This window comes from Diabrotica virgifera, chromosome 10 (genome assembly GCF_917563875.1).
Source record: "Diabrotica virgifera virgifera chromosome 10, PGI_DIABVI_V3a".
In the NCBI taxonomy this organism is placed as follows: Eukaryota; Metazoa; Arthropoda; class Insecta; order Coleoptera; family Chrysomelidae; genus Diabrotica; species Diabrotica virgifera.
Window position 1 is genome coordinate 18,489,080 of NC_065452.1, and position 144,179 is coordinate 18,633,258.

Genomic DNA, 144,179 nt, shown 5'->3' on the forward strand with positions numbered 1-144,179 from the left:
TCTGTAAGTTGTCCATCTGTTCTGACTTCAATTTTGTTGTTTTGGTAGATGTTTTCAATAGTTTTTATGATATATATGCCCTAGGGGGACGTCTCTATTATACAGAAGATCCTTTCTTTAAGTCAATCAGACATAGAAATGCTGGTCTATTATACTCTAGTGCTCAGTAATTTGCTTTATGATAAATTGTTAGTAATAAATAATGTAAGTAATGTTTTGTATAAATATTTAAATCCGCAAACATTTTACTGAATTTTTTTTATGTATTTATGTATGTAATAATTGTCACTATTTTCAAATTGTAATTTTGATTTGTCAAAGAAAACTAATTTTGTATACTCACCAAATAAATTCTATTCTCTTCTATTTAATATAATGGTTGTTATATTTCATTTTTTCTATTTTTAGCTATTATGAATTTTTACTATTTTAAAGCTTTATTAGTACAATATTGTTTGTCTAAGAATAAGACACCGAAAACTTTTGTTTTCAATACTTACACAAAATTTATTATAACTATGTCACTACAGATGTTTCGACAGAGTGCCTTTCTCAAGTGATTTATTTTACTATATTGTGGCGGCATTATAAATATGGCGGCATTGTCTCTAGCTGAATAGGTTGAGGAATGGGGAGCTGTCTTGTTCAATTTGTCTCAAATTGGTCATTCAGGATTATATCGGTATTTATCAATTTATTAATTTCCACAGATGCTAATCAAGATAGCTTAAGGCCTTTATTTCGATTATGAAGAATTTGATTTTTTTCAATAAAAGAATAATTATGATCTAGAATCATAATCTGTGGTAATCAGTATATGGAAGTTTGCTATAGATCTTTTCTTTGATTTCTTCTACTTTGCTGTTTGGTTGGAATTTGTTATTGAAAAAACGTCTGATGTATCTTTCTAAGAAGTTTAACGAAAAACCATTTTTACTTAAGATCGCCTTTATGTTTTCTAACTCTTCATGTAGGACCAACGAGAGACAAACAGCTCCCCACTCCTCAACCTATTCAGTTAGAGACTTTATAATGCAGACACATAGTAGATCACTTGAGAAAGGCACTCTGCCGAAACAGCCGTAGTGACATTATGTAATTTGTAATAAATTTCGTATTGAAAAAGTATTGAAAACAAAAGTTTTCGGTGTTTTATTGTTAGATAAAATGAACTTCCATCAAGTAAGGGCGCGTCCATAGTGCACGTTGGTTTCTGAAGTCAGCACCGAGTCCGTATAAAACTAATCCTTCGTATTTAACCCTTATCCGGGCAAGGTGGGTCCAACGGGCCCGAGACGCCATTTATTTTATCATAAACTAATAAAAAAAATTTATTAAATTTTATGTACCAATGAATTTGTTTAGAGGTATGTTTCCATTAACATAGTCATGAGCTATTCAAAATATTCATTATCATTTTTGAAATTAATGCGTCGAAAGAATTTTGTCACGTAAAGGGAATGTGTTTCAAAGTTTGTGTTGAATTTGTTTAGAAGTATGTTTCCGTTAACATAGTCATGAGCTATTCAAAATATTCATTATCATTTTTGAAATTAATGCGTCGAAAGAATTTTGTCACGTAAAGGGACAATACGGGTCGATCGGACCCTATTTGTATTTATACCTAAAGTCTAAATCTTTGTTACAAAATTTAATCTGTCAGTCAGGTGATGATTTCAGAAAATGTTTTTGTGGGTTATCTAAACTACTTTTATGATTCCGGAAATCCAATAATACAGTCCAAACGTGTAAAAAACAATGTAAACATCTCTTTGCTTACAATTAATAGGTGTCATATCTATTCTAAATGAATTTTAAAAACTGATGATCGTTGTTGGAATGCAATAATATCTTTAGGTAGGTACCTATTCATATTTTAAAATAAATAATACATCTGCTGTCAGTCGTTTGATATCGATGTTAGTGTCGACAACTAAGCTCCTAAGATTAGGATTATATTGAATTACAGTGAACGTAGATATATCGCGCGAATAAAATGTTGCGAAAATCATTACCAGCTGCAGAACTGCAAGATAATGCTAATAATTTATGGGACTTAAATGATGAAAAATCTCGTGAAGTAGGTGGCATTGAAAGTGACTCTGAAATTGAAGATCATCTTTCGGAAGCAAGTGAAGGGGATGATCAGCAAGTAGTATTGAGTAAAATTAATAAAGAATGTGTAGCTACAAGTTCTCAGATTTCAGAGTGTGTAATTTTTTAAACTAAGGATGGAATTAACTGGAAGAGTCAACCACAACAGAAAGGACGTATGCTATCCTGCGTCATAATAAAAAGCAAAGTTCACAAAGTAATGTTAGCCCCTGGTCAAAGCGTAGATGATCCTGTTGATTCCTATTGTTTGTTTGTGGACGAAAAAATTGTGAACGAAATAGTGAAGTGTACAAATAAAGTACGCCGAAAAAGTCCAGGGGATGGAGAACTGGAAATACTGCGACTCTACTACAGAACTATATGCATTTATTGGACTACAGTCGAACCCGCTTATTGGAATAGCCTTCGTGCCAATCCAAAGTATTCCTATAACCGGGATATTCTAATAACCGATCATTGGTCGCTAGTAGAAACGTTTCGGGACCTCAAATTTCTATTCCTTAAACCGGGATATTCCTTTAAGAGGTATTCTAATAAGCGGGTTTGACTGTACTACTAACTGCAGGGCACCTAAATGTCAACAACCATAGTGTAGATATATTTTCTTGTAAGTTTTATGGACCTACAATATTTAAAGCTACTATGGGGTTAAAACGATACAAACGTTTGCTAAGATTTTATTCCGGTGCGTGAGTTGCCGGAATTTAATTAAAAATGAATATAATAAAACGAACGGTAATTTTATTGTTGTAACGAAAATGTGTTTCGTTTAGGTCTCTCGGAGAGGGTCGAGCCGGTGTGTGTGTGAATCGATCACGTGCTGTGTAGTGGCTGAAGAAAAAACCACAAACGATAATAATGTTTGTGTTCCTTTTCCCCTGACCAGATGAGCAAATAAATCACTAGGTCTGGCGTCTACTTTTGCAGTTTTAAGAAAAACAATTTCGACTGCATTAAGTGAGTTGTTGACACAATAATTGTCTGATAAAGTACTTAATTAATGAGGGTGCAGCTTGTTGCACCGCACAGACGAAAAACAGATGTGACAGGGTAAAGCCATGTCTCTTAACATTTGTATTTAAATGTGCATTTCGAATGACTAACGTTGTTTCGTTTTTGAGAAAAAATATTAAAATGAAAATTAGCAAAAATAGTAATTAAAGCGTATCGCTATACACCCCCTCTAAGACACTAAGACGATAGATAATACATAATATACAAATTACATATAATGAAAATTGAAAATAGGAAGAAAAGAAAAAAAATAATAATGCAAAGTTTATACGAGGAGAAAGAAAAAAAAATTACTTGATTCACTGTGAACTAACACTTTCTTGGTAATTTCCAGTAAATCTTGCTTTCATCTTCGGTCTGTTGTTTGTTTTGCTGGATATTGTCATTTTTTCTGTTTCGTGATCGGTACTTTCGTGAAGCTCGTAAGCTGGTTTCAATCTGTCCATGGAAATTGTTGATTTTTTTCCATTTACCCGGACGACAAAAGTCTTGTCACCTCGCCTAACAACTAGAAAAGGACCGTGATATGGGTTTTCTAAGCTGCTTTTGATTGTATCACGGCGGATGAAAACGTGAGAAGTGGTTTTCATGTCTTTGAAAATGAAGGTACTTTTGGATACATGATGCGACGGTTGCGTAGGACGGAGGTTTTCGAAATGGTTTCGAAGCGTTTTTAAATAAATGTGAGCATTGCCGTCGGTGTTTCTTTGTGACGAAAACAATAGTTCACCTGGCAAACACAATGGTTCTCCATACACGAGTTCTTCGGCTGAAGTACCTAAATCTTCTCTCAACGCTGCTCGTATGCCCAGTAACACTGAAGGTAAGCTTTCGGTCCATCGGATGTTTTCATGACATCGAATTGCTGCTTTTAACTGTCGATGAAACCTTTCTACCATACCATTTGCTTGCGGATGATAGGCGGTTGTCCTTAAATGGGTAGTTCCAGTTAATTTGCATATTGATTTGAAGAGATGCGATTCGAATTATCGGCCTTGATCTGTTGTGATGCACTTGGGAGTGCCGAAACGAGCTATCCAACCAGAAAAAAATGTTCTGGCTACTGTGTCTGCTTCTTGATTAGGCATCGGGAAAGCTTCTGGCCAACGTGTGAAACGATCGACGCATGTTAAACAGTATCTGTTTCCTTCTGAAACCGGCATCACCATAATGTCTATGTGGACATGTTCGAATCGGCTGGAAGGTGGTAGAAAACTTCCAGTAGGTGAAACAATGTGGCGCAATATTTTCGATTTTTGGCACTTTAGACACGCTCGAGTCCATTTCCTCACATCTGATTTAATGGATGGCCAAACATATCGCTGTGTGATCATCTTCACAGAACTGTTGATTCCGGGATGTGCTAGGTTATGCATGGTGCGAAAAATTGCAATTCGAAGTGGTTTCGGTACAAATGGTCTGGCTGTAGATGTTGATATGTCACAGTACAAACTCACATTTTGTTCGGAAAAGCGTATTTTCTTTATTTGGAGTGATGTTTTCTCACGTAAAAAAGTTTGCAGTTCTGGATCAGTTTCTTGTGCGAGAGCTAAGTCAGTGATGTCGATATTTTTCTTGATGCTATCGACTCGAGATATAAACTCGACAAAAATAGTAATTAAAGCGTATCGCTATAATTTGTTCGATTTTACGATAAGGACACGAGGTCTGAACGAAGAAGGAACGATAAATTAGCAGCAATACTGTCCAAAACCAAAACTTTCAGAAGTACTATTTACCAGGAAAACATGACGGTAGATGAGTAGCTTGTTCCGTATCGAGGAAGGCGTCCTTTCAAGCAGTATATACTTTCAAAGCCAGATAAGTATGGAATGAAATATGGTGGGCCTGTGACTCGGAAACATACACTTCAGGTAGATCGCACCCTCGAGGTAGACCGCATACTATGGTAGTACCACTTTGTTTTAATATAGACGATTTAAATTTGACTTTAACAAAAAATTAAAGAAGGATATTAGAAATATATAGGTAAGTATGAATAGTGCATTCAAGAACAGTGGAGGGTCCAATTGACCCGAGTTGCCCGGTTACGTAAGTAAAATGTGTTGCCCGGATAAGGGTTAAACGTGCCTGTTCAAAGTGCACCTGCGCACTGTTATTAGGATTATTCGCACACGGACTCGGCTTTCTGACTCGGAAACCAGCATGCACTATGGACGAGTCCTAACGGTCGAATCAATCAATTAATATTGTTTGACGATTAAAACTTAATATTTATGGCCCTCGCAGTCACAGCCACTTGTAGTCGCCACCAGTGGCCGTTACACGCTCCTGACTGAGGTTTGTATGTAATTTAAATGGACTCGGCGCCCACACTCATAGACATATTAACCATAGACCAGGCTAGGTTTACGCTGCTCAATGCATCGTGGTGTAACGCCAATAGAGAGATATCGCAAAGGTTAACGTTAATAACGTGGCAAGACGTAAATAACGGATAACGGTCTATTTTAGCACAGGCATCAAGAGAGTTATCGCAAATATTTTGGGGCGGGGCTTAACGCTATTATGACAACCGACGTTTTGAATTAAATGTAACCTAGAAATTAATGTTGAGGAATACTGTAAATGTTTTTGAAAGAAAACTGAATTTGGATATTGAGCAGGTTGACATGGATTTTAATTTTCATGATATAACCAACAATAAATATAAATAATCAGTATAAAAATAATATAAAATATCTGAATAACTAATATTCTACGCACAAAAAGTAGTCTATTGTAAACCAAATAAGAACACATGTGTTTCTCAACACAGAAAACAAGATGATTCATAATTTTTAGTTTATAAAATTTGTATTCTACAAATTATTTTTAGGTTTCATCCCAAATATCAAATTAGCGTTAACGTTATTACCGTCCCTTATTTCTACCTAAATAGAGAGTTTTTAAGCCCCTTATTTCAGCAACGTTAAACGTTATACGTTATTCTGCTCATGCGCATTAACTGAAAAATAACTTATTATTTTATTAGCGGATAACGTATCACCTTATTTAGGTAGAAATAAGGTTCACGTTATTAAGGGATTGCGTATTTGTAAGATTGCCAAATGTCAATATATCTAAATCATAAAAACCGAAAAAAAAGTCGTATGAGCTGAACCAAAGACAACTAGAATAAAAAGTATAGTAACATAGTGTATATAATATATAATAATGTATAAAAAATATAGTATATAATTGAATATAATCTGCTTGGCACCCCTGGTAGAATAATTCTAAATTACATCATTTCTTGAGAAATCTGACAATTGACTGAATTGTCTTGTTTAAATTAGGATGGATGTTTTGTGTTACTAAAGTAGTAAATTGTCTTTGGTGAACGTCTTAATATATTTTCTTCCATCATGGCAAATAATTCAATAAAATAAATTATAGCACACAACTGCCATTTTATAGGTTACGTTTGCCAAATGGCAATTAACGTTAATCTGTGTGCGTGTTTTCGAACGGATTCAAAAACTGTTTTAAGTAAACACGTTATCCCTTATTTATTACTCAATGCGCATGACAAGTATAACGTTTTACGTTTAACGTACGTCAAAAAGAAGACGATCTAAAAACTCGGTAATAGCGGGACAAGTTATCCGGTAATAGCGTAACATTCACTATGCGCTTGCGTACATGTCAAAATAGCGTATTCCGCTATTAGCGTGCGGTAAAAATGCCTTTGCGATATCTCTCTAATATCAAGTACAGTGGTCTAGCTATCTTTGTCTATCGTACGAGTGTGAGCGTATCTACCAAAAGGTAGGAGTAATGGAACGTTGGAGGTGATTTTATCATCACAGAGTACAGCGGCCATCATATGCCAGAGAGAGAAAGCTAAGCGCCAGTAGAGAGAGATGGATATACCACCGATGAACTGCTACGCGTTACGCTATTCTTTGTACCTTCCCTAATGTATGTATTATTATATCTATGCACACACTGCGTTCCCGCTAATCTTCGAGCGACAAGCTATGGCGGTGGCCGGTTCTCGCGACTTGAAGTCGGAGGCAACCACAAGTGGCTGTATTTGCGAGCGCCCTTAAAGTTTTATTGACTATAAGAATTTCCTTTATATTTTTTTTTGTTGCAGAAAGTTGGAAGATGGTTTAACTATCTTCAGTTGGATCCTAGTTACCTTGTATTTGAGAACAACAACACAGCAACTCCTACATCTGCATGTTCATTACCGTGCGAGGTGGGGATGATTAAAAAGCAACAGGTAAGTTTTATTGGCAAACAGAGATCTTTAAATATTTTTGAAACAATGAAATCGATTATAATAAATTGTAACGAGCAACCCGCAATTATTTCATCAAAGCTATCCAAACAAAAAATTGCGTATTCCTTGTTTTAATCTGAAATGTTACCATTGTTTTATATATTAATTTTGATTAACATTGTAAAACGTAAAAAAATCTGCCAAAACATTTATCACAGAACTTTAATCAAAAATCAAAAAAATTAACAAAATTATACGTAACAAAAATAAATAAGATCAAAGAACATGTTCTATATTATGTCCACCACCAATATCTCTACATAAAGTACCTCTTCTTCTCATTTAGTCTATGACATTGATTAGGACCCACGGAGTATTATTTAGTTCTTCAAAATATCATTATCTATTCCTTGTCTTCCAAAGATCCAAGATCTTCCAAATCCGATACAGTAGTTTTAAAAACTGAATTTTTTAAATGTGACCACAGAAAGAAATCCCTGGGAGTCAAATTACAGGATATAGGGGGAAATATAATGGGCGTATTTAAACTTAATTGTATAACCCTATTGTCGAAAAAGGACATAATAATATTCAAATTTGCAGCGCTGTATGAATGCGAACTCCGTCTTGCTGAAATATCATTCTATTAATTCATCGTCCATCAATTGATTTAAAAATGGAGTTAAAATTCCTTAACGGTATCTTTCATCATTTAGAATCCCTTCGAAAATATGGGGCCTACAATACGTCGATTGCTTATAGCAGCCCAAACTCCAAGTTTCTTTAAATATAAAGGAGTATCAATAAAAATAATGGGGGTTATCTGCACTCCACAACCTCATATTCTGAGAATTTGTGTACACAGGAAGATGAAACATTCGTCAGTAAGGTTTTGCCTGATACATCATGAGTATTATTGAGATTGTTCAGAAACCATTTACAGAAGGCTAGAGCTTTTGAGGATAGTCGTATATGGTGATTTCATGGAAGGCTTATAAACTATTCGAATGAAAATGTAAATCTTGCTTAAGAATACTCTGGCAAGTTAAATATGAAAGATCTACCTGTTGATATACATGCTTAATTGATTTATGTGGTTGATCTACAATAACTATTCTGACCAGTTGGATGTTTTCTTCGCACTTTAGGCTGCTTTGCTTGCTCCTGGCTTGTGAGTTACTATTTCTCTATAAACACCTACAACGCGAATAATAGTTGTATAGGAGCGATGTATAAATAGAAGCGATGTATAAATAGAAGCGATGTATACGGCATCTACGAGAAAAGTCAAATAATATAGAACTACAATACCTATAAATATCAATATGACAAATGGTGATATATAGAAAAATATATTAACCATTCACATTCTTTTGAATCTCGTCGATAGCTTCTTCAAATGCATCTTCAATTCCTTGCTGGTTTAGGAATCATTTGAAAACCATAGCCACTGACTGAAACTTGTTGATACAACAGTTCAAACTAACTTGCTTTTCAAGTTGAAATACTATCATCTAATTTATTCATCTAAAATCTAAGATATTCTAAGATATTTATTCATCTAAGGACCAGTTTTTCAGTGACTGGTTAAACTTTTGGTTAGCTAACCTAGTTTAAATTTTAACCAATATTTTAACCCTAATAGCGTTTTTCAATGCTTTAAACCAAGTTAAGAAAATCTCGGTTAGCTAACCACTTTTTTTCTTCTGTTGGCAGCAGTGACTGTACTTGCGCATGCGCAATTCGAGAAATAATGATCAATTTGACAGAAAAAATAAATAAAAAACAATTTCATAACAAAATTAAAAAAAAATTTAAAGCACTCATGGGAGTGCCAGCAGAAGTGAAAACTTCTTATAGTATATAAATTACGAGCTGAATGCTTTTTCCCCATCCAAAAAGAAGTGCTGTACCTATATTATATACGCGTTTCATACGTTCTATGCTACTTTGTATACATACACATGATACTATAAATAAGAAGATAATATATTGCGCATCCTGAAGGGAGGGAGCATCGTGACGCAACTGGAGACCGACACGTTCATAATGGTTCGTAACATTCGATTAGTTTGAATCGTTCGCGGTTGTAAGATAAGTGTATTTTATATTTTATCTTTATAAAAGTGAGATGTCTTTTATAAACAAATAACACAAAAAAGCCGTTTAATATTATTTTGCTAATTGAATAAGTTATGACAGAATGCATGCAAATCCCATTCAACTTTAAAAAGAACTAAAATTCAAATTGGTCTCCAGTTACTTCATCATGCGCGAACTCGGACGTATTTGGGCTACGGGAAAATAATATCTGGATATTTTTTGTATCATGTACATACACATTATAATATATACCTATACGTACGAAATTTAGTTCGGCAAAGTGATAAAGGTCGCAAACTCAATACTTTTTCCCATATAAAAAGTGCACAACGTCCCTAAAGAAGTTTGCACTTCAAAAATGTATTTCGTCAAAGCAATGACGGTCGCTAATTTAATACTTTTTCCCCATCTAAAAAGTGCACAACGTCCCTAAAGAAGTTTTCACTTTAAAAATTTATTTCGCCAAACCGATGACGGTCGCTAATTCAATACTTCTTCCCCATCCAAAAAGTGCACAACGTTCCTCAAGAAATCTTCATTTCAAAAATTGATTTTGCCGAAGCGATGAAGGTCGCTAATTCAACACTTTTTCCCCATCTAAAAAGTGTATAACGTCCCTAAAAAAGTTTCGCTTCAAAAATTTATTTCGTAGAAGCAATGACGGTTGCGATGACGGTCGCTAATTTAATATTTTTCTCCATCTAAAAAGGGCACAACGTCCTTAAATAGGTTTTTACTTCAAAAATTTATTTCGTTGAAGCAATGGCGGTGGCTAATTTAATACTTTTTCCTCATCTAAAAAGTGCAAAACGTTTCTAAAGAAGTTTTCACTTCAAAAATTTAGTTTGCCGAAGCGATGACGATCGCTAAATTTAATACTTTTTCACCATCTAAAAAGAGCATCACGTCCCTAAAGAAGTTTTCATTTCAAAAATTATTTCGTCGAAGTAATGACGGTCGCTAATTCAATACATTTTCCCCATCTATAAAGGGCACAACGTCAATAAAGAAGTTTTCACTTCAAAAATTTATTTTCGTCGAAGCAATGACGGCCGCTATTTCAATAATTTTCCCCATCTAAAAAGGGCACAACGTCCCTAAAGAAGTATTCACTTCAAAAATCTATTTTTGTCGAAACAATGACGGTCGCGATGACGGTCGCTAATTCAATACTTTTTCTCCATCTAACAAGGGAAAAACGTCCCTAAAGAAGTTTTCACTTCAAAAATTTATTTCGCCAAAGCGATGACGGTCGCTAATTCAATACTTCTTCCCCATCCAAAAAGTGCACAACGTTGCTCAAGAAATCTTCATTTCAAAAATTGATTTCGCCTAAGCGATGACGGTCGATAATTCAACACTTTTTCCCCATCTAAAAAGTGTATAACGTCCCTAAAAAAGTTTCGCTTCAAAAATTTATTTCGTAGAAGCAATGACGGTTGCGATGACGGTCGCTAATTCAATACTTTTTCTCCATCTAAAAAGTCCACAACGTCCTTCAATAGGTTTTCACTTCAAAAATTTATTTCGTTGAAGCAATGGCGGTCGCTAATTTAATACTTTTTCCTCATCTAAAAAGTGCAAAACGTTTCTAAAGAAGTTTTCACTTCAAAAATTTAGTTTGCCGAAGCGATGACGATCGCTAATTTAATACTTTTTCACCATCTAAAAAGAGCATCACGTCCCTAAAGAAGTTTTAATTTCAAAAATTATTTCGTCGAAACAATGACAGTCGCTAATTAAATACTTTTTCCCCATCTAAAAAGGGCAAAACCTCCCTAAAGAAATTTTCACTTCAAAACATTATTTCGTCAAAGCAATGACGGTCCCGATGACGGTCGCTCATTCAATACTTTTTCCCCATCTAAAAAGGGCACAACGTCCCTAAAGAAGTATTCACTTCAAAAATTTATTTTTGTCGAAGCAATGACGGTCGCGATGACGGTCGCTATTTCAATACTTTTTCCCATCTAAAAAGTGCTCAACGTCCCTAAAGAAGTTTTAACTTCAAAAATTTATTTTTGTCGAAGCAATGACGGTCGGGATGACGGTCGCTAATTTAATAATTTTTCGTCATTTAAAAAGGGCACAACGTTTCTACAGAAGTTTTCACTTCTAAAATTTATTTCGTCGAAGCAATGACGGTCGTTAATTTAGTTTAATACGGTTAATATTTACGGTCAATACTTTTTCCCCATCTAAAAAGGGCAAAACGTCCCTAAAGAAGTTTTCACTTCAAAACATTATTTCGTCAAAGCAATGACGGTCGCGATGACGGTCGCTCATTCAATACTTTTTCCCCATCTAAATAGTGCACAACGTCCCTAAAGAACTTTTCATTTCAAAAATTTATTTCGCCGAAGCAATGACGGTCGCGATGACGGTCGCTAATCCAATACTTTTTCCCCATCTAAAAAGTGCACAACGTCCCTAAAGAAGTTTTAACTTCAATAATATTACTATTATGATACGTACATTATAATTATATACTTACAAAAGTTATTTCGTCGAAGCGATGACGGTCGCGAAATCAACACTTTTTTCCCATTCCAAAATAGATTTTACATTTATTTTTAAAATTTAAATACTCCTGCACAATTTATATATACATACACATAATAAATATACGTAAAAAATTTATTTCGCCGAAGAGATGACGGTCGCGAAATAAATCCTTTTTCCCCATCCAAAAATAGGTTTTACATTTATTTTAAATTTAAATACTTCTATACAAGTCTATACTTACACAATTACAATAATTATTTAATTCTATACGTACACAATTTATTTCGCCGAAGAGATGACGGTCGCGAAATAAATGATTTTTGCCCATTCTAAAATAGGATTTACATTTATTTTAAATTTAAATACTTCTATACAATTTATATATAATAATAATAGTCTCCCGTTTTATACCGCTCACGTGGCTTTGGGAGTATAGCAGGGTAGTCTGCTATATCTAGGGCCTACGGTATACAAGGAAGGTAACAGGGCCAGTGCTACGCTTCAACCGCCTATTATTACCCCTGGTTTTACCCAAGCTACTCATTTTATTCAGGCTGAGTCGACCTGGGGCCTATAAACATTTAAAAATGTCTAGTTGTTGTTGCCGGCGGTAGGATTTGAACTCCGGACCACCGGTACGCTAGCCTAGCACACTACCACTCGGCTACGCCGGCCCTATCCATTTATATATACATACACATAATATACCTATATATTATGTACAAAATTTATTTCGCCGAAGCGATGACGGTCGCGATGATGGTCGCGAAATCAATCCTTTTTCCCCATCCTAAAATAGGTTTTACATTTATTTTAAATTTAAATACCTCTACACAATTTATAATATACATACACATAATATTATAGCATAAGCGATGACGGTCGCAATGACGGTCGCGATGACGGTCGCGATTACGGTCGCGAATTCAATGCTTTTGCCCTATCCAACAATCGCACAACGTCCCTAAAGAAGTTTTCACTTGAAAAATTATTAATGCAATATCAAGTTCGGAATTTTTATTTATTTCATAACGTCTACCTCGGTTTCATAACAGAAGAGCATTACAATTCTGGGACGATTTAGACTTTTTTTGCTGATTTCGTTTGTCAAAGACCACGGTGTTATCACGATTTGATCAGATTGACCAGGAAATAAGGAGTCAAACTGTTTGGTAAATAATTATTTTGCTGTATAGATAAATATAAAATTATCTTTTTAAAATATTAGTATGAATCATGCGTTAAATCCTGCTACAGATGTGTAAACATAGGTACTTGTTACAGTTTTAATAAATTCCCTTATAATTAATTCCTATACAGAGTGTTTGGTAAAGAATGGCCATAGCTTAACCTTAGATTCCTGAGGTTAAAATAAGTCGATTCAAGCTAACTGACCTTAGTACAAAAGTTGATAATAAACTAAATACAGGGTGTCAAAGTTAAACTTTTATTTTATTTATTTTTGAATATTTCCTGACAGGCTTGGGACAACACCACGAAATTTGGTAAGTGGTGCTTGTATTGTACAATCTACTAAATTATGTTAAACAAACATTTCTGGCTTCTACCAGAGGCGTACGACTGGGGAACGTGAATGGTTGACCCTTCACAAATTCTACATCACTGGCGAAATTGCTATTTTAGTGCAATTTTTTGATTCTCCAATACTTTCTATGTCAAAAACATACTCTTTATTCGTAACGATAAAGCCATTAGTTTTCGAGATATTTGAAGCTAAAAACGAAGGAGCAAAATAACATTAATCAAAATAAGTGTACCTTTTAATTTTTAACTTCAAATATCTCGAAAATTAATGATTTTATCGTTACGAATAAAGAGTATATTACTTGCATAGAAAGTATTGGAGAATCTAAAAATTATGCTAAAATAGCAGTTTCATCAGTGGCGTAGAATTTCGGAAGGGTCAACCAGTCACTTTCCCATGTCGTACGCCTCTGGTATTAACCACAAACAATTATTTAACATAATTTAGTAGGGTGTACAGTACCTACACTTTCTGCCAAGTACTATAAGGATATGTCAAATAGTTTTATAGTACCGCGCACACGTAATTCTTAAAGTTTTAAATAAAGAATAAATTATTAAAAAAAAAGAATACTTTAAAATAATTTGACATATCCGTGTGATACTTGGCGGAAAGTGTAGGTACTGTACACCCTACTTAATTATGTTAAATAATCGAAGGGGTGAGTGGATGAAGGGAGTAAGTAACAAAAGTAAGTTTTTGAGAAATTTAACTTCAAAGTTTTATTGCTGGAACTTTTTTATTAATCGATTTTTTAAACCGAATTTTTTTATTCTCATAGGTAGGATATGTTTAAATTTTATTGTAAAAACAAAAATCCCCCCGATTTTTAAAAACTTATTTGAAAAATATTTATTTGTACTTACCTCTTTTATCCAAAAACTTTTTTTTGTTAGAAATTATGTCTATGCCAAAATGAATGGGTTATGTGGACTTACCTCCTTTATCTAGGATAAATATTTGCATTTTCTTTTGAATAAGCGCTATAATCAGGAAAAAAATAACATGGATGTCAAGTAATCACTTATATTTTTGGTTTTACAAAGGAATGACAAACACTGAATTTCTAAGCAGTTTTTGAATCAGTCTAAGGATATTGTACCACCTTCTTAAAAATTTTGTTGCTCTATGATGGCTTCATAATACCACTTATCCCTTTCTGGAATGAAGCAAAGCTGTTCTTTTAGATTGTCTACCTTTTCTTTGCTTAAGGATCCAGTATTTTGGATATGTCTTGGAATGTTGAATTCTTCAGGTAGAAGGGATGGGAAATTTTTCTGCTTGAGGATACATACCATTTTGAAAGGTGTGTAGTAATCGTAAGACTCCTTGAAAAGGTATGATCCAAAGACATCTACGCGAATCCACTTGATTCCAGTTTTGAAATTAACCTTTTCATTAAGAAGATCTTTTTTTCTATTCATTAGTTTCATGGTTTTCATAATATTTTCCGTGTCTCTAAAGTGATGTTGCATGTCTATCACCATATTTTTCTTGGTTGAAGAAACAATCACATCACGATATTCATCAGGGATGTAAATGTTATGATGTTTCTTTAGTCGTTTCTCAATACGTCCAAATGCTCTATCCGAGTCTAAGTACGAGTGTCCTACCTCTGGAAACTTGTGCTCAATCGTTTTGAAGATGCCTTTGCCCACAAGATACTGAAACAAACATACCATCAAAAAATTTTTATTTTGCCCGGCGCACGAGTCTGTCCATAAAATTAGATGATCTTTTCCTTTAAAGGCTGGATCCACTTCGATTGTTCGTAGAAAACAACTAAAAATTTCCGAGCTACCTCTGGAAGCTTGATTTTCCGTCCATGTGCAGAAAACAGTTTTTTCCACATTTTTGGTTATTATGCGGATTCCTAAGTTGTAAAACCACATTTGTCTAAGATAAAAGGCTTTCGAGGTACTAAGCCTAGGTAGGGGCATAGTTTGCTGTAGATCCAATGTTCCATACACAGTGTTCTCTGATTTGATAGCAAATTCTCTATCTGCTTTTTGAGATTCAAACGCTGATTTGTAATTTTCAGCGTGTTTTTCATTACTTTTGCCAGAATCGCATGTGCTACATGTATCGCTTTTGGTATAACCAAAAGACAGATTAAATTCATTATTAAAAATGAATCGGTATGTAGCCTCTTTTATTTGAAATTTTTCATTTCTTCCGTCAGTTCGGCATTTGTCTAGGTAAAGTTTATGCATTCTAGGGATCGAAAGTTGCGGTGAAAGATATTTTTTGTGAATATTACAATGCCTGGAGTAGTGCGACTCTTCTGCTGGGAAACTGGAAATATGCTCAATGACGTAAGCAGCAACTTCAGCAGGGGTCTTGTTAGCATTTTTCCCTGATTTTATTGAAGTTTGGATCAGGTCAACCTTTTTCAAGCTGATTGCAAACAAGGAAATGAAAGCCCGTTTGCATACGGTAGTTTGCCGGCCACTACAAGTTACATTGTATTGGTAGGTGGCAGTTTTATGCTTTAATGCTCCAGTTTTCTTTCTCATTGGTTCCCTTTTTTTAATGATCTTAAAAGAAGGCAGTTTTTTGCATTTACATCTAGTTTGTAGTAGGAAGAAAATATTGATTCCCTTTCTTCTACAGTTATTGACTCAGAACACTTGTAGCGGCAATTTTCATTGCACAAAATCCCAGAGTTAACGGTTTTAGCGAGGGTTGCACTTGCTCATAACCTAAAAACTTTAATTTGTTTTCATCTGATGTCAGCTGACGAATACATGAAGGAGGTATGTCACAATTTTTATTCTCTGTGGTATGGATGAAGGAGGTAAGTACTTTATCTTGTTACTTACCTCCTTCATTCACTAGATATTTAAAGTAGTATGGTCAATTACCTCCTTCATACGCTGGCTATCTCAGTTATTTTAAATCATAGAAGGCTGGGGATAAGTGGAAAATTTAATTTAGCACTTACCACCTTCATCCATGCGGATAACTCATTTTCTTAAAAAATGTCACTTACTCCCTTCATCCACTCACCCCTTCAATCGTTTCTGGCTATTACCAGAGGCGTACGACAAGGGAAATTAAATGGTTGACCCTTCCCAAATTCTACGCCATTGATGAAACTGCTATTTTAGCATAATTTTTAGATTTTCCAATACTTTTTTTTCCAAAAAATATGTTTGGCTTTAAAAGGTGATAGTTCGATAGTATTTTTAATCTGAAACAATTTCTCTGTAGACGTGTTTGTACCAAAAGTGCATAAATCTCACCCTAATGCACCCTGTACCTAGGGACTAATTCACCCATTTCTCAAAAGTGCACCCCTTTATATAGTAGCACACCGAGGTTTTTTCATATTTAGAGGTCCTTGACCATATGAAATAATAAAACTCCGTTAACGTTGTAGTTCCTTTCTAAAGTACGTAATCAATGACATATATAATGCTTTAAATTAAAAAACGTTAACTGCAATTAAGCTACAATTGTTCCATTGTCAGAAAAATATAACAAGAAACCAAAAATTTAATCCAAATATGATATTTAGAAATATTGTTTAGAAAAAATTGCAAAATAAGTGGTTCAAAAACGCACCGCTGGAAAGAAATTGGCTAATCAATACGCTTTCATTTAAAATTATCAATATCAGGGTAATCAATGTTTTTGTCCAGAACGACGAATTTATAAAAAAAGCTAATTAATATATGCGGCGACGAAAGGGAAGAACTAAATATTCTGGCCTTAAACATTTTCCCCAAGCGAAACAGGAAAACGTCAACACAACATTTGTTTTTTAGGATTAACCTAAAATTCCCAAGAGAGTGTGCCTGCTTAGTTGATATTCTGTTTTAAACGACTGTGTTCCTTTTATCATAATTAAGAAGCGACTGCAAATCTCGACTTGTCCTTTTATTCGAAAAAGTAATCATCTTTTTATACTACGAGTCAGAATGCATTTACAAAATTGTACAAAAGCTGTAATATTCTCCTTAGAATGTATTTTTAAACAGAAGTGTGTAACTATTAGGTTCAAACTTTATTTATTCTATTAAAACCTAATTACACTAATTTATTATAGGGTCATTATTTTTTTATACTAGGATATTACTCAATAGTCCAAGCTGTATCGACCGCCCCTGTTAGGTAAATTATTTCGATTCAATTTTGTTGCACAAAATTACTCAAAAAGAGGTCCTTATAACAAATCCACAGGGTGTAGGCGGTACCGTGGTCGAAAATTTTTTTCAGCAAATTCACAAAAACAATTTTTACTTTATCGTACTATACAGGGTGTAACAAAAATACAGGTCATAAATTAAATCACATATTCTGGGACCAAAAATAGTTCTAATGAACCTAACTTACCTTAATACAAATATGCACACAAAAAAAGTTATAGCCCTTTGAAGTTACAAAATGAAAATCGATTTTTTCGAATATATCAAAAACTATTAGAGATTTTTTATTTAAAATGGATATGTGGCATTCTTATAGCAGGAGCATCTTAAAGAAAAATTATAGTGAAATTTGTGCTCCCCATAAAAATTTTATGGGGGTTTTGTTCCCTTAAACCCCCCCAAACTTTTCTGTACGTTCCAATTAAATTATTATTGTGGTACCATTAGTTAAATTCAATATTTTTAAAACTTTTTTGGCTCTTAGTATTTTTTCGATAAAGCAGTTTTTATCGAGTTGCGGCTTCTTTTTTAATATGTTTACATAAAAATTTTATGGGGGTTTTGTTCCTTTAAACCCCCCAAATGTTTGTGTACGCTCCAATTAAACTATTACTGCGATATCATTAGTTAAACAAAATGTTTTTAAAACTTTTTTGCCTCTTTGTATTTTTTCGAGAAGGCAACTTTTATCGAGATATGACTTCTTTTTTAATACGGTTCAAAATATACCTAAAAATGTAAATCATACATAAATTTTTATATTATTACCAAGTCTCCATAATCGTACTTAACCATATACAAATATGTGGTGGATTTGACAAATATTCAGAATATCTCGATAAAAACTGACTTTTCGAAAAAGTACTAAGAGCCAAAAAAGTTTTAAAAATATTTTGTTTAAGTAATGGTACTACAATAATAATTTAATTGGAACGTACACAAAACTTTGGGGGGGCTTAAAGGAACTAAACCCTCATAAAATTTTTATATTGTGTCCAAATTTCACTATAATTTTTTCTTAAGATGCTACTGTCATAAGAATGCCATATGTCCATTTTCAATAAAAAATCTTTAATAGTTTTCGGATATATTGGAAAAAATCGATTTTCATTTTGTAACTCAAAGGGTTGTAACTTTTTTTATATACACATTTGTACTAAGGTAAGTTAGGTTCAATCAAACTATTTTTGGTCCCAGAATATGTGACTAAATTTATGACCTGTATTTTCGTTACACCCGGTATACGTAGTATAGTATAATAGATAAAGTTATAGGATCGTGCAAAAATTTTTTTTCAGATTTCACTTTTTTTGACGTTTTGAGTCCCCCTGAGTCTAAAAAGCAAATAAAAAAAAACATGTCGGAAGTATGTATGTACGTACGTACGTATGTACGTACGTATGTCGCCACCGCCCAGCAAAAACTACCGGACCGATTTCAATGAAATTCGGTATGAGTAAGTTTAAGAGAATTTTGTCGAGAAACTAAGCTTTTAAAAAAAATCTCTCACAGGGGGCCCGAAATAGGGGGGTTATTTAGGGCCCATTTTTGCAAATTTTGACCGAAACGAATGAAATTTAACTCAAAGTTAGCTCATTGATAGGTTAATCGAAATGCGAAATTTGGCATTTTCAAATTCAAAATGGCGGCCAAAATGGCCGACTGCCCACCCGACACATTTCTCTACCTATCTAAAAACTTGTTTAAGATAAGTTTAATTTGAAAAAGTCGTTATATAGCCTAAAGATGGGGCTCTAAGAAGAAGATTATTGTTTTTCAGAAAAGTTATGGGTTGCCTATATTTAAGGGGTCAAAATTTGACATAATTTTGAACTAGATTTTCTCAAAAATGGCTCCAAGGAATTTGTTAATTTTTTGATATTGTTTTGATACCCTATGGGTAAATTGAATGATATCAGCCAGATTTCTTAATTCCCCATAGGAGGGGAGTTACGAATTTTTTATAAAAAAATATTCGGCTGTCCGTAACTTACTTTGTAATAGAAACTAAAATCTGAAATTTTGCAGATACACATGATACTTTATTATCTATTATAAAAATAAATTTTACCAAAAATATGGTTTCCGGTTGAATCGGAAATGAAAAAAATCTTAATTTTTTTAGATACGCCCTGTATATTTTTACAAATTTTGAAAGAATCCAAAATTATATTTCCAATGACATAAAACTTGTTGCTGTAGCTCAAAAACTTGAAAAGTTACAGTAAATAGAAATTTTGCTATAATCTTGTGTGTGTCCTCTCTCACGCGATGATAGCAGAGTATTATTATAGGGCAGTCAAGGAGGGTATTTGGCCCAGAATTCCATCCTACTACATCGATGTACTTGATATTTTCACAGAAAGTAGGGAATTGCTCAAGAAACAAAATCTACCCTATATACTATGGCGCTTTTTATCTTGGGGCGGTTCCCACCCCTTCAAGGGGGTGGAAAATTTGTTGGTCAAAATAAGCACGAATGTGGCTAGAGAACCTATTTCTAAGCAAAAACTGGTGTATACTCTTTTTTGAGAACTCAATACTTTTTGAGTTATGCGTAGTTGAAAATTGGCCATTTTCATTGAAAAATTACACCTTTTTGGACGGTTTTTTGTGAATACCTTAAAAATATGCATCGAACTAAAAACACGATATAAAACATTTTTTAGATTATAAATAACAAAGATATTCGTTCCTTCGTAAATTTTCTATTTATAATACAAAAAGAGATATGGTAGGTAAAAAGAGTTTGTTTTTTGGCGCATGATCAAAGTGCTCATGCTTTTGTAGTGTTTGAAAAGGCCTTTAAAACGAGCACCATTAAATGTCGGTTACATTCAAACTAAGCGAGATATGGTGCAAAAAAATATATGACTAATGTACTTTAAGGAAAAATGAGAAGTACATATATTTAACCCCTCATTCACCAGAATTTAAATGCATTGTTTTTCTTTTGCAATACCTCTTAATATAGTGTTATTTCTACTTTCAAAAAGTTGGACGGGTGAAAAAAATAAGATCAAATTATACAGCGCATTTTTAAATTTTCTTAAAATTCTTCCTTTTGCTCCATGCAATTCGAAAATAAAAATGTTCTATCCCCGAGAAGTGGTGAGAACCGCCCCCATGATAAAAGCGCCATAGTATATAGGACAGACTTTGAATTAGGAGATTGGGCTTTGGGCTACTCCCAAAATTTCATTACAATCCATGCAGTAAAATGCAAATATTGTAAACTATTAATTTCTCAGAAAAATTGACAAATTTGAAATGAAAGTATGACTAATATTCTATTGATTTATGCAATAATCTATAGTGTGTCCCCGAACATTTTCTCAAATGCGGGAATTAATGATGCGTAGAACCATAAAATATTTTCAAGTATACAAAGTGTTTCTAAAATATCAAAATAACGAGTAACTTTTTTATTTTTATAGAATGCCAGTATCTAGTACGATAACCAGGGCCCCCGCAAGGCTGATTTGCGCCCGCGTGCGGGACATATTTTAGCGCCCTTTAAATCTACTATACATAAAAATATACTGTATAAAACTAATAAATATTTTTGAAAAATTTAAATCCAGAATGAAAGACTACATTATTACTGAGGACGAAAGTCCCTGAAAACTTCTATAATGTTTATTTTAATAAGTTACAGGGGTGCAAATAAAAGAGAAAATTTAGTGTGATTTTTAATAATTGCAAATATTTAATTAAAAAAAAACTTTTTATTTATTTTAGGGGACTGTCAGCCCTCGGCAATAACGTTATATTTCATTCTGCGTTAAAATTTTTTAAAAATACTTATTAGTTTTCTCAGGATTCGAAAAAAATGAATACATTTAAAGCACATTGAAAATTTTGACAGGCGACATTTTGCGCCTTTCACCTTAAATTTTTTCAACATTAATGAAGCACCCTGCATTAAATTAAAAATAAACATTTAAGTAAATAAACAATAATATTTTGTCATTTCAAAGTTTTCAAACCAATTTTATACAGGGTGTCTACATAACTAGGAACCATATGGGAAACTGTTTTATTATTAACTTTATCAGAAAAAGTTAATCTTCATAAAAAGTTCTGCATTGTCTAGAACTCAGAATGCAACCATCAAATACCAAATTTTATGAATCTTATACGAAGTATGTCAAAAAATATGAATTTTGGTCAAGAGTACGTTTAGTTTTCACAATATTGAAAAGTTTTTATGAAAATTTGTTCAGCATTAAAAAATTTCTATATGCAATTACATCCTTCTAATTGAAACATATTGTGATCTAGAAAGGCACTTTACTTTTGACCGAAACTCATATTTTTTTACATATATCTCATATTAAATTGAAAAAATTTGATAGGATTTGATGGTTGCATCTTAGATTTTAGACCATTCAAAGCTTTTTAGAAAGAACTTTTTATCGTACAATAATTGTAATTTTCAACAACGCCCTTTTCATTTATTAGAAATAATGTGATAAGTCTTTTATTATTATTAATTAATTAACCAATAACAATAAAAGAGTTATCGCATTATTCGTAATAAATGAAAAGGGCGTTGCATATTAAAACATAGTTTTTAATTAATTCCAAACAACTTTTCATAATAATAATTTTCGATATTGTGAAATATAAGGTACTCTTGATCGAAATTCATATTTTTGATACTCATAAGATTGACTTAATTTTATATTTGGTTGCATTTTAGTTTTCAGACTATGCAAAGCATTTGATGAAAAATAAATATTTTCCGTAAAATTAATAATAAAAAAGTTTCCCATATGGTTCCAAGTTACGCAGACACAATGTCTGTTTTATTTTCTTTTTTTTTTTCAAAATAAATTCTAAATTGTGGATTTTATTAGAGGAAACCCGATTATAACCATTTAAAATGAATTATTATTATTCTATACAATGATTATAATACTTACCATTTTCACAATTAATTGAATTTCCACACCACTTAAAATAACAACAAATAACAAAGATTGTCCAATATTTTAGACGAAAACAAAAGTTTAAAATCAGGGCAAAACAAACCCAACGGATATTGCAATAATATGATAGTCGTGTAGGTAGTTATTAACACCAATATAAAATAAAATTTTCACTGCAGGGAAGCTAGGACAAATAATCCCCGGACAAATAATCCCGGACAAAAAATCCCCACAAATTATCCCCGGACAAAAATTTCCGGACAAAAAATCCCCACAAAAAATCTCCACAAATAATCCCCACAAATAATCCCCGGACAAATAATCCCCGGACAAAAAATCCCTACAAAAAATCCCGGACAGATAACCACCAGCAGGAAACCACCCGTTCACCAGTAAGAGTAAATAATGTTTGTGCCTAATAAACGCATAGGCAACAAGGAAAAAGATACTCAAGTCAAATACATAATCATAATTCATAGAGTATTTGTTTACTAAGGGTAATTATCATAAATTCGAGTAAAAGGTTCACTTTATACGAGTAAAACTACTTGATCCAGCAAGTTGTGTTTTTGTTGGAGTAATACTGCTAAGTTGCGGTTTATGGGTGTTAATTTATGTTTCTACTCGTCAAGAAGTGTGATTTGATGTTTTTTTGACTATTTTGAGTGTCGTTTTACAACATAAAATAGATTGGATGGTATACCAAGCGTAATTCAATCTACTACAAAGAAAAACATTAGGAAGGAACAGAGAGTGTGGAGCCCGCTATAAGCGGGCTCCAAACTCTCGGCGAAGTTACTTCGCCAAAGTTGACCGAAGTCCGAAGTACCTCTCTACACACTCGTTCTACTTCGCGAGGAAGTTCGATACCGACAAAGAGCGGTGCGATACCGACAAAGATGCCTTTGACTCGGACGCGCCAGACCGACAGAGAATGGAAGTAGATCGAAGTGAGGCAAAGTTGCACAAGGTGACCGTCTACACTCTCGTACTTGTTGAACCTCGATCGACTTCGGCGAGAGTGTGGAGCTTACATTTTTTTGACAGAGTAAGTTCAACATTTCAGGACGGGAATAATTATTTTTTCAGTAATAACACAATATTTGATTTTTGAGATTTCTCTAACTGTTCATGAAATAATTAAAATTGTATATAAAGAGATTATCTCATTTAAAATAAATATTTCTTATTTACCAAACCTTCGGTTTGGCGCCCCTTTGGGGTAACGCCCGCGTGCGCCGCACGCGTTGCACGCCCGGTTACGGGGGCCCTGACGATAACGATAATAGATCGGTACGATAAAGTTCTCGGGCGGCCCTTCCGTCCAGCGTTTTTCACTTCGGACACATTTTTGAAGTTATACTTCTTTAGGCGCGATTGGGAGTGAATTTTTATTATTCTGCGCGCATGCGCACACAGACAGTATGGCATTAAGTTGCTAAATCCTTCAAGTTATGTATAAATATATCAGTGCAAAAAAAGGCGTAAAAAGGATATATTAGTGTTAATATTTTTGTGTCTTTGGATTTGTCTTCCTCGGGAGTAAGATAAGTGGTATTATTAAAACATTTTTATTTATACTTCACTTCGTCTGTTTGTTACCGTGAATTGTCATTATGTCCGAGAAACTGTGTAAACAGAGAGCTCGTAGCGTTATTGGTAGAGCATTCGGCTAGAGATTGATAGGTATTGGTTTAAAATCCGGACCATTCACCATTCCTATTTTTTTTTATTTTTGGAAACTGGTAAGCATTAAAATTAGTTTAATATTTAACACTTTAACTCCTGGGCCCATTTATCTTCATAAGTTGTCACAGCCTGGCCACTTTTTGTCGCTTGAATAAGTTCTACTCTTGTGTATCAAATTCATACACATAGGCTCAGGGAGAAGGTAGCTGTTGCGTATTGAGCGGCCGTCAATCATCTCTTTCACACTCACCATTAGTGTTGCCCAAATGCAAGACCAAGACGAGACTTAGAGAGTCTTGGTCTTGGTCTTGCACCAATACACCTGGTCTTGGTCTTGGTCTTGGTATTGCACTCCCGGTCTTGGTTTTGGTCTTGATCTTGCAGCAAGAGTCTTGCAAGTCTCGTAGTTACCCACTATCATATTGCTATTTACTAAACGTTACTTTAGGTTTTAGAACAACGTAACAGTATATGTTCATTTTCAGCTTGACTTAACATACAGGGCGAGGCAGATAAACTTCCTATTAGAAATAACTCGAGAACTAAAGACAACAGAATTATGAAAATTGGAATGAAGGGGTTTTGAAGAGTGATATATTTAATGAAAATATTTTTATCTATTTCCTTCTTTCAGTTATACCGGAAGTTGCTTACAACTTCGTTTTTTTTTAATGGGATACCCTGTATATTTTTACATTTCTGAATTCACTTCCATGTCTTCTTTCTAAAAATATGAGGTTTTGTAATGTTATATAAGGTAGTTTAAAAGATAATTACGTTTTCTTATTAATTTCGTAGCAAATTTCACACCCTGTAAAATTGTAGTTATTTAACATCAAAAACTTGATTTATGTTTAAATGATTTTTAATATAGTCTACTATTGTTAAAAGTTATTAGTATAGATAAATGTTGAATTTGGTATACAGGATTGGTCGAAACTCGGAATGAGTATTTTCTGAGTTTTCCTAAATAGAACACCCTGTGTTTTAGTCTTGTAATGAAAAGATATTATTTTATGGTAGTTTTTTATTTTTTTAGCATTCCCTATACCTAACAGCCTTAATTTGTGCTTATTTGATAATCGCACCAACAGTCTTAACTACGTAGTTATTTTGATAGCTCAACCATTATTGGTAATTTTTGGGATCAGTCTAGATTAATAATATTAATCCTAATCCTAACTTATCTATTTCCTAAAAAGTATTTGCGATTGAATATATGTTCACGGCCAACCTAATAAAATTTCACGTATTTTTTGTTGCAATTAATATTTGGTTTGAATCCCCAATAACTCACAAACTAAAGCAGTTAGGTATAGGGAATGCTTAAGAAATTAAAAAGTACCATAACATATCATTTCATTACAATACTAAAATACAGGGTGTTTCATTTAAGAAAACTTAGAAAATACTAATTCCGAGTTTCGACCAACCCTGTATTCCAAAATTAAAAATTTAGATATACCTACTAACAATTCTTAACAATAGTAAACTATATTACAAATCATTTGAACATAAATAGAGTTTTTAATGTCAAACTACTACAATTCTACAGGATGTGAATATTGCTACGAAATTAAGAAAAAAATGTAGGTAATTAATTCTCTTTTAAACTACCCTATATAACATTACAAAACCTTATATTTTAACAACGAAGACATCGAGGAGAATTTAAAAATGTAAAAATATACAGGGTGTCCCATTCAAAAAAACGAAGTTATAAGCAACTTCTAGTATAACCGAAAATAGAAAATAGGTGAAAATATTTTCATTAAATAGATCACTTTTTAAAACCCCTTCGTTCCAATTTTCATGATTCTGTTGCCTTTAGTTCTCGAGATATTTCTAATATAATAGGCCATTTATCAGTCTCACCCTGTAGACATAATAAAAACCAACCAAATTAATAAATGTCTAAACAACTCACATCGGGTGGGGTTTGAATCCACGATCTAAACTATCCCTGCCTATACTCTCACTAACTGAGCTATCTACCATGTTCCGCGCGAGTCAGTCTGTTTCTTAATAAACATTTGCATTTAATAACCTTACATGTGCTAAAACATTGTTAAAACAAAAAAATCAAATAAATGACATATTAAAGAACATTCTCTGCCTAAATAGAAAGGAATTTTGTTTGACAAATTGACATAATGATTGCACACTCTGCAGAAAGTTTGTAAGAACGTTGTTTAGTCTTTACGATATGGTATTTAGAATTCTACTAACTGATAAGAAAAACAATTGAGTGGGTGTCGTATTATATTTTTTATCAGCTTTATGTGACATGTCTTTAAAAAGTTTCAATAGTCAATAGGATATTAGTGTCGGCGTAACAACACAAGATTATTTTATGAAAGGACAGCTATTCTCAAAATCTAGACAATTACAATTAATTTCAGAGCGAAGGCGTCTGCTAGGAAATATTGTATTACAAAATATTTTATTTTTACATTGTAATTATTTATTATGACCTCTAAGTATGTGTCAAATAAATATGTCAAAGTATGTTTATTGTATTGTTCATCTTCTTCTTCTTCTTTCTACTTTATAAATAGGCTCAATGCCTGTTTTACTTCGGTTGTTAGCCTCAATTGACATTGTCTGACCATATTTTCCTCGGTCGTCCCAATGACCTTCTTCCATTTGGAGATTTGTCTCTGCTATTCGTACTATTATATTTTCTGTCATTCTTTGCATGTGTCGATTCCATTCTGTTTTGCTTTTTTTGGTACACATGTTTATTTCTTCTGTACCACATCTCGCTCCTATTTGATTTTTTCTTACTCTGTCCCTTAGAGTTTGGTTTGTTATTTTCCGTAAGATCTTCATTTCTGCTGTTTCCAGCAGTCTTTGTGTTTTCGCCGTATCTGATCTTGTTTCCACTATGTACGTCATTATCGGTCTGATTGTTGATTTATATATCTTGGTTTTCGTTGCCATTGTGAGATATTTGTTTCTCCAGATTGTGTTGTTGAGACATCCTGCTGCTCTGTTCGCTATGTTCACTTCTTTTTGTACTTCTTCTTCCACTTTTCCGTAGCTTGACAGTTTTATTCCCAAGTATTCCTTTTCCATCACTTGTTCTATTATTTTGTTATTTACGACCAATTTACATCGTTTCGGTTCCGCTGATATTGCTTGTATTGTTCATAATACGCATAAGTCCAATTTTACTAATTTTTGTTACATATTTGTTGCTTCTCATAGTCTCTAAGCATATACCCGAACTACTATATTCCCTAAAACGACACTCAATCCTAACTGCAACACGCAAGAGTCTCGCAGGCTTAGTCTTGTTCTTGCTCAAGTCTTGCACGGTGAGTCTTGGTCTTGGTCTTGCTAAAATAGAGCGGTCTTTGTCAAGACCAAGACCGCAAGACCAAGATCGATTTTGGGCAACACTACTCAGCATTGACGGCCGCCTAATATGCCATTGTTAATAACTAAAAATAACCGCGTAGTAATACTATAATGACACACATTTCTTCAAGATCTTATAGGGAGGACTTTAAACTTTGATTTGATACTTTCTGGCTTTCATAATAATAATTTTGAACCGAGTTATTATGCCCTAATAATGGCATTTTTGCGTTTTTCAAATTTTAAAACGCGTATAACTCGATAGCAATCAATTCTAGAGAAAAATCACAAGACGAAGTTTTTTCTCAGGATGACCCAAATGATCTAAAAAGAGTTTGTTTGAAGTAAAAAAATATTTTTGTGAATTTGTTAAAAAAAATTGTTTAAACAATGTTTCGGCCACGGTACCGCCTGGCATTATGTGGATTTGTTATAAGGAGCTCTTTTTGAGGAAGTTTGTGTAAAAAATTTGAATCGGAATAATTTACCTAACGCAACGATACAGCCTGGACTAAAAGTATTTGTTTGCAACTGTCAGCTCATTACCATGCACATCATGGATAGCAGTTTTTGAGAAAACACCGATTTTCGGTTATACCGGTTTTTTACTTATGGTTTAACTTGGCAGTTATTCCAAAAACCGGTTTTCGTTTTTTTTTAATGAATAGTCAATGTCCAATAGGCTAAAATGTTACATTTATATTGCACGCAAAAGTGCAAAAATCGCGATTTTCTCGATTTTTTGTACCCTATTCAAAATAGGGATGGGAAAAACCTACCGGTTTAAACCTAAAACCGGTTTTTTTACTTCGCAATAACCGGTTTTACCGGTTGTTTTTTGTCCCGGTTATAACCGGTTTTTTCTTTTTAAAGTAAAAACCGGTTCTTAGGTTTTTACGGTGATTAGGATTAGGTTAGGTATTATTTTGGATCCCAATCATAATTATTATTCTCAAGTAATTATTCCAAACAAAAACATAATTCAAATTTTATTTTATTTTATAAAATACAGAAGCAAACTGAAAGTGCAATCTCACATCAGCCAGAAACAATTATTAAGTTTTATTATAATATTTCCTTAAAAAGGTATTTGTAATCATAATATTTACATAAGAAGTGATCTGGTTAAATTAGACGCAAACATCATCTATTTTTCACACTTAACTCTTGACATTTAAAGTGGGTGAATGACTTTTTCTGATTACCAAAAATAATGCTCTGAGTATGAATATCGAATTACTGATTACGAATACGAATTTTCAAGAATTTCGTTACGTTTTCAAAACGATACACTCATACAGGAAGTATTAAATGAGTTAAAATGTACCTATTCTACAAATATACAAACGTGTTAAAACTAATACATTATGTTCTTTCGATAGTACTAATTTTGGATCATATTGATATCGAGTCGAATGGAGTATCGCAAACTAAAATGTATTGTAAATGTAACTTTGTAACCTATTGAATTAAATAAACCGAAAACCGGTTTTTCCAAAAACCGGTTTTTTTGGCCGGTTATAACCGCCAGGTTAAACCGTAAGCAAAAAAACCGGTATAACCGAAAACCGGTGTTTTCTCAAAAACCGCCATCCCTAATTCAATTAATCCAATTAAAAAGTTAATTTGTTGCTACGCAAACTGCAAAATAAGTGAACATCGTTATTTGTTAATACCTTTTAATAAAACTTCCTTAGAACTTTAGTGATTTAACCAAAGTTGGGTATTGGGGTAATTAATAAACCCTCAAAATTTGAGACCGATCCATTTAATAGTAATCCATTTAATAGTCCATTTAATAGTAGTTTATATTACTGAATAGAGAATTGAGTCACCTTTCAAATGAGGTACCACAGGACCCCTATTCCCATTTAAAAAATCATCGATGACGTCATCACGCCCAAATCGATGGCGTCACTATTATGGGAAATACGTACAAAAATCATAATTTAAAAATAAAAGTCGACCTGTCAGAGTTTTAACTCTGAAAATAATTAAGTCATTAGATAATAGACCGTTTCCACACTTTTTGAATGCACTATATTGAAAATATCCTTTCTTTCACCTAAACTTTGATAAAAAAGTTTTTTGCAATCTGTGCGGCATTACATTTTGATTTGCGTGCATTTTAATTTTATTCGATTACACTATAAGGACCATATTTTCAGAATCATTTTAACAGTGACTATTACAGAGTTAAAAAAAATAAATACGCTCACGGGCATCTCTGATATACCTAAATGCCACAATGGCCCAAAAGTAAAATACACACGACCAACTAAACTGTAAAACATAGTCGCTGTCGACGATCAGCATGATTTAGTAGTCAACATTTCAAATCCTCCATTGCTTTTTGGCCGTTTCTAAATAGGTGCACCGCAGTTGGTCAGTTAAATGCACCACTGTATTGGCTAACACAACCGTGCAATGATTATAAATTCCCAGTGTTTACCAAAGAGCGCTCTGGTTTGAATATTAGCGGAACTGAAATGCCTACTTTCCATTAAATGTTAATTTTTCAGTTAATAAGATAGGGAATTGAAGGTTGTCGAACCAAAATATAACCTTAACACCTTGACTGCGACACGTATCCCGAGGGGCATGTGTGTAACTTTTTAACTGTGCTATAGCAAAATTGAAGTTGCAAAAGGTGAAGTTGCAAACGAGCAAACAATCAGTGGTCATCAGAGCCAGCCCGTGGGTAATATTTCACCCGTGCGAAATTCTATTGTGGCGCCCCTATTGTGCCCCCTATGTTTAAAAAATTTTTGACCCACTTTTGGTCCTCGCAACATGCAAATTTGTTAAAAGGGGTCTTTTTGAGTAAGATTGTGCAAAAAATCCGAATCAGAATATTTTTCCTAGCGGATGCGCAGTGGCTTTCTGGACTATATGGTTATTTATCAAACGTAAAAATGAAAAAATAGTTTTAAAATAATAGAAATTGAACTTGAAAATGAATTAAACTTGAAATTGGCAATGTTGAGCTTTGGACATAAAGTGGTAGGCCTTGTAAGGCAATGAGACATGACATTGTGTTTTTATGGTTTAAGTTTAACAAAGTTAACTTTCCTAGATTTTCTTTTGGGCAAACTCATTTATAATTGCATTAACATCAATATTCTCGAGCACTGCAAACTCAATTGACATCAAAGCTAGTCACACCAATCTGTCTTACGACATAGAAGACCTCAGATAATTTTTTACTATTTTCAACTTGGAGAAACTCCTTTCTCCACTCGCGACAGACACTGGGAGAGTAAGAAGGATTCGCAGTCCTACACACAGGTTAGGAAAGTTCTCCATAAATCCTTTGTCTGCTAAGTAGCTCAACATGTAAACTGGTCCTTTGATTTTGCCTTTGTCTTCTTTTTCTACATTCTGAATCATGCTGTTGACAAGTTTCAATTCAGAATATAGTTGAAGACCATCAATGTCACTGTGTTGGCCATCAGTGAGAGCAATGTGTAGGTCCTTGCAGCATTTTAATGTTTTGTCATTACTTGTGGTCTTTGAATGTAGAAACCCAAACAGTTGGTGATAGTTTTGAAGCTGCTCAAATCTGTCTCCTAGAGAGGAGATACACTGATCCAAGACCGCGTAGAAGAATTTAGTTTTGAACACGATCTCAGCATCAAGAACTGTTTCATCACTTGATTCATAAAAAATCATTTTCTTCTTTTTTCTCGGCCGCAGTTCACTTACTTCAGGGAATACTGGGCAAACTTCAATCATTTCGGCCACTTCCCTGCAATCGACTAATATTCTGTTGAATCTTGCATAAATCCTTGTTTCTTAAAAAAATTGCTACGTTGAAGAAATCAAAGCAAGCGAGTTTGCTATGTCCATGTCAACCTCTTGAAGTTTCTTGCTTATGAGGTTTATCTTAAACAAAATCATATGCCACGTTACTAAGCAGCAGATGAATCGGAAATATTTCAACTTTTTGGCTAAACTTGTAGCTGTATTTCTTGCATATGCGTCTAGCCTTTTTTGGTCTTGACTACATTCAAAAAGCGCGTCATAGACTTCCCCAAGCTGATATTTCAGTGGCACAACCGCATTAATTCGAGTCTCCCACCTAGTCTCACCCAAAGGTTTCAGGATAAAGTTTGTTACGTGTTGTTTCAGAACATCCCAACGATGTGGTGATCCTGAGAAGAAATTGTAGACCTCTTGGATGATTCTGAACATGGAAATTATTTGTCTACAATAAAATTAAAACTTATTAAGGCTTTCTGAAATATTACTAATTCATCATAAATGAATGAATAATTGGCTTAAAAAATTGACATAAGTTAAATAATTTATCGCATGTTAATTTTTTTGGGGAGGGCGCACATTCGCCCCAAACCCTTAGCGCCCTGTGCGGGCGCACGGCTCGCACGGCCCTCAGGCCGGCTCTGGTGGTCATAAAAACTTTGGAGAGAGTTCTGAAACGAATACTATGTGAAATAAATTACGTGGTAATACAGGGTTCATTGAAACTTACGAAAATTCTAATAATGAAAATAAACAAGAGTTAATACAGACAGAATCCAACAACGTACAACGTTTGGTGCGAACACAAGTTATTTTGTTCTCGGGTGCAAAAAAGTTGTTTTCGGCGGAAATAAACATCGTTTTGTGTTAAAACTTTCACAAAGTGTGTATCAAGCTCGACATTACAACTGTAAGTTATCTCTTTATTAATTTAATGCACGCAAAAGAGGAGATTTGTAATAGTTATATAGAAATATGTTGTCAAGATACAAAGACAGCAAACATATTAGATATAACAAAAACTGATATAATTAAGCTATAATGATTGTCTGATTACTATAAGCGATAGACAAATTAGCAGACAGGAGTACGGCCAAATATTCTGCGACGTTGCCGGCGTGTGCAAAATATCTGGGAACTTACCAAAAAGTAACTAAAAATTCAAAATAAGAAGAAAACTGTGTATTGATAGGTATCAACTCTCCGGCGAGTTGATTGGGGGTGGGTGCCTTCCGCAGTGCAACAGTACTTCTTGTTATAGGTCCAGCAATGCTGTCAGATGCCAAGAGCTAAATTAGTTGAGCAAAAAGTATAGTTATTATTGGAAACAGGTTATATTTTTCCATTTTTGTGTACATTTTAAGTTTTAAGTGAAATAAAAATATATTTTTCTCACTTTAGGTTGATAAATAAGATTACGCGGTTAGAAAAATGGCCGAAGTTAAGGAAATGTGCGCAGATATATGATCAAAATCCATCAACAAGCTCTGGAGATATTAATCGCAGCATATGTTTGAAGAATCAGTTTCATTTTGTGAGTGCACGGATTTTAATAATTCATTTCCACCGACCACAAATCGATTTCGTTAGAACGTTATTTTTAAAGCTTTATTAACAACTCTGTTGAAGTTTACAGTTTACTCAAACTTTTACACATAAACTATATACCTTCAACTCCGAAATGGCGCTAGTTGGGTTGCTTAATTGTTATAAACTCAGTAGCTGTCAATTAAATAAAAAAAGTGGCTAACTTTGACTGTAATTAACCTAGGCAGAAAGTGTTTTTTAAAAATTCGTATAAAAATACCAGCTTTTCAAATCCTAAAGTAGTTTTAATCTACAGTCAATATTAACAAAGTTATTCAAATTGTTTATGAACTAAAAATGACCCTACTTTAGTAAAAAGTTTTCGGAATGATAAAAATGACTTATTAATGATTTTTTTTAAATACTTTGAAATCATGATTTTTTTCTTTCATGTGGTTTTCACAGAATTGCTATTACATTATTATTTTCTGAACAATATTATTGCGAAAAAAAGCTCATTGGGAAAAACAAATTGAATAAAATTTAAACTAATTGATGATTCGTCTTAAAATCTTTTGTGCATTATATGAACTGTTTGTCTCAACTTTTCGTGTAATATGAAAGTCTTAAGGTCATTTTCACAAAAGTTATAGCATTTTTTTTTTATTTTCGAAATTTTAGTCTTATTTTGCAATTTCTGAAGCAACAAATGATCGAACCGAAATTAAAAAACTGCCATTTTAAACCTTGGCCCATCTACTACGAAAATAACAGTATAAATAAGATATTTAATTACCCTATTTTTACCCGTAGCGATTTAAACGAAAAAACTGCCATCTTTGACACTTATTTGTTAATAACTAAGTTTCTCGTCCGAACTGTGACGGGCATTTTTGTATGTATAATGTATTAGGTATATAGTTTCCAAAAAACTCATTTGCAACCTGGCTGCTCAAGTGTCCCGAACATGGTATATTTTTGCCTTATTTCCCTGGAATATAGCTTACTTATTCGATACATGGAGCCTCAGTACTAAATTAGAAAGACGAGACGTTTGTTGACTTGGAGTTACAGCGTAAAGGTCATAAATTCCGCGCGCGTCTGGTCAGAAAAAAAACTTTTTATAGTTTTTATAACTCGTGTTATTTTGTTTATTTATCTTGATTTCCACTGTAAAGTATGTATAAATGCTAGTTTTTTAAATATACTATTATACTTTTGTCCTATTCTTTAGTAACCTTTTGAGTATATTAAAACTGCCTCGTTTTCTTTTACTGCGGTCTGGAATTTCGCATGTGACTAGTCATCAAATTTTAAATTACTGTGCTTACTTTGCAGCAAATTACCAGAGAACGGCAGTTCTCGCCAGTGGCGCTGGCGCCCACACACACCCCTCTGCAGGCGACAGTAATATATACACGAAATTTTCGATTTTCTAAATCTGACTGAATTTAAAATTGGGCCAACTCCCATCTTAAACTTCAGGAAAATACTCACCCATTCATATGTCAACCATCCATTTTGGTCCAAGGGTGTGGATTTTACGGCCGTTCCTATATAGAGTCTGTTTTTCGTTCTCGTCCCGAAAACTCCCAAAAGCTTCGAAAATTTAAGTCCTACCTTTACGCCTTCTAATAGTACTGATCATTACCTTTCCAATGCATGTCTAATTTTGAAAATCGGTTATACCATTCAAAAGTTACCGAGCTCAGAAATATGACTCAATTTCTATTTAAAAAAGGGAAAATGTTTGTGGAAAATATGTATGTACAGTGGAACCTCGATAACTCGGATTAATCGGGACCATGGCCGATCCGGGTTATCGAAAATCCGGGTTAGCCGGAGAATATGGTAAAAATTAATAAAATACGGTATACTTACAGATAAACTCCGTTATAATTGAAATAACATGAAATATATATTATGCAAAGTACACATGTTATTATTTTGAAACAAAATTCTTCAATGTTAGTTCTATTTTTCTTCCAATCCGATACTGTAGATGGTGCCGACACCATTTGGTGCTGCAATTGTTTTTAAAGATTCGCCTTTATCAATCCTACCTAATGCTTCTAGTTTCTTTTCCATTGTCACTACAACATTTTTACGTTTTGTTACCATTACGTACACAAAAAAAAACTCAAACACAAACCTATCTGAAACACGATTACAGAACGGAAGCGAACAATACGACTGTACTACAGACAATACGGTCACAATCGGAACGATGTTATGTTATTGAAGAACAGTGGAGACTCAGACCATTGTTTAAAAAAGAGTGTTTTTAAATAGTCTTTTAGACTTTTTTAAACAATGCTAAGACAGTTTAAAATAAATAAAGGAATACAGGTGCCTGTTGTTTTCGATAATCCGAGACAATGGACGTCGCTCTGCCGCCGTGTGTCATGAGTCATTTTTATTATCGTATAGTTCAAATTACACAAATACCCATTATCTCTCAAATATTATATTACATACATTTTTATTTTTGAAATGTTTATCTGATGAAAATCGGTCCGGGTTAGCCGGACTTCTGCGTTATCGGGGGCCGACTTATCGGGGTTCCACTGTATGTGGAAATGTTCAACCGATCTTATTTTTTTTCTGTGTTTGAAGAGGGGGTCAGGGCCGATTCAGAACCGGTGTAGTTTTTAAATTTTGACCAACCATAAGCCAGCTATAGGACTTGGTAGGTACAAAATAGCATATTTTTTGGGGGTATATATCTTCGGTTCAAGAAGAGACGGGATTTGGGAGATAATGCGACAAATGCAACCATTTATAAAGCTAACGTGTAATCGAGAAACTTTGCATTCAACTTCATACATTTAATTTATAAATAACTTTGAAAAACTCCTGATACAAGAATAAAAAACCGCTACACACCGTAAAAATGAGTGGTGCATACAATATTCCAGCTGCAAAAGATCTGATAGGAATATTACGTGGCGCGAAAATGTATTTTCATTTTGATGCAAAACAAAATTCTAGTTTTATTTTAAAAGATTTTTCCATAATCTTTGCTAAATTTTAAGTAAACGCGCCACAAAAGAGTTTCAAAATTCAAACTGTATCAAAATTACTCTTTTGAGGCGCGTTTTACTTCAAATTGAGCAAATATTATGAAAAATTTTTTTAAAATAAAACTAGAATTTTGTTTTGCATCAAAATTAAGATATATTTTCGCGCCACGTAATATTCATATCAGTTACGGCCATGTCATTGCTGGTATACTTAGTTAACCATTTAACCCATTGGCAGCAGATAGAATGCGTTTTACACGAGTAAAGCCCGAAATTTGAACTAGGTTTGAAGAGGTAAATTTATGTAATTATTTTTGACGTTACTTTGAAATTTTTAAAAAATTGCAATATATATTGTTATGATCTGCTTCTTATTAATTTTATATTAATTATTATTTATTTGATTAATTATTTAATTGTCGCAAATCATACATAAAATTGAATAAAAAATCTCAGGGTGCCTTTTTTATACTATTAAAAAAAATCCAAATTATCTCACGTTATACTTATCTTCTCTCGTGGGTTCAGTATCTCTGAGTTGATCCTAATCGGGATAAAATAGGGAAAAGAAAACAAAGCAAAATATTAAAAAATAAAAAATACAGAATTGTCTTTTATTTATCAAAATCAATACTCTGAAATCTATCGACTCTAAAAAACCTGTGGACACAGATGTCCGAATGAAATTTTTACCACTTAAATTTATTATAGTTAAAAAAAACAGTTTATCGGTTTGTTCCCGATGACTTTGGTAAAACAAACAAAACAAAACAAATTTATGTATTTGTAAGATTACCTATATTTACTATTTACATTTTGAAATATTGGAATTTTAATTCATATGCCTTTTACTCAAAAATTTAGTTTCCGAACATAAAAATCTCTTTCACATAAATTGACTGACCTTTTGCTTCACTCACTCTGATGTCTTCTCGTGACCCAAAAACAGCTCTCCCTCATTGACTATGTTAAAAGCTACTCATCAAAGCCCTCTCCGTTCTCCAGCTTCAAAACTATCAGCATACCAGCACCAATTCTCCAACAAGCCGGGCCTCTTTTGGCACGTACTCGATTCAAACAAAACTCCAAAAATTCTCTGCTCTCCTTCTCACAATAATACAGAATCAAAGAGGTATTTCGTCTCAATTTGATCTATCTCTCGTTCCACTTTTCTACACTATTTCCACTATCAAACAACCACTGGTATTTGCTAACTACTTATCCACCAACACTTCGAACTGCTCCTCAGTGATGCCAAAAACATAATGATTTCTTTTTCAAACTTTCTCAATCACTTTTCCCCTTCCACATTGCCAAGAATCAGAAACATCGACTTTTTCATTCGACAAACAAAACAGTCATTTTCAAAATTATTCCTACCATCCTAATTACTTTCGTGGAAACTCTACCACATTCACTCGGGTTGACACAAAGATATTAAATTTCCAACTTTCTTTTAATTATCAATTTCTAGAAATTGATAATTACCTCTACCCTAAACAATATTTTTCCATTTTAAATCTAAATACATCCTTATTTTCACTTTAATTATTCACAAAAGTCTTTAATGGTTCATCGGAAAGCTCATTAAAAGAGAAATCCACTTACATCCAAACTACATTCTAAGAAATATTTACAGCTCAATATACAGGGTGTATCAAATTTATGTGCCCGCATTATTTAAAAAAAATTTAATTTAATTTTCATTTTGCTTTTGATTGATAAAATTTAAAACACAATAATATATATACTAAGGTTACTTGTGTCAGTTCTATAGTTAATAGAATTTTTATTTTGATTAATATAAAAAATATAAAATATAAATTTTCTCTTTATAAAATTTAATCAATAACATCTAAGAAAATAGTTAATAGTTTTCAAAATTAATCCTATAATGTGTTGGCATGTAACTTAACGATTCCGCTCTGTATGTTTTGATTTGTTTGTAAGTATTTTTTAATTATTATTTGTTTTTAATTAAAATTTTAGTGTACCTACTCCTGAAGAAGTCAATAACCATTGGCGAAATATAGAGTTTTCGAGAAAATAGAATCGTTTTATTTTTTGACCGCAAAACCTGATATTTAACACCTTTTATATATACATATATATACAATAAACATAAATACATATATAGCTAGTATACAAATCAGTCATCTGAAATTATATTATTGTGTTTACATAGAACTCAAATCTACCGTCCTTAAAATTTGACTGAAATTTGGAATCCGCACGTATTTCCTTCTATGGCTATATTTTATATTCGGTTATCCCTTTATATATGCAAATGTTCATTTCAAATCACGTGAGTAGGATAGAGTACAAAGTGTCACCTTATTGGAAATATGTTCCATCTAAGCAAAACGCAACTTATTGCGATTCTCGGGATCTCCCTTTCTACTTGAGTAATCATGAGATGTAGGTGCAGGACCGGTCCCAGATACATTGCTGTTGTCATGGGTCAATAAAATGCTTGCTTCATCTCCTTGGTATTTTGTAGAACGAATTGGGCTAACGAAAATTAGAAACGAAGAGAAGATTAAATCTTAATAATAGGTGAAGCAATAAAGCACTAAAATCGGCTTTACCTTCGAAAAAAAACGACAGATCTTAATAATTCTTTTTGCATTCGATTTGTAAATATCAGTTGGTACCCTGCAAACTTTGTGACACAGACATAGCCATGAGATAATATTGAAAAACTGCATTTGTGCATACAGAAAATGCATTCTCAAACAGAATGCAAAAAGTGCATCTCAAACAGACAATAAAAAAATTCAGAACTCGTCAATTATCGGCGGAAATGAGTTCAGTTTTGTTAGTCTAGGCGCCAGAGGGGTCACCGTGTCCTTTTCAATTCTGATGGACAAACTCAACGGTTTCTTATGGATTTTTATCTACTGATTACGAATTTCGAGGGTGAATTTCGATCCGAGTGGTCAAAAAATTGTTATAAACAATTTAGTTGCTTATAAATTGTTTATAAGGCTCTGGCTCATAAACTAAAAGAGATAAAAAAAAATGTTTCAAATAAAATTTGAAAAGTGAAAGTTTGTTAATAAAAAAGGAAGAAAAAAACCTTTACGCTTATAAAGCAAACGGTCATTAGTTTTTCATGCAGAATTACTCCTTAAAGTTTGTCACACCTATTTAGACATACCTTGTACTGATGAAGAACGTTGCTAGTTGTTAAAGTATCTAACTTTTTTATTATCCAACATAAGCGAATAAATCAAAAAGCATAATATTAAGAAAGCCTAAGGCTACAGTTGAGTTTTAATTTCAATATTTTATATGCGCCAGAATATTCCATAGGGTGTTCCAAACTTTGAGGAAAAAAGACACTATCATTGTTACACCCGGTATTCAATGACATTAATCTGTTTAGCAACAAAATTATTACATCGATATTTTTTAAGAATAAGGCTATAACGTGTTAAAAATCACTATAATCGGACAACAGGTTTAGGAAATACAAGACATAAAAAATGTCCCATTTTTAAGGTGCTGCGTTAATTTTGATGCTTAGTGTAAAATTAAGGTAGTCAATTTTGTCCAAAAAAATAAAAAAAAATGTCAGGGGGCAACCCCCCTTATAATTTATGGGTATGAAAAACAGATTAAAACCTATTCTCAGTCCTACAAGATATACGTGTAAAATTTCATAAAAATCGGTGTAGCCGTTTCGGAGGAGTATGGTAACTAACACTGTTACAGGAGAATTTTATGTATATGGAAGTAACTGTGAATTAAATAATTTTAATAATAAATTTGACCCCATTTAACCTAGAGAAAAAGTTTTTTTTTAAATTCGTGTAGAAATAACAGCTTTTAAAATTGATTTATTCTACAGCCAATATTAACAAATCTATTGAAATTGTTTTTAAGCCAAAAATTACTCTACTTTAGTAAAATGTTTTCGGAATTATAAAAATGACTTCTGATTGAATTTTTTAAATTCTTTGAAAACATAAGTGTTCTTCTTTCATGTAGTTTCCATAAAATTGCTGTATCATGATTATTTTCTGAACAATAACATTGCAAAAAAAGCTCTTTGCGATAAACAAAATTAATAAAATTTAACTAATTGTCGAATCGTCTTGAAATATTTTGGGCATGATATATACTGGTTCTCTCAACTTTTCATGCAATATAAAAGCGTTATATTCATTTTCTCAAAAGTTATACCAACTTTTTTAATTAGCGAAGCAACAAATAATCGAAAAAAAATTCAAAAACTGTCATTTTGAACATTTGCTCATCTACTAATAGATGAATGCTCTAAATAAGATATTTAATTACCCTATTTTTACCTGTAGCGATTTAAACGAAAATACTGCCATTTTTGACACTTATTTGTTAATAACTAAATTTCTCGTCCGAACTGTGACGGGCATTTTTATTTTTAAATGCAGGTAAATAGGAAGAAGTGTATTTTTGAAGTGTGTAAATTTAATAATTCCTAGCTGAGCGCTTTCGGCTTACAAAGCCATCTTCAGAGCTATGCTACAATAAAAAGTTCTCTAATGAATAATTGATTTTATAATTCAAAGTTTAACTTACGTCAAAAGGTTCAAAATACCACTATTTTTTTTACCACGAAAAAATTTTTCGTGTGAAAGTCATTTGTGCTTGTAATAGATGTTTTAACTTTTCCGACCTCAAAAACAACAGCAAAGTTGAGCATTTTTTCAACAGTCAGACAATATTTTTTTCCATCAATTAAAAAAACTGCATAAGAAATAGAAGTATTTTTATATCATACATGGGATCCATCTCTCTTCATAGTGGTATTTTGAACCTTTTGACGTAAATTAAACTTTGAATTCTAAAATCAATTATTCATTAGAAACCTTTTTATTGTAGCATAGCTCTGAAGATGGCTTTGTAAGCGGAAAGCGCTCAGCTAGGAATTATTTAATTTGCACTCTTTAAAAATACACTTCTCCCTATTTACCTGTATTCATAAGTGTGTACAAAACTATTTCAGTCTTTACATTTTTATAATGTATTAGGTATATAGTACCCAAAAATTCCAATTTGAACCTGGCTGCTCAAGTGTCCCGACAAAAGCCTTATTTCTCTGGACTATTACATATTCCAATAGTGCTTAAAATAATGATGGTCGATAATAACGGTCATTCCAGTTTTTTAGTGTATATTTTGGCCGCTACATTACGTTTTATTTTAGCGTCGGGACGCAGAATTTTGTACAAGTATATTTGCACTACAAACAGTAACTGAATCCTTTATGACACAACATTGCATTTTGTGCATTTATTTTCGGGACATAGATAGGTAATTAAAATGGGATGAACTCACACAATGATGTTGTTTCTGTTTAAACCACTAATCAACTTTTTCAATAAACATTAGTTGTTTACTAGACATGAAGTTTACACTTTGTTGATTATCTAAAAGAGGCACAAAGGAAATTAAATAATTGGTAAAAATGAAGGCTACTAGACCGCTTTGTAGAATTCTGTGTAGAGAACAATAATTTATGTGTGACAAAATACATATTTCAAACTACCCAAGTAGGCGAATAAATAACAATAAAGCAATAAAAAAAGTAGCAATAAAGCACTAAAATCGGCCTTATCTCCGAAAAAAAGGACAAGACGGATCTCAATAATTATTTTTGCATTCGATTCGTGAATGCGCCAGGAAACTTTGTGATCCCGAGCCATGATATAGTATTGAAAAAAGGCATACAAAAAATGCTTTCCTAAAGTGCATCTCAAACAGAAAATAAAAAAAATTCAGAACTCGTCAATTATCGGCGGAAATGAGTTAAATTTTGTTACTGGGGGGGTTTTTCGTGTCGCTGAAAACGAATATGACGTCGAAAGTGATCTACGGAGTACCTGGTGCCCAGGGTACCTACTGTGTACATCGTCTTGTGAAGTTTTCGGCAAATTCATTAAAAATTAATCAAAAATCATTACTCGGGGGGTTTTTGGGGCCGCTAACGACGAATATGACATTGGAAGTAACTTCAGGAGTACCTAATGCACAGGGTACCTACTGTTTGCCGAAAACTCCAGAAAACGAATATCTGGTACAAAGGTTACCTACTTACCTCGTTTTCTGGAATTTTCGGCAAAGTCATTAAAAAATTAGTCAAAATTAATTACTCGGGGGGGTTTTGGGGTCTCTGACGAAGAATATGACATCGAAAGTGATCTCCGGAGTACCTGATGCCCAGGGTACCTACTGTTTACTTCGTCTTTTGAAGTTTTCATCAAATTCATAAAAAAATTAGTCAATAATCATTAGTCACGAGATAAACAGTAGGTAGCCTGGGCACCAGGTACTCTGGAAATCACTTCCAATGTCATATTCGTCGTCAGTGACCCCAAAATCCTCCTGAGTAATGACTTTTGACTAATTTTTTAATGAATTTGCCGAAAACTCCCGAAGACAAGGTAAACAGTAGGTACTCTAGGCACCAGGTATTCCTGAGATCACTTCCGATGTCATATTCGTCGTAAGCGACCCCAAAAACCCCCCGAGTAAATTTTTTGAGAATTTTTTTAATAAATTTTTTTGCTGCAAACTCGACAAGACGAGGTAAGCAGTAGGTACCCTGGGCACCTGGTACTACGTAGATCAGTTCCGATGTCATATTCGTCGTTAGTGACTCTAAAAGCCACCCGAGTAATGATTTTAACTAATTTCTTAATGACTTTTAATGACGAGGTAAACAGTAGATACCCTTGGCACCGGGTACTCCAAAGATTACTTACGACATCATATTCGTTTTCAGCGACCCCAAAAACCCCAGAATAACAACATTGAACTCATTTCCGCCGATAATTGACGAGTTCTGAATTTTTTTTATTGTCTTTTTGAGATGCACTTTAAAAATGAATTTTGTGCATGCAGTTTTTCAATATTATATTATAGCTCGGGGTCACAAAGTTTCCTGGTGCATTCACGAATCGAATGCAAAAAGAATTATTAAGATCCGTCTTGTCGTTTTTTTTTCGGAGGTTCAGTGCTTTATTGCTTCGACTAAAGAGTCGTTTAAATACTTTGAAGTCACCACAGACAGTGGCGGCTCGTGGCTTTAGGGACAGGGTCGGCAAGGTTTTGTCTCCTCAGATAGATATGTAATCTAATTAAAAAGCTTCAATTTCATAGAACATTTTTGGTTTTTGTTTTTTTTATATTTTTTGTTTTTTTTTTGTTATTTCCTATAAATTTTGAACCTAAACCTGTTTATAAATTAACTCTATTTGATTGAAGAATGAAGGATAATTTTTAATGAACTTGTCTTATATATATTTTGAAAATTCTTTGGAAATAATAATTGAAGGTCTTCCACTCAAAAAGGTCCGGAACATTGTTTAAATAATCAAAATGTCAAAAAATATAGAAAAAATTCGATTTTTTTCTTCGTTTTTTTGATTTTAACTTTCAAAGTATTCACTTCTGAGAAAAGTTACACTGACATAAAAGTTGCGTAATTAAATTTCCTACAATATAGGATTGGTTAAAAATTAAAAAAAGTGTCATCCTTGTTGCAAAAGAGCAATAATTGTGAAAAAAACATAAAAAACAAGTATTCGCATTTTACGTTTTTCAACCATTGTTGGCCTATCGGCTACTATTCCATAGCTTCTTAATAGTTCTTATTACAAGCAAATGGTCAATCTGGGGACGGCTTGCCAAAGCGGGCCTTATAAGAATTCACACAATCGCAATCCGGGTGCATGGCTAGGATCATTAATTTGAAAAGTCTCTTACGCACAGCGCACAGGGATCACTTAACGTATCGGATCGTTCGAATTACACAATCGACAGTTTTCGTTATCTTCATTTTTTTGCAACATTTTTATGTTGTAATTTTGAACTGAATTTAGATAAATAGAGGTTTTTTAATACAAAGACTTTTATTTACTTTTCAAACTAGAGGCAATTGGCTGATAACGGGTAGTTTCAATCAATGCCCCAACAATAATATTTAGGAACATTTTCTATATTTCATTTTAATTTTTGTAACTTTTGTTATGAAAATATCTCCAAACCAATATTTCATTGTAAAAATCTGCATAGTTACAAAAACAAGGGACGGTTGAGAACAACAAAAAGCATATTGATAGAATAGAATAGGAAGGCGCCCTTCCTCGTCTTATCTATTACTCGATTACGTATCAAAGAAACAGGGGAAAGCGTTCCAATAAATTAGATCAAGATTTGATTGTTTTCGTATCAGGTGTTTTTTATTGTTTGTTGTGTGCTGATATTCTAATTTTGTTGACAATTTTGCGGAATTTAATACATAAATAGATTTTCTGCTCAAATCAATAATACATAAAACGGCATAATACCATTTGTTTTTGTTTAGATTGTATAAAAGATCTTGATTTGTATTCAGTGTATTAGTAACTTATACTTATTGATTTTTTGGATTAAAATTAGATATTGCTCATATATTATTGTATGAGCAATATTTTTACATTTCGACCACTTTTGGATAAAACCTGGAAATAACCAGGATCCAAATATCACGTAAGGCTTTTATGACCTTGAAACCAGTTTTATGCAACAGAAACCTGTTCATGAATATTCGCAAGAAGGTCCTGAAATGTTATGTGTGGTCTATCCTATTGTATGGTTGTGAGACATGGACGTTAAAAACCACAATGCTAAACACAATAGAAGCATTCGAATTGTTGTTCTATCGACGAATCCTAAAGATATCGTGGGTTTCGCACACTTCCAATGAAGATGTTCTTCAAATGATAAATTCCGAACGTCTGCTCATAAGCATCATAAATAGAAGAAAAACAGAATGCTTCGGCCATATAGTTCGAGTACGTAAATACCATCTGCTTCGCCTTATAATACAAGGAAAAGTGGAGGGCCATAGATGGATTGGTCGAAAAAAACTTTCATGGTTGCGTAATATTAGACAATGGTGTGGCTCCACAGTAGTGTTGCCCAAAATCGGTCTTGGTCTTGTTCTTGCGTTTTTCCAAGACCATGACCAAGACCAAGACCGCCTAATTTGAGCAAGACCAAGACCAAGACTTACCGTACAAGATTTGAGCCAGAACAAGACTAAACCTGCAAGACTCTCGCGTTTTGCAGTTAGAACTGAGGGTCGTTTTAGAGAGTATATTAGTTCGGGTATATTCTTAGATACCCTATGAGAGGCAAAAAAATGTTTAACAGAAATTTGGAAAATTTGATTTATGCGCATTACGAACAATACCACAAACATACATACATAGCGTACTCAGAGATCATTATTACAATGCAAAAATAAAATATTGTTACAATCTTTCCCAGCAGACGACATCTTCGCTCTGAAATTAGTTGTCCAGGTTTTGAGAATAGCCGGCCTTTATTCATAAATTAATATTCTTGCGTTGCGACTTTGCGATGCCGACAATAATGTCGTTAAACATCTGTAGTCGATAAAAAATACACCTATTATATCTTATCGGTATATAGAATAGTAAGACTATTATGTATATTTTTTCTGTTGAATGTGCAATGACCTTATTCAGTTAGACAAAATTTGCTAAAAGAATGCGGCTAATACTTAAAAGTATTAAAAACGAGACACATTAATGCAGATAATACCGGCTATACATACCGTGTAAACAAAATAACGAAATATTTAATAACGATATACTGTCTACCGAGGCATTGAACAAAGAAATATTACAGTGAAATGTATGCAAGACAAAAGCACATTTATAGCAATTTTTTCTGTAGTTAAATTAAGCTGGTCATTTATTAATCAATTGACTGTTCTTTTGTTACTCTTTCTGTTTGGTGATATACACTATTCCAAGAAATTAACGCACCGCCTTAAAAACGGGTAATATTTTATGCCTTGAATTTCCTAAACCTGTTGTCCGATTGAAGTGATTCTTTTAATATGTTATAGCCTTATTCTTTAACAATATCGCTGTAATAATACTATTGCTAGGCAGGTAAATTGTCATTGTATACCGGGTGTACAAATCAAACTGTATTTTTTTCTCAAAGTTCGCATCACCCTATGGAATATTCTAGCTTATAAAATTTTAAAATTAAAACTCAACTATAGCCTCATATTTTCTTAACATTTTGGTTTTTGATTCATTGGCTTATGTTGGAGAATAAAAAGTTACGTACTTTTTTAGCTAGCCATATTTTTCATCAATACAGGGTGTTTTTAAATAAGTATGGCAAACTTTAAGGGGTAATTACTCTGCACGAAAAAGTAATGACAGTTTGCTTTTAAACGTATGTTTGCAAATGCTTCGTTTCCGAAATAGGGAATGTTAAAATTGTTCTTACACACTAACGATTTATTTATTGCTCTAGAACCGGTTGAGATATGCGAATGAAATTTGGTAGGTTTTAAGAGGTAGTTATTACGCATTTTTGACATAAAATTAAGACTTTAATATTCACCAATGGAGCGCATACCTACGTGTAACCGGTTTTTTAGAATTACCCCTTAAAATTTGCCAAACTTATTTCAAAACAGCCTATATTGATGAAAAACATGGCTAGTTATTAAAATGCCTAACTTTGTTATTATCCAAGCGAATGAATTAAAAAACACAATGTTAAGAAAATATCAGACTCTAGTAGGGTTTTAATTTCAGTATTTTATAAAGGCTAGAATATTCCACAGGATGAAGCGAACTTTGAGAAAAAAACACAGTTTGATCGGTACACTCATTGGTACCGGTACGGTATCCGGTACCAATAGGTGCAACGACAATTTACCTTCTAGCAACAATATTATTACAGCGATATTGTTAACGAATAAATAATCCAAGCTTAAAATTTACGTACTCTGTTACGTTGTTCTAAGATATGTAATAGGCTAATGTGCAACTGGGAGACTTGCAAGACTCTTGCTGCAAGACCAAGACCAAGACCAAGACCTGGAGCGCAATACCAAGACCAAGGCCACGACCAGGTGTACTGTTGCAAGGCCAAGACCAAGACTGTCTAAGTCTCTCTTGGTCTTGAATTTGGGCAACACTACTCCACAGTAGAAGAATTATTTCGTGCAGCAACCGATAGAGAAAGTTTTCAGGAAATTTTAAACATGATGACGGCCAACGTCTGTGTACAGACACGGCACCTAAAGAAGAAAAAGTATCAGGTGTTTTTTATTGTTTGTTGTATGATGCTGATATTCCACTTTTGTTAACAATTTTGTGGAATTTAATACATGAAGAGGATTTTCTACTCAAATCAATAATACATAAAACGGCATAAAACCATTTGTTTCTGTTTAGATTGTATTAAAGATCTTGATTTGTATTCAGTATATTAGTTAATTATACTTATAGATTTTTTGTTTTAAAATTAGATATGCCTTCAATTTTACCCTCGATTATAAGTTATAAGCTGATGGAAGCGGTACTTTTCGTTTCACATGATGTGACCCAGATAAGCAGTAAAAAATATTGCTCATATATTATAAGTAAGTATTACTAATATTTTTACTTGTCGACTACTATTGTAGGGGGGGGGGGGGTATCCGCTGATTTTTACCAAATTTTAGTATATTATTGTACCTTAAAAAAGTAGACTACAGGTATTTTTTAGCCCTCTAGGTTACACTGGGCCTGAGTTATGCCCTCGAAAGGGTAAAATTAACCCCTTTTGTCTTATATGAAGAGTTATATCTCTGAGCCCAGTAGACCGATTTTAGCGCAAAATGCCTTATTTTTCTTGTTATATTGTCAACTTATTCTCTGTCTGCGATCTTATTAAAAATATGTATTCAATCATCGCTAGAGCAGTGAAGGAAACAAGGGTCCGGAATGGGAAAAGACATAGGCGATGATAAATGTATAACAACTTTGTTTTCCGCAGATGATCAGATAGTCGTAGCGAATGATGAGGAAGACATGGACTATATGTTTAGAAAACTAAAGAAAGAATATTAAAAATGGGCCTCGATATGAATATGTCAAAGACAGAGTATCTTAAAATAGGGGATGATAAAGAAGATCCAGAGTTAGAAATTAGAACCACAAAAGCATATAAAGAATATAAATATCTCGGATCTATAATATCTAAAGAAGGCACTACCAAAAGAAACATCGAAAAGAGAACGCAACAGGGAAAAGAAGCGGTAAACATTCTAAGTTCTCTACTATGGTCTGTCTAAAGATATAAGGCAAAAAACGAAATTGACAATCTATCGAATCTTGGATAGAGCTTATTATGACTTATGGGGCTTATTATTTTTCATGTAATCTTCCCTAGACCTAAATGCCGTAATTTCGGAATCATTGCTACATTTATTTTCAAAAAAATTAAACATAAAAATAAATTTTTTCGGTCCGAGCAAACATTATTTTAGGTTTTTTGATCATTGGGCACAAATAAGGCCTTCTGTAAGTTTTTTCTAAAATTAATCATTTTCGTGGTATAAACAATTTAAAACTGAAAAAACGAAAAATGACGATTTTAAAGACTCAAAAACATCAGTAATAATCTTATTCTTGAAATTACGAGGTGCCTATCTTCAAGCTCAAACCTTTTTATCAGCTCCCGGTAAGTAATTTCGGCTTATTTTATTTTAAAACATTGATATATTAGTTGTTAATGCAGCCCAATCGCCCGTTCTCTCATAATCGCTTCAGCAACAATTAATATGTTTTATAATAAAATATGCCAAAAATTCTTATGGGAAGCTGGTAGGAGCAGGTTTGATCTTGGATTTAGACATTCGATAATTTCAAAAATTATATTTTTTACTTGTGTTTTGAGCCTTGAAAAGCGTCATTTTTCGTTTTTTCAGTTTTAAATTGTTTATAACTCGAAAACGATCAACAAGAAAAAAATTAAAAAAAAACGTTTTTTGTTTCCAATGATCCAAAAACCTAAAATAATATCAAAAATATCTTGTCCCAAAAAAATTTATTTTTAAAATTTTTTTTTTAATAAATGTAGCGATGACTCCCAAATTACGCATAAGGAATATGTCATCAAACAAAATCAGTATTTCTTAAGATCTTCAAAACGTAAGAAATATACAGGGTGTTCCATTTGAAATAAGAAAGTTCATTAGATTTCCAGAAAAATTTAAGATCTGACAAAAATGCAAATACCACTATAATATCGACCGCATCACAAGACCCCTGCTCACTAAGTGAGCACCTACATTGGATCCGTATTTCTCCGATCCGACGTCGGATTAAAAAACAAACTTAAGGATCCCCCAAACCAACGCGAAACTTTCGCAGCCGCAACCTACGCGGAATCGCGGCGAATCGATAGGCACGGCGGCTTATGAGCGTGTTCACACTAGTTGGGGCGGTATCCGCAACGGTCGCGGTAGATCAGCGTTGTTTTCATGAAACGCTGCATGCACGGTTTTTCCGCTGCCGTTGTAGTTTCGCGTGAATTAAAATGTCTGTTACAGAAAAACTCATTGAATTTTGAAACAATATCCTATTATAGGTAATATATGATTTAAGTAAAGATTAGAAAAATATAAGAAAAAAGGATGAAATCTAGGACAGTATAGGGTTAGAATTAGGAGAAAATGATTGAATTAAAATGAATATTTTCAATTAGTAAAAATGCATGAATTTTCATGAACTAGTCATTCATTCTCAGAAATAATATTTGATTAATGATTATGAAATAAAGATACTAACACCAATAAAGGTAACATCAGTTAAAAAACCAACTGTCAAGCGTAGGCTTTTCCTGGTCATTCTCAAGTACTTTTCTGATGCTGACCTCTCAAGGTTCTTTAGTGTTCCCTTACAAGTCTACATCCAGGCCCTTGTTCCCATCTTTTCACGGTTTGCGTGGGGAGTGACATTTTGGCAATTTCCTAGATTGTTGTAATTGACCAGCCAAAAAGATCAGCAGGCCTAAAACTCTTACGCCTACTGCCTTCCTAGGTAGCTGGTCAGCAATGCGGTTGCCGTTATTTCCATTGTGCTCCGGGTAACTATGTAGTTATCGGGAAGTTTATCTGACAGTTTTATTAAATATCTGTCAGATAAACTTCTCGTTAATTTGTTATCCGGAGATGTAAAGACCGCCCTAAAATTATAATTTGTTCATATTTGTATGGCGAAGAGTCGCGTCAGGTTCCGCGCCAATGTGGGAAAGCCTCGTCCGCTACCGTTTCGCCTGCGAATGTTCCGCAACGAAAAATTCGCGTCGCAAAAGTTTCGCGTCGGTTTGGGGGATCCTTTATGGTATTAAAATGCTGCACCCACATTGGATCTGTATTTCTCCGATCCGATATCGGCCGACGTCCAACTGCAACTGAGTAGCTTCTCCTATCAATCGCCCGATATCGGATCGGGCTTCCCACTGCAGGGGTCGTATTTTCGAATTCAATCGAATTTTTTCGCATACGAGGTAACTCGAATGAAAAATTTCGTCTACGAATCTGATGTGTATTTTTGAACGTCCTTCGAAATGTAATACGTATACGAGAAGAATTTGCACCGGCAACACTGCAAATTCGAACAACATTGGACTTAACCTTCATCTGAAGAGTCATAGTGTTGTCATACTTTTTTGTTAATTTCATGTATAATTTCAATCAATGGCATAATCACAGTCTTAAAAACAAATAGATAAGATATTAGCTGTAATCGATTCTTAAGCTTGCATAATAATCGATTCTTAAGCTTTGCGGTTACGTGGAAGAGCGCTTCTTAGCTGGTGTTTCTAGGAACATCATCTAAGAGCGAACGTCGCCTTTTGCTTTATTATAATTATTACTGTTTGTCTAGTTTGTATTTTTTTTGAAAAAAAGCAATAAAGTCATTATTATTATTATTATTATAATATTAGTAATATCGGTTTTCAAAGTCCACTATTTTTTGTTTATTATTATATTTGTATCCAGTGTTTACACTGAAATTTTATTACTTTTTGGTGTTTCAAAACGATTTTTTAAATGCACGTTTGTGTAATGTGATAGTATGAAAAAATTGAGGATATGGCAAGATGTCATATGTCAAGCTTAGAGCTTAGTTAGACCCAATCTTAGACAAGGAAAGCCAATGCTAAAATACGTACATAAAGTTAGGTTAGGTTATATTCAATGCATTATCGTACAGTATGTCCTTTCTTTCTATTAAATAATTATTTTAAACCAGCCATTGAAAAGAAAGTTCAAGGTAAAAATATTGTACACAACAACGATTAAGACTATCAATGACAACTGAAATGACTTTGAAATGACAATTCGTATACGAGCATCCAAATTCGAATGGTTCATACCCATTCGAGTCATCGTATACGAAAACATTCGTACACGAAGTATTCGAAATACAAGAAACTGAATTTCGAGTGAAATTCTTCTAATTTCGTATATGAAATATGCTCGAATGAATTCGACAATAGGACCCCAGTATAGGCACTGCACTTTAACCTTCGGATGACCAAGGGGGGTAAATTTTGACCACAATGTATGTTTTTATTTAATAAATTCAGAAATATTTTCAATTTTAATTTCAATTTTCTGAATTTGGGGTCAAAGACGAACTCCCTTGGCCTTCCATTTTCCAATTTTATAATATATATAAATACCGTCTATTCTGTGAAATTGTTTATAAGAAACATTCCAATATTGAAAAAAAATATTTGTTAAACCTGTGGCGACGTTTTAAAATTTCTTTAGTTCTATGTTCAGAATGATGATTCCTGTTTTTGTTCAGTTGTAATTCAAATGTTTTACTAATGTTTATTTATCATTTATTGATACAATACTAACATTAAAATTACGAATACATTATTCTATTTCTTAAAACAACTAATTTTTTCTGTCAATTGTCATTTTTGACTAGGGGTCATTTTTTACCCCCGTTGGTTATCCGAGTAAAAAAAAAAAGGTTGGTTATCGAAAGGTTAATAGCTTGAGTTTGTTTTCAATCCGACGTCGGATCGGATTGGATCTGGTCGGATCGGAGAACTACGGATCCAATGTAAGGCTGAACCTATATTGGATCCGTGTTTCTCCGATCCGATCCGACGTCGGATTGAAAAAAAACTCATGGTTTGATCGTAATTAACCTAGGCCAATTTTTTTTTTCCAAAAATTTAGTCAATATTAACAAAGTTATTCAAATTATTTATAAACAATAAATGACTGTACTTTAATAGAATGTTTGTAACAAAAATACTACTTTGCAGTAGTATTTGTTGAACGAAAATGATAAGATGAAATGAATGAAGGAAGGGTGATGAACTGATAATGGAAGTATGGAGAGACAGGGGCAAACTAAATAGAATTGGCTAGCAAGAGATGCAAGAGAACAACTTGACACTCAAGGATGGGTATGGCTCGTTTGCATGCCTGTCGAAGAACAGTAGCTCAACTTAAAGAGGGATGATGACTAGAAAAGGGAAATCTTAAGATAAAAATATATGTTCAGAAAATAGATTAAATAAATATAATAATATAATAAAAATAGAAGAATATAGAAGATAAATACAATAGACTGAATTATGGGCGCCAGAAGTTGGGATGGACCAAACTCCCAGGTATCTTACCTTACACTGCTGTTAAATATTAAATATATTAAATTATTAAATTCAAAAATGGGAAAAAATTGATATACAAAACAAATAAATATTTATTAAATATAACTACCTAGATTATTCACAACCTCTGAGTTATGACAAGTGAAACTATGTAACTCTAAAATGACAATTTGACTCAATTACATATCTGAATATAAATATATAAGAAAATAAGTATAAAACTATAGTTACATTAGTGCTGGAGTAGCTCTTATATGGAGCGTAACCCCAACTTACATATACTAGGTTAAATAACAATCTTCACCAAATAATTGTACGATTGCAATACGTACAGCAACGTTAAATCCTATAGAAATATGAATAATAAAAATAGCTCAATAATATAAATAATAAATATATATAACTCTCAATGAGTTGACAGGCAACAAGCTCCTAAGTGAACCAACGAAATCCTGGATGCAAGAGATCCTTTTGCTGACTCGTGGTTCTGAATAATGAACAAGTGAAACTAAAAGCTATCCTGAGGGGATAGGGATTACGGAGTGAATTTAATTTAATTACAAATAAATTTAAGTTAAGCAAACAAAATTTTGAATTTAAATTACATAAAAAAACAAGCGAATAATATTAAAATATATATAGTTATATGAAAAATATGGGAAACAAGTCTAATAATGGTAATAAAAAAAAATAAATGCAAGGAACTACCGTATGGGAAAAGGTTATTTGGGCCCAAATTATCCTCTTTTACAAAGAGACATACAGGTGTGGGGGCGCTATTGAATTATGTGTATGTTAATTAATTAAATGTTCTGGATATTATAAAAAAATAAGTGTATAAATATTCTGGTATATGTAGGTAACTATTGCACTGTTAAATATATAAAAAGTTCCCGAAACAAACCCGATTGACCTGATATTCTCCCCACAAGTGTTCCTTGCTACTTCTCAGTAACGTCTTCGATCCCTAGTTAAGCACAGAATGGTGCTACACAGCTAACAGTAACACAGCAATCCTCCAAGATGCAGGATAATGAAGTAAAAAAATTACATGGGTTGTTAGTACTTGTCCCCTAGGTGACTTGGTCGTAAAGCCGTCCCTCTCAGGTGGTAGGAGTAGTTAAAGATTTTCCCCAAGTGGCTAAAAAAAATAGAATCCCGGTTTTACTTCATTGTAATCATATGGGGAAAAGTTAGAGAAGAAAAACAAAAATCAGGAAGTTTTTATTTAAAATAAAGAAAAATCAGAAAAAGCTATCTCATTAGAAAGAAAAAACAATCTTCCACTAGACTGTTTGGTGACCTTGTCATACGATTGGCATGTAAAATGGCCTTGACTCGATAATATGTAGACAAGTAAGTCTAAAATTTAAATGCTGAATATATTTATTTTGGAAATAGCTTTTCATAAAAGATAGTATAGTTATTAAATTATATGGAATAATGCCAAAGTAGTGTAAAAATTTATGAAAATATCAAATATCGGAACAGAATCGCTGGATATGATGTACGGAATTTACTATGTTTCAGAACTTCATGATTATAATATACAAAATTGGAATTGGGTAATATGTGATGTAACATAACCCCACAAATTACGAGAGATTATAATTTTATAAGATATTTATGACAAAATACTTTCCCTCTGAGTGAATATTACAGACAATGAAATAGTTAAGAGATATTAGCCTTAATTAATAGGCTCACTGCAAGATTTAATCGTAAATTTTTTTGAAGACTTTAAATTAGACAAAAAATATGGCATTATAATACCGTGTAAAAAAAGTTATTTACCGGACAACCACCAGTCCCTGCTGGAAATCTTCAATCTAGTTTCTTCAGCCCACTAAACACATATAATACTCGAATACTTTAACTTTTCAAAATAATAATATGACTTGAAACATAAGATAGAAATATTCGCCGGTTTACTTGAATAGGTTATCTGCCACTCGAGGTAGACTTATCGTCTTGAATGCTCTGACCAAAGTGGCATATTTTCCGTGCTACGCCGACGATGTCACAATACAGTTAATTTGTTTACCGCCAGGAGTACACCAGGTACACAAACGTACAGGTCTGCTAATCTATAGGTTTGTTATGACGTCAGAGAAAGACGAAATATTCATTAGTTTTTGGTTTAAGTATAATTTAATAACAGAACATTATTAAAATTTAAATAAAATAACAATAAAGATCATTAGAAGTTAACGGAATGTTATATGTTTTCGGAATTGAAAAATGACTTTTCATTTATTTTTTAAATACATTGAAAATATAAGTACTCTTCTTTCATTTGGTTTCCATAGAATTGCTGTATCGTTATTATTTTCTGAGCAATAACATTGCAAAAAAGAGCTCTGTGGGATAAAAAATTGAATAAAATTTAAATTAATTGACAAATCGTTTTTAAATTTTTTGTGTATTCTATGGACTATTTGACTCTACTTTTCATGCAACATCAAAGTCTTAAGTTCATTTTCGAAAAATTTATAGCAAATTTTTGATTTTCGAAATTTTAGATTTATTTTTCAATTTCCAAAGCAATAAATGATCCGACCACAATTCAAAAACTTCCATTTTAAACTTTTGTTCATCTACTAACAGATGAATGCTCTAAATAAGAGATTTGATTACCCTATTTTTACCTGTAGCGATTTAAACGAACAAACTGCCATTTTTGACCTTAATTGTTAATAACTAAAATTCTCGTCCAAACTATGACGGCCATTTTTGTATTCATAATGTGTTAGGTACATATAATAGTACCCAAAAAACCCATTTGCAACCTGGCTGGTCAAGTGTCCCGACAAAAACCTAATTTCTCTGGACTATTAATATTAGAAAGTTAAAAAAAAATAATTATAAAACATTTAGCATTATATAACTAAAAAAATTCTCAAAGCTAATATTTTGTTTCAGGGAGATACCTGCTGTTGGATATGTGACAAATGCGAGGAGTATGAGTTCGTCTACGACGAATTCACATGCAAAGATTGCGGGCCCGGCTACTGGCCGTACGAAGATAAATTATCCTGTTATGCGCTCGAGCTGCAATATATGCGTTGGAACACTCCGTACGCCTTTGTTCCTGCTGCTTTCTCTTGTCTGGGAATCTTGGTAACTTTCGCGGTTATCGTTTTGTTCATTAAACACAACGATACGCCGTTAGTCCGGGCTTCCGGGAGGGAATTAAGTTACATGTTGCTGTTTGGAATTCTGCTCTGTTATTTAAACACGTTCGCCCTGCTGGCCAAACCCACTACAGAAATTTGTATAACGCAGAGATTCGGCATCGGAGTCGGATTCTCTATCATTTATGGTGCTCTACTGACCAAAACTAACCGAATTTCTCGCATATTCGATTCAGCTTCCAAATCAGCCCAGCGACCAAGTTACATCAGTCCAAAATCCCAGGTGATGATTACTTGCTCACTCATCGCCATTCAAATTATACTAACACTCGTTTGGATGATTGTCGAACCACCAGGAACTCGATTTCACTATCCTACTAGAAACCAGGTGCGTAAATATTTAATAAACTATAACGCGATATAAACTGCTCCTCAAAAGTTAGGAATATAGAAAATTATGCTCATTTTTATAGTTGATTTTTTCGTTAACAGACTAACGGATTTTGCGAATTTTTTTGAAGTTTTTTTTAGGCACCGCGCACCGTTGGGAATAAAAAATGTAACTGTGCGCGAATTCATAAAAAATTGTTCGTGCTACGCGCAGGTACGTTATACGTTTGCTCTCATTGGACATTTCAATGACATGTCAAAAATTATTTAATATGGCGGCTATGGTTAAAGAATGTGTTTTAAAAGTTGACAGAATAGAGACAAAAGTGAGTTTATAGTTTGTTGTAGTGACTTTTCAAATAGTTTTTATATATATTTTTGGACTTATTAATATAGAAAAAAGAGAATGTGTACTTTGTACGCACGTAAGAAGTTATACTTTTATTAAAATTAGAATTAAACATTTGTGTAGAAAATCTGACGTTTTTTAGATTTTCTACGATTCCTCAAGAGAAAAGCAACTGCTTAAATGTTCATAAAAAATGACGTATTAACGTTATTTTTAATATTTGGTATTATTTTAAGTATTAAAATTATTTTAATATGTAAATCAAAATACAATTAAAATGTTTAAAATATATGTGTTTCATTGAAATCATAATAATAGAAGTATAACTTCTTACGTCCAAGTACACACACTCTTTTTTATTATTTTAGATTTTTCTTTAGCATTTACATAGTTGTGCAAAGGTTTACTCAAACTTATTTTTTGTACTTATACCGGGTAGAACAGAAATGTTTTTCTTATGTTAAGTTTGAGACACCTTGTAGGGAGAACGAGGTACAAATGTGACTATACATCAGAATCGTGTTGTAGTCTTATGTTTTGTGAAGATTTTGTGTTTTGAATGTCCCTGATACCTTCAGAAACAAAGCAAATATACGGTTTTATAGTTTAACATGTATTTTAACCGAAACAAAAGTTTGAGACATCTTGTAGGGAGGAAAAGGCACATAAATCGATATTATGTTGTAATCTTATATTTTGAGAATATGTAATTTTTTTAATTTCTCTGATATCTTTAATAACAAAGAAAATAATGTCCGTCCCACCTTGACTTTACAGTATAAGGAACATACGTAATGCAGTCCTATGAGAGTTTTTAGCGCGAGTTTTTGTAATCTATCATTAGAGAGATTAAATTAAAACTGTTTTAGAAAGGCAATCTACAATTTTGGGATTTATGTGCGTTTAAGTTTATTTGATATACTATAGTTATTCCGCATATGAATCCTAAAATTGCAGATTGCGTTTCTAAAACAGTTTTAATTTAATCTCTCTAATGTTCGATTACAAATCCTTTTTGATAATATCGGCATCTCCGCGCTAAAAACTCTCATAAAGACTGCATTGACCATGTTCCTTATACTGTAAAGTCAAGGTGGGATGGACTATAGACAGTCTTACTCTAATATGTGTTTTGACTGACGACATGCGATACGTGTGGAGACCATGTCTTATACCACTACGTTGAAATTATTTCCTACAGATAGTGCGAAAGGAACAGACTGTTTAAAGAAAATAATCTTTGTAATGTACCACTCGCTATTCAAGGAGCCTCCACGTAGACACCAAATCCGCACTTATTCTCAAGAAAATTCCACCCCAAAACAACACAAAGCCTCCATTAAACAATCCCTTCTCTCTTATGTTGCGCTGTACATACCGCTTACCTGGTCGACAAATCACTTATAGGTGTCGATAAGAACTTTAGTTGCTCACGGTTCATTCCTCGTTTTTGCGAAATCTTAAAAATATTAAAAATGGTAAATTCGTGATAAATAATGACAATATGTTATTTTTTATGAACTGTCGCGGTTTCGCAGTTGCTTTTTCCTTGACGAATCGTATAAATTCAAAAAATTTATTCATGGGCTAAAACCAGCTATATTCTTTTCTTTGTTTCTAAAGATATCAGGGGTCATTCAGAAAACAAAATGTTCACCAAAAATAAGACTACAATACGATTCCGATGTATACTAACATTTTTTGTACCTCATCCTCCCTACAGAGTGCCACAAGCTTAATATAAGAAAAACATTACATTTCTTCCACCCTGTATAAGTACACAAAAGAAGTTTGAGTAAACCTTTGCCCAACTGTGTAAATATTAAACAAAAATCTAAAATAAAAAAAAATTAGCGGAATCCGTTAATCCGTTCAGGAAAAAGTCAACTATGAAAATGAGCATAATTTTCTATATTCCTAACTTTTGACGAGCAGTTTATTAACAATATTTCGTTGTTTAAAACTGTTAAAAATTATCCGAAAATTAATTCGTGAATAAATGCACACACAGTGATGACCTCAAAATAAAACTTTTGAGCTCAAATTGCTTTGGCCAAATGTTGTTAATATTTTTCGTTTTACAGGTGATTTATTAATATTTTTGTCTATTCTCTTTAGAGATATGGATATTGAAAACTACTAAACCCATTTATAGTCTAAGGGCTAGTGAACCCTCCGACTAACGGTCGTCCTGTAAGGCTAGAAATTTGTCTAGTGATAATTCATAGCACACCAAGGCTAAAAACCATGACCTGACAGGCATCAGCCGTGCACGTGTATCTACCAGGTGAATCTAAAACTGCAAATTTGGGGGGTAAAATAAACTTTCTCCTGTAAAGTTTAAATTTAAGATTTAAGTATGTGTTTGAGTAAGACATTTAGAAGAAATGTGTACAATGACACATTCTGAAGAGCATAAGACCTTGCCAGGCGAGGGGAAAAATTAGGGGTTTTTTCTAAAATTATCTTTTTTGCATCGAACAAAGTTTTTTTAGGTTTTTTGAATTATTCCAAACAGAAAAGATCTTTAGTGATTTTTTTCTTAGGTTAATAGTTTTTGTTATATAAGCGATTAAAAATTTTGAAAATTGCGAAATCGGTCATTTTTAACCCTAAATCGGACATTTAACTAAATACTTCAATGTTGCCAAGGTAGGTAGATATTCTTTAAACATTAATTGATGAAAGCCCGAAGAGTTTTTTGCAATACAATATCGAAAACCCCTTTGTTTTTTAATTTAATTGCTAATCAAGCGGGCGCGACACTAGTATAAATGATGACGTTTGAGTTTGCATAAATTCATTATCTCGAGAATGGGCAAATCTGAAGAAAAATCCTCAGACAGGTCGATTTTTATTTTTAAATTAGAACTTTTTGGCATATATATAATATTAGTGACGTCATCCATCTGGGCGTGATGACGTAATCGATGATTTTTTTAAATGAGAGTAGGGGTTTTGTGATTGCTCATTTAAAAGGTTATTTAATTCTCTATTCAGTAATATAAACCTTAACATAATTATTTATACAGGGTGTACACACAATTTTTTTCTTCCTTTTGCCTAAATTAATTTAATAAAAAAAAATTTTGTACACACTGTATAAATAATTATGTTAATGTCTATATTATTGAATAGAAAATTAAATACCCTTTTAAATGAGCTATCAAACAACCCCTACTCTCATTTAAAAAAATCATCGATTACGTCATCACGCCTAGACGGATGACGTCACTAGTGTTATATATATGCCAAAAAGTCCTAATATTTAAGAATAATAATCGACCTGTCTGAGGATTTCTCTTTAAATTTCCCCTTTCTCGGGATAATGAATTTATGCAAACTCAAATGTCCTCACTTATACTACAGTGTCGCGCCCGCTTGATTAGCAATTAAAAAACAAAGGGGTTTTCGATATTGTATTGCAAAAAAGTCTTCGGGATTTCATCAACCAATGTTTAAAGAATATCTACCTACCTTGGCAACATTGAAATTTTTAGTTAAATGTCCGATTTAGGGTTAAAATGGCCGATTTCGCAATTTTCAAAATTTTTAATCGCTTATATAACAAAAGCTATTAACTTAAAAGAAAAAACACCAAACACCTTTTCTGTTTAGAATGATTCAAAAAACCTAAAAAAACTTTGTTCAATGCAAAAAAAATAATTTCAGGAAACACCCATAATCTTTCCCCTCGCCTGGCAAGGTCATATGCTCTTCAGAATCGCCTGTCATTGTACATATTTCTTCTAAATTACTTACTCAAACACATACTTAAATTTAAACTTTACAGGAGAAAGTTTATTTTACCCCCTAAATTTGCACTTTTTGATTCACCTGGTAGATACTCGTGCACGGCTGATGCCTGCCAGGTCATGGTTTTTAGTCTTGGTATGCTATGAATTATCACTAGACAAATGTCTAGCCTTACAGGACTACTGTTAGTCGGAGGGTTCACTAGCTCTTAGACTATCAAGTAAAATTTGGCATCATATCATGCTATTATTTAGTATGCATACTAAGAAAATGTTATTAGTTTTACTATTGGCGCCACCTACTATATAACATCTGTTCATTAATATGGCCATGTCCGCCCTATATCTATATTCTCGGAAAACAAATAAGATAACTTTCAACTCTACACAAAAAAGGTATTCTTCCTTCAAATAAAAAGTACACCGTTTTCGAAATAAACGTATGTAAATTTAGAAACATTATTCAAAATGTCTTCAATACTAGTAAATGTTAAATGTATTAGTAGGTAGTAGATAATTTTGTAAAACAAAATGCATATGATTAAAACAATTATTTTCATTAAAACTTTTACAAAGAAACAAATTAAAAAAAATGAGAAATGAAATGAAAAACAATTGACAAAGTGAATTCAAAACAATTGACAAAGTAAATAATTCAAAACGAAATGAAAACAAACTACAACAGTTGATAATTCGAATGGCCCTACAATACAATCTCCAAATATACCACATCAGATATTTACGGAAAACTTATTTTGAAAATGATGTTCTTTAAAGGCAAGCCGGACACCAAAGAAACATGAAACGTAAAACATGAAAAGAAAACACAGGTAAACAAATCTTGAAGTCCGCCTACCAATAAAACGAGTGTGATTCATGCTCATAAAATATTTTTATTTTCGGAGAGTTTCATAAATGGCCGGACGTCTATTTGTTTAGCAGTGTTTTATTTCCATGAAACGTAATTTACGTTTCATGTTTCTTTGATATGCGGCCTGCCTAAGCCAAGCCGCACACCAAAGAAACATGAAACGAAAAACATGAAACATGAAACGAAAAACATGTTTCATGAAAAGAAAACACTTCTAAACAAATCTCAAAATCCGCCTACCAATGAAACGAGTGTGATTCATGCTCATGACACATTTTTATTTTCGGAGAGTTTCATAAATGGCCGGACATATATTTGTTTAGCAGTGGTTTATTTCCATGAAACGTAATTTACGTTTCATGTTTCTTTGATGTGCGGCCTGCCTAAGACACATCAAAGAAACATGAAACATGAAAACGTGAAACATGAAACAAATAAATTGTGGAAAAAGTAACCGTTTCATGTGATATAATAATCGAAGAAAGGAGGAAATAGGGGGAAGCCTATGTTCAAAATTGGACGAAGTAAAGGGCAAAAAGAAGAATAAGAAAGAATAGGCCTTATTCTGTAATCAAGTCTGAATCAGCTTTATCAACTTTATTTTTCATTTTATTTGTATTCACTTTTGTGAGTTAAAAATGAACTATTCCGCTATAAATTGGTATTGAGATGAATGACAGGCCGTGAAAGAAATTTTTAGATCCCCTTGTCGACTAATTCATCACTCTGTATGGCATGTTTTAAATCGTAAAATGCATCAGAGAATAACAATTGGGATTTTTAGTTTCTGACTAATTGGGTTAAGTATACTGCAAGGCATAAGTTGGGGATATATAAAATTTATTTTCATTTTCATAGTTGATTTTTTCGTGAAAGGATTAACGGATTCAGCTAATTTTTTTTTATTATTTTAGATATATCTTTAGTGTTTTTGCAGTTGTGCAAATACAGTAAGGTCTCTTTTTATGCCGATTTTTTTATGCGATTTTGAAGTTATGCGGTTTGTATTTCATCCAAAAATTTCTATTATTAATAACTAGTATAATTAATATTAACTATTCCCATCCAAATGTCATTAATCTGAGGGTTTGCAATTCGGGTATTCCCCTTGTTCCATGATGTAGCATGTAGCTATTACATCAATCTGAGTTTCGCATTGAAAGTTATAACCTGTAATTCTTTTGAAATTAAATTTAAATGTTTAAGGGCCGATTGTTCAATTGAAGATTATCTTCAGATTAAAAATAATCTTCAATTAAACTTAATATTGCGTTGTTCAATGCAAGTTTAGCACTTAACCATCTGTTAACAAGAGATTATCTTAATCGCCCAAAAACGAAGGATTAACAGTGTTAACTAGAGATTTGTAACCTTACGTTCTAGTTTTAAATTAAATATTTTTAAAAAAATTCCAGACTGAAACAACCAAGGTTATTGCACTACATCAGTGGCGTGCGGTGACATTTTCGGAAGAGGAAGCGATTCAATAAGGGTTTAACAAATATTTTCTTGCTAGGGTCGAGATCAAAATATATACCTACTTAATAGGTATATACCTAATGTATTACCTGTTAACTTATATCGACTAAAAACAAGAACTACAAATAATTAGCTATAGTGTTTAACCCAGTCTGAGAGGCATGCACACGCCTTGAGAATAAGATTTGGGTGATACAAATTCATTGGGACAAGGAGGATTTACTCTCATAAGCGGGCGTCACTCCATCCGGCCCCAATGCTTCATACTATCCACTTCCCCCCCGATAGCACTCTGATGCGCTATAGGGGGTCTCTATCAGCAAAGTGCTTATTATGTGGGAGTTCTGGATACAAGGACTCACAAACGAAATCCTACCCCGATCAATGCAGGTTACTGACTCTAGTAACTTAGTATATCGTATAGCTAGTGACTTATCATCGATCTGTACTGCTTGTTCAGGCTCGGGTCCCTGCTCCAGGCTTGGTTTCTTTAAACTTAAAAAGAAGAGTTCTATTCAAAATTCAAAAACACACAACTTTCAACAATATGACAGTTATTTACTTATACTTGAGTCCTATACTCCTATCAACCAATGCAAATTTTTTGTCGATAACATCGTCGTAAAATTTTGGATTTTCTGATAATTGTTTAATGCACTCTTTTTCAATGGATGATAATAGGGCTATCTTGGAAAGTCTGCCTTCGCTTGTGAAATTTATTGTAAAACTTTTAATGCGTTTTATACTGAAAAACTTCGTTCAACTGATGTACTTGTAGCTGGGATAGTTAGTATTTACTAATTCACACAACTTGACCACTTCACACAGAGACTTATTTAAACCAGTAGTATTCAAGTATTTCTTTATCACTAATTTCAGGTGTTTTCTAAATGACATTAATTTAACTGAGAATGCAAAGCTAGAATATCAAAAAAAAATCATAATTTAATCGTACTGAATCAAATACCTCTGTGGGAGATTTTGATGAATTATAATTAGACATATTAAAATTACATAATTCTACATATTTTATTTCTTTAAAATTTTCAAAGTGATAATTCATTTGTTGTAGAGCACTATCAAAAATTTCGATGTAATATAATCGTCGATATCCTTTTTCGCCGACATTATCAATCATCATTAATTTTCTTTTAGGTTCGAAGCCCATATTTTCAGCTTTATCCCAAATATTTTTAAACAGCTCATTTTTTAATCATCATGAGTCATCAAATTGTCTTATACAAAATGCAATGTCACTTGACTTCGTCTGTAAAGTGTCGTAGGTACTATAAAATATCAGTAAAAGGAAAAATCTCAAAATGTCAAATAAAATATTAGTAAAAATGTTAAGCAACAAATTGAAATCGAAATTTTCTTTAAGCAATTGTACCTAAATACCTACCATAGCAGCAGTTAACAGTCTCCGCATCTCGTTTTCGGAATCGAAAGGCGCTCGGACGATCGCTTCCAGGGGTATCAAAATTCGCATGAAAGGAACATGACTAGCGAGTGAGGTTCTTAAACCCTGACCAATTTTTGAACGGGACAAATGCATGACAAGCAGCGATTTTGAGATGCGCTTCCGTCAGGACCGGACTGAATCGTTGAATTGTGTGCATATTTGAGCCCGTTCGTATGCGATCAATTTTTAATAATGTTTCAAATGCCTATTGCCTACATAATATGTGAATTACTTAGAATAAGGAAACATTGTTGATAATTAAATACTAATTAATAATATATGTATTTTCTTATATGGAAGTATAGGGAAGCGGTGCTTCCCTCGCTTCCATGGACCGCACGCCTCTGCACTACATATTGTATTGTTATTTCTTCAAATTTTCAATCGTAGATAAGATTTGCATTAATAATCTATTATAATTTCGTGTATATAATAATAATAATGGGCTATGTTTACCTAAAAATGGTGTCTTTTATTTTGATGATGGAGATATCACATAGGACGAAGGTTTCTTAGGTGTTGTTAATATAATTTTTCTTCTTTGACTTAAAATAATTGAGCACAAAAATAAATTAGATATCTCAGTGCATAGGTACTTATGCTTTCTACAAAATGCATGGTAATTTCTAAATACCTATTGCCATAAGTTTCACTTGTTCTTCATTGTGTATAAAAATCAGGTAAAAACAAATTGGAAAAACTTTTTTGGAAAGGAAATAAAAAAAGCATTCATTTGATATAAAATTTTTGTGATGAGCTAAAAAATCAACATTACTATTTCAACGTATGTTTTTGTTGACGTAAAGTTAGCAATTCTCTTTCTTTTATTACTGTCTTCTATTTTTTGAAATTTAAAACACAAAAGTAATGGCTGATAAATATATAAACACAACAAATGCACATTAATCTTAAAAGAAAATGTAAACACTACACGTCAAAAATCATTATCTATACCACGTCCACAAAACACATTTTTATGCACAATTTTCATGGTAAGATTTGTTCCAGGCCGATAATTAATAAGTGGCAACAGTGGCCGATAATTAATAAGTGGGAGCTTAGTTCGAACTTTGGATGTGTAAACATCGCTCCGCTTTGTTGAAGTAAATGTTAATCAATAAGTAATAATACTAATTACATAGTTAGTGAAATAAAGTGAATCAGCATTCTTATCAATTTAAACATTTCATGTAAGTGACTAGAATTAATTAGCAAAATATAAAAAGTAACAAAAAGAAGAAAACAAAAAGTCATCTTGAATCATTCTGAATTTCTAATATTAATTATGCCTACTACAAATAATTGCCATGCGTGTCAAAAATTAATACCACCGAAGGAAGCAAACGACTCCAGTACCGTAAATTGTTCAGTATGTCTAGCGCATTGGCACGGTGTCTGTGCTCGTCCCCAACCTACGGATCTCGAACCAAATACGCTACGAGCTTGGATATGCGAAAATTGTCTAACACAAAATTGACAAGCGCACATGAAGATGTTGAATCCATTAGATTTAACGCTATTATGGCTCAGCTTAACACAATGCAAGCTACCTTTACAACAAAAATTGAAGAATTATCTGTGCTGGTCACAGCCCAAAATGCAGAAATTATGGCCTGCAACAAAAATATAACTGCACTACAATCAGAAAATCAACAACTTAATAGACGAGTTTAAGTCTTAGAAAAAAGGTTTCTGGACCATGAAGAAATGCACATAGAGGTAATGGAAAGGATTAAACGACAACAGAATGTCATCGTCATGGGACTCTCTGAAACGCCTAATGATTTTGAAGAAGCCAAGAAACTAATTAATCATATATTACCCTCTAAAAATGTTCCCATTGCTTCAACCTCTCGATTAGGAAAAATCAGAACAGATGGAAAACCTCCACCCCTTAAAATTGTTGACGATTCTCGTGAAACTACAATCGATATATGAAACGGAACACAAATATTTCAAAAACTGTCTATCCCACCGTATACTTAAAATCAGATTTGACTCCAAATCAATCTAAACACTTGACAGAGCTAAGACAACAACTTCAGCAACGTAGCAATGACGGCGAAAAAAACTTAACAATAAAATACGTCAAAAACCTACCCAAGATTGTTGAGTTGCCCACTTCAAAAAGATATCGGGAAGAAGAGGGTTCACCACGCTCTTCATCTGAAATAAAAATCTCCAAAGCAGACACTAGAAATAATATATAGCAACCATTAATTTTGTTGTTTTGGAACTGTCAAGGGTTCACTAATCTAAAAGACTTTGACGAAGAAAATAAATATTTTTCTATTTTATGTGTATGTGAAACGTGGTTATCAGATAAAATTCAAATTACTCCTGCTTTTTTAAAAAAATTTAATATTCTAAGCTCACCTGCTGTAAAGGAAAAGTCGACCGGCAGAGCCAGTGGCGGTATCTGTATACTCTATAAAAATTCATTTAAACTAAAGCTATTAGATGCTTCCCCTTGGTGGATAATCTGCGAGTTGACTCTTTCTCTCCATGAAAAAATCATACTATGCTCAGTGTACTTTAAACCCTCATTAGATCTTTCACACGTGTTGGATATTTTTCAAACATGTTTATTAGATATTATAGATAATCTTCAAAATACGCCTGTAGTTATAGGGGGCGACTTTAACTGTAGAGTAGCTGAACTTAATTTAGTACCACCTGAGATTTTAGAGGATACAAATGTCTTTGACCAGAGAACATCTAATGATAAAGTACTTAACACCAGAGGGCGTAATATTATCGATTTTATGTCAGAAAACTCTTTTTGTTTATTAAACGGTCGTACAATTTCAGACTCACCGGCTCAGTTTACGTATGTTAGTTCTATAGGTAAAAGTGTAATTGACTTTGCTTGGATATCCAACTCATCGCTATAACTTGTTCAGGACTTTTATGTTTTAAATGAATATAGCTCATCTGATCACTTTGCCATAGCTCTCTCTTTAAACTTAAATATATTGGACGGAAATAACTGTACTAATGGTTCCTCCAGTAATACTTCACAAACTATATATAAATGGAATGAAGAACTAACATTAACCTAAAAGATATTAATGGCAAACTCTCCCCGAATTCAATATAATTCTCAGTTGCACAATTCATACAATAATCTATATACTGCAATAACAGAAACAGCCACAAAGTTAAATATGATCAAAAATCATTTCATACCAAAATATTCTCATCCCCTTGGTTCGATTATGAATATCTTTGTTTAAAAAAGCAGGTTAAACATGAATTAAAAATATGTAAAGTAAATAATTTCTCAGAAAGCACCAAACTAAAATAAGTACAGATAAAAAAAGAATACAAGACAACACTAAAATTCAAAAAACAATCTATTTTAATAACATAATAACTGATTTAAGTAACAGCCGAAACCCTAAAACTTTTTGGTCAACCTTAAAAAAATTTCGTAGTTATTCGCCTTCATCAAATTTACCCATGAATGTATGGCAAATTTTTTACCCTCCTAAAGAGATATATACCCTCCTAAAATAATTTCCTTTATTACATATTACGATGTTAGACATCAATTTCTGGACAAATCCATAACACCTGATGAGATTTATTTAGTTTTAAACAATTGCAAAAACATTAAAAGTCCAGGAAATGATAAAATATCCTATGAGTTTTATAAATATCTACCAAATAATTGGATATTGTACATGACTTGTTTGTTCAATGACATACCTATTTAATACAGCTACAATACCTAGAACTTGGACTGAAGTAATATTAAAAATGATACACAAAAGGGGGCCTATCGACAATCCTTCTAACTACAGAGGAATTGCTCTAATGTCTTGCTTAGAAAAAATATTCGCACAAGTATTACTCAACAGACTTAATGAGTGGACAGATAATAACAACATTATTCCTGAAATTCAATCTGGATTTCGAAAACATCGAAGCTGCATTGACAATGTATTTGTTCTTAACATCGATCATACAGTCACGATTAAGGTTAAAAAAAACGCAAAGTATTCGTTGCATTTGTGGACTACAAGAGGGCTTTCGATTCTGTTAGCCACAAATTGTTATGGCAAAAACTGTACAATATAGCGGTTAGTGGTCGCATAATTTTACTTTTAAGAAATATATACAATGAAGCATCAATGCAAGTAGCTGCCTCAGATGGATTCACCTATCAACTTGATATAAGTGCCGGAGTTCTACAGGGTGAATCATTAAGCCCGATTCTATTCTCATTATTTCTCGCAGACATAGAAACATTTTTTCTCGATAGCGGGGTTACTGGCATAAACATCGGAAATAAACGAGACATCGTATTATTACTTTACGCTGACGATTTAGTCATCGTAGCAGAGTCTGAAGTGGAATTAGGTAAGAGTCTAAGAGCATTGGAAAGATATAGTGACCAAAATTATCTTGAAGTTAACACTAGCAAAACCAAAATAGTTGTTTTTTCTAGAGGAGGCGGTATCCCAAAAACCTGTACTTTCAGTTATAAGAACAAACATATCGATATTATCTCTAAATTTACATATTTGGGCATTACTTTTTCGTCTTCTTCGCTTTTTAGAGAAATGACATATGATACCGTTCAAAAGGCCAAACATGCCATCGGAGCAACAATACCGCTCATGACAAAAACCAAGATGGATAGTTGGACATCCCGAATACATCTGCTAAATTCCTTAATTCTTAGCATAGTAACTAACTGCATTGCCATTTGGGGGTTACGATACGCCGACATACTAGAACGGGTGCAATTAACATTTTTAAAACGTATCCTTTTGGTTCCTATCAATACGCCAGATTTTGCTATTCGACTTGGAACAACCACAGCTAAATTTTCACTTGTGATATTTAAACACATGCTAAACTGGCTCATTAAACTTTATGAGATGGAAGAAAATCGACTACCTAAAATGTGCTTTCTGCGTCAACTGGAAATTACAAGGATAGAGAATAAATATAATTGGGCATCGCAAGTTAAAAATCTGTTAGAATTTGCAAACTGTCAAAGATCATGGAGAGATATCAATGTAGCGTTCCTAAAAGCAAACAAAAATGACTTAATAGACACATTTAAACAAAAGGTAAACCAAAATGATTTGCGACAACTGAATGACTCATCATTTCTCACTTTTTATAGGGCTTTAGACCCGAGCGATCAACCACAACAGTATCTTCATATTCGAATGCCTCTACAATTCACCAGAACAGTAGCACAACTTAGGCTGTCGAATGAGTTTTGTATTCGGTTCACTTTTCAAGGACTAACATATAAGATTGATCCAAAACAGTTGTGTACAATATGCAACAAACGTGAGCTGGAAACTCTGCGTCACCTTCTGTTCGATTGTCCTATTTACACAGCAATGAGACCACAGAATATTACCAATCTGTTAAATCCAGAACATTTAGCAAACACCCTGAATAATATTACACCCTCTACCGCGAAAACAATTTCAAATCATATATATGGAATATTCTGAAGCTAGGAGCTTTCGTAATTAACGTATAGAAAAAAAATTAATAATGCAAGATCTAATTTTTCAATGTATTATTAGCGTACCTTAAAGGATTATTAGTAGCACTTACAAAAAAAGTATCCGAATAACTCACAAGCTTGTTTCTTTTTTATTTATTTATTTATTTTAAAATTTATAATGTAAGTAATATTGCAGTTACGTGTTCCCTTAATCTCATTACATATTTATCTTGTTCTTCCTAGATATGTAATTATGTATATGTATCTGTATGCGGGTAGGTGGGTATAGGTGTGTATGTTTATATAATATGTAATATAGGTATGTCTATATATGTATAAGTTTGTATTCTAGAACTTACTTGCATTTTTATACTTTTTTAATGCTATTTATATCTAAGTTATTTATGTACATGTAGCGAACTAAATTTCTTGTTATGAAACTGTAAAGTTTTTATAAACAATAAAATTCTATCTATCTATCTACCTATCTAAGTGGCAACATTATCAATGGTTCAGTACTCGAGTTTAATAAATCCGAAAGTTAACAAACATTGAACAACTACTTAAGAAATAATCTTTGAATTAAATTTAAACATGGTTTACTTAATCCATGAGTTAACTATTGATTGAACAACTGGCCCTAAGTATTTAAGAGTTTAACGCTCGGTTTCATAATCAGTTAAAGTGGAATTTTAAGCTGGTACCTTTATCAATCCAATTCATATGGGTAAATGTCAACGTTAAAGTGAACTTTAGTTAATGTTCACTTTAAGTTGATCATGAAACTGGGCGTAAATAGCACATAAACAGCACATTTTGATTTCTGGATTGAAACATTTAATTAAGTGTCATAAAGTTTTGTTTCATTAGAAGAGGTTTCTGCAATTTCAATATCGTTAGTTTGCGTTTTTAATTCGTTCTTTAAGATTTTATTTGGCCTAATGGAGAAAAAACATCAAACACATACAATTTTTGGTGGACAAACGTCCACCATTTTATGTGATTTTAGAAAACTACGGAACGTATCCCTACTTTTTTAGTGCAAGTAAAGTCTTTTTTTATGCGATTTTTTATGCGCTTTTCTGTAGAACGTATCCACTGCATAAAACGAGACCTTACTGTATTTACTCAAACTTCTTTTTTGTACTTTTACCGGATGGAAGAAAAGAAATGTTTTTTATATGTTAAGTTTTTTGAGGACTAGGTACAAATCTGAGTATACATCGAAATTTTATTTTAGTCTTATGTTTTCTGAACATTTTGTTCTTCGAATTTGGCTGATATCTTTAGAAACAAAAAAATAGACGGTTTTGTAGTTTAACATGTGTTTTAACCGAAAAAAAAGTTTGAGACACCACCCTGTAGGGAGAAAAAGGTAAAAAAAAAAGTGGTTATGCATCAATACTGTGTTGGAGTCTCATATTTTGTGAACCTTCTATTTTTTTAATTTCTCTGATATCTTTAATAATAAAGAAACTAGACGGTTTTACTCTTTAATATGTGTTTTAACTGACGACTGCGATATGTGAGGAGGCCATGTCTTATCATACCACTAAATTGAAATTATTTCCTATATATAGTGCGAAAAGAAAAGAATGTTCAAAGAAAAATAGCTATTTGTATAACAAGGGAGGAAAGTTCTACTTTTCCTCCCGAGAATGAAGTTTACTGCCCGACGCGTAGCGGAGGGCAGTAATCATTCAAGGGAGGAAAAGGCACTTTACTCCCATGTTATACATATGGTTTTTCCACCTTGCTCAAATAACAAGTCATGTTTTCATTTTTACTTAATTTATTTATGTAACTAACCAACAAAATTTATTAGAACTAAAACTAACAAGTACGTACAATATAACTGTCAACTGTCAAATATAAGTCAAATTAATAATGTAAACATTGTTAAATCAAAATAACAATTTACTGTTTTTTACCATTCTGCAAAATACAGAGTGTTTTATAAATAAACGTTAAAATGTATAGAAACTTACGTAATAGAAAATAGATATTGTACAGGGCGTCAATAAGTTACATTTCATGAATGAAATACCATGACGTCACTTTTACTTTTCCTCCCTAGGGAGGAAAAGTACAACTTTGCTCCCTACAATCAGGTCCGGAAAAGTATACTTTCGGTAGAGGTAGGTGGAAAAATATGTTTAAGTTACCTCTCGTATTTAAAGAACCTCCACGTAGACACCAAAACCGTATAATTTTCAGGGAAATTCCATCCCAAAACATCACAGACCTCCATTAAAAAATCTTGTCTCTCTTATGTTATGTTGTGGCAATTAAAAGGAAAGAAAAAGAAATCAACACACATGGGATTAACGAAGGCTCCGTTGCTCAGAATCGGTTAGAGTTGTGGGAGTGGTTCTTTAAATTTTCTTATTAGCTGGATAATAGATAATAAATGATAGAGAAAAATAACAGAATGGGAAAATAGCTCCTAGAGCTAAACTAGGACCCCAGGCAACCAAATAACGTTTACAAAACGTTGAAAAACGTCATTATTATCATCACCAACCGACGTCAGTTTATCACGTTTTTCGACGTCGAAAATCACGTGAATATGTCCCACCATAATTCACGTCATTTTTATCACGTCTTAAATACGTGATATGAAAAACGTAGTTTTTACGTCGATTTGTTCCACCATAATTCACGTTTTAAATACGTAATATGAAAAAGTGGTTTTTACGTCAATTTTGCCTCGTTTTTTAGATTTATTTTTCATTTTATGGTTTTAGAAATACACAATAATTGAATGGGTCCGCCGAATAACGTTGTAAGCGCCACATGGTTTGTTTTTGAGAAGTCAAAGAAAAAGTTTTAATATTGTGATAATGGTGAGTTTATACATTTTAAAGGTGAGTAATACAGTATGTATTTTGTATTTAAAAACTGTATTACTAACCCTTAAAATGTATAAACTCACCATTATCACAATATTAAAACTGTTTCTTTGACTTCTCAAAAACAAACCATGTGGCGCTTACAACGTTATTCGGTAGACCCATTCGATTATTTGTATGGGCATTGTTAGTATTTCAATTTTTTCATTTAATTAAAACCAAATGGAAGGCTCGGTAAAATGCATAGAATTACAATATCCTCAATGCAACATATATCACATACATAGAATTTTCACTTTTTATATTATATTTACTGTGTCAAATCTGAAACAACATATGTATAAACTAATAAATCATTTATTAATAAATTAAACAATTAAGTCACAGTTTAATAACAAACTTAAGCTTAAACCATTTAAGTTATATAATATATATAATTATTATAATTATACCACACACTTTAAAGGTACGATTCCGACAACGACTGCAGACGGCAGTTACAGTTGTCACCATGACAGACGTCATTATTTTGCACTATTAATTTGCATAATTAATACAGCAGTTGCAGTCAGATGTCGGAATCAGTCTCATACAAATAAAAAGTGCAAAGTAGTAACGTCCGTAATGCTGACAACTGCAACTGATATTTGCAGTTGCCGTCTGCAGTCGTTGTCGGAATCGTACCTTTAGGCTACGGCTCCACGGGCTGGAAATTGACGCTAGCAGTAGCCGCAAAACGAACTTAAGGTTCCGCAGAACGGAATAGGAATAGCCGAACTGTACCGACTACAGGACTTGTGCGTAGTCGGTTCAGTTCGGCTATTCCTATTCCGTTCCGTGGAACCTTAAGTTCGTTTTGCGGCTACTGCTAGCGTCAATTTCCAGCCCGTGGAGCCGTAGCCTTAGTCAGAAATGAATACATACAAATAAGACCCAATATATTGAATTTCAATGAAAACTATCTGCTTTATATTTATAAATTTTAAGGAAAACGATTGAATGATAAAAAATAGGACAAAACTATAATAGTCTGTGTTCTCACATATATTTCCATACTTTTATAATCCTCAAATTGATTCCAAATAATTATTACATATTTTTGCATACAAAAAGATCTACAGACACCTGAAAAATATATTTTTTGATTAAGGAACTGCAATGACCAAATTAAAATGATAAAAACAATTTACATGTGATATCTGATAATACACACTTAAAAGACTAATACATAAATACCCATGATGAAGAAGTACATTATAATTAAAAATGAATAACCATTTTCATATCGCTGCAACATTAAGCCAAAGCCGTCTTATATTTCAGTTCGTTTAGAGAGTGCAACAAGCACTCTGACCGAACAGTTTCAAAATTCATTAGTTTTTCATCAGAGAATGCATATGTTGCTATCTCCAAACCATGTACCGGGTGTCCCAATAAGAATGGCTCTCGGCCATATCTCAGGAACCGTTTATAGTAGAGCTTTGACATAAAAAATTTTATAACAAAAGTTGCCTCAGGAAAATCCTGGAAATTATTTTCATAATTGTGGGACCACCGCTAGAGGGCGTAATTGAATATCAAAAATTAAAAAATCTAAATTTTACAAAATTTTCCTAATGAAGGGGCACTGGAAATCCGATCGTTGTATTCTTCATAAAATTCTACGCATATTTGATTTGACAAGTTTAGGTCTACCTTTGGAAATAAGAGGTGGGGTGAGTGGGAACCTTGTTATGAAAAACTGGCTGTGAGTCCGGTTCTGCTTAATCAAATTTTGCAAACTTGGTCTTGTTGAAGACAGATCTTTTTCGTCAATGTTAAAGTTATGATTTCGAATCAACTTACTGAGTAATATGCCAGCTAGAAGGCGTTATTTAATTTTTTTCAGAAATCTAGTGTTCCTCGGAAAATATTAAATACAAACATGCATTTTTAATACCATATTACAAAATTAGACAAAATTAGCAACAGAATAGCGAAAACCGCATGTTAATACCTTTTTTCTATCTCGAGATATTTTACAAAACGTGTAAATTTAAAAACATAACTGTTACTGTCACCGGTAAACGAAATTCATTAAAAGTAGTGTGCTATGGAAACAACAAAGAAACATTTTCCAGCTGTCAACGTATATTAGGTCTTTTCAACGCTTCTCATTTGTTTCGAGCCTCGTTCATATCTCGTATATTAATATTATACACGGATTATACGGCATATGACACAGGCTCGAAACAAATGAGAAGCGTTGAAAAGCCCTATTACAAAGAAATAAAAACAACTATTTAGTGATGACATATACGTTCAAATTTTTGCCCATTATTTTCGTTGCAAACATTTACTCTTTCAAGAGTAGATTGAACAGCAGTCTCAATTTCTGCTCTCGATATGCCTTGAATGGCGTTTAGTATTCTCTGGATAATGTATTCTAGAGTAGTGTACGATGGGCAACAATTTGAATATTTAGGTCGTCACTAAGTAGTTCTTTTTGTTCTGTGTTATATTTAATTTTAATAGTATTGTTTCTCTTTATATTGTTGTTTTAATTATTTATATTTTTATACGTTGACATCTGGAAAATGTTATTTTGTTTTTTTCCACAGCACACTACTTTTCATTAACTTAGTTTACCGGTGATAGTAACAGTTATGTATAAAATTTACACGTTTCTCGAGATATCTTGAGATAGTAAAAAGATATCGACATGCGGTTTTCGCTATTCTATTGCTAATTTAATCTAATTTTATAAAGTATGATTAAAAATGCATACTTGTATTTAATATTTTCCAAAGAAAACTAGATTTCTGAAAAAAATTTAATAACACCTCCCAGCTGGCTTATTACTTATTAGGATGGTTCAAAATTATCACGCTTACATTGAAGAAAAAGATCTGTCTTCAACAAGATCCAGTTTTCAAAATTTGCTTTAGCAGAACCGGACTTACAGCCATTTTTTCGTAACAAGGTTCCCACTCACCCCCACCTCTTATTTGCAAAGGTAGAATTAATCTTGTTTAATCAAATATGCGCAGAATTTGATGAAGAATACAATAATCGGATTTCCAGTGCCCCTTCATTAGGAAAATTTTGTAAAATTTAGATTTTTTTATTTTTGATATTCAATTACGCCCTCTAGCGGTGGACCCACAATTATGAAAATAATTTCCAGGCTTTTCCTGCGGCAACTTTCGTTATAAAATTTTTTATTTCAAAGCTCTACTATGAACGGTTCCTGAGATATGGCCGAGAGCCATTCTTATTGGGACACCCTGTTACATAGCTGTAACATCTGTACATGCATTGGGTTCTTCTTCTTCTGTCTTGCTGTGGGCATACTCAGCTGCAAATAAGATTGCTGCAATATGGCTGCAAACTTCACAATTACCGGCTATACACATACAATGTGCATTTTCTATGCCATTGGAACTGGCTATCACCCAAGCATCTAGTGGTTTAGCGTTAGCTTTTTGGGAATGCTTCACCTAAAAAAATATTTTATCTTTGTGGGAATGCATTATAATTAAAAATGAATAACCATTTTCATATCGCTGCAACATTAAGCCAAAGCCGTCTTATATTTCAGTTCGTTTAGAGAGTGCAACAAGCACTCTGACCGAACAGTTTCAAAATTCATTAGTTTTTCATCAGAGAATGCATATGTTGCTATCTCCAAACCATGTACATAGCTGTAACATCTGTACATGCATTGGGTTTTTCTTCTTCTGTCTTGCTGTTGGTATACTCAGCTGTAAATAAGATTGCTGCAATATGGCTGCAAACTTCACAATTACCGGCTATACACATACAATGTGCATTTTCTATGCCATTGGAACTGGCTATCACCCAAGCATCTAGTGGTTTAGCGTTAGCTTTTTGGGAATGCTTCACCTAAAAAAATATTTTATCTTTGTGGGAATGCTTCAACTATAAAAATTTATTTTTATTAGAGTATTTGGGTTCTTGAAAATGATTGAGAATATTTTAAAATCAGACATTCATATAATATAATTTTAGAACAAACAATCATGGCTGTTTATTATTCTCTTTTCTATCATAGCAATTACATGTCGTCGACCTAATCTGTAAACTACGTAACTCCATTTGTCCAAATTTTCAAAAAACTACAAAAATCAGAAAAAACTATTTCTCTAAATATGACTAATGTGAATACTACGTATCTCCCATTTTAAAAGATAGGATGCTAAAACGGAATATTTTATAGATACACGTATCACTAACATTTGTATGTTGTTTAATGAGTATTTAATATTATTTACCACCAACTTTTTCTTGAAAATATCACTTTCTAAACAGTGAGGTCAGTCGTGTGGTATCGTATAACAAACTGGGGAGTTACATATTTTTCGTACTAAATTTGCCGCAAGGGAGATACAGTGTATACGAAGATATCACTATTTACTCTTCTGGTAAAAGCATGCATGTGCATCCTTTTTTAAACGAGTAGAGATTTTTTCAAATAAATGGCAGTAATAACCCATTTTCAGATAAATATGAAGTTTACAAATTAGGACGACAATACAGTCGGAAAAATGAAAGAATACCCACGAACCATCACATCAGTCACATATTATTCAGATTATTAATAATATATCTCTCTCGTTTGTTATTTATGGAAAAAACAGCAAATACAAAATATGTGATTGATGTGATCGTTTCATGGGTATTCTTTCATTTTTTCGACTGTATGTCTGGTTTCATAGAGATATACAAACGTAAATAAATCTAATATTTAAAACCAATTTATCCAAAAGACACTAATACTGATATCCATATATTTCTTAATGGTGAATAAATAAAATAAAGGCATACCTTTCCAACAATAATATAGAAATCATTAACAATTTTTACTCCAACTTTCAAAACAAATCCAGTTGTAAAGGCTCTTATGTGCCTGAAGGATTTTGTATGCTTTCATCTGCTGTTTAAAGTAGTAACTGTGAGACTCCACCAGATATGTATGAATATCTATAATAATAGCATTATAATAGTAATTGGTGAAATATCTAAATGTCCAATTATTTTCAGCTTCAACGAATATCTAAAACAATAAAAGAAATAATGTTATTACTTGCAAAATTCATCATTATTGATAAATATCAGGGAAAAATGAACTGTAAATAAAAATTGTTTCGCCTACCTTTTTCCAACATCTGGAGGTTCTAATAATAATTTCATTAAATAACCACTTTGCATTGTGGTAAGTTTATAAAGTTCACAAATGACAAACAAAAGTTTTAAAAAATACACAAAAAAAACAGCAAACAAAATTCAAGTGAATCCAAAATACGCAAAATACGACGACAATGAAATGAAACGATGATACAAATACAAACTCAAACTACTCAAACATAGCCTTTGTTTTGTAACTTTTGACAAGTCAGCAGTCAGCTCCTCCCAATTTCGTGACGTCTGACTTAGGATGTCTGAAATGAAAACGTGTTTTTAAAGGTATTTTAACGTCATTAATCTTACGTACAAAAGATGTTTACACGACGTAATGTTCAAACACGTGTATATATTCAACCAAACACTGACGTTTCCTCGACGTAATTGACGTCATTTGGTTGCCTGGGACATAATGGACAAAAAAAATAAATAATGAAACGATATAAAGCCAAAAAGGGCGCCACTTTGTTTTTTAGATTTGAAAGGGAACACAAAGAAAACTCTTTTCTCAAATGAAAATTAATTAAACATAAATAATTATCTCAAGATAAATATAAATTTATGTAATGATATAATAAAGATAATAAAGATAATTAAAACCTACCTTATCATTTCTTACTCAGTTGACCAGAGAGAAAGGAGATGGATAATTAATAACAAGCAAACAATATTACAAATGAATACTATTTATTAAACAAAAAAAGATTATTGAAAAAAGAAATTAATGTGGACCTCTTTCTGGTTTTATATTTTTTGTAAGAGGTATTATTCACAAATAAATTTACAATATTAAGTAGGTACCTTTGTGTCTCTGCAAATATCCTGCAGCTTCCAACGCAAAGTCCAGATATTACGGTCGTAGCACTTTTCACTTCACTGGTAGGTACCACAAAAATACAATACTTATGGTACAATTTTTGAATATACAGTAGTATGTAGTTTGAAAAGTTCAGCAATGCATTACTTGTTTTAATAACTTAACTTATAGTAACGTAAAAAAACGACTTCACTTCACTGCGATTATTAATAAGAACTGCTTGAGATATTTGGTTAACTATGAACTGCTTGCCGAAGGAACTGGAGGTGTTTTCCACACCGAAAAACAAGATATTACCATGGTGACTATCGACCATCGAAGATGGACTCGAGGATAACCTATTGCACCTAAATGCAACATAATTATGCCTGGTGAAAAGGATGATATCACACCAGACACTGCACAGTTAACTAAGAATCGACCTATTCACTTGGCCTTCTTATCGATAGTCATTTTTCTCAACTTCCTACGATCGCTTCTCAGGCCCCAGAAGAACCCCACCTTTTTTCACCAGATCACAATACCCTGATACAACCAACCAATCGCAGGAAAATAAACAACCCTGAAAAGTACCACTTTTCTCAAATATATCACAAGCCAATTAAAAATGAGATACCATGGTCTCAGATGACAAATATCAGCCAATCTGAGAATAGTTATAGAACGCTCTTTCCTTTTCGTGACAAAATATTTGACGAATCAAAAACCAATACACTAACTCTGTGTTAAGATGCCAATAAATTATAATCATTAGTTAGAAAAATAAATGAGTTTTATAGTGTTTACATTTCTAACTTCGCACTAAGATATCTCCATTGCGGCTTAATCGAAGACAGCTAACTATTCATTCCAAATGGGACCAACTCAATTAAAAGAAAAACAAACACATACTTATAAGTCCTTTTCAATATTTTAAACAGACTTAAGTGCCTAAACAACTTCAAAAAACAGATAGATTATAGATTCGTTTCTTCTTAAATTACTAGAAAATACATTAAGCCTTAATCAAGTGTTCTTCAGGATGAGCAAAGAAAATAAACACATGAATTCACTATAATAAAAATTCGAGGCGTAGAATATATTCTCACGCCACAATTCTTGAAAGACGCACATCCTAAATGGATTTAATAATCGTGTTATATACAGGGTGAAATGAAAAATAATGTTTCCTGCAAAAGATGGAAATAAAAAAAATTTGAATTATTTTCGTATCCTTACAATGTTGCGCAGTGCATACCGCTTACCTAGTCGACAAATAACTCCCTTCAATGTCGATAAGAACTATTTACGTTATGTGCCTTTCTGTTTTAAAGTTTTGTTAACTGTTATTTTTTAATGTTAGTTTAGTTTTGTTTCAGTTAAATCACATATTAAAGATTAAAACCACCTATTTTCTTTGTTTGTAAAGATATCAGGGAGATTTAAAAAACAAAATGTTCACAAAACATAAGACTACAATACGATTCCGATGTATACTCAGATTTGTACCTCGTCCTTCCTACAGGGTGTTCCAAACTTAACATAAGAAAACATTTCTTTTCTTCCACCCGGTATAAGCACAAAAAAAAGTTTAATTAAATCTTTGCACAACTGCGTAAAACCTAAAAAATTATCTAAAATAATAAAAAAAATTAGCGGAATCCGTTCATTCGTTCACGTAAAAATCAACTATGAAAATTAGCATAAATTTTCTATATCCTTAACTTATGCCTCGCAGTGTATTTTACCTTAGTATGTATTTTTTTCATACGACAAACGAGTAATCAGAATTTCCTACACTAATGCCGCGCTCTGTATATTAAAATAACTAGAGCTTTAAGGGAGCTCTAATTCCTGTGAATAACATCATTGCAAGAATTTTGTGATTGCCCTTATTTTTCATAACGCAGCCAAGTTTAATTGCCAATTTTACTGCTTCCACTTAATTTCTGTGTTCATATTTGGCTCGATATGTCGATAATAACACCGGATTTTAATTTTTCCCTTTTGTTTTTTCAGGTTATTCTGAAGTGCAAAATCCAGGATATGTCATTTTTATTCAGTCAGCTTTACAACATGGTTTTAATAACTACATGCACAGTCTACGCTGTCAAAACACGCAAAATACCAGAAAATTTCAACGAATCTAAGTTCATCGGATTTACAATGTACACCACCTGCATTATATGGCTCGCTTTCATCCCTATCTATTTTGGTACTGGTAATTCTTACGAGGTGAGTACTTTTTTAATAGAAAAAAAATTTTCATCCACCTTAAGCGATAAAAAAAACGTTCTTTTAGCAACAGAACAAAATATAAATAAAGGTAAATAACTACAGATTATAGTAAGTGTTTATAGATGGACAAACATGATTAAGGAGACATCTACATTATTTACTATTTCCTAACAAATAATTGACAAGACTATATACAACCAAGGCCGGATTTAAGGGGTGGCAGGCTGGCCAGCTGCCCGGGGCCCCCACATTTCAGGGGCCCCCACAAAGCCCAAATGAAAAAAAATCAGCACAATATTTACATAGAATAACTTTGTTAATCCATTAACTGTGATATTTCGTCACATGGAAGGTTTCACTCCCGTTGAAAGGATTTTCATATATTTGCCAAATCACGCTCATAAAGCAGAAGATATATATTTAATTCTCTAATGACATTCTTGCAAGAACATGATATCGATTTGAAAACATGCAGGGGACAGTCTTACGACAACGTATCAATTATGAGTGGAAACTACAATGGTGTTCAGGCTAAAATTAGAGAACGACTAATATTTTGGCGTTGTGGATTATTTTGGCGTTGTGGATTCTATGTGTTGCCCACTCTCTAAATTTAGTTACAAAAGCTGCAGCTGGGTGTTGTTCTGCTGCCATAGCAGTCTTTGATTTCTTAAAAGAACTACATCAACTACATATATGCATTTTTCACTTCCTCTATATATAGATACAACTTGTTAATCGAATGTTGGCAGAATGGGCAGAAATATTATTGTTCCTAAAAGAGTAAATACTACTAGATGGTCATCTAGAAGTGATGCCGCAAAAGAACTAGTTAAGGTTATAATCAGATTAAATGGGCATTATCCAAAATTTCAGACAACGATGTATAATCGAATGTGTTTACTAGAAAGAGGAATATTTGCACTATTATGGAATGAAATCTTAGACAGGACAAACAGCACATGTCGTATTCTCCAAGATCCAAATATTGACCTTAATTCAGAAGTGGCGGCACTAAAAGAATTTATATTCTTTTAAAGAATATTCGACTGACTCCACTTGATTGTGAAACATCTCCATAGACTGAAATGACAACATCAGAGAAAATTAGGACTCAAAAATTTTGTCGCCATTATAGATCACTTCATTTCCTTTATAACAATGATTTAGATGAAAACCTAGGTGTCGATTTGGTCCAAATTTGTAGAACTTTTCAATTCATTTAACAAAAAAAGGAAATCGGCTCATCCGCTCATCAAATATAAGTAAAGAACTTGAAATGTACCTAAATGTGAATGATGAGTTTCGAAAAGTTGGGGTGACACTTCGTTTATATTTAATTCTAAGCATTGGGTAGATATAATTCTCAAAACTTAAGTTCAATTAAAAATCGACTTCGTTCTATGTTAACACGATGTCTTAAAGCAATTAGACATGTCCTACATAATCAAGGAATTTTCAATTAAAAAATTTTGAAAAGTATCCGAACTTTAACCATACATCTTACTATGTTTATTTTTAGTATTTTACTATAACAAGATACAGCTCTCGATTTTGATTATTTAAAAATATATTTATAAAAGTAGATCAACATATTTTTTTTAATTTCTAAAAGGGAAAACCCTGCAGTTAGCTGTATACTGAAAACCTGTAGTTATAAAAACAATTTTTTTAATGGTAAGATATAGGACCCCACAACAATTCTGCCCAGGGGCCCCCACTTCCTTAAATCCGGCTCTGTATACAACCCACCGTTTTCGGTGAAATGTGGCGTTGTTAGCACGTTATTGGTCCCAAGGGATTACAATAACTTACACTATTTTGAAGTGACATAATATGAAGATAAAGAAAGGTGTATAGAATTAAACAACGGAATAATTAATAAGTCAATAATTAATATGGATACCCAGCCAAACTGTTTCTTAAATTAATTATATGATAAAGCTCTCAACACCACCAGCAATATGGTAGAATATATGATAAAGGAAGCTAGATGGTTGAAAATGAGCACACCGAACAACTGGCCAGTCATTCCACCATACGCTATAAACTTGTCTATAATGTACGACGGCTCTCGATCTGAACACATAATAATTCAAATTAGTTTTATAAAATGACGAACACGATTACAAAACAGAAGACAGGTAGGTATATCACTAGAGAAACTGAAGTAGAAGCGAGAATGAACATCTTAAAGAATACCGAACGAACTGCTGAAATACGGCTGTCAGAAACTCACTAATTGTCTCACAACATTGTTTAACAAAATCTTAGACAGATTAGAAATACCAAAAATTGGCACACCAGTATCACAATACCGATTTTAAAGAAAGGACAAAGAACATGTCCGGACAACTACAGAGGAATAACTCCCTTGAATACGACAATGAAGTTATTCACACGCATACTTAAGGATAAAATGGAATCACAGATAAATAACAGAGAAGAACAGCAATAATTCAAAAAAGGCAAGTCGACAACGGACGCCATATTTGTCATGAAAAAAGAGAAAGAGAAGTCGATAGAATATAACAAACGCGCATACATTTGCTTCGTAGGCCTAACAAAAGCATTTGACAGAGTCGAGCTTAGCGATATATTACAGAAAATGAAGCAAAAAAGGATACCGGCAAACATTGTGGAAGTCATAAAACAGATGAACAATAACAACAAGGCAAAAATTAAAACAAACGACACCACTACGGCCAACATATCCCATTTCTATTCAATATGCTGATGGATGAGGATGGAGATAAACTCGACCCCAAAAATTATAGGCCTGTTAGTCTCACTCCAGTTATATCCAAAGTTATGGAATCAATTATTGTGGATAATTTACACATATTTTTGAACCAGCATCAAATAATCCCGAACGAACAACATGGCTTTACCAGTGGAAGATCGGTTGTTACCAACTTGTTATGTTGCCTAAATGACTGGACTGCCGAAGTAGATATGGGACAGGATATTGATATTATCTACTTAGATTTTAGCAAGGCTTTCGATAAAGTTCCAAGGGAAAGGCTTTTGAAAAAATTAAACAGGATTGGAATTCGCGGGCAACTGTTAAACTGGATTTCAGCCTTCTTAAGTGAAAGAAAATTTTCAGTAAGAATACAGTCTTCAAGTAGCCCCCTATATGACGTGATAAGTGGAGTCCCCCAAGGATCTGTTTTAGGGCCACTACTGTTTAATATATTTACATCGGAGCTAAAATACATCATTTCATCAAAGTTTTCGGTTTATGCGGATGACACAAAGCTGTACAACAATCCTAAAATAAACTCTCAGTGTTTGCAAAAAGACTTGGACAGCATTTCTCGATGGTGTACTGACTGGTTGCTACCGCTTAATATAGAAAAATGTGTCGTTCTTCATCTCGGCAAGAATAACCCTCGGTTAAATTATTTTATTAACGGCACCGTTTTAAAAAAGACCGATTGTCACTCTGATCTCGGCGTGTTAATAGACTCACAATTGTCCTGGACTCCTCAAACGTTGCAACAGTGTAATAAAGCCAATCGCATGGTATATCTTATTAGTAAAGTTTTTTCGTCCTGTGACAGTCGAACCTTAGCAAAATTGTATAAAACTTATGTGAGACCTATATTAGAATTTGCTAATTCAGTGTGGTGTCCGGTTCTTCAGCGTGATGTAAATATGCTGGAAAATGTACAGCGACGAGTAACACGGATCCCGTATTCATTGGTGCGTCCCTCATATGAAGATCGTTTAAGGATCATGGATTTAGTTCCATTATCCGCCCGCAGACTTAGAGGCGACTTAATTACAACATTCAATTCATTTCATTACGAAACTTCTTCACTCAGAAATTTCTTTACAATAAATACAGATGAGCGGTAAAGAGGCCATCCCAGAAAGCTAAGAAGAGAACTCTGCAGAACCAACATCAGGTTAAACTTTTTATCAAATAGGGTTGTTTATGCTTGGAATTCATTACCGGCTTATGTCGCTATGGCTCCTAGTACAAATAGTTTTAAGAATAGACTCGATAATAATTGATTGTATTTTTAATTTAATTATATGTAAATCAGCATAAGTGTAAAACAGCTAAGTACCAAAATTTGTTTAGCTTTTAGAGTATAATAGGATTCTAATCCTCTATTCTTATTGAATGTTAATAATAATAATAATAATAATAATAATAATAAAAACGATAACCTGTGGGAGTTTTATGTCAGTTCTTCTATCAGGCGCGGCCCCCTGCGAATGGGGGATGCTTTCTGGGTATTCGTAGCGCCAATACCCAGAGAGTAGCAGGAATACTTGCCGTGGAACAAAAACTGACACCTGGCAGTAGGTATAAAATGCACACCCATGAGAATGGAGATTAATAATTTATGTTTAGGATCGCTGCCTGGGGATCGTCAGGGCACGTCTGGAGCCGGCGCTGGACGTGACAGCATGCGGGACGTCGGTGGCAGGGTGTTGAGGAGGCGGGCCCCTGTCATACAATCAGCTACAGCCCAACCACAACCACAACCACAAGCGAGCCAAACAACAACAAGAGCTCCACCCGCCGAAGGTGCTGCGCTGGATCATCAGCCGGCGCTCACTCAAGCGGGACGACCGAGGCAGCGCATGAAATGGACTGTGTCCATTAATGAAAACATTTTGCGCTTCTACTACAAGGTGACAAACCTCGGTCAAGAAACAATCGGCTACCGACAACAGCTGTATGCCGAATTTTGCAGGACATACCCAGATATTCAAGTATCGGAGCAACGAGTATCAGACCAATACCGGGTAATTATAAGAAACAACCTTATCCCAGAGGCTAGACGCAATAACATCAGAAGCGAAGTCGAACGGGAGATTCAGAACGATGTTGTAATTGAAGATCAAGTCCCTGTTGAAGTTCATGAGCAGATTCCTGAGCTTGCCATACAAGAAACTCAACCTGACAATACAGAGCAGGAAAACAACGAGTTACGTGATAACCTAGTAAGCGAAATGGCACGTGCGGTACAGGAGTTTAATGGAACAAACCCACTTAGCAGACCACCGCTACCACGAATAAACTCTTGTAAGAAACTAGGTGCGCTGTTACAAATTGTGAACACTGAAGTCCTACCCAATTATGTCGCAGAAGCCCACACATTAGAATATTTGCACATGCTAATCTACTCTGCAGCAACAGCAATTGCTAATGTAATGGGCGTTAAGATCAGAACACGACGGGGTACTAATAACGAAAGAACTGGTAACAGAATTGCACCTTGGGAAAAAAGACTGCTCGGAAAGATTGAATTACTACGTAAGGATATTGGTATAGTCACAGAATACATACGAGGTGTAACAAGTAGAAAAGTCATCAGGAGAGCTGAAGAAATAATGCTGAGTACCGCAAGACACTCAAGATATGATCCAGAAAACAACACAGCCCATCAGTGTCTGGATACATTAAAACAAAAACTCTCCGTTTATTCAGGGCGACTAAGGAGGTACAAAGTTAGTAACAACCGCAAAAGCGACAATGCTCTTTTTGAGAGTTCTGAGAAGGCGTTCTATCGAAAACTCAATTCAACTGTAGAACGTGTCGATAAGACTTACCCAAGCCAAGAAGAAATTCATGAGTTTTGGGGAAATCAACTTTCCACGCCAGCTGCTCTTAACAACAATGCTGGATGGATAGAAGAAACGACACAAAACTGCCAACACTACATTATCACCCTTTACGAACCCTTCACTACTGAAGAAGTCTCAAATACCATCAAAGAGCTTCACAACTGGAAATCTCCTGGACCAGACGGAGTTCAAAACTTTTGGCTCAAGAAGTTTTGGAGTGTTCATGAATGCTTATCAACACTAATTAATCATGTTATTTCTAATCCGCAGGATATACCATCATTCCTAACTCAGGGAACCACTTATTTAATTCCGAAGGATCAAAATAACACCCAAGATCCAGCCAAATACCGCCCAATTACTTGTCTTCCAACTTTGTACAAATTGGTCACGTCCTGTGTAGCCCGGCGTATCTACCAACACTGTGCTCTGAACAATATCATAGAGCCTCAACAGAAAGGATGCGCTAAGGGTTCCATGGGTTGCAAAGAACAACTCATCATCGACTCAGTCATTTCTAACCAGGCATATTCCAAAAAGAGGAATCTTTTTACTGCCTTCATTGATTACAAGAAGGCCTTTGATTCAGTGCCGCATGAATGGCTTATAGATATATTGAGAATATATAAAGTCGATGATAATATAGTGACCTTTTTAGAGCATATAATTGCGGAGTGGAAGACTAGAATTCACCTTCAAATACCTGGTGAAAATAACATCGAAACTGAAAATATCGCAATCAGCCGGGGCCTGTTTCAAGGAGATTCGTTGAGTCCACTGTGGTTCTGTCTAGCTATGAACCCATTATCTCAGCTATTGAACGCCACAGACGCAGGTTTTAGCATCAAAAATAATAACAATGTGGTGGCGAAGCTTAATCATTTATTGTATATGGATGATTTGAAATTAATGGCTTCCACTCGAAACCAACTCGATGAGATGCTAAAAACTGTAGAAACTTTTTCTAATGATATTAGCATGCACTTCGGACTAGACAAGTGCCGTATTTTAAATATAGTCAGAGGAAAAGTACAGCCCGGAGGATTCGATATGCAAAATGGCCAGAACATCGAGGCCATGGGTGAAAATGATATGTATAAATATCTTGGAGTAAAGCAAGCGCGGAGAATTGACCATAAACAAATGAAAACAGAGATAACTACTGAGTTTATACGAAGGGTAAAACAGCTGCTTCGCTCACACCTTAATAGTAGAAATTTGTTTAAGGCACTAAACACCTACGCATGTTCCGCGCTTAGCTATTCATTTGGCATTGTTAAGTGGACAAAAACGGACATAGAAAATCTTCAGCGAAAAGTAAGAACGCACCTCACAAAGGCACAAAAACACCATCCAAAAAGTGCAGTAGAAAGAACGACATTACCACGCAATTTAGGAGGAAGAGGACTTATGGATATAGGTGAGCAATTAGACAAACAAATTGCTAATTTAAGATCTTATTTTCAGATGCAGGCTGAAACATCTACTCTACATCGCGCTATCTGCGCAGTAGATGACACAACACCGATAAAACTGAGGGAAGCAGAATTTCGCATAAACCACCTTACTAAGGACGAAAAAGTGCGCGCCTGGATGGGTAAACCTCTGCACGGGCGACATCCCAATGAGGTCAGCCAAGATTATGTCGACAATATAGCGTCGAACTACTGGTTGACATCAGGAAAGATGTTCCCTGAAACGGAGGGTTCATTACTGGCCATCCAGGATCAGGTTATACCAACCAGAAATTACCTGAAATATATCATCAAAGACCCTCATGTTCAAAACGACAGATGCCGATATCGATGTCAAGCCCAAGAAACCATCCAACATCTTACAGGGGGCTGCCAGGCATTTGCTGCAACTGAGTACAAGGAACGGCATGACGCAGTGGGAAAAATCCTTCATCAGGAGATAGCTATCAAGCTGGGACTTCTCCAAACCGACCATCTCCCATTTTATCAATACGTCCCTGAGAGTATGCTTGAGGATGGCAACTACAAGCTATACTGGGACCGCACTGTGCTCACAGACCAAACAGTGGCGCATAATAGACCAGATCTCGTATTAGTCAATAAATTAACGAGACAAACAACCCTTATTGATGTGGCGATACCTAACAACAATAATCTACGTACTAAATTTACTGAAAAGATCGCCAAGTACAGAGATCTGGAAATTCAAATACGGAGACAATGGAGAATGCAAAGTACCCAGACGATACCGATTATTATGTCTACTACTGGAGTCATTCCAAAGACCCTCCTCGAAAGCATAAAAAAGCTGGGTCTTAATGAACATCTTTATAAGACCATGCAGAAAGCAGTACTACTCGCAACGGCCAGATGTGTACGAAAATTTTTGGGAGATACACCTGCATACCAAGTCACCTAGGGCTCGATAACACGTAAAGAGTCCCATCAGAGCTCAATCCTTTTGATACCGTAGGTATCTGGGATGAGTCAATTTTCCCCTTAGAGGGAGTGTGAGCCGTATGGCTAAATCTGGAAAACGATAATAAAAACGATCGGCTACAGACAACAGCTGTATGCCGAATTTTGCAGGGAGTACCCAGATATTCAAGTATCGGAGCAAAGAGTATCAGATCAATACCGGGTAATCATAAGAAACAACCTTATCCCAGAGGCTAGACGCAATACGATCAAAAGCGAAGTCGAACGGGAGATTAACAACCAAGGGCTAGTTTTAGATCAAGTCCTAAATGAAATCCTTGATGAGCAGATTCCTGAGATTCCCATACCAGAGGCTCAACCTGACAATACACAGCAGGAAAACAGCGAGTTGCGCGATAGTCTAGCAAACGAAATGGCTCGTGCCGTACAAGAGTTTAATGGAACAAATCCACTTAGCAGACCACCGCTACCACGAATAAACTCTTGTAAAAAACTAGGTGAGCTGTTACAAATTGTGAACACTGAAGTCCTACCCAATTATGTCGTAGAAGCCCACACATTGGAATATCTGCATATGCTAATTTACTGTGCAGCAACAGCAATTGCTAATGTAATGGGCGTTAAGATCAGAACACGACGGAGTACTAATAACGGAAGGACTGGTAACAGAATTGCACCCTGGGAAAAAAGACTTCTCGGAAAAATTGAATTACTGCGTAGGGATATTGGTCAAGTCACAGAATATGTAAGAGGTGTAACAAGTAGAAAAGTCATTAAGAGAGCTGAAGAAATAATGCGGAGCACTGCAAGACACTCGAGATACGATCCAGAAAATAACACATCCCAACAGTGTCTGGATACATTAAAACAAAAACTCTCCGTCTATTCAGGACGATTAAGAAGGTATAAAGTTAGTAACAACCGAAAATGTGACAATGCACTTTTTGAGACCTCTGAGAAGGCGTTCTACCGAAAACTGAACTCTACCGTAGAAACTGTAGACAAGTCTTACCCAAGCCAGGAAGAGATTCATGAGTTTTGGGGAAATCAACTTTCCACACCAGCTGCTCTTAACAACAATGCTGGCTGGATAGAAGATACGACGCACAACTGTCACCACTACGTCACAGCTAACTACGAACCATTCACTACTGAAGAGGTCTCAAATATCATCAAAGAGCTTCATAACTGGAAATCTCCTGGACCAGACGGAGTCCAGAACTTCTGGCTTAAGAAGTTTTGGAGCATTCATGATTGCTTATCAACATTAATTAATCATGTTATTTCTAACCCGCAGGAAATACCATCATTTCTAACTCAGGGAACCACTTATTTAATACCGAAGGATCAAAATAACACCCAAGATCCAGCCAAGTACCGCCCAATTACTTGTCTTCCAACTTTGTATAAATTGGTCACATCCTGTATAACCCGGCGTATCTACCAACACTGTGCTCTAAACAATATCATAGAGCCTCAACAGAAAGGATGCGCTAAGGGTTCTATGGGTTGTAAAGAACAACTTATCATCGACTCAGTCATTTCTAACCAGGCATTCACCAAAAAAAGGAACCTCTTTACTGCCTTTATTGACTACAAAAAGGCCTTTGATTCAGTGCCGCATGAATGGCTTATAGATATATTAAGAATATACAAAGTCGATGATAACATAGTGACTTTTTTAAGGCATATAATGACAAGTTGGAAGACTAAAATTCACCTCCACATACCTGGTGAAAACAATATCGAAACGGAAAATATCGCAATCAACCGGGGCCTGTTTCAAGGAGACTCGCTGAGTCCATTGTGGTTCTGTCTGGCTATGAACCCTCTATCACAGCTATTAAACTCCACTGACTCAGGTTTTAGCATTAAAAACAACAATACTGTACTAGCGAAGCTTAATCATCTGTTGTATATGGATGATTTGAAATTAATGGCTTCTACTCGAGACAATCTAGAGCAGATGCTAAAAACAGTAGAAACATTCTCTAATGATATTAATATGCAGTTCGGCCTAGACAAGTGCCGTGTTTTGAATATAGTCAGAGGAAAGGTACAGCCCGGTGGATTCGATATGCAAAATGGCCAGAACATCGAGGCCATGGGTGAAAACGATATATACAAATATCTTGGAGTAAAGCAGGCGCGGAAAATTGACCATAAGCAAATGAAAACTGAAATAACTACTGAGTTTATACGAAGGATAAAACAGCTGCTTCGTTCACAGCTTAACAGTAAAAATTTGTTTAAGGCACTAAACACCTACGCTTGTTCCGCACTTAGCTATTCATTTGGTATTGTTAAGTGGACAAAAACAGATATAGAAAATCTTCAGCGAAAAGTACGAACACACCTCACAAAGGCACAAAAACACCATCCTAAAAGTGCAGTAGAAAGAACAACATTACCACGGAATCTGGGAGGAAGAGGACTTATGGATATAGGTGAGCAATTAGATAAACAAATTGCTAATTTAAGAACTTATTTTCAGATGCAAGCTGAGACATCTACTCTACATCAAGCTATTTGCGCAGTAGATGACACAACACCGATCAAACTGAGGGAACCAGAAATGCGCATAAACCACCTCACTAAAGACGAAAAACTGCGCACCTGGATGGGTAAACCTCTGCACGGGCGACATCCCAATGAGGTCAGCCAAGACTATGTCGACAATACAGCGTCGAACTATTGGTTGACATCAGGAAAGATGTTCCCTGAAACGGAGGGTTCATTACTGGCTATTCAGGATCAGGTTATACCAACCAGAAATTACCTGAAATATATCATCAAAGACCCTCAGGTTCAAAACGACAGATGCCGATATGGATGTCAAGCCCAAGAAACCATCCAACATCTTACAGGGGGCTGCCAAGCATTTGCTGCAACTGAATACAAGGAACGGCATGACGCAGTGGGAAAAATCCTTCATCAAGAGATAGCTATCAAGCTGGGACTTCTCCAAACGGATCATCTCCCGTATTATCAATACGTCCCTGAGAGTATGCTTGAGGATGGCAACTACAAGCTATACTGGGACCGCACTGTTCTCACAGACCAGACAGTGGCACATAATAGACCAGATCTCGTACTAGTTAATAAATTAACAAGACAGACAACACTAATTGATGTGGCGATACCTAACAACAATAATCTACGTAGTAAATTTACTGAAAAGATCGCCAAGTACAGAGATCTGGAAATTCAAATACGAAGGCAATGGAGAATGCAAAGTACCCAGACGATACCAATTATTATCTCTACTACTGGAGTCATTCCGAAGACCCTCTTCGAAAGCATAAAAAAGCTGGGTCTAAATGAACACCTTTATAAGACCATGCAGAAAGCTGTACTACTTGCGACGGCCAGATGCGTACGAAAATTTCTGGGAGACACTCCAGCATACCAAGTCACCTAGGGCTCGAAAACACGGAAAGAGTCCCACCAGAGCTCAATCCTTTTGATACCGTAGGTATATGGGATGAGTCAATTTTCCCCTTAGAGGGAGTGTGAGCCGTATGGCTAAATCTGATGATAATAATAATGAAATCATAGAAGATGTGGAATCGCTACAACTAGGATACAGACTCGGTCACAGTAGAATCAGTATAGTTTGCTATGCGGATGATGCTGCCCTGATTGCAGAGGATGAGGATGACCTAAAAAGACAACTTTATCGATTCTACCAAGCCTGTCGACGACTGAACATGAACATATCCACGCAGAAAACAAAATGCATTACCATTGCGAAAGATCCAATTAGATGCAAGCTCGTGGTAGAGGAGAAACCCATAAAGCAGCTAAACCAGTTCAAATATCTAGGTGTAGATTTATCAAGTTATCATGACCCAGCCAGGGACTTAAGAGGACAAATAAACAAGGCCGCAGTCATGTCCGGATGTTTGAGGGATGTGGTCTGGAGTAACCCATATATTAGAATGGACAGCAAAGTTAGAATTTATAAAACATGCATCAGATCTGTTATAACCTATGTTATTGAATCAAGAGAAGACACCAATAAAACCAAAAGCATGCTACGAACAGTCGAAATGAAGACGCTAAGAGCAATTGCAGGAAAGACAAGAAGGATAGAATACGAAACAACATCATCAGGCAACAATGTGGCGTGAAAGATGTAGTAAGATGGTGTAGGCAAAGACGAAGAGAATGGTGCAGTCATGTAAAAAGAATGGAGGAGCAAAGGCTACTAAGAATTGCGCTAGAAGCGCCAGCTGGCAAGGGTCCACCGGGGAGACCACCAAAAAGATGGAGAGATAGCTGGCAGTCTACCTCTCAAGAAACACTTCAATGTCGGAATTAACAGATCGACAGATCTACGGCAAGTATAAGAAGAAGAAGAAAAAGAAGAAGAAGAAGAGGAAGAAGAAGAAGAAGAGAAGGAGAAGTTTTATAAAGCTGTCACCAAAATTTGTTGCGCAGACCCGGTAATGCCCGGTATATAACATTACTCACATTCAGTACCGGATTGGAAACAGCAATTGGAAGTTACTTAAAGACTCCTGTCAGCAGTGGCGGATCCAGCAGGATAGAGTATCGTCAAGAGGGGTGCCGATTGGCTAAATTTCTATGAAAAATAAATGAATAAATGAATGTTTTTATAATCTTTATATATAACTTGGTTTGAGAGGGGGGCGATCCCCTCCCCTGGATCCGCCACAGCCCGTCAGCTCCGTTGAAGAGCTTATGCACCGGTTTTTTGTCAACAATCGTCATCCCTACTTGAGGCAGAGTATTTGGACCAAGACATATCCGAACACACGGGAAAACTCTATTGCCAACCACGAGTGGATTCCTCATAATATAACCACTTTAAGTAAAACTTTCGAGACAGTCCTATCTAGATCAGTTTTACTTAATGAGATTAGATTTGAATTAAATAGTTTATCTGAATCATAAATGTTCAAATTATAGGTACCACTGCTCCGGTGAGAAAATAATTCAAAAACCGGGTGAATTAGTTAAGTGACATAGTATTAGTCTATTAATATTATAGATATTTTATATATATGTTTATATATTTTCTATTGTTCATCTGGTTCTTATACAGTGTGTCAATTTTAAAACTTACAATGGGCTATATCTCACGAACAAAAGCTGATATCGAAAAATGCTTGAAACCGTTTCTAGGATAATAAGGGTGAACTAAATTGACATGAAAGGGAACTCACCCTCATCAACCCCCTAGGGCCCACCCACCACAACCAAAAAAGTTTAAAGTGCAAGCCCGTACTTGTAATTAGTACATCATTTAAAAGAGTATAAAAAATTATATCCAATGATATAAATAATAATTATACAGGGTGAAGCAATAATTGTGAAACTTTGGCTTAAATGAAAAATTTAATAAGATTTTTGTTGAACTACAAATTTGTTAAAAATGTCAATTAAATAAATGTTCAAAGTGGCTTCCGTTGTTTTGTAAACAATGATACAGCCTATTTCAAAATTCTGCACGAATTTTGCCAAATGTTTTTCTTGTAATAGCGCGACATTCTTGCGTAATTCTTTCTCGCAATTCCTTAAGTGACGCAGGTTGAGTTTTATACACAACTGACTTGAGGTAACCCCATAGAAAAAAGTCAGGTGGCGGTAAGTCTGGTGATCTCGGTGGCCACTCAATAGGACCTCTCCTTCCAATCCATTTGTTCGGATAATTAGTATCTAACCAGTGCCTTACTGGAGCTGCATAGGGTGCTCCATCTTGTTGGAAGTGCAGCAAATCTTCGTTTAGAGCTAGGTTGCCTTGGTCGTCCCTTTGGTTCTCTAATTCATGCACAATTAAAGGTTCGATGGTGTTTTCCAGCATATCGAGATAAATGTCGCCACTTAAATTGCCTGGTATGAACAAGGGGCCAATTATAGCATCGCCTAATATTCTTGCACAAACATTCAGTTTTTCAGGATATTGAGTGTGACCTTCTCTGAATATGTGACAATTTTGTTTATTTACATTACCATTCAGCATAAAAGTACATTAATCGGTGAAACAAATATTTTTTAACAATCTCGGTTCAACGCGAATTCTTTCAGTCATGAGTTCACAAAACTCAATTCGTCGGTCTGGATCATCATCGCCTAGTTCTTGAAGAATTTGTGTTTTGTACGGGTGAAACTTATGTAATTTTAACACCTTTCTAACCGACTCATGTGAAAGTCCTGTCATTGCAGATACTTGACGTGTTGATGCAGTAGGCTCTATTGCAAAATTTCCAAGGACCTCAATTTGGGATGCTTCATTCAGTAATCTTGGGGCATCCCTTTTTATTTTGCACTGATCCCGTTTCTCTAAACTTTTCAACTAAATCGCGGAAGTACACGTGACTTAAATTTTTATCCGGATGCCTTTCATTAAATATTTGAGCTGTTCGTAAATAACACTGTTTGTGGGACGCAAATATGAAAATAATCTCCACGCGTTCAGGTATACTGTAAACCATCGTGACAACTACAGCTTAATGACAGTACCAATCGTACAAATGATGAAAACTAATGATATTTAAAGTCTCAAATAAACCAAAAATTATTGTATCTGACAGAAACCAAAAAACAAATGTTTTTAACTTGTTTTACAAAAACGGCAAATTAGGTTTTTATACAAAAAAAATGTGCCGACGGACATTTATCATTTACAATAATAGTCCGGGAGATAGCATTACAAATATAAAAGTCATAGTAAGCTGGCTGATATTAACACCCTGTATAATTATTATTTTTACCATTGGATAGCATTTTTATAGTCTTTTAAATGATGTATCACAAGTAGGGGTTTGCAATTTAAAAATTTTTGGTTGTGGCGGGTGGGGCTTAGGGGGTTGATGGGGGTGAGTTCTCTTTCATGTCATTTTAGTTCCCCCGTACTTTCCTAGAAACGGTTTCAAACATTTTTCGATATCAGCTTTTGTTCGTGAGATATAGCCCATTGTAAGTTTTAAAATTGACACACTGTATATAGTGTAGTGTTGCCCAAAATCGGTCTTGGTCTTGCAGTCTTGGTCTTGTTCTTGCATTTTCGCAAGACCAAGACCAAGACCAAGACCGCCTAATTTTAGCAAGACCAAGACCAGGACTGACCGTGCAAGATTTGAGCAAGAACAAGACTGACCCTGCGAGACTCTTGCGTCTTGCAGTTAGGACCGAATATCGTTTTAGGAAGTATAGTAGTTCGGGTATATGCTTAGATGTATAGAGGCTCTATGAGACGCAAAAAAATATGTAACAAAAATTTGGAAAATTGGACTTACGCGCATTACGAACAATACCATAAGCATACATAGCCAATCAAAATATCCATTAACCCTCCTAAGGCGATGCGGTGTGCGGCTGCACCCCAGACCTCGTTTTTCTCACCTATCTTTTTTAATAATTTTTTTTGATTTTTGTCCATTTTATTATTCGTATTAAATTCAATTCTAAACGTATTCCACCCATTACAGCATTTAAAAGTTTTTGCGTTTACGTGCTTTTTTGAAAAAATTACTTTTGGGTGCAAATGATGAAAATTTCGTATCCTGAATTGGACGTTTCTGATGTTCCACCTGGAGCTAACAGAGCTACGGAACAAGGTCGGTGTTGCTTATGTCAGAGAAACAAGACCGAAAGTCCTGGCATAACTGTATTGTGTGTAAAAACTTTGTGTTGCTCATTCTGTGAAAAATTTCATGTGTTTGTCTTGCGACGATAATAACTTTTTTTTAGGAAGAAATGAGTACTTTTTTTGTAAAATTATGTTTCGTACTATAATAAATAAGTCCTAATTATCTTTCGAATTAATTTCCCCAACGTTCACATATAAAAAAATGGATATACAGATGGGGTGCAAATGCACCCCGAACCGTTGTTTACGTAAGAATCTAAGCACCGCCTTACGAGGATTAAAAGAAAACTTGGCACATTTGATACGTACTGAGAAGTCATAAAACTACAATGTAAAAATAAAATATTTTAAACATGCTTTAACAGCAGCCGATTTTTTCGCTCTGAAATTAATTGTCCAGATTTTGATAATAGGCGCCCCAATAGCCGCCGTCTAATCGTTTAAAAATATAATATGTCATCTTAGCTTAGCTGATAAAAAAATATAATAATAGGTATAATAAATCTTGTCGGCCCAAATTATTAAGACTAAACATCGTTTGTGCTGAATGTGAATGTGCGATATCGGTTAAACAAACCATTTGCTGAAAAAGCGCGGCTATGTAACTATCAAATATATTAACAGTCTATTTCTATATAATGAACAATAAGTTTCTTTGACATTGTTTATGACACGGACACATAATATGTTGCGTTGTTAATCACGAAACAGATTATGTTACCTTTTCGATAATAATGTATATCTTTGATAAAGAACTTTAAACTCATCATTCCACACACACAACAATATCCTACTTAGGGTATTCGATAGTAAGGAGTATAAAAGAATATTTGTATTAATTCTTGGTCAAAAAATTAATATAAAGATAAAGTAAAGTCAAAGCAATTGCGCACTGTTCTGTAATTTAATTTGTATTGTATTTTACTTTTTATTTAAATGAATGGCAAATTGTATGACTCTTTTATTCCATTTCATATAAGGTGAGGGTCGATCAATCCTTTTCTAGACAGATAATGTTCTTTGAAATACAGTCAACTTTATGTCATTGTCATTAATTTGGTTTTTTGTATTTTATCCATGTTTTAGCACATGTAAGCTTACTAAATGCAAACGTTTATCGTTTATTAAGAAACAGACTGTCTCCCGTGGGCCATGGTATATAGTTGTTAGTTAGAGTTTTTAGAGTATAGGCACGGATCGCTTAGATCGTAAGTTCATACCTTACCCAATGTCAGTTTAGACATTTATTAATTTTGTTGGTCATTACCATGGCTATGATAATTCAAGATTAAAATGTACCTACTCTGTTACAGTTTACATAATATTCTAAAGGTGCCGGTGGGGGATGGCGTCTACGCGCATTATTATAGTCGGTGTAAAGAGAGAACATATTCGAAAGAATGAAATAACAAATAATATAAAATTTGTTACTTCATGATTTTGAATATTTTCTCTCTCATAGACCGACTATAATACTGCGAATAGACGGCGTCACCCACCGGCACCTTTAGAATCTGTGCACTGTACCTACGTTGTTCTAAGATTTGAAGTAACGCTTAAAGAATGGCAATAGGCTAATGTGTAACTGCAAGACTTGCAAGACTCTTGCTGCAAGACCAAGACCAAGACCAAGACCGAGAGCGCAATACCAAGACCAAGACCAAGACCAGGTGTATTGGAGCAAGACCAAGACCAAGACTGTCTAAGTCTCGTCTTGGTCTTGCATTTAGGCAACACTAATATAGTGACCAATATGTTCAACTACAAAGTAGTCTCTTAATTTGTAACCTCACATTGATCTTAACCTCCTAATTTTTTATAGTTTCATTGTGTATAGTTGTAATATATATCGAGGATATAGTTTAATTAAGAGTTAATTCAACTTCGTGCAGAATTAAATCAATGGCTAAATTATGTTGCAATAACTTCCTTAGTTCAAATTATATTCGTGTAGGCATTAAAATGCAGAGGTTTAGTTACTATGTAAAGACAATGACTTTTTGATGATTTTTTTTATTTATTTAAAAGTATTTTATAATCAGGTGAGTGTCAACAATAAACAAAAGTAATGACATTGACTAAGGACAAGAAGGAGTTTACCCACCGGTGAAATTAAAGTACAATTTTTATAAAGTTGTATAGGAAATAATTACATGTTATAACTGCTAACTAATTACTCTAATTAGTTCACAAGTTTACTCTAAATGGCAAGTCCAGTGATTTGAACCTCTTTAACCTACGTTGTTTTTTGGAATTGTCTAGGTTAAGTACAAACTGGTTTTCATGATCATCCAACTAAGCAATGTATGCAGCACTACGTTTTTGGATCACTTCCTATACCATATCCATTTTAAGGTATCGACGAATAATTCTGTTGTTGATATACCAAGGTGCATTAGTGATGGTTCGGGGGATTTTTGATTGGAAGCGTTGGATGATTTCGATGTTGGAGTGACTGGGTGTTCCCCATATTTCCAACCCATATGTCCAGATTGGCGTAAGTATTGCCTTATAGAGCAGCAATTTGTTATCCAGAGGTAGTCTTGATGAACGGCCCATTAACTATAGTCGGTTAGATAAACTCAGACACAACTGGCTAGTGATATTAGTGATTTTATTTTTGTCCAATTTTGCCAAAATTGGCAAAATTACTAACTATTTAGTAATTATTAACTATTTAGTAATGATCTTTTTGCCAATTTTACCGAATTGCCAAATCACTTACTAAAATCACTAGCCAGTGGTGCCTGAGTTTAACGAACCGACTATAATGCATATTTCTGAATTGGACACCTAGTTGCTTTTTCTGGGTCCAGATATGTTTCCTCCATGTGAGACTTCTGTCCAAATGAATACCAAGATATTTTACCTCGTTGGCTGAAGGTAATTGATGATTATTTAAAGCTACAGGAGGACAGGTTTCTCTTCGTGTTGTAAATGTAACATGATTTTCCTTTGTTGACTTTAATTCTCCATTCCAAAAACCAATCTTGTATTCTGTATATAGATAGGCTTGAAGGAGATACAAGGCATAAATAGGGTCAGTATGTGAGGCTAGGATTGCAGTATCGTCGGCAAATGTTCCTAGCATAATTTCTTCTGTAGGTGGTCTCTCCTCTAGTGGTTCCTGAAAAGCTGGAGGTATTTCTGCGGTAAACAAGAGATACAAGGTAGGTCCCAGCACGCTACCCTGTGGTACGCCAGCTTTGATAGAATTGAGTTTGGAAGTATTCCTTTTGTGCGAAAGTAGAATGAGTAATAAGCAATTTGGAATTAGAAATGGTCTAGGAACTAGAGAGTGTTGGATGGGATGAAGAATAAATTGTGTATAGTTATGTCGGTATGGGTAGGTTTATGAAATATGGAAAACAAAGTTTATGGATATGTCCGGTACTAGAAATTCACTATTGATGGAATTGATTTATCTCTGGAAAATAAATGGGCGTACCAGTTTTCGTTTTTCTAAATATGTAGAAGGAATCTGGAGATATTAAAAAATACTAATTACAAGTCGCCATATTTGAAGACTTCTAGCTTCCCCAGGAGGTATTTTCGGACTAGGTGAATTGGGAATTATCTGAGGAATCTCCGGTCTTCGTTTGCAGGAGAGTTTCTGGACAATCTGTATATGTGTAAATAGTATTGTTAAGTAGTAGCTTTGATAAATATACCCAGGCACTTTTAAATGTTAACAGTGATAAACAAATTATGAATTTTTTAATTTTGAAAAGCTATCACGGCAAAAAATGAAAATTTTGTTCTTTGTGAATGTGTGAAAAATTACCAGGAAAATGAATATCTAAAAAGCATTTCAAAACAAGTTTTAAAGTTACAACAATTTTCAAACGTCATTTTGGAGGGGAATGTAATGAAAATTTTAATTTCTTAATGCATATATCGAACATATACATAAAAGCAAAAAAATGAGACCTTAAATAAGTGTGTAAAAACAAATTAAATATCTATATTGCATACATTTTTTAATATTTTTCAACCAAAAATTTTCTTTGTTTTTACTGGTAACATAGAGAAACTTCTTATGCAAAATAAAATGTTTTTTAGTGCTTCTTTATAATGCCAATATTTTTTTGCAAATTTGTTTTTCAATCTTCTTTTACAATTATTTAGATAAATTAAATGTCAAACTTAATTTAGTAAGTCTTATATGAAAGACATGTTTCTTTAACTTTGCAGAAAAAAATCGTAAAAACCTTTATATAATAATGAATTGCCGCAGCAGTTTAAAAAAATAAATTTTGTGCAAAAATGAAACATTTTTCATTGTTTAAAAGTTTAAACAATAATCCCGACATAATATATCATATACTTTCTTGGATATATCTTTTATTATCACCTAAACTTTGATATAAAATTTGTTAAAACATAATATACAAAATTACATTTTGATTTTATTTTATATTTACTGAACTAAAACCTATTTTTCTACCATCCTCATCTACACCATCCTTCCAACTGAGTTTTAACCTACCCCTATTTCTACTTCCCACAGGTTGTGACATAAGGATTCTTCTAGAAGGGTTGTTCTGCTGTGATCTTGCTAGATGTTCTGTCCATCTTAGTCTTCCTATTTTTATAAGAGATACTACGTCTTTATCACCAAATATATGTTTATAGCTGTGGTATACCTCGTAGTTGTACCTCCTCCTCCAAATACCATATTCACAGATGCCACCGAATTTACCTCTCAGGATCCTTCGTTAAAATATAAGCAGAAAGTTTTCATCTGCCTTGGAGATGGTCCGTGTCTCCGACCCATATGTCAACACTGATTGTATAAGGGTTTTGTATATGGTTATTTTTGTTTTTTTTTTGGCTTAAGTTTCTGGTTTTCATATGTCTACTCAATCCAAAATAGCATTTGTTTGCTAGGATTATCCTTCGCTTGATTTCTTCCGTCATGACGTTCTCCTTGGTGATCAGGGAGCCTAAGTATGTGAATTTGTCTACCACTTCAAAGGTAGAGTTATCAACCGTGAATTGGTGACCGATGTTTCTGGCTCCCTTGATGGGTGTTGATGCCCTCATCTTAGATTTCTCCTCATTTACTTGCAGGCCCATATTTTTTGAGGCATTTGAGAAGGTGGTTTACATGTCTCATAGCTTGCGTGTTGTGCGGGCAACTAGGCCCACATCATCTGCATATGCCAAAATTTGGGATGATTTATTACAAATATTTCCTCTGTTGTCTATTCGGGAATCTCTGACCGCCTTTTCCAGAGTTATGTTGAAAAGGAGACACGCCAGCGCATCCCCCTGTCGCAGCCCAACATGCGCCTGTGATTGTTCGCCCAGTATTTCGGCTTTACACACAACTTTACGCAGTGTAGCCTTAACCAATCTTACTTATAAGTTTATCGGGGATGTGGAATTTATTCATGGCTTCATACAATTTATTCCTTAGGACACATTTTTCATTGTTTAAACAATAATCCCGTCATATAACATAATATTATACTTCCTTGAAAATATCTTTATCAACTAAACTTTGATATAAAATTTATTAAAACCTATACGGAAATACATTTTGATTGTATTTTATGTTACTGAACTATTATCAGGCTGTGGACTATTATTGCTAGCCTAGCCTTTTCTATTCGTTATCTTCACCTTATTACTTTATCGATTTTATTTGTAAACCGACCTTTTTTAAACAGTAATAAGATATTTTATTTACGGGAAAGAGGTAATCTGTGAAACCATACAATATAACCTTCAAATAAATGGAAGAAATCTTATGAAAGCCCAAGAAAAGCATAAAAGAAAATCTACAATATCTCTTACAGACAACTAAACTTGTTGTATACAAGGTGATAAAAGGAAAATCAAGAATTCCTTTTCTTTGTTGTCGCTACTAAAGGAATAGAAATGCGGATAATGGGAATTAAACATTTTTGTAAAAAGGAATATTGGTAAAATATTATATTTACATAACTAACTACATAATATGTATAATATATTATACTACATAATATATACTGCGAGGCATAAGTTAGGGATCTAGAAAATTATGCTTATTTTCAGAGTTGGATTTTTCGTCAATAGATTAACGGATCCCGCTATTTTTTTTAAATATTTTAGATTTTTCTTTAGTATTTACTCGTACACAGCTGTTCAAAGGTACTCAAACTCCTTTTTTGTACTTATACAGGGTGGAAGAAAAGAAAGGTTTTTCTTATGTTAAGTTTGAGGCTGTTAAGGTTAAGTAGGGAGGACGACGTAACAATGTGAGTATACATCGGAATCGTAAGTCAGTCTTATGTTTTGTGAACATTTTGTTTTTTGAATATCCCTGGTATCTTTAGAGATAAAAAAATTGGTGGTTTTACTCCTTAACATGTGTTTGAAAATGAACAATAAAAAATAACAGTTAACAAAACTTTAAAAACAGAAAGGCACATAAAGTAAACAGTTCTTATCGACACCTATAAGAATTATTTGTCGACCAGGTTAGCGATAGGCACATCGCAACATAAGAGAGACGAGATTGTTTAATGGATGATCTGTGATGTTTTGTGGTGTAATTTCCTTGAGAGGAAGTAGAGATTTGGTGTCTAATAGCGAGAGGTACATGGCACATATTTTCTTTTAGATATTTATATTTTTTAATATATAATTAGCCCCCTTAACTTTGATCACTGCTAGTACCCGTCTTGACATACTTTGAATGCAGTTAAATCCACTTTGCTTTAATTTTCCATTGTGGTTCCAATGATATATTAGTTCTTCAATCAAACCAATTCTGTTGGTGACCTTTCATTAAAACTTTCTACTTTTAAAAGCTCCCAAACATTTTCTATGGGATTAAGGTCAGGAGCTCAACGAAATATTAAATAAATAGATAAATGTGCAATATTTTCAAATATTTTATTGCTGTTTATTATTAAATATATTATAGTTAATGTATCACATTAACATAACATAACAAAATTAAATTTAAAAATAATTTTTAAATAAAATATGCTTAGTGGAATAGTTTATTTTTGTAAAAATTCATAGGTGGTCATATTAATTTGGCCAGGGACTGTAAGGTTCCCTTTATGCGTTGTTCCTAGATTTTAAACAAGCATATGATAGGGCAAAAAGGAATAAAATTTGTGAAGCCCTGATCTCCTTGGGCATAGCCGCAAATCTTATTAGGTTAGTAAGAATGACTTTGAATAGCACACGAAATAACGTAGTATGGAGAGGATTCTCATCGGATGAATCGTGGGATGAATTTGAAGTGAACAGAAGTCTTAAGGAGATCCGTTGTTCACAGCGTTTTTAACCTAGTAATGGAAACAATAATCAGAAATAGCCCAGTTAAAACGACTGGGTCCATCTTCAACAATGTCTGGCCTTCGCTGATGATCTTACTGTTCTAGCGAAAACAAGAAAATAATTAAGAATTGTTATGATATGAAAAGATTAGAAAAGGAGGCAAAACATTTTGATCTCTAGAGAGCAGGACATGTGCCTTCTGATGAGAGACTAATAAGTTTCGAAACCGGTAGAGGTGCTTGCTGCACTCTCTGATTAGACTAGGATATAATGCTACTGTAGTTTCGTGTTGCACCGAAATTGAAAATGGTTATTCATTTTTGATTTACATGTTTACTCTGATTGGAGTAAGAAGGGAACCATTGTCGTTGGAACTTACCACACTGAACAGATGGGACGTGGCTTGCAAACGGTTATGGCTTGCTCTTGTTATGGCTTGCAAATTTTAGAAGCCTCGGAGGTCTAACCAGAGAAGGTTTTCATTGTTTTCAGTCTAATGGGATGTAGAGTAATATTTTTGGTGTTATTTTATGCGTTATTAGATTGAAAACTTAGTCTTTTGTTAGCAGTTGCCTCTAGGGCATCCCTGCCATTTCGTTCGTTGCAATCCGAAACTGCACGCTGGGGTTTGGTTTTGGTTGGGTCAGAGAGAGCAGCATAGGTGCCTCCTGATGAGAGACTAATAAGTTTCGAAACCGGTAGAGGTGCTTGCTGCACTCTCTGATTAGACTAGGATATAATGCTGCTATAGTTTCGTGTTGCAATGAAATTGAAAATGGTTATTCATTTTTAATTTACATGTTTACTCAGATTGGAGTATGAAGGGAACCATTCTCGTTGGGACTTTACCACACTGAGCAGATGGGACGTGAATTATAAATTGTAAAATTCCCTCATCTTCTTTATTCTCTGCATCCGTTATGGCTTGCAAATTTTAGAAGCCTTGGAGGTGTAACCAGAGAAGGCTTCCATTGTTTCAGTCTGATGGGATGTAGAGTAATATTTTTGGTGTTATTTTATGTGCTATTAGATTGAAAACTTAGTCTTTTGCTAACAGTTGCCGCTAGGGCATTCCTGCCATTTCGTTCGTTGCAATCCGTAACTGCACGCTGGGGTTTGGTTTTGGTTGGATCAGAGAGAGCAGCATATGTGCCTCCTGATGAGAGACTAATAAATTTCGAAACCGGTAGAGGTGCTTGCTGCACTCTCTGATTAGACTAGAATATAATGCTGCTCACGATACACAGAGAACCGGTATGCCGATTGTCGTCGCTAAATTCGGTTCGGCCGCGCAGCACGTCACGTGGGAACCTAACAGATATTTGCTTATTGTTTGGATGCATTATTTCTAGTAGTAGCTTATAGATAGACTAGTATGATACAGGGTATTCTATTTAAAATAAGTAAGATATTACAGCTTGAATTTGTTAATAGAACAATCTCATATTTTGACCACCCTGTAAGACAGCGTTTCTCAACCTTTTACCCTTTGCGACCCAATTTTCCATAATTATTTTCACCGCGCCCCCCCTCGTACAATAACAATATATCTATGCAATAATATTGTAACTTGAGTATTTTGACAAAAAACAGTAAAATCTTACTTTTTAGTATTGAGTGCGCTCTTTGTGATTATAAATCCTCATTAGTGTTCATGTGTATTTTATTTTTTATTTTGTCAGAATTTTGTTTTGCTTTGAGTTTAGTAAATTAGGTAATGTTGTTGGTGTGTATTTTTATATGCTCACGCCCCCCCCCCCCCCCATTACTAAAAGCGCGCCCCTACTAGGGGCGCGCCCCACAGGTTGAGAATCACTGCTGTAAGAAATTTTGTTGCAGTAAGCATCTGTTTAAGTATGCTAAATAGTCTATTCTTAAGATCCAAGAAAGAATTTGTTACTGATTCTTAGATTCGTAGATAATTATTTTTTTCTAAAACCTTACATTTTCATAAAAATCGAAATAAATCGAAACACCCTGTATTGAGGTATAGGAAACCCTTATGAAAGTATAGCTTATTTTTTAAGGTCAGTTCAGTAATGTAATCAGAAATAGGGCATTCCATAAGAAAAGATATAACTTTGATATACCACTCACTTTTGGAGCACCCTGTATAATTCACATTAATTTAGATTGTAGTATTAAACGCCCTGATATTTCTGTAAAGAAATTTTTTTATAATATCACGTGGTTTTCCGTATAGAGACCGAGGCGAATAAGATTAACCACCCTGTATAGTGTAACTTTTCCCTATAGACTAAAAGGCACTTCAATTATTTTGAATGTATTTTTGAAGACAATAATACCTATACATATAAAACCAATTTTAAAAAATTTTACGTGAAAGTTTATTTCAGAAATTTTTTAATCAGAATTGTTACGAACGTTAATTAAAAGCAACAACAAAAGGAAATTATTCCACACATTGTGGGAAAGCTAAAACCAAGTCTATTCAGACCCCGCAAAAAATGCAGTGCACAACCGAAAGAATTCGGAGACAAAGCCTTGTCGGGATTGGTGACACACTATCCGGAAAATATTTTGAGTGTTTTCTTTGCCAATTTATTTCACTACGTTTGGTAGAAAATCTGCAGAAGCCAGTTGTGTAAAGTACTTGTAGCCCCTATTTCTCTTTATACCATACAAACGGAAATAACCGGAATAAGTATATTACGGGATAAGCGTACACTGTTAAAATATCATTAACGAATAATTGTTCTGCTTTCAAATCGAAAAACATTGCCATAATACGCAAAGCGTTAACCATGGGCGACTATTCATATTTTGAGATACTGCTACTCCCTTTACCATCATAGACCAGAAAAAAAAATTTAAAGCACTCATGGGAGTGCCGACAGAAGTGAAAACTTCTTATAGTATCTAAATTACGAGCTTAATGCTTTTTCCCCATCCAAAAAGAAGTGCTATACCTGTATTATATACGCGTTGCGTACGTTCTATGCTATTTATGTATACATATACATAATATATACAGGGTGTAACAAAAATACAGGTCATAAATTTAATCACATATTCTGGGACTAAAAATAGTTCCATTGAACCTAACTTACCTTACTACAAATGTGCACATAAAAAAAGTTACAGCCCTTTGAAAATACAAAATGAAAATCGATTTTTTCCAGTATATCGAAAACTATTGGAGATTTTTTATTGAATATGAACATCTGGCATTCTTATGGCAGTAGTATCTTAAGAAAAAATTATAGTGAAATTTAGACACCCCATAAAAATTTTATGGGGGTTTTGTTCCTTTAAACCCCCCCAAACTTTTGTGTTCGTTCCAATTTAATTATTATTGTAGTACCATTAGTTAAACACAATGCTTTAAAAACTTCTTTGCCTCTTAGTACTTTTTCGAAAAGTCAGTATTTATCGAGATATTTTGCATATTTTTCAAATCCACCACATATTTGTATATGAAGAGCTCAAGAATAAAAGGATGAGGGTCCAAAAAGACAAGTTTTGAGATATTAAGTTTTTAAGTTTTAAAACTAGATATAAAAATAATTAACAGAAAGGGCACTTTATTTTGGTTACTCAATCATTCAATAACTTACAGGGAACGTATAGGTTAAGTTTTTGTGTTATCAATTTACAAATTACTATAAATATAAATTTATTTATCTTTGGATGTCATGAAATCTCAAGCTAAATGGATGAGGGTCCATTAACGTGTCTTAAAATGAGACTAAAAATACAGATAAAGTAGTCTATATTACAAATAGTTTATATTGCAAATAGTTATAGATAATATACAATGAAAAATAAACGCTTTAAGCATGTGGCAGTGCTTGAATAATATGCTTGAAATTTTACAGAGCAAAATTTTTTCAAATGTTGAATATCATCGAATTTTGCTTTATTTAAAAGTAAAAGTCCGCAATATGCTAGCTCTGGTAGGTGAAAACAGCCTTCAGGTAGTGAAATTTGTTTCCTCTTAGGCTTAGTAAGAACACTTTCTTCATTTAGGCCATTAAGAGTTTGACGATGTAACATCATTCGAGGGTGATGAGAAACGATGCTTAGTTGCCGTACAGGTCGTGTTTTGAAAGGACAACTTTTTTTATACAAAGGAGAAAGAAACTTAGTCCATGACTTACATATTTCCTGGTTCTCGCAAGAAATAACTCTAAATGGTGTTGGCTTGGATCTGGAGTGTTCAATAATTTGGTTCCACTCCGAAGGGGTTTCAACTACAGATTTTTGATTGACTAAGCCCATGTTCCTGTCACACTCGAGGTACGAGTGGCCTCTGATTGGAAAATTTTTTTTTATTTTATCGTCTCTTAGTGTAGTGTACAATGTAGTGAAGCATACGGACAACGGCGTAATTTTTGTTCTGACCTGCGCATGAATCGTAGAAAATTTTAAGCTCTTTTACTTGCAAGTCAAGGTGATTAAAAATAAAATCCCAAAGCAAGGAACAAACCTCATCTCCTCCTTTCTTGCCATAGATTTCTGCATAGGTATAAAAAAGATTCTGAGTCTGAAAATTTATGTATGTTGAACATGTAAAATGATAGTTGCCTACGATAATTCACATCGTTAGTACTAATATTTGGGACAGGCAGATTCTTTTGGAAATCCATTGCAATCGCTTCTTTTGTTTTGTCTTTTTGTGCTTCAAGCGTAGCACTTTTCTTAGGTAAAAAGAAGCAGCTGCATTGCTGCAGAATATTCGTTGTCAGACATTTTAAACAGCACACGACTTCAAAAATGTAATAACATCAATCTACACCAAAATAACAGAAAGCTATAAACACAGGTATATACGTTTACAAACCTCTGGGCAACAAACAACTCTAATAGCAGAGATCTCTGTGGTCAGAAATCTGAAGTAGGCGGACTGTCATCCTTTTAGCCTGCGTTTGTAGCACCTTCATTCTTTTAGCCTAGAAGACCTATTTTTCAAAGCTGAATGGCTTGTACACCGTCATCTTTATTGCTTAGTTAGATACCATACAACATTTTACATGGGATAAAGTACAATAAATTAGTATTATCTCCATACTGACAAATAATGGACCCTCATCCTTTTATTCTTGAGCTCTTCATATGGCTAAGTACGATTATGGAGACTTGATAATAATAGGAAAATTTATTTATGATTTACATTTTTAGGTATATTTTGAACCATATTAAAAAAGAAGCCACATCTCGATAAAAGATGCCTTATCGAAAAAATACAAAAAAGTAAAAAAGTTTTAAAAACACTGTGTTTAACTAATGGTATCGCAGTAATAGTTTAATTGGAACGTACACAACCATTTGGGAGGTTTGAAGGAACAAAACCCCATAAAATCTCTATGTAAACATATTAGAAAAGAAGCCGCAAATCGATAAAAACTGCCTTGTCGAAAAAATAGTAAGAACCAAAAAAGTTTTAAAAATATTGAATTTAACTAATAGTATCACAATAATAATTTAATTGGAACGTACACAAAACTTTGGGTGGGTTTAAGGGAACAAAACCCCCATAACATTTTTATGGGGTGCAAAAATTTCACTATAATTTTTCTTTAAGATACTCATCCCATAAAAATGCCACATGTCCATTTTCAATAAAAAATCTCTAATAGTTTTCGATATATTGGAAAAAATCGATTTTCATTTTGTAACTTCAAAGGGCTGTAACTTTTTTATGTGCATGCATATTTGTACTAAGGTAAGTTAGGTTCATTCGAATTATTTTTGGTCCCAGAATAGGTGATTTAATTTATGACCTGTATTTTTGTTACACCCTATATATACGTACGAAATTTAGTTCGGCAAAGTGATTGTCGCCAACACAATACTTTTTCCCTATCTAAAAAGTGCACAACGTCCCTAAAGAAGTTTTCACTTCAAAAATTTATTTCGTTAAAGCAATGACGGTCGCTAATTTAATACTTTTTCCCCATCGAAAAAGTGCAAAACGTCCCTAAGGCAGTTTTCACTTCAAAAATTAGTTCATCGAAGCAATGACGGTCGCGATTAGGGTCGCTAATTCAATACTTTTTCCCCATCTAAAAAGGGCACAACGTCCCTAAAGAAGTTTTCACTTCAAAAATTTATTTTCGTCGAAGCAATGACGGCCACTAATTCAATACTTTTCCCCATTTAAAAATGGCAAAACGTCCCTAAGAAAGTTTTCACTTCAAAACATTATTTCGTCGAAGCAATGGCGGTCGCGATGACGGTCGCTAATTCAATATTTTTCCCCATCCAAAAAGTGCACAACGTTTCTACAGAAGTTTTCACTTCAAAAATTTATTTCGCCGAAGCGGTGATGGTCGCTAATTCAACCTTTTTTTCCATTTAAAAAGGGCAAAACGTCCCTAAGAAAGTTTTCACTTCAAAACATTATTTCGTCGAAGCAATGACGGTCGCGATGACGGTCGCTAATTCAATACTTCTTTCCCATCTAAAAAGTGCACAACGTCCCTAAAGAAGTGTTCACCTCAAAAATTTATTTGGTTGAAGCAATGACGGTCGCGATGACGGTCGCTAATTGAATACTTTTTACCCATCTAAAAAGTGCACAACGTCCCTAAGAAGTTTTCACTTCAATAATATTACTATTATTATACCTAGATTATAATAATATACGTACAAAATTTATTTCGTCGAAGCGATGACGTTCGCGATGACATGACGGTCGCGAAATCACTCCTTTTTCACCATCCCAAAGTAGATTGTGTATTTATTTTAAATTTAAATACCTCTACACAATTTATATATATATATATATATATATATATATATATATATATATATATATATATATATATATATATACACATAATAATTATACGTACAAAATTTATTTAGCCGAAGAGATGACAGTCGCGAAATAAATCCTTTTCCCCCATCCTAAAATAGGTTTAACATTTATTTTAAATTTAAATACTTCTATACAATTTATATAAACCTACACATAATATACCTATAAATTATGTACACAATTTATTTCGCCGAAGCGATGACAGTCGTGATGATGGTCGCGAAATCAATCCTTTTTCCCATCCTAAAATAGGTTTTACATTTATTTTAAATTTAAATACCTCTATACAATTTATATATACATGCACATAATATATAACATAAGCGACGACGGTCGCAATGACGGTCACGATGACGGTCGCGATGACGGTCGCGAATTCAATGCTTTTTCCCCTATCCAAAAATCGCACAACGTCCGTAAAGAAGTTTTCACTTCAAAATATATATACGTACAAAATTTATTTCGCCAAAGTGATGACGGTCGCCAAATCAATCCTTTTTTCCCATCCAAAAAGAGGATTTTCATTTATTTTAAATTTAAATACTTCTACACAATTTATATACACATACATTATAATATATGTATAAGTACAATATTTATTTCGCCGAACAATGACGGTCGCGATGACGGTCGCCAAATCAATCCTTTTTTTCCCTATCCAAAAATAGGTTTTACATTTATTTTAAATTTAAATACTTCTGCACGATTTGTATATATACATACATATTTATATTAATTACGTACAATATTTATTTCGCCGAAGCGATGACGGTCGCGATGACGGTCGCAATGACGGTCGCGAATTCAATGCTTTTACCCCATCCAAAAAGTGCACAACGTCCCTAAAGAAGTTTTCACTTCAATAAGATTTTTGTCGGAACACTTGAGCAGCTAGTTATTAACAAATAAGGGTCAAAAATGGCAGTTTTTTCGTTTAAATCGCTACAGGTAAAAATAGTGTAATTAAATATTTTATTTATAATATTCTTCTTTTTGTAGATGAGCCAGGGTTTAAAATGGCACTTTTTGAATTTTGGCCCGGTCCTTTTTTTCTCGGAAAGTGCAAATAAGACTAAAAGTTCAAAAATAAAAAATGTGCTATAACTTTTGCGAAAATGGCCTTAAGACTTTCATATTGCACGAAAAGTTGAGTCAAACATTCCATATAATGCATAAAAAATTTTAGGACGATTCGTCAATTAGTTTAAATTTTATTCAATTTGTTTATCGCAAAGAGCATTTTTCGCAATGTTATTGTTCAGAAAGTAATAATGACAGCAATTCTGTGGAAACCACATGCAAGAATAATAGTTTTTTTTTAAGTATTGAAAAAAATCATTAAAAAGTCGTTTTTTTCTCCCCGAAAAAAGTTAAGTAAAATAGAGTCATTTTTGGCTTTTTTATTTTCGAAATTTTAGTTTTATTTTGCAATATCCGAAGCAACAAATAATCGGACCAAAATTCAAAAAACGCTATTTTAAACCTTGACTCATCTACTAAAAGAAAAATATTATAAATAAGACATTTAATTAACCTATTTTTACCTGTAGAGATTTAAACGAAAAAACTCTCATTTTTGACCCTTATTTGTTAATAACTAAATTTCTCGTCCAAACTGTGACGGGCATTTTCGTATTTATAATGTATAGGTATATAGTACCCAAAAAACCCATTTGCAACCTGGCTGCTTAAGTGTCCCGAACATGGTATATTTTTGCCTTATTTCCCTGGTGTATCATGATTGGACCTAAAACTCCTGATGGGTCTTGGTCTGTTATAGAATCAGCTTCCATTCCTTCTTCTCCTTCGCCTTGATTCTCCAATTTCTTACTCTTAACACACGTAAGTCGTTTTCCACCTAGTCCTTAAATCGTGATCTGGGCCTGTCTCTTTTCCTCATTGGCTATAAATGTATTTTGATGGCTCCATTTCGTTCATTTATTCTAAGTGGCCCAGCAACCGCAGCTCGTTTATTTTGATGGACCTGTTTGAAATACTCTGTTTTTGTCCTACTAAGTTTTAAACTTTTTTCCTCCAGAGCTTGCCTGTACTGTTCCAGTTTTTGTTCTGTCTCTCTCATTATTTCTTACTAACACGACATCATCAGCATACATTAAGCACCATGGAAAGTTACCCTGTAGTTTCGCTGTTATCTGGTCCAAAACTAATGAGAATAAATACGGACTAAGCACCAAGCCTTGGTGCAATCCTACTTTCACATGAAATTTATCAGTCTCTCCCACACCTGTCCTAACACTAGTCGTTACTCCCTCATACATATCCCTCACAATCTTTGCATATTCACCAGGGACTCCTTTCTTATTGAGTGCCCACCACAGAATCTCTCGAGGAACTCTATCATATTATGCTTTCTCAAGATCAATGAATACCATATGAGCGTTTGTTTCTTCCTCCTGTATTTTTTCATCCACTGCCTTATAATTAAAATCGCATCTGTTGTTGATCTGCCCTGCATAAAGCCAAATTGATTCTCGGATATTTCGGTCTCTTCACGTATCCGTCTATCAATTACTCTTTCCCATATTTTCATGGTGTGGCTAAGCAGTTTTGTAGCCTTGTAGTTTGTACATTGTTGTATATCTCCCTTGTCTTTGTAAACAGGTACCAGTATACTGCTTCTCTATTCGTCTGGCATTTGTCCAACGTCCATAATTATATTAAATAGGCCTGCTAGCCACCTTGTTCCTGTCTCTCCCAATGCTCTCCATACTTCCCCAGGAATATCATCTGGTCCTACCGCTTTTCCTTGCCTTATTTTTTGAAGCGTTTGAGCCACTTCCACGTTTGTTATTTTGGTGACCATTGCTCCTACTGTCTCCGTTGACTCTACAGGCTGTCTGTCACATTCTTCATTTAATAAGCTGTCAAAGTACTTTCTCCATCTCTTTTTGACATCCCTTTCGTGAACTAGTATTTTATTATTTTTATCTCGGATACATCTAATCTGATTAAAATCTTTTGCTTTCTTTGCTCTCTGTTTGGCTATTTTATATATCTTCGTTTCGCCTTCCCTGGTATCAAGTTGATCGTATAGGTTTGAATATGCTTCTGCTTTGGCTTTTGCTACTGCTACTTTCGCTTCCTTTTTCGCCGCCATATAGGTAGTTTTGAAGATCTGTGTCGGATCTGGTTTCCTGCCACTTTTTATATAATTTTCTCTTCTCTATTATTTTTCCTTGTACTTCGTTTGACTACCACCAAGTCTCTTTATCCTCAAATTTTTTTCCTGACGTTTTCCCAAGTTTTTGAATAGAAGTGTCTCTAATACTACTGGCCATTTTTCTGATTGTACTAGGGTTTCCTTTCATGTTCCAACATATTTTTTCTACTATTCTTCTGCTGAATAGACCTTCTTTCTCATCTTTTAGCATCCACCACTTGATTTTTTGTGGTCCTCTCCGATATTTTTGTTTAGTTTCGCTTTTTACTTCGATGTCCAGAACAAGCAGCTTATGTTGTTGACTTAATGTCTCACTAACTACTACCTTGCAGTCCTTGCATCCACGTATGTCTTCTTTCCTTATCATGAAGTAGTCTATTTGGGATTGATGTTTTTCAATTTTGTAGGTAATAAGTTGAGTTCCTCTCTTTTTAAAGAATGTGTTAACAATCGCCATATCCAATGCTGTTGCTATTTCAAGCATGTCATCTCCAGCTTTATTTGTAGTTCCAAAGCCTAATCCCCCATGTATTGCTTCGTATCCTGCCTTGGCTTGGCCCACATATGCATTGAAATCACCTCCCATTATAACTTTCTCCTCTGATGGAATATCACTCAGGACGTCTCCTAATTGGTCATAGAAAGCTCTTCTTTTATTCTCACCCAGACCTGTTTGAGGAGCATACACACACACACAACATTCAATACCTCTTTATCAATTACTTATTTCACTGATATCATTCTATCACTCGTTCTTACAACTTCCACTACGTTATCTCTCATTTCACTATCAGAAATTATACCAACTCCATTTCTAGTGTTACTACTCCCTGCATACCACAATTTGTAACTTTCACCTAGTCCTTTCGCCCTTTGACCTTTCCACCTAGTTTCTTGAATGCAAGCAATTTGAACTCTCCTTCGTTTGAGCGCATCCACACACACACAACATTCAATACCTCTTTATCAATTACAAATTTCACTGATATCATTCTATCACTCGTTCTTACAACTTCCACTACGTTATCTTTCATTTCACTATCAGCAATTATACCAACTCCATCAATATTTTATATCAATATTTAAGAGCTATATATCAAAATTTTCGTTCTATGTTTGATGCTAAGAGTTTCTTTAATCCATAGTATGATCTATTTGCTAGATATATACGTCTGTTGATTTCTGCAGTTATTGTGTTACTTTGGTTTATTTGTGAGATAGATATATGAATTCTCTTACTCTTTCGAAAGTATATGTTTCAACCGTTAGATCTTCGGATTTTGCTATTTGCGTATTTTTCTTATTATTTTTCCTGCTAATGCCGTGAAGGATTTGACCATATCCGCCTTTCTTTCTTCTTCCTATTATATCAATATCATCTGCATACGCTAATATTTGTACATGCCTATAATGGTTCCTCTTGTTGTTATTCTAGATTTTCTAATAACTTTCTCTAAGGCAATGTTGAATAGAAGCCACGATTGGTCTTCTATTGTAGCCAATATTTTGCTTTATACAGTACAAATTAAATTTAGCGAAATAACTATATTACGTGATAAGCGTACACTGTTAAAATGTCATCAACTAATAAATTTTTCAGCGTTCATATCTAAAAACATTGCCATAATTCACAAAGCGCTAACCATGGGCGACTATTCATATTTTGAGATACGGCCACACCCTTCATCATCATCATTGGACCTACAACTCCTGATGGGTCTTGGCCTATCATAGAATCAGTTTCCATTCCTTCCTCTCCTTCGTCTTGGTTTTCCTATTTCTAACTCTTTACACATATAAGGCGTCTTCCACCTGGTCCTTAAATCGTTATCTGGGCCTGTCTCTTTTTCTCACTCCATCCGGTTTTTGGTTATAAATGTGCTTTGACGGCTCCGTCTCGTTCATTCTCTATAAGTGGCCCAGCAACCGTAGCTCGTTTATTTTGATGGACCTACCAATACTAGGTTCACTATAAATCTCCAAACAAATTCGTTTTTCTGCACGCCTTTATAAATGTGTCTGAGGATTTTACGTTTAAAATAGCCTGAATGTTCTTCATCGTTTTTTGTAATCGTCCATGTTTCTCACGCCTAACTGAGGACGAGCTTGATAAGAGTTCTCTATATCAATATTTTTGTTCTATTTTATGTCAAAAGTTTCTTTAATCAAAGTATGATCTATTTGCTAGATACGTCTGTTGATTTCTGCAATTATTGTGTTACTTTGGTTGATTTGTGAGCCTAGATATATAAATTCTCTTACTTCTTTGAAAGTATATGTTCCAAACGTTAGATCTTTTGGTTTTGCTATTTTCTTATTGTTTGTGACCTTCATATACTTTGTTTTACTAGTATTCATGTGTAACCGTATTATTTTTGATGCTGCTTCTAATGCCTTGAACGATTTGATCAGGTCCGCCTTTCTTCTTGCTATTATATCGATGCCATCTGCAGAGCCCCCGCAAGGCTGTGTGGCGCCCACGTGCGGGATATATTTTAGCGCCCTTTAAATCTACTATACACGGTGAGTCGAGAGGAACGCACCAAACTTTAAGACTGTATAATATTCGTAAAAATAATCAAAAATAACTTATATGTTGTTATTCGATTTTCATTTGTTTCCAAGATACGGGGTGTTAAAATTTTTATTACAAACTGACGATTTATTTATTGCTCTAAAACCGGTTGAGGTGCGCAAATGAAATTTGGTGGGTTTTAAGACATAGTTGGTGCACATGTTTTGGCACACAATTAAGAATTTTATATTCACCATTGGCGCGCGTACGGGTAATAGTCTAAAATTTTTGAAACAAAAAAAAATAGTACGCCACTGAGATATTTCAAATTAAAAATTTATTTTTGAATTCCCTGTTCAATTTCTGACAAACAATCTATCTTCATGCTTTCATACGACGCTTCATTTTCATGCAAAAAATAAAATATCTTAACACTTACAAAATATTCGAAGTAAGTCAGTTTCTACATGTTCATATAGAAACTTCGTCGAAAACTTTGTAAGCGTTAAGATGTTTTATTTTTTGCATGAAAACGAAGCCTCGCATGAAAAAAAGGGAAGATAGATTTTTTATCACAAATTGAACGAGAAATTCAAGATTTTTAATTTGAAATATTTCAGTGGCGTACCAATTTTATCTTTAAAAAATTTCAGACTATTACCCGTACGCGCGACAATGGTGAAAACAAAATTCTTAATTGTATACCGAAACATGCGCAATAACTATGTCTTAAAGCCCACCAAATTTCATTTGCACACCTCAACCGGTTTTAGAGCAATAAATAAATCGTCAGTTTGTAAGAAAAATTTTAACACCCCGTATCTCGGAAACAAATGAAAATCGAATAACAACATATGAGTTATTTTTGATTATTTTGACGTATATTATACAGTCTTAAAGTTTGGTGCATTCCTCCACACACACTCTGTATAAAACTAATAAATACTTTTGAAAAATTTGAACCCAGAATAAAAGACTACATTATTACTGAGGCCGAAAGTCCCTGAAAACTTCTATAATATTTATTTTAGTAAGCTACAGGGGTGAAAATAAAAAAGGAAATTTAATGTGATTTTTAATAATTGCAAATATTTAATTCCAAAGAAATTTTTTATTTATTTTAAGGGACTATCGGCCCTCGGAAATAACGTTATTTTCATTCTGCGTTTAAAATTTTTAAAAATACTCTCAGGATTCGAAAAGATGAATACATTTAAAACACAGTAAAAATTTTGACAGGCGACATTTTGCGCCTTTCCCCTTAAATGTTTTGCAACATTCATGCAGCACCCTGCATATTGAATTAAAAATATACATTTAAGTGAATAAACAATAATTTGTCATTTCAAAAAGTTTTCAAACAAATTTTATACAGGATGTCTACATAACTAGGAACCATATGGGAAACTGTTTTATTATTAATTTTACGAGAAAAAGTTATTCTTCATAAAAAATTCTGCATTGTCTAGAACTCAGAATGCAACCATCAAATATCAAATTTTATGAATCTTATACGAGGTATGTCAAAAAATATGAATTTCGGTCAAGAGCAAAGTACGTTTAGTTTTCACAATATTGAAAAGTTGTTATGAAAAGTTGTTCAGCATTAAAAACTATGTTTCTATATGCAATTACATCCTTCTAATTGAAGTATATTGTGATCTAGAAAGGCACTTTACTTTTGATCGAAATTCAAATTTTTTTACATATAGATATCTCATATAAAATTGAAAAAAATTGATAGGATTTAGTCACCCGTTTATGACTTTTCAAGTTGAGTTGTTCTTTAGTAGTATTGAATTCGGCAATTTGTGGTAGGTTGTTATTCGAAAGATAGGCTCAAAGTGTGATTTCCTTCTAATGGGGTGTTAGTGTTTGTGCCCAGTTCGTCATTACACATAATGTTCCCCAGTTCGTCAAAAAACATCAAATAGGGGAATAAAGACCCTGAGGAAACTCTTTTAAAATGGTTTGATGAGGTAGAAGACGACATAGGCGAAGTTTAATCAATTTGTGATGAAAATGTTGCCACTGACTACCATTGCTACACTGTAGTACCTGTCAGTTTTTTTGTTTTAACTTTTTTTAAAAACCTTTTTATTTTCATTTTTCTTACTCTTTGTTTAACTCGATTATAAATTTTTATTAGGATTCTTTAATTTTTATCACACTTTTTTTGGGAGTAAAAAGGTACGCAAACAATCCTTCCATTCTTGTTATAATGTTTTTTATTTTAATAAATACAGAAAAACTAGATTAATTACTGTGTTTTTTAGATAATCAATACTTTCAGTAAGTCATCGAGATATCTTTTTGTATTAAAATATTTAACAAAAACAAAAATTACCACTAAAATGCTAGACCCGTCTGCCAGGCGGTTAGTTAGTGTTTACGTCATTGATTTAAGATGTTAGTACTTAAGGGTTAAAATAAATATTTCTTATTCACCAAACCTTCGGTTTGGCGCCCCTTTGGGGTTACGCCCGCGTGCGCCGCACGCGTTGTACGCCCGGTTACGGGGGCCCTGGCCATCTGCATACGCTAGTATTTGTACATTCCTATTAATTATGATTCCTCTTGTTGTTATTCCAGATTTTCAAATAACTTTCTCTAGGGCAATGCTGAACATAAGGCACGATAGGCCTTATATTGGAGCCCTTATTTCACTTTATACAATAGAAGCGGAAATAACCGGAATAGGTATATTACGGGATAAGCGTACACTGTTAAAATATCATTAACAAATAATTGTGCGGGTTTCAAATCGAAAAACACTGCCATAATACGCCAAGCGCTAACCATGGGCGACTATTCATATTTTGAGATACGGCTACTCCCTTCATCATCATCGTTGGACCTACAACGCCTGATGGGTCTTGCCCTGTTATAGAATCAGCTTCCATTCCTTCCTATCCTTCGTCTTGTTTCTCCAATTTCTTACTCTTAACATTACTTAAGTCGTCTTTAACCTGGTCCTTACAACGTGATCTAAGCCTGTCTCTTTTTATCACTTTATCCGGTCTTTGGCTATAAATTAATAAGAGTTCTCTATATCAATATTTTCGTTTTTTTTTGTGATTACTTTTGATGTTAAAGTCTTCTTCAAACCTTAGTACGATCTATTTGCTCTGTTTTTGTTCTCAGCAAAAGCTCGAATTTATAACTCAAATCTCAAAAATTTACAGGCGAAAGTACACAACAAAAAGTCCAATTATAAATCCGTAGCATGTTCGTTCAAGATAAATCCTAAATAGTCTTACCGAAGAAAACAAAATAACGTAAAATATGAACATTATTATTGGCAGGATAAATCAAAAATCCATTTTATACAGTAACCAGATTCAAAGCAGAGCCTGCACAGACTACTGAAGAGTGGACCAGATAAACAAAAGCATTGATGCAGCGACATTGTATGGAACATAAAGATTGACCGCCTACCTATCTGCTAGGGGCAAAAGTTGTGAAACCAATACGACAACAAAATATTATAACTCTGGATTCTGGATCGAAAGTGATGCAATTCCATAAAATGGTTGGCTACCTGGACTAGTAATAAATAAACATTTCCAAACTCCAAAGTAAGAAAAGTAAGAGATATTTCCTCATTATTAAATTATTAACCTGTTTATATTATATTTCATTTATTTCTGAAAACATAAAAATGTGGCTCCGTCCTTGTTGAAGCTTCGAGGATCAATAATAAATTATTATTAAACAAAAGCAAATATTATTTCAGCACTTCGTTAATTAATTTTTTCTTCTTCTTCTTCTTCATGTGCCATGCTCGATTATAGAGCGTTGGCCATCAAATTGGCTATAGTAATTTTGTTGACGGCAGCTCGGAAAAGTGATGCAGAGGATCTGTTAAACCATTCTCTCAGGTTTTTAAGCCATGACGTTCTTCTTCAACTTGGTCCTCTTCTTCCGTCTACCTTGCCTTGTATTATTAAATGGAGTATATTATATCTCTCTGGGTGTCGCATAACATGGCCAAAATATTCAAGTTTTCAATTTTTAACTGTTCTGACGACTTCCGTGATTTTTCCGATCCGGTGCAAAACAACTGCGTTACGAACTCTATCAACCCAACTTATTCGTAGGAATCTCCGATACACCCAGATTTCAAAGGCTTCCAATTTCTTGAGTGTATCTGTTAAAGTCCAACCTTCGACACTTTAGAAAAGAGTAGAGATCACATAATATTTCACTAATCTAATTTTCAGATTCAAAGTAATGTTGTTTCCACATAAAAGTTTCTTTATCTTAAAAAATGCAGCTCTGGCTCTTTGCTTATGTCCCAGTTCTCATTTAGATTACAACCCCAAGGTAGGTGATACTGTTCGTTCTCTCTAATTGTTTACCATAAGCTGTTACTACTTCCGGTTGTATTGGCGTCTTACTGAAAACCCATACCTTGGTCTTTGCAGTACTTTACTTGAGTCCATATTCATCACACGTTGTGGTAATCCTATTAAACAAATGTTGAAATTATTTGTAATTGCTCGCCATTAACACCGTGGCATCCGTATATCTCAAATTATTAATATTGACGCCATTCATTTTGATACCACATTGAACATTAACCACTGCTTTATTGAAAACAAACTCAGAATAGATGTTAAATATTAGTGAGGACAAAATGCAGCTTTGCCTTACTCCTCCTCGTATTTCAAGTTCTTGAGAAATGTCCCGGCAAATCCTGATATTTGCACGTTGATGCCAGTAAAGATTTTTAATAATGCGTAGGTCTTTATCATCAATACCCACCTGCTGAAGAATGGCAATCATTTTAGTATGTTTTACTCGATCAAAGGCCTTCTCAAAGTCAATGAAACATATATAAACCAGATGTCCTTTTGCCACTGTAAATTGGTCTGTAATGTGACCGTGGCAAGCAATTTCACAGGTATTATATCATTAATATTTAGTGTCATTTTTACTAGCCTGATATAATTTTTTTTGTATACCCAGATATTCCATTACTCAATAAATTTTGACTTTATCTACTCTATCATCTGCTTGTCTAAAATCCGCAAATAAAAAATGCAGAGGAACTTTACCTTCATAACAAGTTATCTGTATCCCCTTTCAGTCTTCAGGAGAAGATTTGGTCTCTAGTAAATCTGTTGTTTCCAAATAGGCTTGATACTCACGTAGGTTTCTTTCCGTATAGCAATTTAGTCTATTTCTCAATATTATTACCAAGATTTTGTATGGAGTATCTAAAGCTATACATTTATAGTTGACACACTTCAATATCTATTAAGTTAGAATAGCCATTTCATAAGGGAGCCATGAGCCTTACCCCATATTTTTTTGCTATTTTATTGCTAATTTATTAAGCAAATTAAAAATGTATTGCTTCAACCCCTTCAGAGAAGCAGGTGGCTATTCCAGCTTAATATTAAGCTAGAATAGCCAACATTCATATTTCCGGAACGAAATTAGATAGAGGGTCGCTTCTGGCGGCATATTTTATTGCTAATTAATTGCTGAAAGATTGGGTATACAATAATTTACAAACTCACCCCCTTCAATCCTTACCGTTATCATCATTCCCCGGAATCCAAAAAAAGTGAAAATAACCAGTTTAAAAACCTAAAACCAAGTGGGTATTTTTTGCTAATTAATTACTCTAGGTCTACGCCAAAAATTTATTTTTGGTTTAATCCCCTAACGAGCAACAATTATTGGTACTGCGGTTGAATACTTAAGTTACAATACCCATCACTACTATTTCAGGAACGAAAGCAGATAGAGGGTCGCTTCCGGCGGCATATATTATTGCTAATTAATTGCTGAAAGATTAGGTATACAAGAATTTAAAAACTCACCCCAACCAGCCCCTACCGTTATCATCGTTCCCCGGATTTTACAAAGAGTGAAAATAACCATTTTAAAGACTTAAAATCAAGTGGGAAATTTTTGCTAATTAATTGCTGCAGGTCTATGCCAAAAATGAATTTTTGCTTCATCCCCTAACGAACAACAATAGCTACTACGTTTTAATACTTAAGCTACAATACCCAAGACACATATTTCAGGAAGGAAAATATATAAAGGGTCGCTTCTGGAGGTATGTTTTATTGGTTATTAATTGCTGAAATATGGGGTACACAAGAATTTAGAAACTCACCCCCTCCAACCCCTACCGATATCATCATTCCCTCCATTTTACAAAAAGTGAAAATAACCAGTTTAAAACCCTAAAAAACCTAAAAAGGGTAATAAAATATGACGCTGGAAGTGACGCCCTATCTGCTTTCGTTCCTGAAATGGAAATGTTGGGTATTGTCGCTTAAGTATTCAACCGCAGTAGCCATTGTTGCTCGTTAAGGGATGAAGCAAAATATTCATTTTTGGCGTAGACCTGCAGCAATTACTTAGCAAGAAAATACCCACTTGGTGTTAGGTTTTTAACTGGTTATTTTCACTTTTTGTGAAATCCGGGGAATGATGATAACGGTAGGGGTTGGAGGGGGTGAGTTTGTAAATTGTTGAATACCCATTTTTGAGCCATTAATTAGCAATAAAATATGCCGCTGGAAGCGACCCTCTATCTGCTTTCGTTCCTGAAATAGGAGTGTTGAGCATTGTAGCTTAAGTATTCAACCGCAGTAGCTATTGTTGCTGGTTAGAGGATGAAGCAAAACAATCATTTTTGACGTAGACCTGCAGCAGTTACTTAGGAAAAAATACCCACTTGGTCTTAGGTTTTTAAACTGGTGATTTTAACTTTATGTGAAATCTGGCGAATGATGATAACGGTAGCGTTGGAGGGGGTGAGTTTGTGAATTGGTGTATACCCTATCTTTCACCAATTAACTAGCAATAAAATATGCCGCTTGAAGCGGCCCTCTATCTACTTTCGTTCCTGAAATAGGAGTGTTGAGTGTTGTAGCTTAAGTATTCAACCGTAGTAGCCATTGTTGCTCGTTAGGGGATGAAGCAAAAAGGTTTAGGTTAGGTTTTTAACGGGTTATTTTGACTTTTTGTGAAATCCGGGGAATGATGATAATGGTAGGGGTTGGAGGGGGTGAGTTTGTAAATTGTTGTATACCCTACCTTTCACCAATTAACTAGCAATAAAATATGCCGCTGGAAGCGACCCTCTATCTGCTTTCTTTCCCGAAATAGGAGTGTTGGGTATTGTAGCTTAAATATTAAACCGCAGTAGCCATTGATTCTCGTTAGGGCGATGAAGCAAAAAATTCGTTTTTGGCGTAGACCTGCAGCAATTAATTAGCAAAAAATACCCACTTGGTTATAAGTCTTTAAACTGGTTATTTTCACTCTTTGTGAATTCCGGGGAACGATGATAATGGTAGGGGTTGGAGGGGGTGAGTTTGTAAATTCTGGTATACTCCATCTTTCAGCAATTAATTAGAAATAAAATATGCCGCCGGAAGCGACCCTCTATCTGCTTTCTTTCCTGAAATATTAGTGTTGGGTATTGTAGCTTTGTTGCTAGCAAAACATTTATTTTTGTCTTAGACTTGTAGCAATTAATAATCAAAAATAGCCACCTGGTTTTAGGCCTTTAACCTGGTTATTTTCACTTTTTGTGGATTCCGGGGAATGATGATAACGGTAGGGATTGAAGGGGGTGAGTTTGTAAATTCTTGTATACCCAATCTTTCAGCAATTAATTAGCAGTAAAATATGCCGCTGGAAGCTACCCTCCATATACTTTCGTTCCGTAAATATGGATGTTGGCTATCCTAGTTTAATATTAAGCTGGAATAGCCACCTGCTTCTCTGAAGGGGTTGAAGCAATAAATTTGTATTTTGCTTAATAAACTAGCAATTAATTAGCAATAAAATAGGCCGCCGGAAGCGACTATCTATCTACTTTCGTTCCGGATATATGAATGTTGGCTATTCTATCTTAATATTACGCTAGAATAGCCACATTCGTTCTCTGAAGGGGATGAAGCAATAAATTTTTAATTTGCGTAACAAATTAGCAATAAAATAGCAAAAAAATATGGGGTAAGTCTCATGTCTCCCTTATGAAATGGCTATTCTAGCTTAACCTTCGAGTGGTAACGTACGGTCCCTGACACCGACGTAGCGGATTTTTCGCGGTAAAACTCAAATGCGCATTTTTTTTTGTCCCCGCGGCCAGGTAGCTTTCAAATTCTCATCACACTATTTAGTCTTGAAAAATCTGTGGTCAAGTGTGGATAGTTCATATGTTATTTGACCTGACGGTGTGAGAGACCGAGGTTACCATTTATGTTATACTTAACGGTATGTTTTTGTCGTTTTTGGTCCATAGTCAGTTTAAATAATAGATGTTAATTTTAGGAGTTGTATATGAATATTGAATATGAAAGTGAACAAATCAGGTTGCAACAACTTTTTGACGAAATTGTTGCTAATTCCGAATCAGAACCGTACAGTGCGGTGCAGTGGAGTGTATAAAAAATGAGGAAACAAACGGACAATAATTTCAGTTTGTGTTGGACATTTGTTGAATACTTTTATTTTTTTTTTGTGACATTTCAACCCTTGTCGATATGTTTGTTGATATTTTGTATTCAAAAACTTGACATGTTTTTGTAAATTGTTTGTCAATTATGTTAGTATCTAAAAGAAGCCACTTTTTTTAATGTTCATTTTTTTCCCGAATATAAATAAATATTGATCATTTCTTACTATATTGTTATTTAAATGTAGTTATATTAAACATTTAGTCACATCAAAATATTAACACAAAATCACAACATAAGATATTCATTATTAAAAAAGTCGGTGTCGTAGACCGACGTTACCAACTATGTCACAAGAATTCACGTTACCGGCGGAAGGTTAATAGACATCACACTTCAGTTTGTCTCCTTTTTTATGCAGCGGGCACATACCAATCAGTTGGCATTATTTCATTTTCCCATACTTGCACTAATTTGCACTTAAACTTGAAAAACAATAATTAACCGTTCGTTTGTAATTTTATTACATTTATTGTTAACTAAAATGAATATTCAGCTGTTGAAACTAATTAAAATGATATAATTGTTAAATTTATCCACGTGTAAAATATTTCACATTATGATGCACTCTTAGACTGGTCACAGTTCCATTTAATAATTTAATTTTTAATTACGACTGCTGTTAGAGCAAAAGTGGTAGCTATAGGTTCAGCTGGCTTTTATAATTATCGCAACAAACGTGTTAAATATGAGAAAAGAGTGATGTCATATTTAGCCTTGGCCTTCTGGTTAAATTAATAACTGGAAACATAAAAGTCATATATAACAAAAACAACTAGTTTATTAGGGTTGCAGTCAGAAGACTGGCCAGGATATCAAAGACACATTCTTGTGACCTATTTGTCTAGCTTTCGGGATTGCTTGATCCCTTTATCAAAACTCTGTAGTTTAGATAAAAAATGTAAATATTTACAAAATATAATACTGTATTAGTACATTTCCTAGTCGTGAGATTATTTAAAAAAAAAAGCTTGACGGCACTCAACATGTATAACACAAATATTAAAAACCAGAAGATAATGGACAAAATACATTCTAAAAATTAGTGAGCATAATTATTTTATGTGTTTATTTTGTGACACCTTTAAAAATATATTTCAACCCTGATACATAGAGAACAGAAAGAAAAAGCAATCAAATTCAAATATAATTAAGTGTTCTTATTAGTGTGATTTTTTAAATTTCAGAGGCCTATAAATGATATTTTTAAAATCCAAAACGCATAAGATATGCAACATACATACACTCAGGTGTATAAAGAATAGGGCATTTTTAGTGTTGTCCTAGTAAATAACAATACACATTGCTGAGTTTTTCTATGTCTGACTTTTTGTTTATGTAAGAATTCTTAGATTTTATGTAACACATTTCCAAGAACGTGCGTTTTAAGTGGTTTGTTTCTTTTGCCAAAATACAGGAACCCTCGAAATTGAACTCATGTTTCAATGTTAAAGCATGTTCTGTTAGTGCACATACATTTCCTTTATTAGTTTTTATGTCAGTACGATGAGAGAACCCTGTTATGGAAATTACGGGAGGTTTCCCCTATATATACGTTGTTACAATTGAAACAAGGTATGGAATAAACAACATTCGAAGACTCCTGTGTCTTGAAGGGATTCTTGGTTTTTGTGTATAACCTAGATACCGTTTTTACATTCCTTGTAATTTTTAAGCCATCAAAATATTTGAAAATTTTAATTATCTTAGGTGTCAAACCAGGGATGTAGAGTAAAGAACCAAAAGTTATTTTAGGGGGTACTACTGATGTATTGTCTGTCAGTTGTCGGATTTCATTGTTATGGAAATTTCGTCTGTTAGAAGATTGAAAAGGACTACCATAAATAAGCTTATTTAAAAGCCCTATGGGATAGGAATTCTCAAGTAGTGTAGATCTCAGATTTTTTAGTCCCTTGTCCCTGAACTCAGGGTGCGACAAATTAGTAACTCTACTTATTAAGGCCAAACTCAATTTGTTTTTATTGTTGATGGATGTTGAGAATGAAAACTTATGAAACGGTTACTAAAACAATGCGCACAATACTACTCCGTCTTCAAAATGCCATCACGGAGACCTGGCTAACTGAGGGAATTACCGACGCCGAGCTGAACCTAGCGGACTTTAATGTCTACAGAAGTGATAGGTCATCTTCAACCAGTGCCTATTCTAGAGGAGGAGGCGTTCTTATTGCCGTATCCAAGCAATTGAATAGTAAGCATTTGCCAGCTTCACTTGATATCGAGCAACTGTTTGTAGCCATTATCAATGGTAACGAAACCATTATTCTCGGCACTGCATATTTTCCCCCAAAAAGTGACTCTGAGAAATTTTCCATCTTCAATGACAATGTTGACAACACAGTCAACAATTTCAATCCATCCCAACTATGCCTTTTGGGTGACTTTAATCTGCCTAATGCATCGTGGTCCCATGACAATTTCAGTTCATCAGCCACATTTAATCACCTTGCTACTCCTAACGAAAGAACATCCATTGAGATTATCTCAAATCTATCCTGTCTGCATAATCTATACCAGATTAACGTTTGCCCAAATACCTCTAATTCTTTATTAGATTTGATACTGGTCCAAAATAAAGATATCGCCGTTGTTGAACCTACAGACATTTTAATCCCTCCTGACCAATATCATCCCCCACTGGTGTTTGAACTACCCATAACTACCAGATATAATGAGGGACTTTTACCGGAGGGTTACTATCATGACTTTAAATCAGCAAACTTTTCTCTAATTAAAGGCTATCTGGATTGTGTCAACTGGGATACTTTAATGATTGGATGTTCAGTCGATGAAATGGTTAACATTTTATATGATATTCTGTACTCAGCTATTGACATCTATGTTCCTGTTAAAAAATTCTCTTCTAGAAAATTTCCTATCTGGTACTCTTCGGAACTAAAATCGTGTATTATTAGAAAGAAGACAGCACACAGGAGACTTAAAGAGTCCAAGCTGTCAAAAACCAGTTACCTTTACAAACAGTTCTCAGAGCTCCGATCTCAGTCCCAGATACTTGCCAAGCGTGACTATTTAAACTTTACATTGTCTACTGAAAACTCTCTTCCCGGCGGTCTGAATAAGTTTTGGTCTTTTATCAATAACAAAAGAAAATCAAATGAAATTCGTTCTGAGTTATCTCACAACGGTAAAACTAGTTCATCTGGTAAAGATATTGCGAATTTATTTGCTGATTTCTTTTCATCAGTTTACTCCTCTGTTGTTGTTGATTTCCCCGAAGACATCACTTCTTCACCCTTAAACCTATCATCATGTAAACTATCCATCTCTGACATTTACTCTAAATTGTGTAACCTCAATCCTTCTAAAGGCCCGGGACCTGATGGGATCCCATCAAGCTTGCTCAAGTACTGTGCATTTAATTTAGCTCGGCCATTATTTCTCATCTTTAACAAGTCTTTAGCTAGTGGAAGCTTTCCAAATGTTTGGAAGACCAGTTTCCTATTGCCCTTACACAAAACAGGTGACAAAAGTCTTGTATCCAACTATAGACCTATTAGTATCCTAAACTCTATTCCTAAACTATTCGAATCACTTGTCTGCGATTTCCTTACACCCTCCTTGAACGGTGTTCTATTGGAACAGCAGTTTGGTTTCAGGCGCCATAAGTCAACTGAACTCAATTTGCTGACATATACTAACTTCTTACTGAACGCCTTGGACGAAGGACTACAGGTGGACGCCCTGTACACCGACTTCTCTAAGGCTTTCGACAGAGTTAATCACAATATTCTATTAGAAAAATTGCAGCGATTAGGGATACATGGTTCACTTCTGCTGTGGCTTAGGGAATATCTTCTGGACAGAAAACAAATCGTCAAGCTCTACAGCTATTTTTCCTACGAAATAGTTGTCCCTTCGGGCGTACCGCAGGGATCTCATCTTGGACCTTTGTTGTTTAATGTTTTTATTAACGATATAAAAGACTGTTTCCAATATGCGAAATTTCTTTTATTTGCTGACGATGTTAAGTTTTACTGCCACATTAGGAATCCACTCGACTGTTTAAGGCTTCAGTCCGATTTGAATCGGTTGAATGAATGGTGCAGCAACAATGACATGGTTCTCAACTCCTGCAAATGTTTTCACATTTCATTCACGCGTTCGAAAAGTCTTATCTCTTTCACATACAAAATAGGTGATATAAATATCACAACAGTCACATCCATAAAAGATCTTGGAGTTACACTTGACTCTGGACTATCTTTCAATATTCATATAAGCAATATCATCTCAAAATCGCTTCAACTGTTAGGTTTTATTAAAAGATGCTTCCAAGACTTTAAGCAGTTGAGATCGTTTAAACTGTTGTACTGTGCAATGGTGAGGCCAATCGTGGAATATGCATCTTGCGTCTGGTCACCCGCCTATGGGACATACAACTGTAAGATTGAAAGGATCCAGCACCTATTCCTTAGGTTCGTCGCATTCAAAACAAACCGTAGAGACTGAAATTATATGGATCTTGAACTAGAACTTAACATTGACACCTTATCAAGCAGACGGAAAAAGAAGGACATGTACATGTTGTATAATATTATAAATTCAATTCACGACTGCCCTGAGCTCCTGGAGGAAGTAGGTTTACATATTCCCTCCAGAATCACACGTTCAAGATCTACGTTTCATACTCCCATCAGCAGAAATAACTTCACTGCAAATTCTTTCATCTCGAGGGTTTCTAGACAGGCAAATGCTTGCTCCAATTTTGTGGATTTCTTTGCGGATAGTTCGCGATTTTTAAAAACGCTAAAGGATTGCACCCTCTAGTTTTATGTTCTTGAATATTTTAAACTTGTGATTATATATCTTTACCTGTTATTTTTACTTTTTGACTTGCTTTATTGTCGTAGTGTTTATTGTATCTTATTGTATTTTACGTATATTTGTAATATTTTGTTAGTTCTTCATATCTTCTGTAATGTTTTATTGCAATGAGCTTTGCTCGTAAATATATATAAATAAATAAATAAATCACTGCCACGATTAATGAGCATCTCTAAAAAAGGGAATCATATCACTTCTCTTTTAGCTGTTAACTTTAGATGTTCACATTGGGCGTTAAACGTGTTTAAAACATCAGTTACTTTGTTCTCCGGCACCGATAAAATCAAATCATCTACATATCGTTTAATGAAGGGCAGCAAAATATCTCCCATCCTATGTGATTTTGTTTTAGACGAACTTATTTATAACAACTTGTAAAGGAAGATACCTTTTCACATGCCTTTGTTCCGAAAGTTGTGTACCGAAATGTTATGTATTTTCTATGTTATTATATGGAATAGAGGCTTGGTCGCTAAAAAAAAGGTATAAGAAGATAGAAGCATTTGACGTGTGGGAGTAAGAAGGATTTTAAAAATGGGTTGGGTCGATTTAGTTATGGACAAAGACGTTTTTTAAAACGAATGAACAAAAGAAAATGAGATATTAAATACAATTAAACTAAGAAAATTATTATATTATGTCGTCAGAAGTGAGATAGGTATGCGTTGTTGTAGATCATTATACAGTGTACCTTCTTAAGGGAGACTGCACTTGAAGAAAAAGAATAAAAAGGGCCGTATTTAAAGTATCTGCCAATGGTGTGTTTTCAAATAATCAATTTATCAAATTATGGTATATATTGGAGAGATCCTTGATATCAGTCTTATTATTGATGCAATTTTGGTATTTATTTGTGTAAATCATCTCCGATATACAAGGGTAAGACTGTGGTGTTTATTTTCTTCAAACACTTGTTACACACTTGTAACAACACTTCTGTGTAGGTATTGGTGTGTTTTCAGTCTTTACAATTTACTTTATAAACAACATCCGACTGCTGATCCGTAACTTTGGGTATAAATTTTGAAAAATATTTTCCGGAAGTTTTAAATGATTTATGTTGGACATCCACTAGTTACGACACCCTGTAGCCTGTAGGGAAGAAAAGGTACAAAGATAGGTACATCGAAATTATTTATGTGGTAGTCTCATATCTTGTTTACCTTTTACTTTTTTTATTTATCTGATATCTTTAAAAACAAAGAAAATGGACGGTTTTTTTCTTTAACATGTGTTTTAACTGAAACAATACTAAACTAACTCAAACCTATACCAGCTGCTGCAGCAAATAACGATCAAGAAATCTACAATTTTCTACAGAACCAAACCCCGACAGGAGAAAACACACTACACGTATCACCCAAAGAAGTTCAAAACATAATCAACAATAATCTGACAAAAACGAAAGCACCTGGCTACGGTTTAATCACAGGTGAGATAATTAAAAATCTACTTACCAAAGCAATTAGAATGCTAACTCAATTGTGTAATACATTATTAAAGCTAAAACACTTCCCAATCCAATGGAAAATTGCGGAAATTATCCTTATACAAAAATCAGGAAAACCTCGAAATGATCCCACTTCATATCGACCAATTAGTTTAATGCCAGTAATGTCTAGGATCATGGAAAAAATAATAGAAAAAAGATTTCTAAAAATAGTAACAGACAGAAATATGATACCCGACCATCAATTTGGCTTTAGGAAAGATAATGGTACCGTCGAACAAGTTCACAGAGTGGTCAACGTTATAAACAAAACATTTGAAGAAAAAAGTTACTTTTCAGCGAATTCCTTGATGTTAGCCAGGCATTTTATAAAGTTTGGCATCAAGGACTGTTGTATAAACTGAAAAAATACTCACCAGAGGAACTATATACACTCCTGAAGTCGTATTTATCAGAAAGATACTTTCGAGTGAAGTTTGAGTCAGCCTATACAAAACTATTCGATAGATAAAAATAATATTCGAGACGCCGACGACACTGTGCTAGTTGCAAGAACAGTAGAAGAATTACAACGATTACTTACAAACATAAATATTGCTTGCAACAATTATGGCATAAACATTAATATCAAAAAAACCAAGTATATGGTCTTCAGTAAAATCATGACACAACCAGCACGTATTAGTATAAACGGCATTCAAATTGAAAAATTATCAAGTTTCAAATACTTGGGAACTTTAATAAACGAAACTGGAGACCAAAACAATGAAATAAAAAGACGTATCGAAATTGCCAGAGCCACCTTCATAAAGATGAGAAAATTCTTCTGCAACAGAGATATAAGCATCCCTCTACGATTAAGAATGCTAAGAGGCTACGTATTTAACACGCTATTATACGGTGTAGGGGCCTGGACTCTCAAACAGAGCAACATAAAAAATATTGAAAGTTTCGAGATGTGGTGCTACCGTCGAATGCTGAAGATAAGTTGGGTTGAAATAATTCCAAATCTTGAAGTAATACGAAGGATAGGGAGAGACCCAGAAATTTTGTTAACGATAAAACGAAGAAAACTCGAGTATTTGGGTTACCTGATGAGAGGTCATAAATACGCATTACTTCAAAATATAATGCAAGGAAAAATAGAAGGAAAACGGAATCCAGGCCGTAGAAGAATGTCATGGTTGCGGAATTTGAGAGAGTGGTTTGGCTGCACCACTAATGAACATTTTAGGTCAGCTGTAAACAAAGTCAGGGTAGCCTTGATGATTTCCAATCTCCGATAGGAGTGGCACAAGAAGAAGAAGACAAAACTATATCCCATCAGATCAGGGGTACCGCAAGGAAACGTCCTGGGACCACAACTGTACCTGGTTTACACAGCCGACTTACCCACAAATCGTGATACAACGACCACCACCTTTGCAGACGATACTGCAATCCTAGCAGTACACAAAAATCCCGTCGAAGTTGCTGCAAAACTCCAGAGAGTATTAAATCAAATAAATACATGGGCCCAAAATTGGCGAATTAAATTAAATGAGCAAAAATCAAACCATATTGTTTTTACAAAATGTCACAGTGAATTACCTACAGTAACAATAAATAATAAGGTGATTCCCTCAGTTACCTCTGTAAAATAGCTGGGCATGCGGCATGCACTTGGACAGGGGATTACCACTGGATTACGACACCGGGAGAACCCATATATGGAGCAAACGTAAACAACTGGGCATAAAATTTAGTAAGCATTATTGGCTTCTAGGGCGTAAGTCTAAGCTCACGACAAGAAATAAACTGCTAGTCTACAACACAATATTCAAATCAGTCTGGGCATATGATCTGCAGCTCTGGGGAACAGCATCCAAGTCGAATGTATCCATAATTGAGAGATTCCAGCCCAAGGTATTACGTTCAATCATCGATGCTCCGTGGTTTGTTGCTAACAGGGATATTTACAATGATCTGCAACAGAAAACCGTCAGTGAAGTGATAGTGGAGTTAAGTGCAAAATACATCGTACGTTCGTACGTCTTAAAAGCCAGCAAGTGTGCTTGCAATTACTTTGTTAGACAACAGTTAGGAAACAAAACGGTTAAAGAGACAGACACCATTAGATTTACCGCACAGACATTAATATTGTTTTTTTTTATTATTATTATTATCAGTATCAACCACTTTGGGTTATTAGCTGTACTGTCATTGATACATGGTTACTTAAATCTAATAGCATTTTGATTATTACATAAGTTCACATTTAGGTAACAATATCATAATTTACAAATTAAGAATGGGGTTTACAAAATGATAACAGTGGTTATAGTTTGTTTAAAATATTAATGTCTTTCAAATAATTAAACAAATGTGTAAGCTTACAGTGTGATCCTAAGACTGCTTTTATATTGAGAGTATAAAAGGATTTGGTTGTTGTGGGGTAGTTGACTAACTGGAGGTGAGGGTTGACTTGGTAAAACACTAATTGTTCATACTTTATTTATTGAACACTACTACTTATTATCAGTAACAAGTTGGTGGACGAAAGTCTATATTATAACTACCTTGATGGTTGAATAATGAATGCTGAATAATGAATGATCTCTTTCTTTACTTGTTACGTATCTATAATCAATCCCAATTGTTTATTATGATTGTTGACACGATTCGACCTAATGAAATAATTATATCAAAATAGCTGACTAAGGTGATCTTGAAACAAGTGCATTATATTGGGAAATTTGTGTCACCTAGTTATTTACAACAACAGGCAATGTTTATTTTAAGATATTTAAAAATTAAATGAATATGAGTTGCTTTTATTTTGGAATGATAATATAAGTCCTGTACATCCCCTACCCTTACAAGAAAAATTTTCTGAGAGATGTACCTTATTTTCTCTGCCTTTCCGACAAAGAAGAAAATTTTTCTAAACAACGTCACCAACTCATTACTGTGTTAAAGATTTATCCAAATATATACAAATATAAAATACAAATATGATATATACAAATATACAACTTATTACCCTATAAAAAAAATTAGTCCTCAAACATCGTCTATTCTTACTTATTACTTCCTTATATCTCGCGAAATTCTACACTCAGAAATTGTAATGTATATTTTACCTTTTCCCTACTTAAAATAACATTATAACTTTAATTCTTACATTTGAACTTACTTTTTAATTATACTTCTTTCACTTTTAAAATAATTATTTGATTTTCTGACCTTTTACATACTCTTCAATTAAAAAAAATTTCTCCGTTTTCTTCCTCTTCTTCTTGTCTGGTACTTTACTAATACATATTTTCATTTTCTTTATACTTAGTACTTTCTTCGTCGTGTAATAATAAACAAAAATCTTCTTCTTCATATTTCTTCATGATTTCTTTATCACTTACTTTATATATCATGTATCTTCCTTCCTATATTCGTATTATTTCATAATTCTTCATTTTCTAACCCCTACCTACTTGATGGGTAGTTTTTCGCAACTTTATACCCTTGAATTTGCTTCCGGTCCTTTCTCCACGTCCTTAGTCGTGGGAAGGTTTGTTCCAAAAAGACAAAATGGATAGTTGTGCGCTTAAAAAAAATCTTCTACATTTTGCATCTCTAAATTCCTGTCTGATCCGAACTGCTCAGTCTTGATGAGAGTCGGTTAGCTTCAAAACATGAAATGAGCATGCTAAAATCTTCTGATGTTCATTTTGTACCTTTTTCGTTGACAAGAGTGTGTTTTTTCCTGAGTTGTCTTTAATTAATTATGCTTCTAATAAATTTAAAAAAAATCAATTGTCTACTCTACTTAATTCATCATAACACATTAAAAAATCATATTTATATTAAAATTCAACCGATACTAAAAACTTGAAATCAAAAATCTTATTGTCGGTATCAAAACTTCAACATTCAATAAAAATTCGAAAGAAAGTGGTAATAAAAATAGACTATATTCTATTAAAAAATCACGGAAAAAATTTTACCTAACACTATTCTACCTATCATTATTCTATCTAGCATTATTCTTTTTCGATTATTCTACCTATCATTATTCTACCTAGCATTATTCCTTTTTGATTATTCTACCTATCATTATTCTATCTTTCATTATTATTTTTCGATTATTCTACCTATTTATCTATCTATATATCTAGGGTTATTTTTCCTATCTAGGGCCCTATACTATGTGCACATCTACTACCTATAAAATTAACCTAAAAGTTAAGAACGAGAAAAACTTATGAATAAACGCTAAATAAATAATGTGAGATTTTGCTATTTACTAAATAATAGTTTTTTCTCACTTAGTTCAGCTTAGTTCGGTTCGGTTCGCGAATGGTCACTAATTACGTCACAAAAAAAAGTCTCTATTTCTCTAATTGAGATACAGTCTTACATGACCTCATTTGAATTAAATAAGTATTTTTATATTATAGAATTTAAAGTTAGTTTACATTATAAAAATTTAAAGTAACTTTATATTACACTAATTATTGTCTATATGTTACCTGAAGAAATACAAAGTATTCTTCTTAAATAGTACTTTTGACTGTATAAAATTCTTTTTAATTATTCGGTTTCCTAATCTTTTGTCGTCAAATCTTCTTCAAAATTATCCTTAAAACTTGTCCTTCATTATGATAATTTTTAAGGCTTAATTGTCCATATTCTTTTGTCTTTTTCCTCCAATGGGGTTTCCTTGTCATATATATCTTCCTTACGTCATTATAACTTGTATGTCTTTATTTTCTTCTTACATCATTACTTTCTTTTCTTCTTAAAATCATTGTATAAAAATTCTTGTATATCCTTGTACATAAATAATTTTATTTTCTTTGTCATCTTCATGTTTTTTTTTATTTTCCTATTTAGGATTCTTCTCTTTGTCTTGTCCTTTGTAAAAAAAAATCTCTCAATCTTCATTATCGTAATTCCATTAAAAATATTTCTAATTCACCTTTCCTAGTGTATATTTTCAGTAATTTTTATGTCTTATGTAATGCGTACAACTCTATTCAGCAAATTCCTCATGTATGTATTTCTGACTCGTTCAGGGTCAGGTAACAAAAGTATAATATTATGCCAAATAAAAGCCTGATATAGCATTTTAATCCGTTCAAGTTAAAAATAGATTTATGTATATATTTATGTACTCGCATTGAGTTAAAAATAGTTATTATGTAAATAAAAATAAACACTTTTTAAAAGTTCTATCTAGGTATTTAAATCAAAGTTCGTCTATTTTCAAAAAAAAAATAAAATGTAACATCACTTATGTAGTTGAAATATCAAGTAACTGGTCAAATAAATGATTCTTGAAATGAATATTACGAAAAACTAGACCTAATTTACTAATTGTATTAAAAATAATTACCCTAATACTTCCATAATAATTATATATTTACTAAAAGAAAATTTGTACGTGTCTGTGAGACTGTATGCAATTTAAAAAATAGTAAAGAGTTACTCACATTCACTATTGTCATTATCCACTACTGTCTATGGAGTCTGTTCCTCTTGACGTTGGGCGTGGCTCCCATGTCTCCAAACCTCGTTCCTGCCGACGTCTGCTACTGCGACCCTGGCTAGGTCTCTCCAACTCCATATTTCCCTCGCATACCTTATAATATGTACCATTTAATGTGAGGATGGATACGTTACCCCAAATTTTCTGCGCCTCCATTTCCAGTTTCTTTCCATCTTCGTCCCTGTATCAGAAGTCCAAAGGTTCTCTCCAAAGGATCGCCATATAAAAGGATTTGGTTGTTGTGGGGTAGTTGACTAACTGGAGGTGAGGGTTGACTTGGTAAAACACTAATTGTTCATACTTTATTTATTGAACACTACTACTTATTATCAGTAACAAGTTGGTGGACGAAAGTCTATATTATAACTACCTTGATGGTTGAATAATGAATGATGAATAATGAATGATCTCTTTCTTTACTTGTTACGTATCTATAATCAATCCCAATTGTTTATTATGATTGTTGACACGATTCGACCTAATGAAATAATTATATCAAAATAGCTGACTAAGGTGATCTTGAAACAAGTGCATTATATTGGGAAATTTGTGTCACCTAGTTATTTACAATAACAGGCAATGTTTATTTTAAGATATTTAAAAATTAAATGAATATGAGTTGCTTTTATTTTGGAATGATAATATAAGTCCTGTACAAGAGGTTTTTGTCTTTCTATTATTAAAAATATTACTAAAAGATTTTTAATTGAAAACTTATTGGTCCATTTCCCTGGTAACACCTCCATGGCTTCTAAAAATTGAAAGCCAAATGGACGCTGAAGCGAAGAAGACAAGAGGGGATTCAAAAACTTACAATTCATCACCCCGTCTGTTCAACTGGTAAATTCCAATGGAAAATGGACCTAATTACTCAAAGGAGTAAAGACTAATACAAAAATAAAATAAAAATTCCATTTTTATTCAGTTGCAATGCGAAGGCAAAACCGTCTTATTTTTTACTTAGAACAGGGAGCGCAGACCAGAACACTAAATCGACGATTTTCGACTCTTTTTAGAGTCATCATCAGAGAGGCGTAGGTCTGCTGCTCTCTGCCCGAAGTGAAAAAACCACGAAAGATTCTCCCCGCATTGCAACTGACGTTCATGGAGTAGGTGACTAGACTAGACGTCAAGTTTTCTATTAAAAATCTTTTAGTAATATTTTTAAATATTATTATTGTTTCTATTGGGATGAAAACTTTGCCTGTTTGCCTTTCAGTTGCCAGATGACGCTAGTCACCTACTCCATGAACGTTAGTTGCAATGCGGGGAGAATCTTTCGTGGTTTTATCACTTCGGGCAGAGAGCAGCAGACCTACGCCTCTCTGATGATGACTCCAAAAGGAGTCGAAAATTGTCGATTTAAAGTGCTGGTTTGCGCTTTCTGTTCTACTGAATAAACTGAATAAAAATGGAATTTTTATTTTATTTTTATATTAGTCTTTACTCCTTTGAGTAACTAGCTCCATTTTCCGTTGGAATTTACCAGCTGAACAGACGGGGTCGTGAATTGTAAGTTTTTGAATTCCCTATTGTCTTCTTCACTTCAGCATCCGTCTGGCTTGCAATTTTTAGAAGTCATGGAGGTGTTACCAGGGAAATGGACCAATAAGTTTTCGAGTAAAAATCTTTTAGTAATGTTTTTAATATTTTTCAACCTTATTAATAGAGCTCGGGAAATATGCAAAATGCATATTAAGTGCATATTTGCATATTTTGGATAAATTTTGTAAGTGCATATGCATTTATTAAAATTGCATATTTTTAGACTTTTTAGCATTTTTTTGCATACATGCATTTTAAAGAGAAATGAGAAGTCTCAGATCTAAACAATAAATCAGAAAATTCTCGTGGAACCACTATCTGGTAATATCCTTAATATCTGCCTTTTACAATTTATAAGGCAACGAATAAAGGAGACGAAGGGGACTCTACAATATGCAGTCACATTTTGTTAGTGAAAACATTTTTTTATTGTTAAATGATGCTGCGTCATATGACCAAAAGGGGACAACATTTAAAAATATTTTTTCAAATTTGTTACTTGTCTAGAGCACGCGTCTGCTACAGATAGAGTAGCAGGATGCTACAAACTGTAAGGATGGAATTTACAATGGTCAATACCCTTGTATCAAATATAAAAACATATTTTTAAAAGCCTTTCTGCGAGTATAGGTGTATAAACATCGTTTACCTAATGTGCTTTTACCACCTGAACTTGTGATAACTATATGGAGAACATGGTTAAATTCTGTAAATTTCATAACCGATAATTTTGAGGGAATTAGAGACGTCATTTGTACGAGTAGTTTCGATGTAGACGTAACTCAGGTGCTATGAAAAATGTGTGGATGTTTTAAAAAAAAAAACCGTTATTAAAAAGTAATTTGACACATTTATCCAAACCAATTTTGTAAATATTGCTTAGCCAATTACTACATTAGAAAAGCGAAACATTTCTTTAGAACGAAGTATTGAAATTATCAATTCATTAAACGAAATAATTAAACACCTTGGTAAAACCAACAAAGTGTATCAAAAATCTGCATGGTGTTCAAGCGCGGCTCCTCCTTAGGGTCAATTGGTCAATGACCCCCCTAAAATAATCTCATAAAAATACCAATTTTATTAAAAATATCTTTTATCTAAAACTTCACTCTGAAATATAAAATTCTCTCTCAGCAGTCTGCATTGGCAAAACAAATATAATAGATATAATAACGTCGCGCCTCGCGCTATACACAAGCCCGTGGCTGGGCCGTATTTTAAATTGTCTATATACAGTTCTTATGGCTTATGGACAAATGCATGTAAAATAGAAAAGAGACGGCAGATAGCAATTTCGTGGGCGAGAGTGGGAGTGACCTTTCCGTCGTATACCTCTAGTAGAGTCGACGGCCTCACGTTTAGTTAGTTACCGTCTGCTGACCGCACTTCACGGCAGGTCTATATCGATCGCGGCGTATTTGCGTAATTTATTTTGTTTTGTTGGATTTTTTTGTGATTGTAACAAAAACAAGATGAGTGTTGTTGACGAAATAATTGCCTTAAAATCTGCTGGAACACTAAATTATGAACGGCGGCTTGAGAAAAAAGAAAGTGGTCGACCAAAACCAAACATGAATTTAAAACAAACAACAAAGGATAGGGGTAAGGACATTCAAAGATATTTTAAAGAATCAATGTACAATTTGTGTGATTGGATTTGTGGCTGCAGTGTGAGAAATGCATTTTTTTGCTATCCGTGTTTACTGTTTTCGAATGACGCTGTATGGGCGAAAAATGGAGTAACTGACATTAAGCATTTAAAAGTGAAAATTACAAAACATGCCTCTTCAACTACTCATATAAATTCATCAATGAGTTACGCAAGTTTAGGACGTGTTAACATAAGACAGCAACTTGATAGTGTATATCGTAAATCTGTGCATGACTTTAATGAATTGGTATCTAAAAATAGGTATATTTTAAACAAACTAATCGACTGTGTAAAATTTTGTGGAGTTTTCGAAATTGCATTGCGCGGTCATGACGAAAGTGACAGCTCCAATAATCGTGGAATTTTTCTGGGCCTTATCGATTTTGTTTCTGAACTGGATTTAATGTTTAAAGAACACATTGAAAAAAGTACAGTATTTAAAGGAACATCGAAAACAATTCAGAACGATATTTTAGAATCAATGTTAGCCATTGTGCATACTCATATCATGAAGGAGATTGGCCAGACAAATTTTGTGGCCATTCAAGTAGATGAGACCACAGACAGCTCCAATAAAACGCAGATGATTATCATATTGCGATATGTATTAACTGGTATTGTACATGAAAGATTTTGGAAATTTGTTAACCCCCTAGGTACTACAGCACAACATTTAACTAATGTAATATTGGAAGAACTTCAATTATTAAAAATTAATGAAGCACCTGAAAAATTGATTGCCCAAAGTTACGATGGTGCATCAGTCATGAGCGGTAAACTGGGAGGAGTACAAACAAAAATTAAAGAAATATACCCAAATGCACACTTCATTCACTGCTATGCCCATCAATTTAATCTTATCCTCCAAAAAGCGGCGAGTCAACACAAACCGATAAAAATATTTTTTGCAAATTTACACGGATTTTCGTCCTTTTTCGGCCGATCTCCAAAACGTACGATGGTTCTGGATAGAGTGGTTAAAGTAAGGCTACCTAAAGCTGCGCCTACTCGATGGGCTTTCAATACAAAATGTGTTGAAATTGTATACACTTATAAAGATGATTTAAAATCTTGCTTAGAGGAAATTATTGATGAGGAGCAAGATGGTAACAATATAAATCAAGCAACTGGTTTAAAAAGACATTTGGAAGATGAGCATTTTTTATTTTGGTTAAATTTTTTCCATAAAATAATGCCCCATGTTGATATATTGTTTAAACAATTGCAAATGCGAGACATTGATGTTATATCTGTCAAAAATTGTATCCTGTCTTTTAACAACAATATCCAAATAATTAGAAATACTATTTTGGAATCAGAAGTACCAAGCACATCAACAGCAAAAAAAAGAAAAACTACTGCAGAGGATCCAAAGCGACGAACTGCACTTGAAATTTGTGATATTATTATATCTGAAATAAATCACAGGTTTAGTTTCAATGATCATCTCATGATTTCACAGTTATTCTACATAGAGAAATTTGAAGCATACACTACCAACTTTCCGCAAAATATTTTAAAAATGGTGACGGCTAATTATCCCACAGTGAATATTTCCAAACTAAAATCGGAACTTGAAGTCTTATATTGTCGTGAGGATTTTCGCAATAGTGCTGGTGCAGTAGCCATACTTCAGCTTTTTATTAACATGAATTTGTCTGAAACATTTTCTGAAGCAGTGAAGTTATTAAATATTTTGTGCACACTCCCTATGACAACCGTGGAAAGTGAGAGATGTTTTTCTACTTTAAAAAGAGTAAAAACATTCCTGCGTAATACGATGGGACAACCTAGACTTAGTGCCTTGTCTATGCTGAGCATCGAGAAAACGCTTGTCAAGAGCATTCCAAATTTCAATGAGAAGGTCATAGACTATTTTGCAGAACTAAAGGATAGAAGAATTGACTTAAAATATAAAAATATTTAAAGTAAGTTTCGTTTTAATAAATTTACAATTTATTATACTATAAATATTCCTATCTATATATCAGTCAATAACCTGTTCATACCATTTTTCCTATATTTTTTAAAAGATTTACTCTAAAAAAAGACAAATTTAATTTTCGGAAAACTAGGGTAAATAGTATTGAGTTTTATCTAAGTCTGTATTTTTTATCTAAAATATAAATGCTAAAAGATCTTTTAAATACTTTAAAAAATCAACAGTTTGAAGTTTTCAAACCAAAATGACCCCCCTGAAGATTGACCCACGAGCCGCCGCTGATGGTGTTAAAGAAAAATGAGGGATATCAACAAATAATTAAAACAAATATTATTAAGATGGGGAAATGTGAATATAGTTTAATTTTATAGGTAGAACCCTTAATTAAACAATATTTTAAGTTTGCTTCTTTACCTTCATGTGAAGTAGAAGAAGTTTTTCCGTGTATGCTTAAACAATTACAATCAGATATACCTACGACGGTTTTCTGTAGAAAATTAGAAAAACGTTTAACAATATATAGTTTTAATAATAATTGTAATAATAAATAATAAAGAATGATGATCAATAAAAAGAATAAAAAATGAATATAATGATGTAGGTTATAGAAATTTCAGTAAATATTTTTTATGACTTTAGCATAAAATAAATATTTTTTTAGCAAATTGGCATCAAATTCCAACAGTCCATTGGCATCAAATAAATAATTAAATACCTTCAAAACAAGCATTACTGCGTTTTTTTTATTTATATGCATTAAATGCATAAAAGCATATTTAAGTGCATATTTCAACTGTTTTTTGTGCATATTTGCATGCATATTTTAGGGTTTTATAAGTGCATATTTCCCGAGCTCTACTTATTAATGTTTCTATTAGGATGAATACTTTGCCTGTTTTTTTTTATTTAAAAAGACAAAGTCGCATTCACCCAAAGGTTATTAGCGACATTTCTGTAACATTTGTAACAATATTAAATCAAAAATTGGTAAAAATGAATTACAATTTGTATACAATTAAACCTTTGGAGCAGTAATTGGATTCCACGCACTAACACTGTATTTTTGGAATGAACTTTTAGATCGCTAGCGACAATCCGACACTCTCTTTCTGATGCATCATTAGTGATAGCGTTACGCGCACTAGTATCTGCTTGTTCATATTTCCTTCAATGTCTATGTGGGATGGTATCCACAGGAAGTGGATTCTTCTGAAACTTTCTTGAGCTTCCATTAGTTCGGCCTTGGTTCTTTTCTCAATGGGGTGTTTATGGTATATATTTTGCGTAGCTTTGACTGTGCTAAGAGAGTCGGAAAGGACTGGGCAACAAGGGAGGTTTTTAATATATACATAGTTTGATGCCTTTAAACAAACCAAAGAGCTCTGCAGTATAGATGCTGGAATTCAGAGAAAGATGTAGGAGCATAACAAGCCGATGAAAAATTCCATCAATATTCTTTTGAAGTAGAAACTTGAGTCTTAATGTTGGCTTAATTGAGATGTGTCACTTTCCTAATCTGACGCCTCACTGCCAAGATAACTATTAATTTTTTTCTTTATGGACGTGAATTTTCGTTTTATGGATCTTTCCTTTAAATGAGGGTAAACTAGACTGAGCATATGGGACAAAGCTGATAGGTCTGTGGTATATTCTTGAATTGTGGTTATAGGATCTGTTGATCTCGTGATATTCATTAGGAGCATGTTAAGTTGATCAAAGTTTAGAGGGAAAGGTAGAGGGTGATTTTCTATGAAGTTTTTAGCAGAGTCAAGTAAGAGAGAAAATGAGCATTCAGAAGTGCTTGCTGAACTAATTTTAGCTTTTCTAGATTTTGCTTGGACTTTAGGTGGTGGAAAAATGTTACATTCTTTTGAAGATGGATCTGCTTCAGGTGAAATAATTTCATCAAAGTTACGTTTTGGTTGATTAATTATGTGACTGTCCTTATTTGATGCGCATCTTCTTTGTTCGGTATCTCCGGGACATTGGAAATAGACATTTGTTCACACTGAGAAGGGTTTGTATCATTGGGTGTTTGCAAAGATATATTTGTTGCGCTGGATACCGATGCTTCATTGTTTTGGTTGGGGTTTAGTTGAGCTAGTGGTTTGGAGCACTGTGATGCAATGTGACCTGTCTTCTTGCATCTAAAGCAAACTAAACTGTCTTGAGAGATGAATATTCTATATATCGTGTTGTCAAAAACAAGAGTAAATGACTGGTAGTGTTAGACTGTGAGGACTGATATAGATTTGTCTTCGAAAACTAAGGATGTGATTGTACTCAGGCATAGAAGCACTAATTTTGAGGAATGTCACGGGGGAGACAGGAACTATGCCGATTTTTTGTAACTCATTGATTAGCAAGTCGTGCGGTATTGAAGGACATACGCCGGAGAGCACAAGTCGTTCCGCTGGTGTAACTAACCCTCATGCTCTGACAATTTCACCTTGTATTTCTATTTGACCATGATTATTCATAAAATCATCCACTATTTGTTTATTGGATAAATACATGCATATGCGATTATTAGATAATCTAGAAGAGAAGATTATATTTTTCGGTTGAATTATATTTCCAAGTGGGAGAAGGTAGTCTTCAAGTTTGGTGTTTTCTAAGGCACTAAAGATAATTGCTTGGGACTTTAAAGAAAATTGCACTCTCGACGCTGCCAAAGAGTATGACTGTGATGCGTTTATTGGACTTTGATGGTCTTGTATTGTAGAACTGGTTTGGGATTCCATGTTTGAATTCATTTCGATAAACGTTAAATGAAAAGTAAGTCCGACCCTGTACACCTGCAAAAACAGGTATATCGGTCTTTACTAAAAGCGGTTATTTTGCTAGTAAAACTGGATTTATGTATTGA

General features: G+C 33.9%; 1 protein-coding gene across 1 annotated transcript; it reads left to right on the forward strand.

Annotated features, from left to right (window-relative positions):
* The first annotated feature begins 5,447 nt into the window (after positions 1–5,447).
* LOC114339582 (metabotropic glutamate receptor-like) lies at positions 5,448–58,332 on the forward strand. The gene is made up of 4 exons (XM_050641414.1): positions 5,448–5,576; positions 7,232–7,360; positions 55,383–55,902; positions 58,265–58,332. Exons 1-4 carry the CDS (start codon positions 5,448–5,450, stop codon positions 58,330–58,332), a joined length of 846 nt encoding a protein of 281 aa, XP_050497371.1.
* The last annotated feature ends 85,847 nt before the right edge of the window (positions 58,333–144,179 follow it).

Bases quoted from the DNA above. Each gene is read 5' to 3' on its own strand.
- LOC114339582 (XM_050641414.1), top strand. From the start codon at position 5,448: ATGGACTCGGCGCCCACACTCATAGACATATTAACCATAGACCAGGCT. The intron at 5,577-7,231 runs GTAAATAACGGA...TTTTTGTTGCAG, and splicing joins CGTTAATAACGTGGCAAGAC to AAAGTTGGAAGATGGTTTAA. The intron at 7,361-55,382 runs GTAAGTTTTATT...ATTTTGTTTCAG, and splicing joins GGATGATTAAAAAGCAACAG to GGAGATACCTGCTGTTGGAT.